Here is a 144,179-nt window from a genome sequence, read left to right as displayed (position 1 = left end):
TAAGTAATATTAGTACACAAACAATTAGAATTTCTTTAAATGCATAATATAATTTGCGATGTTTAAAAAATGTTTCATAAGATTTGCAGTCGTAAGTAATTTTTGAACAAATTTACATCGGAGTGACGTTTTATGAACCAGTTCAGGATTAAAATTAATTTTTTAATTTTTAGTACCTATTATATTGAAGTTATAAAAGAAAAAATAATAGAATAGGATTTATTAAAATAATATTTATAAATCATTATAATTTAAATTCCTAAATAAAATTGGAAAATACAAATGCTTTTAATAATTTTTGTAACTAAATGTGTTTGAAACCCGTCATATACATATACCATAGTATACTTAAATCAGAGGTTCCCACCAACCTATGGTCCGCAAACCATACCTACCTACAAAATTTAAACAAATATTTTAATTTTATAAATTATATTAATTTAATATCTTTATTAGTAAAGGAAATACACCCAAAAATCACATTAACGTATTTTTATAATTTTAATTTACTTTTGATAAAAATAATAATACAATATACATTTTTTTAATAATAGTAATTTGTGTTAAATTGTTGATAATGTAAAACTTTTACTTAAACTTGAACATAACAAACATTATTATTATTATGTATATATTATATTATATTATATATTATTATTATTATTATTATAATATATAAGCTATAAGGAATTTCACTATATTTTATTTATTCATAACCTAAATTCTAATATGTGTAAAAAATTGATTCTTGCTATGAGAATAAATAAAATCTAAAATGTATAGTGGTCTGTGACGTATCGAAAGTTCTCAAAGTAGTTCACAGTGTCAAAAAAAATTAAACCACTGATTTAAATATCTTTCAAAATAGTATAGACATAGTAATTTGTATTTTATACTCAGTTCATTCATTTTACTAATTTTAATCTCCAAATATTATTCAATAAGATATACCTATTTGTGTGACATTGTCACTGATGTCATGAATACCTGTACGGGATCCCTTGCCCAACAATTAAATTAACTCACGATAAGTACACACTGTTAAGCATTATACGTACTTTTTTTTGTATAATATGTAAATAAAAAACAACGGTCATCTTTTAAAATTATATAGATTACTTTTTCCTGTATTGTCTACATACTTCTTTTGGTATTATAAATATTAATCACATATCATACAATCATGTGTTTATTTTAATAAATACACATCAATGTTTCTTTTTATACAACCATTTATTTATGTACTGAAATACTATTGTACAGTAATGAAATAATGAAACTACAAAATATAAAATATCAATGCCCCAATGCACATTTAATTTATTATTACTTTTATTTTGAATAATTTAAAAATTATTGATGTCATTTTCATGAAATTAAATTAATTTTATAATAAAAATAAATTAAATAAGCATTATTTAGGGAGTTTTATTTAAATGTATGTCTCATCAAGATGATTAGATTAAAAATATATTTATTATCTTATGTAGATACCTAATTATTTTATTTTTATGATCTTAACTCTATTCATATGCTAAACAAAATACCATCATTCAAAATTTGTGGACCTTAAATGATTTATAATTTATTAACAATATCAACTTTGAAATTATATATAATATAGTTATTTATGTATTATATAGATGTCTACTATTATTCATAATATTTCTATGGGAGTGCTGCCCCCATAAACGAAGAAAGAAAAATAGTAAGCATGAAAAAGTAAATTATTTAACTTCAACTGATTAATTTCTATTTTTTTTTTAGATGACAATCAACAACAAAATGTTGAAAAAATAAATAAATAATAAAAAACCAAGTATGTATATTGTATACCTATTGAGTATGCTATGTGATTAATTTCACATACCTAATTTATTTAATTTTTTTTTTTTTTTTAAGAGTGTAAGACGTGTAAAAAACTACATTTCGGCAAATGCCGATTAGAACAGGCCAAACTAAAAAAAACAAAAATAAAAGTTAGTATACCTATATTGGATATTAAATTTTAATTGATTAAGCAATAATAAACATGTATTTTGTTGTTTAAATCAGAATGCAATACATGCAGTAACCGCCACAAAGGCTTGTGCTGGTGGAGACCAGAGAGCCAGGTAATTATTGAATCCAATAAAACAATTTCCTGACTAGGTGCAATTTAAATATGATTATTTTAATAATACATTTTTTTAAATTTTAGAAAACAAAAACCAAGGACCTGAGAGCGGTCCTTGACTCGAAAAAAAAAAAATAGTAAGTTTTTTTTTTTAATACTTAAATATCACTATGCACATATCGAATATTTAAATACAATAATATTTATACTAAGTTCCTGTTAATTATAATCAAACCATGTCTTCATTTAATTTATTTATCAGTGGAATATCCAAGAAAAAAGTTCAAACTTCAGAAATATTAAATTACTCTCTGTAACGTGCCACGTACAATCAGTTAATGATGTCGATTTGGAAAGGTTTTGTGAAATAATTGAACTCTCGAAATTTCTAAGTGTTTTTTATTTAAAATTATTCTAATCCAATTAATTAATTTAATAAAACTTGTGAAAAATATTCTAAGTCCAGGAGACATAAAATATTAAACTGGGTGACGTGAAGGTGCTTGCGCTAACTCTGGTGGATCACGTCTGAATTGTGCCTAATCTGGGCCCCCTTATATATCGTCCAGGGACTCCCGCGGTACCTTCAGGTCCCTGTTGGTCATCTGCACCTGCATCCGCTTCTTCCCACGCTTTGCGTTATCTGAACGATGTTGTGCGTCAATTATGTATCTATAATATTCTACCGGGTGGGTAATTACGCACCTAGTATATTCTACCGGGTGGGTAATTACGCATCCACTTATTTCACCAAATAGCAATCATATAGCCATTATTTCTAGCGGGTAGAAAGCATACGTGTGATGATACCTTTGATTAGTTATCTTTTACCTTTCATTTTAGGTCCCAAATTGTTGGTCTATACTCGATCATTACTTGCTTAACTACTCGCCCTTAGCATAATTATAGGGATGTTTGTTATGCCCCCTAGCGTTGTGGTTATTGTCGGCTACAGAATGTAATTTATATATTATATTTAATATAAGTATCAGAGCACGTTGCACTCTATAGTTAATTAAATAATAGGTATATGATAGTGCAATTATTGATATTGCAATTCAATTGAAATCATGGGCGCCCATTGGGGGGGGGGGGAAAGATAGAGCACTTGCCCCCCTGGACAAAAAATATTATGGACTTGTAGCTCAATAAATATTACCATAATATTATTATTATCTTTATTAACTTACATTTGAGAATTTTTTTTATTTTGACACCCCCCCCCCCTAAAATGTTACCTATGGACGCCCATGATTGAAATAACTAAAATGGCTCACTTTTGGTTTTCATAATCACACAATATCAAAATACATTCCACTACATTCAGACTCTCAAATATTTGCAACCAAACATTAAATGTGTATTTATTAAGGATTTTTTTTGTGATGTAACTAAACAACCACACTCTCTCCCCAAAAAAATTCTGAATATCACTGATGTTCATAAAAAAAAAAAAAAAAAGGATAACTATCAACTTCAAACACCACAATAGTGTACGACTAAAGAATATGTGTATACACTGAAGAATAAGTTTATTAAATATATGTTATAGTCAAACTAGGTATTTTACTAAATGACAAATAATCAAATAAGTTCATTTTTTATTCAATTTCACTACCAGTCTAGACATTTAGTTGATGATTTTAAGAAATTAAAAAATATAACGATATTTTCTATTAATTATTAGGTACTAATTAATTTATATATTGTATAAAAAAAAACCATTAGTGATGATAGTGAAATTATATAAAAATGTAATTTAATAAAATGCCTGATTTGACTATATGCCTATCACATATACACTATTCATAAAACTATAGTAAATACAAATATTATCTAATTCTGTTGTAGAACAAAACAGACAATGAAATGGAGGTGGAGGAGGAGGAAGACGGCGAACTCATTAATTTTGAATAAAAAAAGAAAAAAAAATCGTTTTAGTTTTTTTTTACATCCTACCTATCTACCTACATTCATCATGGATCATTAAAAAAAAAAAATTCTACCTATAAAAATTACAAAATGTTATAGTACCTGTTCTTATTATACGTTGACTAGTTGGTTGTGAATGAGTTGCTGGTTGAAGCAGGCAGATATGTTAGCCAGCATAACGTATGCAGACATGCACCAATAAATAAGACATGCACCAATAAATAAGTACCCTTTTTTGAATCTGCTTCCTCAGGGTTATAGGACCTAAAAATGTAGGTGTATTATGTTAATTAGTAAGTCAAAGACAAATGTGTCAAAAATTGTAACTCTTAATATATACCAATAAAGTTCTAACCTAAAAGAGTATAACATTGTTAATAATACTTACGTATACATTGTGCTATTTCAATTATTGCATTGAAATATCTAGTCCATAGTAAAGTTGCCCATAATCACATCGGTTGGAGTTGGAAATTTATAATTTATTGCCCAAAATATATTTTATTTCGACAAAACAATTTCAATGAAAAAAAAAAATAATAATAATAAAATAAAAAAATCACACGTGCAGGCTACAATTAATATTCCATTCACAACCAGATTACCAGAAACCACTATTAAACAAATTTAAATTTAAAAAGTAAACATACCTTGACGAAATGAGAGGTATTATAGGTTATTATATTAAATATAATATAATATTATAAGTCTATACCATTACAATTAACTAAATATTTTGATTTTTGATAATCACAATGTAGGTACACTATAAAAATAATTTGAGCATAGCGACTGTCAGTGAAATATTTAAATATCACGTACCTACCTATAATGTATAAACTATAAATGTATAATAATATAACATTATTTTCGAAAATTTTAAATTACATATTAGTACCACTGTATAGATTATAATGTTCAAACCATGAAGATTAGAGATAAGGAGACCAAAGTCCTATGAGCCGCCCGTTTATAAAGTGGCCCGACAAAAGTCGCACGGTTATTCTGCCACCAGGAGCGCGTCGTTCGATTAGAGTGCTACATTTTACAATTATAACATGTAGACATGTAGTATATATAAAAGGAATTATGTATGTTTTTCGAATTAAACATGATTTATTATTCCTTGCAAATAATTTATTATTTTATGATTTAGATCATATCTAAAACATATATACAGAATTAGGGGGATATTGGTTAAAATTGGTTCAATAATAAAAAACAAATATATTATTATAATTAGCTATTAAACACATGGACATAGATGATTTCCATATGATTATTTATTATTGAATTCATCAAAATATTAAATTTATAAATAGACAATGTATACAATGATAAGGTTTCAAATAATTTGTATTATTATTTTTTATTTTTTTTACCTAAACATTAAAAATGGTTAAGTGCTGTTTTGTACCAGGGTGTAATACAGGTTATGCTTTAGATGTCAAACAACAAGAATCAATTGGATTAAAAAATAAAAGTTTATTTAAAGCACCCAAAGTAAAAAAAAAAAAACAAAATATCTTAACCTTATTTTATGAATAATAATTTTCTTATTTAATTATTTGTTACACATGTTATTTAGAATACAGAGCTTTTAGCAAGATGGCATAGAGCCATCCCATTTTTCATTAAACTCGTAGTCATTATAGAATATTTTGAATTTTAAACTTTCATAAATATTTCGCAAATATTCATAATTTTGACGAATTTTCGTCAAAATTTGAACTTCAAATGCTAATAAAAAAAAATTGTGACTATGTATTCTTATAATTTTTTAATCACTATAAGAATAACATATGAGGATTTTTGTATAAAATTTTCAAGTATTTTGATAGGGCCAAAAAAATTTTATCGACACTTCAAAAAAAAATTTTCAGAAAAGTTGAAAATTTCAGTTGTCTATAAATAGCTCAAAAAACGCAAAATATTTTTAAAATTAAATCATGTAAAGAAAATGCCAATCTTAATAACTGGTAAAATTTTCAAGTATCTACGACTTATACTTTTTGAATAATAACAAATATCAAAAATCGTTTGAGGCTAAACCGTTATTTAACGCGGTTTTGTAAAAATTTAAATTTCAAACACTCATAAAATTTTTTTATCTGAATCCGGTAAAGTTTTTTTTTACAGATATTAGAAGAAAAATGTATGGAGAACCTTGTACCAAATTTTCAAAACTTAGTTATAAAAGAAAAAAATTTTATGATTTTTCAACTTCAAAATTACTTGCAATTTTCGCGTTTTCGACAGACTTCGTAAAAATTTGAACTAAAAACGCTGACTAACGATTTTTAATTTTTTTTAGCTACAATGAAAAAAACTCATAAGGAACTTTATATTAAATTTTTTATCGACACTTTAAAAAAAATTTCTCAAAAAAATCGAAAATTTCAGTGGTCTATAAATAACTCAAAAAAGTCAACATTTTTTGAAAATTTAACTATTTAGATACCTCTGACATTAACATTTTTTGAAAATTTCAAGTATTTTCAGTGATTAGTTTTTGAATTACAACCATAAAAAAAAATCGATTTGGTCGAAAACTGGTTTTACGTAAAAATTGCCGTTTTTCCGTCATTTTTTTTTTGTTTTTCTCGATTTTTTTGAAAACTGTTGGAAAATGTTAACTTTTTACCTCTATAAGGCACCAAGGATTTTCACTTTTAAATCGGAAACCACCCCCATAGTTTGAAATTGGAGCATTATTCGACTAGTTATGGTGTACACAGACACAAAAAAAAAAAAAAACACACATCATGTAAAATCAATACATTCATCACTTCGTTCAGAATCTAAAATTCAATTATAGCAGACGAAACTAGTGATGTTGGGTACCACGAACAACTGTCTCTAGTTGTTCGTTACTTTTATTCGAAACTAAATCAACCAGTAGAGCACTTTTTATGCTTGCAAAGACTTACATCAGTCGATACACAATCTATATTTGATTGTATAAATAATGTATTAATTAATAAATTAGGCTTAAGTTGGTCTTCTGTTATCGCTGTATGTTTTGACGGCGCGGCAACTATTTCAGGTTGTAACAAAGGAGTTCAAGCAAAATTCAAAGAAAAAAATAATACTTTTATGTATATTCATTACTATGCGCATTGCTTGAATTTAGTTTTGGTCGATTCTATTGGCAGAAAGAATCGTGCAGTGTTTGATTTCTTCAAAGTTATTTATGCTTTTATTGAATGTAGTTGCATTAGACATGCTATACTAAAAAAAGCTGCTAGACAAATAAATATAAAGCTTGTGACATTACAATCTATATCTACCACTAGGTGGGCTTATAGATCTGAAGTAATAACAGCTATAAAATCAAATTATTCGGTGTTAATCATTGCCATTCAAGAAATTTATGATTCAACTAAGCTTCCAGATATTAGAGCTAAAGCGCATGGCTTAATAATTCAAATGCAATCTTTTAATTTTACATTTGCCCTTAATATGTTAGAAACAATATTATTAATTATATTAAAAGTGAGTTCAAGTTTACAGAGTAAAGATCTTGATCTCTTAGCAGCTGTTGATTTAATAAAATCTTTGAATGACTCATTATAGATCTGTAGATGATGAATACAACAAAATATATGAAGAAACTTTGGAAATGTGTAATGAAAATAATATTGAAATTCTAAGGTTAGAAAAAGAAAAGTTTGTAGTAAAAATGATGATAATCAGAGCAGTCAATATTTTAAGCAAACAAAAAAACAAGAAATGGAACATTCATGTTATTATTTTGCTTTGAATGAAATGTTATCCGGTTTAAACAGTTGCTACAGTCAAGAAAGCCTTGAACTAATTGAAGCTGTTGGAAATTTAATCTATTCAAATTCTAGTAAAATAACTTGAAATATTTAAATAATGTATTTGACACAAATATTAATGAACTAAAAGCTGAAGTTAAACTACTAAATAACATGACTAACACAGAAAAATTTACGAAAGGACAATCAACTAAAATAATCTATTATTGGTTACATTGGTTAAATGAAAGTGATTGTTTTACAATTTTCAATCAATTTTCAAATTTTATAAATGTTTTTGACTGTGCCAGTCACTAGTTGTTCTTGTGAACGATCCTTTTCTAAAATGAGCATTGTGAAGATAAAGTTACGTTCAATAATGAATCAAGAACGACTGGACGCTTTATTATATTTGTTTATTGAACAAGAAGTTACAAACTCAGTAAATTATGATGAAGTTATTGAAGAATTTAAAATGTTAATAGCTGGACAACGTTGATTAGTTCTTTACAATTTTAAAAATTATATTTTAAATACATTTTGTTTACCAGTACATTAAATATTTAATTTCTTAATTGAATATGTTTTATTTATGAATGTTTTAGTATACATACAAGATTTTATTTATTTTTTTGGGTGGGGGGGTAAAGTTAAAAGGTTGATCAGAAGATGGGCGGTGAAAAAAATAGCCACATCTGCTAGATAAGTCTGCGCACGCATATGAAAAGCAACCATTTATAAACAAAAATGTCCATTGTAAATCTCAGCCCATTTCGAATAATGTATAATAATAGACAATAGGTTTAATAATGTAAAATGTAATAATATAATTTTATGAATTATCTTCTTTTATTCCCAAATTCGACTATTAATAATAAAAAAAATTGTGACTATGTATTCTTATAATTTTTTAATCACTATAAGAATAACATATGAGGATTTTTGTATAAAATTTTCAAGTATTTTGATAGGGCCAAAAAAATTTTATCGACACTTCAAAAAAAAATTTTCAGAAAAGTTGAAAATTTCAGTTGTCTATAAATAGCTCAAAAAACGCAAAATATTTTTAAAATTAAATCATGTAAAGAAAATGCCAATCTTAATAACTGGTAAAATTTTCAAGTATCTACGACTTATACTTTTTGAATAATAACAAATATCAAAAATCGTTTGAGGCTAAACCGTTATTTAACGCGGTTTTGTAAAAATTTAAATTTCAAACACTCATAAAATTTTTTTATCTGAATCCGGTAAAGTTTTTTTTTACAGATATTAGAAGAAAAATGTATGGAGAACCTTGTACCAAATTTTCAAAACTTAGTTATAAAAGAAAAAAATTTTATGATTTTTCAACTTCAAAATTACTTGCAAATTTTCGCGTTTTCGACAGACTTCGTAAAAATTTGAACTAAAAACGCTGACTAACGATTTTTAATTTTTTTTAGCTACAATGAAAAAAACTCATAAGGAACTTTATATTAAATTTTTTATCGACACTTTAAAAAAAATTTCTCAAAAAAATCGAAAATTTCAGTGGTCTATAAATAACTCAAAAAAGTCAACATTTTTTGAAAATTTAACTATTTAGATACCTCTGACATTAACATTTTTTGAAAATTTCAAGTATTTTCAGTGATTAGTTTTTGAATTACAACCATAAAAAAAAATCGATTTGGTCGAAAACTGGTTTTACGTAAAAATTGCCGTTTTTCCGTCATTTTTTTTTTGTTTTTCTCGATTTTTTTGAAAACTGTTGGAAAATGTTAACTTTTTACCTCTATAAGGCACCAAGGATTTTCACTTTTAAATCGGAAACCACCCCCATAGTTTGAAATTGGAGCATTATTTCGACTAGTTATGGTGTACACAGACACAAAAAAAAAAAAAACACACATCATTGTAAAATCAATACATTCATCACTTCGTTCAGAATCTAAAATTCAATTATAGCAGACGAAACTAGTGATGTTGGGTACCACGAACAACTGTCTCTAGTTGTTCGTTACTTTTATTCGAAACTAAATCAACCAGTAGAGCACTTTTTATGCTTGCAAAGACTTACATCAGTCGATACACAATCTATATTTGATTGTATAAATAATGTATTAATTAATAAATAGGCTTAAGTTGGTCTTCTGTTATCGCTGTATGTTTTGACGGCGCGGCAACTATTTCAGGTTGTAACAAAGGAGTTCAAGCAAAATTCAAAGAAAAAAATAATACTTTTATGTATATTCATTACTATGCGCATTGCTTGAATTTAGTTTTGGTCGATTCTATTGGCAGAAAGAATCGTGCAGTGTTTGATTTCTTCAAAGTTATTTATGCTTTTATTGAATGTAGTTGCATTAGACATGCTATACTAAAAAAAGCTGCTAGACAAATAAATATAAAGCTTGTGACATTACAATCTATATCTACCACTAGGTGGGCTTATAGATCTGAAGTAATAACAGCTATAAAATCAAATTATTCGGTGTTAATCATTGCCATTCAAGAAATTTATGATTCAACTAAGCTTCCAGATATTAGAGCTAAAGCGCATGGCTTAATAATTCAAATGCAATCTTTTAATTTTACATTTGCCCTTAATATGTTAGAAACAATATTATTAATTATATTAAAAGTGAGTTCAAGTTTACAGAGTAAAGATCTTGATCTCTTAGCAGCTGTTGATTTAATAAAATCTTTGAATGACTCATTATAGATCTGTAGATGATGAATACAACAAAATATATGAAGAAACTTTGGAAATGTGTAATGAAAATAATATTGAAATTTCTAAGGTTAGAAAAAGAAAAGTTTGTAGTAAAAATGATGATAATCAGAGCAGTCAATATTTTAAGCAAACAAAAAAACAAGAAATGGAACATTCATGTTATTATTTTGCTTTGAATGAAATGTTATCCGGTTTAAACAGTTGCTACAGTCAAGAAAGCCTTGAACTAATTGAAGCTGTTGGAAATTTAATCTATTCAAATTCTAGTAAAATAACTTGAAATATTTAAATAATGTATTTGACACAAATATTAATGAACTAAAAGCTGAAGTTAAACTACTAAATAACATGACTAACACAGAAAAATTTACGAAAGGACAATCAACTAAAATAATCTATTATTGGTTACATTGGTTAAATGAAAGTGATTGTTTTACAATTTTCAATCAATTTTCAAATTTTATAAATGTTTTTGACTGTGCCAGTCACTAGTTGTTCTTGTGAACGATCCTTTTCTAAAATGAGCATTGTGAAGATAAAGTTACGTTCAATAATGAATCAAGAACGACTGGACGCTTTATTATATTTGTTTATTGAACAAGAAGTTACAAACTCAGTAAATTATGATGAAGTTATTGAAGAATTTAAAATGTTAATAGCTGGACAACGTTGATTAGTTCTTTACAATTTTAAAAATTATATTTTAAATACATTTTGTTTACCAGTACATTAAATATTTAATTTCTTAATTGAATATGTTTTATTTATGAATGTTTTAGTATACATACAAGATTTTATTTATTTTTTTGGGTGGGGGGGTAAAGTTAAAAGGTTGATCAGAAGATGGGCGGTGAAAAAAATAGCCACATCTGCTAGATAAGTCTGCGCACGCATATGAAAAGCAACCATTTATAAACAAAAATGTCCATTGTAAATCTCAGCCCATTTCGAATAATGTATAATAATAGACAATAGGTTTAATAATGTAAAATGTAATAATATAATTTTATGAATTATCTTCTTTTATTCCCAAATTCGACTATTAATAATAAAAAAATTGCCTGAAAATGATGGATCGAAAAAAAAATATAATAATACTTCCAATAATATGCTATCTAGAAACTACCATTCATCTAGATTCTAGTTATAATTTTTGTGTAGACATAAAAAACCTATAAAATCGTATCTTCAGTGAAAAAAAGTATTTCGAACATCTCCCTTACGTATAAACACTTAAATATGAAAAAACGAGATTTATTTACCTGCACCAGAACCTATACTAACAAGATGGGGAACTTGGATAAGTGCTACCATAATATACTATTGCGAATATTTGGAGAACATTCAGACAGTTACAAAAACATTCGACAACAATGACGCCGCTTCAATTAAGACAGCCAAAAAGTATTTGGAAAAAAATAACCTACAGTGTAACTTGGCATTTATTAAATCGAATTTCGGATTTTCAACCAAATCTATAACATTTTTGGAAAAGAAAAGAATAAAATTATCCGATTCATTAAAAAGGGTCAAAGATGCGAAAAATAAAATTGTTGACTTAAAATGTACAAAAAGCAAAGCAGTCGTAAAGAAGTTAAAGCCGTTTTAAATAAAAATCCTGTTTACAAAGCTTTATTAAAAATTTCATAAATTTAAAGCGGCGAAGTTGAAGGTATGGAAGGATTGCCTGAAGACTTGACAAGTGATGATCTGATTTATTTTATGTATGCTCTAATGTCGTAATGACGTATTGTAATGATATGCTCACTTTCACATATCATAATTGTAAATTCGTTATTTTCATGCAAACCTATAACGGTAAAGTTGTCGCACGCATGTAATATACCCTAAACACCCCCAATAAATCAAGTCACTGATGATTGGAACGATTCCTATTATCTAGTCACGTACAGGACACTGTACGGGATTATAACGGTACGGCGCAACACATGCGATTTCTTTCATGTGCCGCCGGAGACAGGGGATGGTCCGGTCAGGGTCTCTGTCGCCAAGGAGAAAGACAATTTTCTTTGGAGATACCGAATCCTTTGATCGGGCCGCCGATAGCTCTGGCAGGCCTGACCTAAATCGTCTCCTCTCATCAGTGCACTAGCACCATTCGACTAGACAAGTGCAGGAGCACATCACAGACAGCCAACACACACTCAAAAGATCCTGCGAGCGACAACTGTGCCGTTTCATTTTTTTAAAACGAAATTTGATCAGTGTTCAATCATTTCTTTTTGAGTGTTTAAAATAATTCTTTATCTACTTATTACACCGACTGCGTTTTCAGACAGCTACGGATAAGGTAAGGTGCATGCGCATCGATATTTATATTGTCATAATTTTATACAGGTATCATATTTTATTTATTAATTTATTAGATTTTAACAAATTAATAATTCACTTAATATTTTATCAACGGTATACTTGATATTTCTCAAATCACGACCTCGAGAACCCTTCGACGATCAGGAGGAAGGTAATTACGCAAATGTAAAATAATAAGTTATAAGTTAAGATAACTAATAAATAACTAATAACTTATAAATATATTTGAGGCATTCATTCGAGGCTCGTGTCCCTTGTGATTGTCCCACAATTTATTTAGACCACTTAATCCCACACATACACACATAAATAATACATAAATTCTAATAATATATATATTTAATTTTACCACATATTTGTTATACCTATTTTTTGGGGGGCCATATCTTAATACATATACGGTTATTTTTAAGTGCATATTTTAGGTGATTTTTTGGGGCATATTTGAGTACTTTTTAAAGCTACAAGTCCCTAAGCCTATTACACACACACACAGAAGACATACATAATATGTAAATACAATTATTTTGTACTTTTGTATAAATAATAAATATACTGTTATAAAATATGTGTTATTTTTTTCTTTTTAAATTCCAATAAATTCCAATAAATTTATTTATAGGTTTTCTATGTGATTTTAATTTATTGTTAAATTTAATCTCTTTCCACATTATTACATTATCAAATATAATCATGGTAATACAATAAGGTAATGACTAATTATTACTACATTCAATTTGATAAAAAATTAAGAAAATAATTAAAACACACGTCTATCGTACGTGAAATGAAATGTTTTGCCTTTCAATGATGAGGGAAACGAGATTCGGGACGGCTCGGTTTTTACGAGAGCTTCGTAGCAGCAAGATTTTTGGCATCCTTATCACGAACATGAGCGCGCGTAGTGGAGTAATACGGAGTTACTTTCATGTCTATATGGCCGTGATTATAGCACAGATTATTCTTTGTCGAATTTAGGTAAGTACTAAGTCATAGAGTAATATAGAGACGCCGTTCCCTATCAAGACTATATAAAAGAGTTGAAGCCCAAATTACCTCCCCACAGTGTGGCCACTTTTAATGACATAACCTATTGTACAGAGGTAAATGTGCAGCAGGATGGCTATAATATACATTATATTGTATTATACATTTATACACCGTAGCATATAATGATTATTAATAGATATTAAATAATAAGTATTAAGTTATAACTAATAAATACTTTTATGACATATTATTAGACATAATATAGTACCTATAGTTTTTTAATTTTAATTTTTCAATGAACTAATATAGGATTATTGGGGATGCTTGGTTTACAAGTTTATTCAAAAAGATAATTGTTAAACTGTTGAAACACTTAGTTCTAAATAGTACCCAGTGCAAAGTATTTCAATTATTTTATTTTATTATCCTTTTACTTATATAACATGCCAAGTTGTTTCATTTGTGGAAGATCCAGAAATGGAAAAAGTAAAGCTGAAAACATAACATTCCACAAGTATATTGATTTGTATAGTATTTACTATTAATTACAAATATTAAGTACTTATTGACTCAATTTTTTTTTTTAGCCCAGTTGGTAATCAGATTTTTATGCTTACCGAAATGTTCTGTTAGTATTTAAATTTCATTAACAATTAATAAATTTTTATTTTTAAGTTAAAGAAGTATTTTATTCATCGATGCTATTTTTTTACGCTGTCGTCTAACAGTTTGATTCAAAAGTTTTAATCTTTTTGTTTTAATTAATAACTCTCTCAATAAGGCAGAAATCCCATGTTTTAAAAATGTACGATTTGGCGTATCAGTTTCATTAGGTTTACTGGCCTCTATGTAAGATGATTTTACATGTTTCTAAATAAATCATAATAATAATATAATTAATAATAGGTAATCTGGACACTTCACTTTAGCCTAAAACATAACATTTAATTTAATGTATCTCATTATTTAAAAACAAAGACAAATAACTTACATATGTTGCTCTTGATATTTTGATATACGGAATAGCTTCTTTTTTAAGCAACCTTGTCCTTTTATAGTTAATACAATTCTTTGTGTCAAAATGGGACGAACAAACAACACTAGTGATTTTATTGGTGAGTAAATTATTTTCACGAACAAAATCAAGCCACTTTTTTCTTATCCTTTCATTATTAGGAAATCTAAAGTAGACATATAACATAAAAACATAAATGAGTAAATTTTAAATACAGAAATTAACTCATTTATATTTTTATGTTACCTATATAGTTAATAGATATTAACTGCCTATAACTACGCAATACCTACTTAGCATTTATAGCTATGTGATTTTTAAATTATATTTACTCAAATTAACTCCCAGCGCATATGATAAAATTAGTGCTTTTTAATGCTTTTGCTGAAAAACAACAATTTTTAGATTATGATGATAATATTATTGATTTTAATTTCATAAAAGAGTTATTTTTATTGCAAGAAAAAGAATGTTGTCATCTTGCAAAAAAAATCAGAAAACAGTTTATATTCTTTTTCAAAAATAAAATGAAAGTTAAGCTTGTTACTCAGCTTCCAAGCCAATCAGTCGCTGATGCTTTGAAATTTTGTGAATATAACTTAAACTTAAATCAATTTTCAAAATCTGATGCTACTGTAAAATTTATTGAGCTATTTAATAATGCTTTTGATATTTGTAACTTGAGATCTTTAAAATGTAGTAGTATACATTTGTATGTTCTGCGCACTTTTGACTGCGGAGATTGCAAATTTTTAAGGGGGATTTTTCCCCTCAAACTTTTTTTTTCTCCGCTCTACCAGACTGCGGTGATTTTAAAATTTTTAGGTGGATTTTCCCCCTCAAACTTTTTTTTCTCCGCTGTACCAGTAAAAAAACACTGATTTAAAAAAATTTAAAACCAATTATTTTTTCCCCTGTTACACATAGAGTTTAAACAGTGTATATACTATTTATTTCCCGTGTAACACAGACGGAGTATTCCGCTACAACCAATAAATTTTTTTCTATGTTACACATAAAGTTTAAGCAGTGTATATACACACTTCATAATTATATTTTTTAGTCATGTTTTTTTAAAAAAATAAAAAATAATACGTTTTGGTTCAAAATAAAAAAAATATATTTATATGTATTGTCTCATTATTCTAAATTAATTTAAAATTGATTTAACTAGTTTTCTTACTTCCCTAGTAAAAGGTACATATTCTACAATGCGATCATGAATTAATAAACAATAAGCAGTTACACCTGAAAGAGATTCTGATGCTTCAATTTCTAATTGAACATCTACTGATGAAGCTGTAGCTGAATCATTCTGTTTTGACGTATCGATAACAATAATTGGAGCTTGCGTTAGAAATGTAGATGGGCTTAATATCGGGTTCCGAATACTTTTTTCATAGTACGATTCTTGAAACGATGTATACATATCATATAATAAGGTAAAATTATTTTTAGCAAAATCCAAATTTAAATTATCATAAGGATATGCTATTGAGTTAAAAATACTTTTACATTAGTTATATTACAATGATCGAATACACCACAATCTTTTTCTAACGAATTTTTACGTCCCTTTTGTAATCCGATTATAATGAATCGAGGTTTTTCTAATTTTGAAGCAGTTTTTAGGTTCCATACAACTTTTTTTGTGGTTCCGAGTTCAGGATATTCAAAAGTTTCAAAAGATCTGAACGGGATAAACAAACTTTTTTCTTTTTCAATAAGTTTTAATAATTTTAACCTTTCTTCATCATCAACAGTAATATGTGGAACCTTCCAAACTATTTTTTTCAAAACAACTTTTCCAGAATTTGTACTTCCACTAGTAATTACTTTTAGAGCGTTTAAATCGCTATGACTTCGAGTTAATATTAGTTCTAATCTAGAATTAACTAATATCTTTTTAAAGTCTTCAAATAGACCTAACCAATATTTTAACGGAATGCATGCACTAAATTCTCCATTACTATTTGCTGGGTTTGAACTATTTTTAAATATCCAACCAGCATTTTCATAACAATTATAATTATCAGGTGTACCTGATAGATAACCTTTTAACGAACTGGTAATACCAAGTACACGTGTTCTATCTACTTCTATTCCATTGATTTCAAGTCGTATTTGTTCAAAGAGATAGGAAAAACCGTTATTAGTAAGTTTTACTTTTCCAGCATCTGATACTTCACCTTCTAAATATATAAAGCTTTCATTCAGATACGGATAAACATCTGTTTGTTGGATTGATATACGTATTTCATCATTATTATTAAATGAAGTTGTATACGGTGTATATGAATGATATTCGATTTTCATAATTTTAGAATCGGTTTCAAACGGTGAACTTATATCTAAAATATCACTTTCTGGCATTCTGCTTTAATTTATAACCTAAAGCCTTTAAAATTGTTTTATTTTTCGTTGTTATTTTTTTTACTTTATTCGATGTTACCGGTAACGCTTTAGTTATATGACTAGCAAGATTTATCTTTTGTAATGGGCTTATATTAAATTTTAATCCCATCTTAAGATCCGTAACGTTTAATATGTAGATCGTTTACTAATTTTTCACCTAAATTGTTTATCGGATTATGATCTTGATCAACTAATTGTATAGTTATTAAATCGATATTTGTTTTATTTAATTTATAATATATTAGGTTAGTTGGAGATTGAATCAACTTCGTCCCTATGTTCTCAGTAGGAGAAAACTCATAAATTGAATGACTTGGCATGTGGTTGTTGAATGAACCTTGAGCTATATTGCACACTACTTTTATTGAATTAACACTGTTTAAATTTACCACTTTCTTTGAACGCTGACCATCAATGTATTGCAAGTGTGGTTCATAATTTTTTTTTTCAAATCCCAATATAGGTCCTATACCGTTTGCTACGTTAAAACGTATTGTTGCATTACTGAATATGGTTGTCCTAAAATATACTTGATCAATCCCGATATCAAAAAGTATTTTCTCTGTCAGTTTTATTCCAATGTATTCGTTAACATTATAAAAGTCATCTATTTGCGTTAAAATTTGATTTTTAATATCCTTAATACCGTAACACCCCTTTTTCAGTGTGATAAAACAGGTTGGAAATTTATTATTATTTAGTAAACGATCGGGATTTTCTAAATGTATTTCAAACTGGTTATTAGTTTCATTTATGTTTGGAAATGTATTATATGTTTGTAAATTTAACAAAGCAATTTCCGAGTCATCGTACACATCAATTGCTGGAAAATAATGTACAGATAATGTAGTTGTATTACCAGTTAAACTTAATGTAATTGATTCATACATTGTAAAAATTCAAAACATAAATGTCCACAATTAAATGAATTAAAATCTTGATAATTTGAATAGTTATATATAATCGTGTTTCTTTTGAAATAGTTTTGTAATTCAATTGGTGGAGGTAAATCACCGAAGCTATCAAAATATACAACCTTATCTTTAATTTTGTAAAACGCTACCCAATGACTTCCATCACCTGAAGATACGTCTAAGTTTAATATACCACATTCAATTGTTCGTGGTGTTTTAGGTAAGTCATCTCGTGAAAAGACTCCTCGGAAATGATTGATATTAAACTTTACAATGTATTTTATAATGTCTCTAGATGTGAGTGGTCTGTCAGGTAACGTTTTTATCAGTTTTTTTTTTCCTTGATCCATTATTGATTAAATTCAATCCGCTACCTTTCTTTTTTTTCGAATTTTGAATTGCATTATAAACACTAGCACTCCCAGACATTAAACTACCGAGAGCTGATAACCCTGCGAAAATAGGAATTAGAGGAATCGCACCTCCTGTCTGACCTGGTGTTAAAATCAATCTTTTACCATTAGGATTTTTCTTAACCTTTCCTTTTTTTTCAGCTAGTGTTCTCTTTTTTATTTTTTATTACTTTTATGTTTACCTTTATAACTCATACCTATTTTCTGTTTAACCTTCATCATACTTTATTTCAGTATTTATAAAGAAGTTTATAAAACCTTCACCAGTCTTATCTGATTTCTACTTACAGGTTGAGCACACTATCTTTCACTGGTTATAAATTTAAAAGTTCCAGAGTATTTATAAGAAAAAAAATGGATTTGATTAAAAAGAAAGATAAATTAGATATTTTGAACGTTGATACTCAAATAATAAAAAAAAACGTCAAGACATGGACCGTTATTACCTGATACTATACGTGCTATTATAGTCAGTCCTAGTGGTTCAGGTAAAACAAATATAATGTATAATCTAATCACTCATGAAAACGGAATAAGATTTGAAAATATTTATTTATACTCAAAAACTTCTAATCAAGAAAAATATGTTTTATTAAAAAAAATAATAGATGATATAAAAGGTGCTAACATTTTTATATTTTCAGACGCTGATAAAGTTATAAAACCGAATTTAACTAAAAAGAATTCAGTAATAATTTTCGATGATGTTTTATGTGGTCCACAGTCGATAATAAGAGAATATTTCGGAATGTGTAGACATTCAGGTGCTAGCTCTGTATTCTATTTAGCACAAACATATTCTCAAATTCCGAAGCAACTGGTAAGAGATAATTCAAATTTATTAATAATTCTAAAACAGGATGATACAAATTTAAACATATATTCAATGATCATTCATCAGCAGATATGGATTTCTCAGAATTTCGGAAAATTTCTCATTTCTGCTGGAATCATAGTGATTACGGATTTATGGTATTGATAAAACACGTGAATGAATGAAGGTAGATATAGATGTGGTTTTCATACTTTTTTTAAAAAAAATAAGTATATAAATATAGTTGTAATATAGACAAAATCTACATAGTATTATCTTTAGTTGAAGGAAACAGATATATTAAGTTCATTATTTTCAATGAATAAAGATAAAGTTTTGTTAAAAAATTTGATATTATCAAAAAAAAAATATCAAACGTAAAATAATGAACATGAAGCGTGGTGTTATAGATTCTAATAACTATTTTCGCGAAACATTTATACCTTTACTCAAACCATTGACTTCAATTCCAGAAAAAAACACTTCATTTATTTCTGACACTACTAAAAAAAAAAATACCTTGATCACTAGTGATGGAGATAGCGAAAACGAATCAAATTCATCGTTCGACAATTTTTTAATTTCTAATCCTAAATTACAACGGTATGATAGATCGTATGGCATGCATTATGATTCGGTTAATGATCAACTTAAAATATCAGATATTCCTGTCACTTTTGATCATGGTAACTTACGCTTGCTTGATAATTACTACCCTTGGACTAAAGGACTTTGGTCTTTATTATGTGAGAAAGTACCAAAAAATATGACGATAGAAGATATGGAATCATATTATAATATTCTAAAAACAAGTAAAGTTTATTTAAAGGCAGACGGGAAACCTAAAACCTCAAGATATTTCAAATGGATGAACGTTGTAAAACCTCTATATGATCGAATGAAAATTGATGAAAAACAATTAAATGAGGAAGTATTGAAAATAAATAACACAAAAGTTAAAACTCCTTCTCAATTAAAATTAAAAGAATTTGATAACTTTTTATCTAGCTCAGGCGCAAAACGAAGAAACATTATTAATGATACAGTCATATCAAATGAACCATTTGATTTTTCTTCTTCAGTGATTAATTCTAAATTTGAAGAACCTCCAACTGATCAGCTATTTAACTTTAGTTTATCACCGTCAGTTAAGAAAGGATCTGGTTTATATAAAGATGTAATACCTCATACACAATTAGTGTATTATGATGATCCAAATGAATTAGTTGTTAGATTAAATCTTTTAACATCGTCCCAAAATGCTGGTAATACTGGTGTAAATAATGAAATCATATCTATTATAGAAGAATTACGTGAGAGGAATATTATAGTTTAATGTCTACATTAGAGGGTTTAGCTAATGAGCTACATCGACCTGCAAGAAAAGTATTTCCAAGACGTAGTATAATAACACGATTTAAAGATGACCTTTGGCAAGCTGATTTAATGGATATGCAATCTCATTCTAAACAAAATCTTGGTTTTAAGTATATTTTAGTTGTTATAGATACATACACGAAATATGTATGGGTAGAATCATTGAAAAATAAAACAGGAAAAGAATGTACAAAAGGTATGTTTAATATATTAAAACAAGCTAATCCAAAATTATTACAAACAGATAATGGTACAGAATTTTATAATAATCAATTTCAACAGTTAATGAAAAAAATAAAATTAGACATTATAGTACGTATAGCGTTATCAAGTGTTCAATTGGAGAACGTGTTATACAAACTCTAAAAAATAATATATACAAACATTTTACTGCAACAGGTACATGGAATTGGTATAACAAAATATCAAAAATTATTTATAATTATAATCATACAAAACATAGATCAATTAAATGTACACCATATGAAGCTAGAATAAATACAAGTAAAATCAAATCAAACATACAAACAAATAAAACATTATATAAACCAAAATTTAAAATTAATGATGAAGTAAGAATATCAAAATATAAGCATATATTTAGTAAAGGATATACACCAAATTGGACAACAGAAATTTTCACAGTTTCAAAAGTTTTACATACAGAACCAATAACTTATCAGCTAAAGGATGGATCAAACAATATAATTCTAGGTGGTTTTTATGAGCAAGAAATTAAATTGACTGATTTTCCGAACACATTTCTAATTGAACGTATTATAAAAAAAGTTAAAGATAAAATGCTTGTTAAATGGATGGGTTTTGATTCTAGTCATAATTCATGGATATTATCGAAAGATATTATTAAATAAATTTTTTTTTTATATATATTTTACCTTTTTATAAAAATAAAAAAAAAAACAGTATTAAATTAAATTATTTAGTTATTCATATAATGTTTTCCTTTCACTTTGAACGATACCTACTGATGATAATAATTTAAATTTTAGAAATAATTATTATCACTAGATAGCGTGGAAAAAACACCTACTGATGATAATAATTTAATTTAGAAATAATTATTATCACTAGATAGCGTGGAAAAAACACCTACTGATGATAATAATTTAATTTAGAAATAATTATTATCACTAGATAGCGTGGAAAAAACACCTACTGATAATAATTTAAATTTTTTAGAAATACTTAATATCGATTTTCTTAAACATAGTGAATATTAGAATAATTATTTTTTTAATTTATAATGTTCGTATGCTAGTGAATTAATCCCATTTTTTGTTATAAAATGTTTATCATCGTTACCACTTAGTACAAGCTTATTCATTGTTTTAGAATGAACAACATGTTTATTCGATCGAATAAAATTCATGTTTCTACAAGTTTGTTTATTATCAAGAGAGATATGGTTTATGTACGCATTTAATACTTCTATATAATTTTTAAAATACATATGTTGATTAATTACATATTTTTTTACACCTTAGCTTTTTTAACCTCATCGTTGTTTTCAGTCTTGTAAGCATATAATTTCGGTCTTAATGAAACAAATTCTTTTAAAATTTTTCCTCCCATTTCATCTTTAAAATAACCAGGTTGATTTTTATGATTTTCACTAAAACAATAATGATCTTGTGGATAGTTTGATGTATCAAAATACGGAAATAAATCATATCTAATATCATCAAAAAAATTAAATGTTCGATTATGTATCAAAGAATCTGTATCCGAGTACAATAATCGTATTTTATTATTATATTTATTTTCAATACATTATAATGAAAATCATACATAAATGTTTTCGAGACATCTAAAATTGCAGACCCTACATAAATTGCTTTATCGAATTTGATAGTTTCCTTATGTTGGTGAATAGCCATAAGATTTTCAGAGTATATAGTTCTATCTTTAAAAGTATTTTTCATCATCAATTTATTTGCTTGTTTATCTGATGTAACCAGTTTTAAAGAAACTCTAGTTCGAACATTCTCCATACATTTACCAAAAACGCTATTAATTAATAATTTCCAAAAATCTTTTTCAAATCTATTTTTAGCTTCTCTCCTCATTCTCGTACATAGTTCGATATATGAGGCCATCCATTTACTCTGTGAAAATTTGATTGCTCGATGAATTTTTACTAATTTAAGACCATTAGCAATTGCATGTTTTAAATTTTTATAGTGTAATATATATTTTTTTTTGATGATAAAGTAGTAATAATTTTTTAACTTTTGAATTTGGAGGACATTCGTTTAAAGGTAAAAACGGGAAATCATTATGTTTTTCATGTAAATATTCAGGATAATCAATATCAACTTCTAATATATATCCGACTTTTGAATCATCAGGATTTTAGTAACATCTATGTTCAAGTCATCAACCCATTCGAAATCTTTGAAAGGTAGCTCAGTTAACATCGACTTCCATATAAATTTACACAATCAAGATATGTAATCCATGAAATTGATTTATTAGGATTATAGTTCGAACCTTTAATGTTTGGTATGTTTGCTTTAGTATATCTTTTAACTGATTGACAGATACCCCCTCTGATTGAGGATTCAAAATATAAAAGCATGTTATAATCAGTCAATTTTTCTAATTTAACCTTAGTATATTTAAGCATACAATCGAAAGCAAATCCTGGAGCAGTAATATAATGAGCAGGATCTAGACTAAGAGTAGATAAACATAAATCTCTAAAATTTTCGAACACATCCGTTAGTATGGTGACATCAGTTTTCAAATAAAGATCACTATACTCACCTAAAGTTTTAATACTAAATACTTTCCAAATTTTTTTAGCATGAGAATAATCATTATTATTAATTTCTTCATTTTTTAAAGGGTTATAAAATGCAGATTTTGAAGGTAATCGAGTTTCGTTTAATTTACTCCAACTATCAATATACTCATAAGGGAAAACCCCTTTTCGTATGACTAAATCAAATGTTTTATTAGAAAATAATTTTAAAGTTTCTTTAAACCTTGATTTATCTTCAAGTAAATTTTTTGCAAGCTCGCTTAATGAGGAGGCCATAAAACGGAATGTATCAACTCATTTTATACTAAATCTCGGAGCAACCTCTTTACTAAAAGATATATATTTTTCTACAGAATTAGGAATAACATGTATATTCTTATCATCAAAACCAAGTTCTCGAATTATAAAGTGACTATCGTATGATAAGTTATGAAAAAAAATTGGAACAAATGATGGGTTGGTTATTTCAAAATTACATTTAAAACAAATACATTGTGTATATTTACCAGTAATATGACAGTGATCTCTAACTTTATATAATTCATTTTCTTCAAAAGATAAAAACATATTTTACAAACCTTTGCTATTTGAAATTCTTTTTCCTCCTTTTCAGTCAACGTAATCATTGGTACATTATTTGATAAATATCATTTATTTTTTTTGAAATATCATCATATTTTCTATAAAATTTTTGCCGCATCAATACCTCTATAAATTATTATGTTTGTTGGAATTTTAAACTGTTGCATTAACTTTTCTGTGATAATATTATAGTCAACTTTTACATAAAATGCATAACTCATAATTTCATGTAATTGTGTGATATAAGTTTTACTAGTTTTAGTGAATTCATTTGTCTGTTTAGGTTTTAAAATACATTCAAAGTCAGCATAAATAACAAATGGTATTCTAGAAGTTTTTTTATAACTTTTAAAAAATATGAATTTATTTTCTTTTCCTTCTTCAAACATTATCGGTCTTCCTAATTTATTCTTACTACACATTTTTTTATGTTCAGTTAATCCTGTTTCACCCCAAAGTTTACTTTTACATGGTTTATTTCCAAAAGTTGTAAAACACCTCTTACAAATAATTAATTTAGAACAATTTTTAGTTTTCTGACTTCTAATAAATCTTGAAAAATCTTTAATATAACAATAATGTGATGTTTTATGATTATTGACAAAAAATAGATCAAAATGATTTTTTTCTTCTTTATTATTTATAAATAGAGGGAAAATAGTACCTTTATTATTTAAACTATGAACATTAACTGAAACATTATTTAAACGTTCAAATTTTTTAATTTGATTTATTGGTGTTGGGAAATCAATACATTTAAAATCTAACCACTCTTTTTTTCAAGAAAATCAAAATATTTTTGGTTAAATCGTGATTTATTAGAACGCTTATCATATTTGGTTAGTATAGAATATTTAAAACAGTTTTTATCTTTATTTTTAACGTTTATAATAGCCTTTTTTTCTCGTATAAATTTAGGTAAATCTAAATATGCACCTCCTTTTAATGGATTTACTAAATTGATTCTCAACTGTAACCCATCTATTGAAACAAGTGTCCATCCTGAACCTTTAGCAATAAATTCAGATTCTTCAGCTAATATTTTATCAAACTTTGTGTTTAACAAACTAGCGAAATCGGATGAATTACATGCTAAAACATTCGAAGTTTTAAAAGCCACATCTTGTTTATCATGTGTTATAGGACGTGTGTAAGTAGCGTCAACGTGTAAATTAAATTTGATCGACGTTTTAATACACGATTGTCTTAACTTTAAAATTAACCCATGTAAAATATAGTTAAAAAATAATTTGTAATCTATATAATTTTCACAGTTCTTAATTAAGAAAGTTTTTGAACCTTTTCTAAATCTTTCTATTTCAATAAGTCCACTTCCAATCGTGTTCATACGCTGTTTTTTTGTTATTATATTTCTGTTCATAATGAGACTGAAATAATAAAAAACACATTAAATTTATATATATATAAATGTATGTTTTTTTTGTTTTACATTTTTAAAAAAAATAATAATAATAAAATTCTTAAATAAACAATGAGTACTTAGTTTTTTTTAAAAAAAAATCATTTTAAATTCAAACAAAAAGATTCTGTTAATAAATTTAGATCATCCAATAATGTACAATAATCGCTATGCAGATGATAAGCTAACGTCTGTTTTCGAAATCTAACATAACCATACAAATCATAATATTTATTAACAAGTAATATTTCATTTCTCAAATTTATTATATTCTCTTTTAAGATTTTTATTTTTTTTATATCTTGTAAAAGTGTTTTAGCTAAGTATTTTTCATATCTTAATATTTTAATTTTTCTTTTGATTAAAATTATAGTTTTTCTTTGTTCATGTTTACTTTGTACTTCCTTCTCATCATTATCATCGATTTCTTCATCCAATCGATGAATTTCAATTAAGATATGGTTAAGTAAATCCATTTTCTAAAAAAAAACATTTTTTTTTTTTATGTTTTGGAAAAGCTATTATGAACAAAGTAATACTTCTATATAAGTAGGTGTATAAAAAAAAAGAAAAAATGGAAAATAGATTAAAGAAATAATATAAATTAGGTTAAAAAAAATAGATTTATTTAAACAAATTTATTTATTAAATCTTCTAGTTGATTATTCAAAATTGAGAAACGATAACGTATACGTCTATTACATTTTTCATCAATATAATAAGAAAAATTATAGTCATCTAAAACGTTTCTTTTTTCATTTCTTAACTTGTCTATTTCAACTAGATCTATTACTTTTTTTTTTATATAAATTATTAATTTTTTGATTTAAAGCTCTTATATCAATTTTTTTTCTTTCTTCATCTTGATCAACACTTTTTTGGTTTTCTAAAACTTTCAAATGTAATTTTTCAATCAAAGATCGGAGGTATACGATTTGAGGAGATTCCATTTTATAATTCTGAAATTATAGGTAAATATTTATTCGTTTATTTTTTTATTTTAAATATAAAAAAGGTAATGTAAAAACTATATCTCATTTACACCACATCTAAAAAAAATAATTTGTACCACTTTTCAAGTTTATAATTCACACCAAATAAAATTTAAAAAAGGGGCATTATCTAATCTGTACTTACTAAAATTATAATTTGTGACATTGTTCACATTATTAAAATTATAATTATAATAAAATGTATATATATATATATATAAGTAAATTTTTGTTTAGCAATAATTCATAAAATATATAAAATCAATCATACTTTAATTATAAATAAATGTAAAACAAACTCTCTCTATATATATTAAATAAGTAAATTCTTGTTAAGTATATTAAACTATTTTTTTAAAAAAAATAAAACATAATTTATAACTATTTATATCAACTAAACTTTGTAAGAAAAAGCTACAGTACGGTCTACGAAAACGTGCGGGTGACCGCTGCGCGCCTCGTGGCGATTTCTCTGAAAGCCAGTGTACCTTAACATATGATCCGTGCTAACTGCTGGTGTTGCAGCCGGCGCGGCTGCAATACCGGTGAGGCAACCAAATGTTTTATATGTAGGAACATCCCTTTATATTGAATGAACTGCAACCGGTGTCCGGCACCCCATGTGCTATTTAACAATAGCATAGCACATCCGTACATTTTGAAATTGGAATTTAGATATAATAGTGGGGACTAGTGGCTTGAAACCCTGAAGCATTTAACAGCTATAGCAAACGTATCTCTGTCTTGTATCGACTCCACGTGCGTTTGGTGCTCCCTAGTCATTAGTTTTGATATTTAATGAAAAGTGTATTGATTTTCGCAATTTTTAATCTCACGTTTTAAAAATGGCTTCTTGTACACACAATGATATTCATAGCCAAAGTAAACAAGTGATTTTTCGCGTGTATACTTTTTTCAAAAAACTGTCTGCTATGGAAAGTTTATCAGCAGAGTTTTTTAAAAAAACTCAGCTCATTACTTTAGGACAGTAAAAGTGCTTGGATTTTCTTCAATGTAACTTTTCTGATAGGAAAGTGAAACTAGTTGGTACTTTGGGGGGGGGGGGTCAAAAGTAAAAATTTCTCACTACCTACACTTCAATTTGAAAAATATAAATATGTTTAATAATATTATGTATGTATATTTATTTAAATAATTAATATTTTTTAATTATAATGTTGTAAAAAGCTATGGTATTGATTAACACTCTGTATTTTACAATTTAAATAATAATGAAATATAAATAAATAAACAAATAAAAATGAAATAATAAATGAAAATTATCATTGTAGGTGAATATCCAACTTCTGGAAAGATATGTGAAGCTTTGAAGACAAAAATTAATTTTGAAGGATCTAAAACATCTGTGAAAAGAATTCTGCAATCCTTACACTTTAAATATAAAAAGTGTAGCAACGGTCGGAAATTTTTAATGGAACGGAGCTATATTGTGGCGCTTCGAAACACATTTTTAAGGAAAATGTGTACTCTACGTTCGAGCGGTGACACTAGACCTGTTATTTATCTTGATGAAACTTGGGTGAATCAAAACCACTCGAGAAATAGTATTTGGCAAAATGAATTGGATCTTGAAGGATTTAGAGTGCCTATTGGTAAGAGTGGTCGCCTTATAGTATGCCATGCTGGAGCAGCTAAATTTGGTTTCATTTCTGGCTCTAAATTAATTTTTAGAAGTAAAAATGACGGCGACTACCATTCACAAATGAATAGTCAAATATTCCATGATTGGTTTATAAATATGTTACAATTGTTAGAAGAGCCATGTGTCATCGTTATGGATAATGCTCCATATCATAGCGTTTTAGTGGAGAATGTACCAAAATCAAGTACGAAAAAGGTCGATGTTCAAAAATGGCTGACAGAAAAAGGTATAGAGTTTTCCCTGTGTGAAACTTTGGCTGAGCTCAGAGAGAAGATCAAAATGGCAAGACCACGAGAGAAACGCTACCAGTTAGACGAGACGGCATTTCAAATGGGACATGAAGTAGTTCGACTTCCACCTTATCACTGTCAATACAACCCGATTGAGTTGATTTGGGCTCAAGTGAAAGGAGAGGTGGCTTCCAAAAACACCACATTCAAAATAGCCGATGTTGAAAGACTTATGCACGAAGCCATAGATGCTGTCACTCAAAGTAATTGGGAAAGATGTGTAAGACATGCAGAAAAACTTCAAGAGGAAGATTATGCAAAAGAAGGTTTCAGAGATCATATAATGGAACCTATAATTATGACAATTGACTCCGACGACAGCAGCTGTAGTAGCGACGAAGAAAACGACGATTAACAATTTTTTATAATATTTTTTTTATTTATTTGATTTTTTTATATTATTAATTATAAAATAGCAGTTATCAAATTTATGTACGGTAATTTTTTTTTTAATTGAGTACAATTATATACATTTTATAAAAAAAATATACGCATTGTACAATGTACATATATGTGTGTACACGATTAATTTCAAAATTTAGCGGGAAATAGTTTACCAACCACCGACGCAAAATTGCCACGAGGCGCGCAGCGGTCACCCGCACGTTTTCGTGGACCGTACTGTAGTAACTATTTTTTGTTTATATATATATATATATATATATATTACCACAGAATATATTCCGTGTATATACCGTACATTTACTATAACTAAGCTGATTATAACAAAAAATAATAATAACTATAATTAAGTGTATAAGACGTAACAACACAAAATATTGTTTACGATGTATCTGTGTATATGTGGTTTGGAAAAAAAAAAATGTGAAGATATAAAATTATACATATTATTATTATAATAAATGACATACTTTTAAATGTTGTACTACACACTAATCTTTTTGAACTATTCAAAATGTTTCGTACTATACTCAATTTTAGGGCTGGTACAAATTACATATTTCATTTCGTTTTTTAACGTGGTGTAAAAAAAAAAAAAAACTAAAATTAATTTATTTATGTAACGCAAATACATGTTATATTTTTGATACAAATTACATATGTATTTAAATGAACCTATTTGTGGTGCAAATTATGTAAAATACCATTATTAAATGGAATCATTTTTTATAGTGGAAAATTATAATAGTAAATATTTAATTTAAAGCTAGTTAATAGTAGTAAAGTAATAGTACTTACATTTCTGTTAGCGTGGAGATGCTTGAAAAAAAATATACTGGCTTCTAGTTGTAGTGAACCGGTCTTGGTGAAGATGGTTCAGCTCGATTTAACGACGAAGTCCACTTTGTCGTATGTGTAGGAAGTTTGAATTAAAAGTTATTTATTCACTGAATATAATAAAAGCAAGCCCGATGTATTGTTAGGTATAGAACAATGTCATCGGTCTATGCGTGAGTGAGGCATAACTTTTGTCTAATTCTTAATACTACCACAACCCATTTTATATTAAACTATTTGGGAGTAGTCCCCCAAAAATATACGTACGTGTCATGGTAAACAGGAAATTCGACTATACGTTTCTATTTCATATTTTACTATAACCAATTATTTAAATACATATTTTTTTAATCTTTAAAATATATGTATTATATATATATATATATATATATAAACGATTATTAAAACTATGTTCGTAATCCAATTATTTAATATATTAATATTCATTATTCTAAATCTAACAACTAATGTAATATGCCGGATTTCTACATAGGTTTCTACTGAACTAGCTGTATGTCTAATTCTTAATACTACCACAACCACTTTATATTAAACTATTTGGGCGGCGTAGTCTCCAAAATATACTAACGTTTCTATTTCATGTTTACTATAACCAATTATTAATTTTAATCTTACCTTGCTAAATTACGTACCTTGCTAAATTGTATATAACCTTTCAAATCTGACATTGAAATGTAGAAGTCAATTACATTCTTTTAGATACAAATTGCACTTGTTATTACATTCTATTTTTTCGAATTGAAAAGACGTACCTTTCAAATTTTATTCTAGTTAGTGTTTTAGCTGAACTGATTATTTTAGACTTAAGAGGAGGAGTAGAAGTGGTTATATATATATAAGAGACTCATCGATACAGTATATTCAGTTTACTTCAACAGATTTACAATCTAGACTTTTTTTTTAATAAAATTAATTTAATTTTGAAAAAATGTCCTGCTACTCATTTAAAAGCGATGACGAGGAGTCGGTTGTATTTTCCGAAGTAAGTAAAAAAAAAACATTTATTTTTTATTTTTTTTTTATTATAATATAATATATAATTATTTTAATTAAAAGACATTAAATATTTTATGAAAAATTTATTTTGTAAACCGTCATCAGCTTATCGTCTATTTTAATTATAGGATAATATTGCAACAACATCTCAAAAAAAAGGTACATCGAAAAGGTTAGCTGTAAAACCGGAAGAAACCAGTATCGAAAAAGACGAAAAAGGTGAGTTATATAAATTTATGACATATTACGAAAAAGTAAAAAAATATAATTTAATTATTATTTTATAGAGCACTGCTATTTGTTATACAGACAAAATATTAGATTTAATAACAGATGCAACTATACCAACCGATGCAGAGAACACCTTGAATATAAAAAAGGATGATTGTTCATTAACGGTTAAGACACCTGTAGACAATACGGCTGTAGATTACTGGACTATAGCACATTATAAATGTGCTAAAATTGCTAATTTTGCTCTGCAAGATAGGTAATAATAATAATAATAATATATATATATATATATATATATATTTAACTAAAGTGAAATATTTATAATAAAATTTAATTTAACCTAACCTAACTTTTTTAGATGGAAGCATGCTGAATGCTCACTCAAAATATCTTTAACAGGACAGCATCCGTATGATTTAACTACAGCCAAAGAAATGGTGACGCTCATTCAATCTGTTTTCGACAAATAGATGCGACATCCCGCCAAGAAACTTCTCAGACACAGACCAAAAAAAATAAACTTATAAAATGTATGTAATAGGATATGGTGTTGGATTAATTTTATTTAATAAAAAAAAATTTTTTATATTTATATTTATTTTTTATTATTTAGATAAAAAAAAAAAAATAATAATTCATTTATAGGTTAAAATAAAAATAAAAATAAAAATAAAAATAAAAAAAAATAAAAATAAAAATATTGAAAGTTAGTATACAAGTGGTATTAATTTCACATTTTTTTTTTTTTTACAAGAACGATAAATTAAAATAAATTAAGAAACTTTTTTTATATTACATCACTAAATCTTGTAATATCATGTTCGACAATGAATTAAAATGAAATTGTAATAACTCGTACATAAATGAACAATCTTCACTTTGTATATTGCTGTAGCTGAAATCATAATTTTGAATATATTGATTTGTAAATTCGTTTCGTTGACAAGATGATGGTAACCCATTTACGTCAGACTTAATTAACGTATAAGCTGTATCAAACGTTTTTTGGTATGATTCCAATTTTTTCTGTTTTTCAAAAATATACAAGTCAATACAATGTTGTAATTGTTTCAAACGATGAAGATCAATATGAGATAATGTTATATAATTATCATTAGAATATAAAACTATAGTTGATTGGTTTACATTAACAGAGTAGAAAAAATTATCAGCTATCTCAACACGTTTACAACGAGTATGCAAATTTTCGATAATTGTATTAAAATTGTTTTCGCACATTAACTTACACCACTGATCAAGATCTAACGTTACAACTTTTTTAGTTAATTTACATTCTAATAATATAATAATTGAAATTTGCTTATTAACTAGAAGTCCAACGGTTACACTTTTCTTACTAAAAGGACGAATATCGAACACAGATTTTGATACAACGATTGATGGATTCATATTGATAAAATAAAAAAAAACAGTAACAGTATTTTTTTCTAGAAATATGAATATGATCATTAGACAGCTTAGCTCAAACTAACAAGTTTTGTTTATCCATACATGTTATATACTAAACAAATGTAAGGTTAAAAAAGAAAAAAAAATGTGAACGTATAGTGTCTAGTTGGATAAACAGTAAAGAATTATTATACTTACCTACCTAATTCGATAGAACCTGAAACATTTTTTAAAAATCATTAACATATTAAATTTAAATTAGACGATTTATCCCACTAGGCTATACGTTCACGAGGTATTAAATAAGTTATTAACACATTTAAGTTTATTAAATTCAGATTTTTTTTTATTGAAATATAAAAAGTTAAAAAAAAAAATAATAAATATTTATTTAATGAACTAAACAACAGTATCATATGACCTTGATCCACAATCACAATCACAAATATCGATAATCTTACCATATTTTTTTACTACATTTTCAACAAACTGATTTCCTTTTGATAATAATACAAAAACACATTTCGGATTCCATCTTGAATGTTCAATCCATGGATTATCTTCTTTTTCCCAACGATGCAATATAATACCGCAGCAAAAACATTCAACAATATCTTTTTTCCCTGAATATATAAAACCGCTTTCAGCTAATGAGTATTTATCTTGAGATGAAGTCAACGGAAATAAATTGAATGTTTTCAATCTTGATATAAATGTAGTGAATTCTGGATATGTAGGATATGCATTGTTTCGTACTAACGAAACAAGTGAACAAAAACTGTTGTTAATTTGTTGAAAATTCATTTTTTATAAAAAATAAAATAAAAAAAACTTAAATGAATTAAACTTGATTAAAACTAACAGAACCTGATTGAACGATGGTTGAATATTAACTGAACTGTCTGAACTGGGATGAATTCAATAAAACGACTTTTATCTATAATTTATTTAAAAAAAATGAAATTACAGTGTAACCTGAATGTTTAACTTACAAGGGAAATAAATAGTGTTGAAGTGTGTTGTATACACTGTTTAAACTTTATGTGTAACAGGGGAAAAAATAATTGGTTAAAGGCGGAAACTATACCTTAAATTTTAAAAATCTCCGCAGTCAAAAGTGCGCAGAACATACATTATGGTTTTTGGGAATCAGTGTTTTTTACTGGTACAGCGGAGAAAAAAAAAGTTTGAGGGGAAAAATCCTCCTTAAAATTTTACAATCTCCGCAGTCAAAAGTGCGCAGAACATACAAATGTATACTACTAAATGTGTTGGTAATAAAAGAGCTTTATGTAATGATAATTGTAAAGAAATTTCTGATTTTACTTCTAGATTCACAAAGTATGTCCAAGGTTTAAAAATAAAAGAAAATATGAAATTTATTCCAGTGTTGGTATCTAAACGAAAGACAGGTTTCATTGGATTTGTTTCATGTTTGAATTCATTGCTAAAATTATACTCTAGATTAGTTGAACCTGGTTATTTAAATCATATTCCCATATATAGGTTGAGTCAGGACCACTTATAGCTATTTTTTGGAAGTGTAAGAGCCATGGGAGGACATAATAACAACCCAACTGCTAGACAGTTTCGGTCAGCTTATAAAAAATTGGTCATTAGACAAAATAATATTGAAAATTTTAATACTGGTAATTGTATTCCACTTAATCATATAGACATTTTGCATTATTCAAGTTCTGATCCAGTTAAAGTTATTTACAATAGTTCAAATAATAATTATCATAATATAGTAGATTCCGAAGAAAATTCAATTATTCATAATAATTTTGTACCAGACCACGATTATATTACTTGCCAAAATAATTATATTCATAGTCATTTCTCAAAAGAAGTAATAATTCATATTGCTGGATATGTTGTGCACAAATTAACTTCTGTTCTTAGATGTGAACCATGTTTAACAGCTTTATGTGCTGTAAATGAAGAAGATTTCATGAATTCGTTGATTACATTAAAACAAAAAGATGATAATAAAGGTGGATTGAGCTACCCTAGTGATGATGCCATTTTAATATGTTTCCATACTGAAAAAATCTTAAAATCTTATGATTATAAAAATAAAGCTATTAATAAACTATTTATCCAGTCAAAGGTTTGTAACGTGCCACGTACAAGCAATTGAATGATGTAGTGTAGAATTGATTAATTGTAAAAAATGAAGACTGTGAAATATTTTCTAAGTGTTTTTATTGAAAAATATTCTAAGTCAAAATGACAAAATTATTGATCTTGGTGAAGTGAAGGTGCTCGCTCTAACTCTGGTGGATCACGTCTGAAATGTGCTTAATCTGAGCCCCCTTATATATCATCCAGGAACTCCCGTGGTACCTTCAGGTCCCTGATGGTCAGCATCACCTGCATCCGCTTCTTCCCACGCCTCTGCGTTATCCGCGCAACGTCGTGCGACAGACAATATTCATATCATTTTATAGGGTGATAATTAAGTGCCTAATATTTTATACCGGGTGACAAGCATACGTGCGATGATCTGTCTTTGACAGTGTTGAGCATTATCTGTATGAATTATCTTAGATGAATAATTGTGTTATCTAACTCAATTCATCTAGATAAATATATTATGGGTACATATTTTTTTTTTTTTTTGAACCACAAAAACTAAGGTTTGGTATATTTTTATTTTGAAAAATAAACCATTGATTTTAAAATAATAATAATTTTTCGTAATTGCTTATTTACGTAATTTCTAATAATTCTATACGGCCCGATACGGTTAATTATACATTTATACGGACATACCAATATACCATCGTAATAAGTTGTGACTTGTGCAGACAATACAGTAATACACATACCCACATTTAGACACAACTTCACAACAATGATATTATTTTTATTGGCTCACATAAACTATTAATAATATTATCCGTTCAGTTCTTAATATTAAACATAAATAGATGATTATGGCTTTATTGATTTCCCGAAATTGTTTATTGTATAATATTAATATATAAATAGGTCCCAATGTCCCATATTATATTATATACTACTGTATAGACATAATATAGCAAGCTATATACCGTATACATATACACGGTGTTAACCGTTGTATGTATTGACGTAAAACTGTATATTATAGTTTATAAATAAATATAGTAATTTTGATTTGTTGATAATTATTTATAAATAAATAATAATACCCATACCACTAAAGCAGTAATACATTGATATCAATTGTCGTATATTGTAGACAGTCGTCCAAACTATTACTTAATATGTATAAAGAAAAATATTTTTAAATAAAACACGGGAGAGGCCGGTGAAGCAAAAGGTGCTGAGGCGACAAGAAAAATTTCGTATATAAGACCGCCGTACGCACGGGCAGGGGGAGTCCCGCTGTCGCTGAGTGAGTCGGCGAGAGTGTAGGTACGACGATCGCACGTGTGAAGCGGCGGTCATAGTACGGACTAAATTAATAGAATTTTTGATTGTTTATTTTATGTTTTTGAAGTTTAATAAAAAAGTGTTTCCAACCAGACAACCCGAGTTGGATATCATTTAAGTCTTAATTGCGTTCCTACCTTTATATAGGAAACAGCGCCGAGATATACGTACCACGGGTATAGGTAATCTTCGAGTCGTTTCCACTATAAAGGAGCGAAGAATCGACAAGCGCACATCATCGTACCTCGTTAGTTAACAGTGCCATTCTAATTTATTTTAGAGAGTGTCATTAACTAGTGAATACGAGGGTAAAACTTACCTAGTTGGTTATACCGCGTATACTGAAATACCGGTATACCACAAAGTGACGCCCAACGGGGTTTTTATCCACGGTCGGAGACAATTTTTTTTTGTGCATTTGCCCTGGTACCTCAACCTTGGCACGTATATTTTTTCGAAGTGTATATGTACGAGAAGTACAACAATTTTACGTGTGGTCTGGACTCACACCCAATTTTTTTTTGTACAAGTGAAGTACGACAATTGTGTACGTTTCGGTAGAAACCCAGAACGCGATTTTGTGTGTTTGTACGTATACCGTGTGGATAACAAATACACGCTCGATTTTTGTCTTGCCGACAAGACAACGCTTGTGCCACGTGAGTACAATTTTGCGAACCGTCTACAGTCAATACGTCAAGGTGAGCAACTATTTGTAATATACATAGATATTAATATTAGGATTGTAGACTAGGATTTTTTTTTTCATAATAGATGACCGCAAAAATTTAAATTTAAATTTAGATAAAATTAAATAGTTAGTTTTAAATATAAGTTAAGTAAATTAATTTTATTATAATATGAATGACGAACATCTTATAGCTTTTGGGGAAAAAATTACAAAATTAACAGATATCTATTTACAAAAGAAACCAAATCTCATTGAAGCATGCAAATCTAAACAATTAAAAAGTGTAGGAACCGTAGATAACCTAAGGGCTAGATTATCTAAATATTATAAGGGGATAATAGAATTAGACGACATAGAAGAACCTTAAGCGAGCTACAAAAACACCAAGTTCAAAAAAATTCAATAACAGATAGAATTGATATTAATGAATTACTTATACAAAGCAATTTAAGTGATTCAAGTCCGGAAACAAGTAATAGCGCTAATAATAAACCTAAAACAACTGCTAACGACCTTTTAAAAATATCTAACATATTAGGAAATAACGCAAATAAATTAATAACTCAGGCAGATAATGTGTTTAAACACTAGTAATAATTTATATCAAAATAATTTAGAACAAGACCCTGATACAAATATAATAACTTAATAAACTTAGATCATACCGAAACACAAAAAAAGAGAACATATATACGGAGATATTGAAAGTGCAAATAAAACAGAATCAAATTTAAATACTATCTTTTTTAGTAACTCAAAATCTGTAATAGAAAAAACACACCCGAAAAACTACATATAGTAAATAAAAATTCAAAACACAAAATGGAAAAAATGATAATTAAACCAGACAGCTTTTCCGGACAGGGGACATTAAAACATTTATTTACAATATGAAAAAAAGCAGCACAAATAAACAATTGGGACGACAATGAAAAAATAAATTTTTATCAATATTTTTAAAAGACACAGCTAATAAATTTCTACCAAACTTGGAAAACAAAGGACGGAACTGGTCATGAGAAAATTTTAAAAAGTGAATTATTAACGAATTTCAACCTATAGGATACTCCATAATTTTAAAGGAAAGTTAGAAAATAGGAAACAAAACGATTTAGAGTCAATTTCTAGTTTTGTTACAGAAATAGAATACTTATGTAGTCAAGTAGACAAAGATATGAAAGAGGAAGATATTTGTGTTTATATACTTAAAGGCATAAGAGAACCTATATTACACGCAATTTCGCTTCACGACAACAGTAATTTAAAAAAGTTGAAAGAAAATTTGAAAAAATACGAACTAATGCAATTTAGAATTAATTCAAAAACCTCAGGACTAACGAATATACGGCAATATTAAACAAACAAGTTATGCAATTGAATACCGAAACTAGAGACAGTACCAAGAAGTTAAACGTTTAAATACAAAATTAGAAGAAATAGACAGTTATTATAAGAATAAAATTGATAAATTATGCACCGAAATGAGTAATTGAAAAAATATGACTAGACAGTAAATTTTGAAGATAGATCAAGCAAACGAGATAAAAGTCCATATTCAGGCAAATCAAATTATAAAGGTTGGAACAATATAGAGAAAAATAGTCCTTACCCTGATAGGTATACAATAATAATACAGAGATAATAGTAAAGATACATACGATAATAAAGGATACAGAGAGAACAGTAGAGAGAGGGATAGGTCTTATTCAAGAGAGAGGAAAAACTCTTACGACAGGTCTAAAAATAGAAGCAAAGATCGTGGAAATAATTCAAATACCAAACAATACAGTAGGGAAAACAGTAGAGAAAGATACTCGAGATAACAACGCCGGAGAAATATAATATAACATGTTACAAATGCAACAAAAAAGGACACTATGCAAATGATTGTCATTTTTCAAAAAAAAAAGAATAGTACCCGAGTTAAATGAAAAATCGGAATATCTAACTCGGGGAAACAAATAATATTAATACTAATACCGACACCTCAAATTTTAATAAAGATAAGCAAACTGAAAAAAATAATTATATACAATCTGTAGAAAATTGGTACAATACAAATCATTAAATTCAAATAAATTAATAAATAAAGAAGTATACAACGAAGACGAAAAAATTATAGAAAACATCGTAAGAATAAGTAGTTTGAACCCACTAAATGAATTTCAAAAATTCCTACTCAGCAATAATAATAGAACCAACTTCCTATGCGATTATAGTGAACAAATAGTAGATATTTTTTTCATTACCTAATGATATCGCAATCGGTCATTGCATAAGCCAATGCCTAACCATGTCAAAAGGAATCGCATTACAATTTAGAAATAAATTCAATAACGTGCAAAATTTAATAGCCCAATAGAAAAAGACTACCGAAATTGCTTACTTGAAAAACGGAAGACAATGGATTCTACCTCATAACAAAAAATAAGTATTACGATAAATCAGCGTATTCTAACATTTTTAACACACTAATTAATACTAGAGAATTTTGCATAGAAAATAATATTACTACTTAGCACTACCAAAAATTTGCACTAGACAAGATAAAAAGATTGGAAGGTTATTTCTACCATGATAAAATTTATTTTCAAGACTCACAAATAAAATTTTAATATGCCTATTACCAGGGAATTACGATGCTAAAGCTGTTAAGAAAAATGTACAATTCGTTAAAAAACAAAAAAACTTGCCATTCTTGCATTCTAATAAAATATCAAAACATAAAGTAAGTATTTGTTTTAAATAATTTATACTTAATTGTTTGAATGTTTGAGTATTTTACATAAGTACTGTAGTTACCTACAAAATTGTATTAATATCTGTGGATATTAATACATTCTTGAATACAGTAATTTGAAATAGAAACTATTCAAATATAATTTATGTTTAAAAATGTAATTACCTATTTAATTAATGTTATTATGTTAATAATTCAGCAAATTAATGACCAAAATCTGATAACATTTTTAAATATTTCAAAAAATAATTTTTATTTATTTAAATGAAAAGAAAAGTATAGGTACATTTAAATATTTAATTAACAGTTTTCATATTTATTTAATACATGCATTTTGCAGTGTTCGAAATTGAAAGATTATTGAGATTATTTTCCAAGTTGGTAGTACATTTACTTATTATAAGAAATATAGAAAAATATAAAACACTATTAGATCAATATTTTACTTTCCAATGAAATATTTTTATGATTATCAATCGTTAAACACTCAAACATAAATTAGTTAAAATGATTATAGATAAGTAATCATGAATTAATAATTATGACTTAAGAGGAGATAGAATTATAATAAGTTAATAACTAAAGTTTTTATAAAATTTTTTTTTTAATCGACAGAAATATACCTATTATAGAACAATTTAATTTTTATATTGTCAACATTTTTTTTAACATGCATTTTATTATTTGTAAATGTTAGTACCTTTATGTAAGTAATTATTAGTATGTGCATTTAATTTATTAGATTATTCATTTAACTTTTGCATACATTGTGGAAGAAATGAGGCCCTTAGTGACATATGAAAAACCGGCATTCAAACGTCTTGTAAAAGGTTTATGTGGCCTTGATGGTGTAACTTCTTTACCCGATCGCAGAGTTATGTCAAAGGAATTAAATAATAAGTACATATCATACATAACTATTCTAACTGATTTGATAGCCAAACAAAATTTTATATGTACTACGGCTGATATTTGGTCTTGCAATAACAAAAGCTACTTAGGTATGACTTGTCACTTTATTGATGAGCATACCTATGTTAGATATTCATATGTTCTTGGTTGCAGAAGAGTTAAAGGTAGTCATACATATTTTAATATAACAGAAACTATGAATGAAATAACTCATACCTATAATATTCAAAACTCTAAAATATCACATACAGTAACTGATAATGCTAGCAATTTTGGCAAAGCATTCAGAACATATTCTTTAAAATCTATTGGTCAGGAGTCTTTAAATATTAATAGTGATAACTGGTTTGGCGATGAAACTATATGTGATGATGATCATAATACTGGAAAAGAAATTGATTACTGTAGTGCAGATTTTGATACTATAGATTGGTCCACAATGGTTCAGAATCCCGAAGATATTGAAAGTGATGATATGTGTTAACCAGACCATATTACATGTTCTGCACATACACTTAGCTTGATTGCAACTGTTGATGTAGACAAAATCTCTGATAAGTGTTATACAATTAATTCTAAAAGTGCTTTTAGCAAATTATGTAGTTTTTGGAATCTTTTAAGTCGAAGTACAGTTGCCTCAGACAAGGTATATGATATCTGTGGTTGCAAATTTCCTGTACCTGTTGTTACACGGTGGAATTCATTATTTGACGCTGTAAAAAAAATAATTGCTCATAAAGAGACTGTAATATCCTCATTTAATGATTTGAAACTTCAACAACTAAAAAAAAAAGATTGGTCATTTTTAGAATAGTACTGTTTAGTTATGGAGCCGCTTGCTATTTCACTTGATAAGATACAAGCAGAAAAATCTTGTTTTCTGGGATATGTTGCACCTACAATTATATAATTAAGACTTTTATTAATTCAGCAAACCAATTTAACATATTGCAGATGTTTAGCGTTATCGATTATTAATAGTCTAGAAAAAAGATTTAATTTTATATTTGATTTAGAAAATATTAAAAGCAAGCCATATATTATTGCTTCAATATTACATCCTAAGTTTAAGCTTTCATGGGTTCCTGCTAAATATTTAACTGTATGTAAAAATATTTTTTTATCTGAATGTAATTCTATGAATTCAGTTATGAATTCAGATTCTAATGAAAATTATTCTGTTGATAGTGATGAAGATTTTTATGGTATTTTAACACAGAGTCAATATTCACTAGATCATTCTGCTGCTGAAAGTGTTCACTTAAATAATGATACTAGTAATGGTACTACTGTACAAGCACTATCGTATTTTGATTCGAAAAACAAAGACCTTAGTATGTTAAACACATTTCCATCTGTCAAAAGAGTTTTTTTTAAATATAATACCACTCTACCGTCTTCAACGCCCGTGGAAAGACTTTTTAGTAGTGGATCCCAAATCTTAACACCGAGAAGAAATAGGCTTCAGGATAAGACTTTCGAAATGCTACTTTGTTGTAGGTACTTAATGAAAGAAAATTGTTAATATATAAAATATATTATAACTTTTTTTTTTTATCTATTTGAAGTTTTTTTTATTTTTTATTAATATTTTAATATGATTTGTAATTTGTAAATGTATATCCAGCGACACGGTAGTGTCGCGAGCTAAGTAAAAAAAAAGGAAGGCGAAGCACTCGACCGTGTATATATACAGAAACCTAAACATTCCCATTTAATACGTGTTAATATTTTGGTATTCTTTATTAAAGGCTGTAGGTCTAATAAATGGACCAAATAGTTAGAATGAGGTATCAATCGATCGAGAAAGTCATAGTCTACGTGCTTTTATAATTTTCAATAGAATCGGTCGAATAATATTTTAGTTATGATCAAAAAACTGTGAATATTTAAGTGATCATTTTATATTACTTTCGCCGCCGGCTGCCGTATTAAGCACATCATGTGGTCGGGAACGGGTGAGGGGATTCTTGTGACGGCGGCGTGTGTCTCCCACTACTATTGCTTTCCCCCACCGCTAGACACATACAACACACTAACACGCGAACATAGTTCACTATCGCTTATCGGTATCGGTGCATTCTGTTTTCGTAATTTCGTTCTTTCGTCTCTCGTCCTGCGTACGAGCTTGTTGTCGGCGTTATTGTCTCTTGTCCACAATATTATTATTCGATGCACTTGGTATCACCTAACTTAACCGTATTGATTATCTATCATTGTCCATTGAGCATTTTATTATTAAATAATAAAAAGTCATTATAATAATATTAATTATTATAACAGTCATTATTATAATACTAGACTGTGACTGTCTTCATCTTTGTGTCGAATTGTGTCTACATTAAAAATGGTAACTAAACTCCAAAAGGCGCGAGCTATGCGGAAAAAAAAATATCAGGAGTCTACTCAATCTAAAAACGTGGTTGAAAGTTATAATAGTACTACTATTGAACAGTGCTGTATTAACTCGGTACAGAAAGTACCACTAAAAAGAAAAAAGCCAAAATCGAAACAGTTATTTCCATTTTATTTAAATATTGAAAAATTTACCAATAGATTAGGTAATTGGTAAATTAAAAATGCCTCTGGTTAAAGGTAGGTGTACTGCAGATAGAGTATTAAAATGGGTGCTGAAGTATAGGAAACAAAATGTACTTTTGTACAGAACGACATTTAAACATCTTAAAAAAATTATAAATAAGAAAATTAATCATTCTGTGGTACTACCAAACGATGATCAATTAGATTACCCATTGCTAAGATTTATAGGTGAATCTCGCCACTCTAAATTCACGGAACCTTTCTATTGTAATACCATATTACCTTTCACGTTTAATAAAACATTAGAAGTTAATGACGAAGGTAAAATTATGAATTTATTTCAGCCTGTTAATATTAATACGCCAGATGTAGCATGGTACTGTAATGATATTTTATGTAACATTAATTATAAATATTCTATTCCAAGAGTATTGAAAATAATAAAATACTTATTAAGTTCAGAATTAAATAACTTTCCAGGAAAAATTAAAAACATCGATTTGTGTAACAGCGAATCTAGAAATATCTTTAAGTTAGGCCATACTTCGGCTTGTTACGTTGAGAACTACTGTTCTTCCATTTTATTATTTTTAACAAATCTTGCTCATCATTTTCCAAGTATTCAGGAATTAGTTTTATGTTTATACAAAATTCGGAGAGTTCAAATGAAAATTAATCAAATTGATTGGGCTATTCATAATATTAATATAAATATGTTACTTGAAATGGAACAATTATCAAAGAAGTCAGGGAAAAGTTTTGATCTAGGTTCATTTAATTTTGCCAATGAGGATGATATCATTGCAACTTATTCACATTCATTCAATCGATTTAATAAAAGAGTTATGGATATACCAATAAATATATGTTTATCATGTCATAAATTGTGTTACAAAAATAATGTTACAAATATTAATAACATTAGAAATCCTATTAGTAATGAACACTGGGAAAAAATCTGTGAATTCGTTGAAACTAACAATTTACCCAGTGATTTTATTTGTTTGTATTGTATTAAAATATTTCGCTCAAATGCATTACCTCCTTCTTGCATACTTAATAATTTATATTCTCCAGTTACACCTCAGGTACTTTTATGCTTAAACGATTTTGAAAGAATACTTATACAGCGAGCCAAAACGTTTCAAGTTGTTGTTAAAATGAGTTCTGTGGCCGGTCGTAAACAACCTAAAAATGTTATGAATCAAAAAGTGATAGGAAGAGCATTCCATTTACCTCTGCCATTAGAGGAAACGTTAAAAAAATTACCAATTCCTAACCAAGCTATAATTAAACATGAATTATATATTCTTGTTCGTAGCATTCCAACGAAAAACAAAAAAATATGGCAAAGTTTAGTTAACATTCAACAAGTGTATAATGCGTTGTTATGGTTAAAGGGTAATAATATTTTGTACAAAGATATATCTATTCCATACTATAACAATTTTGAAAATGATATATTGACTATGAAAACTGAATATTTATTACCAGATTTAACTACTGATGAAGATGAAATATTAAATACCACTGATAATGACAACAATATTAATATTAACGCTGAGGGTCAACATAAATATGCTCGGACACGAGAAAATGAAAATCCTGTGCTAATTGAAAATACTGGCAAACAAAGGGACATTAGTGAGATACAAGCTATGTTAACTCAAGCAGAACCGAGTGATGAGTACTACGAACAATACACTATACATACACTTAATGAACCTCGTAAGAATGCTAAACCTACTGATCTTTATCAAATGCTAAAAGTAGATGCACAGTCAATTGACCAACGAGATTTACAATTAGATTTAAAGTGTTTTCCTGTATTGTTTCCTTTTGGAATTATGGTCAATATTCTGACCGATTGGTTTCACTTATGCCTTCTTAATTTTTCAAATCCCGATTGTTATCAATGAATCCTATTTTTAGAACTAACGTACAATACTTATTTTTCTTGTTACATGACTCTAATATTAAAGCGTTAAAGGCTGGTATTTATCACAAACTAAATACCAAGAAATCTTCAGAAAAATTAACTTCTTTAGATTGTTTAAAGTTACTTAAAAATGATGAGTTGGAAGGCAATTTAACCACTATATTCGCTAGATTGAGAAACATAAGCCAATACTGGTTAGGTCCACGGTCAGATATAGAAACTATGATAACTTGGTATGGACCAGTGACATTTTTTTTAACATTAAGTCCTGCCGAGTACAATTGGGATAGGCTAGAATCGTTCTTAAGGCAAGTAAATAGTACAACTGCAGACGGCAAATCACTATCAGCACTCATAGCACTTGATCCCATTTCCACATCACGTTTCATTAATAATGAATTTAAAGGTATACTAGATTTTCTTACATCTGATGATGCACCATTGGGCATAATCACACATTACGTATGGCGGCGAGAATATCAAACTAGAGGACTACAACATTTCCATACACTTATTTGGATAGAAGGAGCTCCAGTGTTGGGAGTTTCAACAAATGACGAAGTAGCTGATTTTATTGCAAAAAAAATAACGTGTGCAAAACTGATAAAAATGTATTTCCAACACTTTCAAAACGTGTAGATTCATATCAAACGCACAAGCATAACAGTTATTGCATGCGCAAGAAAAATACATCGAAAGGTAAAGTTCAATGTTGTAGATTTGGATTTCCTAGGTCTATTACAAATCAGTTTACAATCCGTGATGTTGCTACATCTATTGCTGAACGAAGAAATCTAAAATCGAAAAGTAAACTTTATGATATACCACGATCAGAAGAAGAAGCAAATATAAATGATTATAATCCTGCTATTCTATTAGCGTGGGAAGAAAATATGGACATTCAATTCATTGGTGAAAAGTCATGTGCCCTTAGTTCTTACATAACAAAATATCAGACTAAACCTGAAAAATCTAATGTTTCACAAACGTTTGATATTATAAACAGTACTAAGTCTTTAAATACTAAATTATGGAATGTAGCCTTACGCTCACTCAGTAAAAGAGAATGTGGAGTTCTAGAAGCAAGTGACACGTTGCTAGGTATACCTTTGTATGGAACTGATAAAAATACAACGATCAAATGGCTGGATGTAAAAATAATAAGAAACAGAAGACTAAAATCAAAAACAGAAATAGAAAATTTGGATAAGCAGTCAACTGATTTATACTATCCTTCGATGATTGATATTCATTACCCTAATAGACCCACTGAAATGGAAAATACTAACCTATTTGATTTTGCTAGTAAATACGACATTGTAAAAAAAAAACCACATTTGACAGAACTTGAATGTTATGAGTATCCCGGTTATGGGTTTATCAAAAAACGACCACGGTCACATTTAATTAAACATCCTATTTATAACTGGAAATTAGAACCAGAAAAGTACTTTCATTCTCTATTGATGTTATTTAAACCATGGAGAGAAGAAAGCGAATTACTTGGTGTAAGCAACACATATTTTGAGGCATTTATGTTATGTAAAAATACAATAGAATCAGCAATAGATTATCATAAGCACCTGCAATATCTTATCACATCTAAAGATGATATTAATAGGATTATTGAAGAATTGCAAAATAACCAAACTTCACATACTACAAACTAAACAAACGATGAGTTTCAAATTAATGAATTAGAAGAAGCTATGGAAGAGCTACAAAATAATGCAAATAATGAAGGAAATGTAGATACTTTAGTAGAAAACTTAAACGTTGATCAAAAACGAGTATTTGATTTTATTAAGGGTGAAATAGCAATTGAAAATAAACCAATACGACACTTTGTTTCCGGCGTAGGGGGTACAGGGAAATCATATTTGATTAAAACTATTAAGGCTTATGTAACAAACCAATTAAATCGAAATGTAGCTATAACAGCTCCAACAGGAATAGCTGCATATAATATACAAGGTATGACTATTCACCGTTTATTGCAGTTTCCGGTAGAACATGGGCACACTCCACCATACAGACCCTTATCAAATGATTCTCTTAAATTAATTCGTGAGAAAATGAAAAATGTAATTTTAGTTATAATTGACGAGATAAGTATGGTATCTAATGTGACATTGATTTATATACATTTAAGACTATGTGAAATTTATGATACTGGTAGCAGTGATTACCAGTGATATGGTTGGTTTGGGAAAATCAATATCTTAGTTTTCGGAGATCTTCTTCAATTACCACCAGTAAATGAACAATCACCATTTCTACCATTAAATGCAAAAAATAGTGATAAGTATCTACATGCATTAGGTACTATAAATTTATGGGAAAAATTGTTTACTTACGATGAATTAACCGAAAACATGAGACAAAAAAGTGATCCTGAATATGCAAATATACTGAAAAGAATTAGAATTAACACAGTTACACGATCTGACATTCAAGCTAAAAATAAACAAAAAATTAGTTTTAAAATCAAAGAAAAACCTTCAGACATAATAAGACAATTGTACGAAACTATAATGAAGCTATCAGATTCTACATTAGTTCTACTTCCTACAAGAGAACATTGCTCATTTTTAAATAATGGAATATTATCTTTATTACCTTCAGATAACATTAGTTTGGAATCAATTGATTCTGTTGATTGTAAACAATCAACTAAAATAAAAGCTATAAAAAAACTGTCGAAACTTAATGATGATAGTTCGCGGACAGCTGGTCTTCAAAAATATTTAAATGTGAAATTAAACTGTAAAATTATGTTACAAAGAAATATTGATGTATCAAATGGTTTGGTTAACGGTGCTATAGGAACAGTTAAAAATATAATGAATGGAATTGATGGCAAGCCTCAACAAATTCAAGTGATCTTTAACGAAAAAATGCATAATCTTGAACGTGTTACAGGCAAGTTTGAGCTTTTTCATGGAGCATTCGTATTCAGAAAACAATTTCCCATAACTGTCGCTTATGGAATTACTATACACAAAAGTCAAGGTATGTCGTTGGAAAATTGTATTGTAGATGTTGGTAACTCAATATTTTCTTGTGGTCAAACATGTGGCTTTATCTAGAGTAAAAAGTCTAAAAGGGTTGCATTTAATTAATTTTGACCCAAGTAACATAAAAGCGCAGATAGCAGCTATTAAGGAATATAACAGATTAAGGGCCAAATGTAGATCTGACTTGAATAAGATACCACTCAAACATAACAAAAATATACATGTAAAAGATATAATATGGAAAGAAGCATCAAATGTTCAGGTTCATAACATTCAAGCATTCCAACACCAGCCTATTAGCGATTTAAGTATCCCAGGGTTTTCAAATTTGGATGCGGTTTCTTGTTATGCAAATGCATCTTTGCCAGTAATTTTCAATTGTACTCGCATACTAAATATCTTAATTAATTCTTTAGAAGACACGGTACTAAAAAAACTTGCATACTCATACACATCACAAGTATGTCAACTAAGTGCATTTAGTATAAGAAATCAGATTGGTCATCCTTACGTTAACATAGAACAGCAAGATGCTGCTGAATTTATTAGTGCACTCATATCTTTATATGAACCCTTACACAATTCTTTGCTTCATCAACTTCAGGCGATATTGAAATGCTCTAGGTGTAAAAAGAGTAGAGTACATATTTCAAATAATTATATAATTCAACTTAATGTACCAAATGATACAAAAACTGTCACAATGCATTCTATGTTGAATGACATGTCTAAAGAAGTTACAAAAGAAAATATAACTTGTAGTGCCTGTAATACTACCTCAAACCCTACACAGACTACAAACATACTCAATACTCATGAATATTTGTACTTTCAAATTCAACTTTGGAGTGATGCGAACACAAAAATTACAAACTTGCAAATAAATTCATTACCAACCACAACACTTACAGTTGATAATAAATGTTACACTTTATACTCGGTCATTTGTCATCATGGTCAATCTATGACTGAAGCCCATTATACAGCAATAATAAAACATCAGAATAAATGGGTAAGATGTTACGATACATCTGTACAGTTTGAACGGTGGCCTCGTGGTGCAAAAGATGTTTACATCATAATAATGGAAAAAAAATAAAAAATATCTCGACCCTAATAAAAACTAATGATATCCCAACAAAAACACTACGTCAACTCCGTGTAAAAAACGCTAAGTAAAATAAAAAATATATATAAATGCTATAAAATGTGTGATATAAGGTGGAATCTAAGAAAATGGTCTAATGATTAAAATGTATGTACCTATAAGTAATTAATTCAAATTTAATAAAAATTGGTTATTTGTATAAATTTATAATATGAATTAATTTAACTCAAATTGATCCAATTTTAATTTACTTGGCCGGAAACAATTTATTTATTGTAATGGTGCTTTCATTATTTATTACATAAATTTAGTACTTGGCTATACATTTTTTAGACTGAATCTTTCGGCCAAGTAAATGAAAATTGGATCAATTTGAGTTAAATTAATTCATATTATAAATTTATACAAATAACCAATTTTTATTAAATTTGAATTAATTACTTATAGGTACATACATTTTAATCATTAGACCATTTTCTTAGATTCCACCTTATATCACACATTTTATAGAATTTATATATATTTTTTATTTTACTTAGCGTTTTTTTACACGGAGTTGACGTAGTGTTTTTGTTGGGATACAATATACATAATGTTTTATTTGAAGTAATACTATATTGTTATCGCAGGCAACTACCTACATGGTTATTAATTATTATAATATTTTTTTAAATATGATCTTTATTTTATGAGTTTTTTTTTTAATTACCTAATAAATGTTTTAATATTATTTTAAATTATATATAATGTTTCATTTGAAATAGTAGGTACTATTTTATGGTTATGGACAGTTATGTTACAGGTACAGATACAGATACCTACATGGTTGTTATTATATTTATGAAGTTTTGACTTGTTTTTGTTATTATTTTAATATGATACATATTTAGGTACTATACGATATACATTATATTTATTAAATATGAACTATTGACTAACGTTTAATTAATTACATTTTTATGAAAAAATTATGTTTATTTTTGATTGCTAAGTTATTCATTAATTACCACAATATGTGGACCTACAATATTAATTGTATTTTGTAAATTATAATGCATTATTTTATAAAGAAAAATATATAAATATATATTTATATTTATAAGCAATACATTATGAGGAACTTTTCTACTTTACCGGACACCCTTTTTTTTGCGAATTTTTTTGGGGGGCTTTGTCATATTTTTGACGAAAAAAATTATGGTGAAATCAGAATTTGGCGCTCGGACTTAGTTTCCAAGTTATAGGCCCGCGAAGTTAAACCCTTTTTCACAATTCTCTTAAATAGCTGGTTTAGTCACAATTCATCATAGCGGATTGAGGTGCAATGGTTACTAATCACATTTCAAAGCAGCCTGTCCGGAGTTCAAGACCGACATGGCCGCCAAACATATTTTTTACACTTTTTTTAAAATTTTTTCGAGTTTTTCTGGAGATTGCTATGCAACGCCACCTTAAGTACGCAACACGGTAAATAAAATGCATTTTTGTTGCACCGAGTCACCGGGCAGGGTCACTTGCACATTGCGCTCGCACGGGTAATATAATGCAAAAACAGAATTTATCTAATTAAGTAGTTTACAAGGGCACACTCAATTTGTAATCTAGAAACCAACAAATAAAGAATATAAATAAATATTTTAGGACACATCTAATAGGGTTTCCTTTAAATTATTGAACATTTCCGATAAATTTTAGATTTCTATACCACTATAATACTCACTGTGTTTTTCTGTGCGTACGCGAAAACATCTACGACACTACTTTCCTATACGATATTACGATGGAGAATCATATTAATTTATTCGATTTATTTATGATGTCAAACCTAAACGACGGTTTAGGTTTAATTAATAAATTACAACAGTTAGGGGCATTGCCCACGGAAGAAAAGTGTATCCGTGGACATCAAATGAAGTTGGTGAAAGACTAATCATCATTCGACAAGTATAAATGGATTTGTCGTGAAAAAATTAATTCTAAAAAGGGGAAAAAACTCTGCAATTATAGGTAAGTACTACTAAAATTTAATAACTAAAAAAAAACGGATTATATAAAAAAAAGAATAATTAAATACTTAAAAATCAACTATACAATACTATTATTAATTTATTAGCATGTCACTCCGACACAAGACTTTTTTTTATAAGTCACATCTATCGCTGTTAGACATTTGTGACTTTGTCAACTTATGGACGTCAAACTGTACATTCCCGGTCATAAAAACCCAATTGCGGCTATCTCATCAGGTCATTACTGATTGGTCATAATTTTGCCGAGAAGTCACATATGACGCAATGGTGATCAAAAAAGTAAAATTGGGAGGATATGGCCACACGGTTGAGATCGACGAATCGAAATTTGGGCGTCGAAAACACCATAGAGGCCACAGGGTTGAGGAATAGTGGGTATTCGGGGGCTATGAAAGGGAAACTGGCAATGTTTTCATTGTCCCGGTTGAAAAGTGTGACGCCACAACCCTACTACACGTCATAAAAGAGTGGATTAAGCCCAGAACAACCATAATCTCCGATTGTTGGAAGGTATGCTTGAATATTGCATATAGTATTATTAATATAAATTGAATAAATAATTTTATTTTAGGCTTACAACACTTTAAACAATGAAGGCTATGTCCACATGACGGTCAACCATAGCCTCCATTTCAAGGACCCGGAAACTGGAGTGCACTCAAATTCCATTGAGACTTCCTGGAGACACGCCAAGGCATCAATGTCCAATTATTGCCGGAAAAAAAAATTTTCCCGGGATACTTGGCCAAACACATGTTTACCAAACACTGTCGGATCTACAATTTAGATCCGACAGCTGAGTTTTTCAAAAACGCCGGTACACTGTACCATAATAATAATGAAAATGTTATTTTTAATGACGGCGGTGACGACGACGACAGCGACGGCAACGAGTGAAGTCCAAAAATGTTTATTCTTATATATAATATATAATCATTTATTTTGAAGTTTTCAGTTTATACTATAATTCTTAAATACCCATTTTGGATAAAAAAAATTTCGTATTGTACCGTTGCGCAGTGATAGCTTATAAGTAAAAGTTATCAAGGGCTATATGATTTTTAAAAAAATTTAAAAATGTAAAATGCATAAAATTTGACTGCGCGTTAGGTTAGGTTAACTTAACATAATATCTACTAACTTTGTAGTGCCATAACTTCGTAACTATGTCCGAGCGCCAAATTCTGAATTCACCATCGTTTTCAGCGTACTTAACTACATAGATCTCAAATATAAAAATCGCAAAAAAAAAGGTGTCCGGTAAAGTAGAAATATACCCATTATGATTTACATTGTTTTGTTATGGGCTACGAGATATCTATAAGATATCTACGAGATTACAAGGCTAATTTAGTATGACCATGCCTCGTGTCAAGGGTAATGCGGATGCTACTATGACCATGACACGTGTCGGGATAGTAAGCGCACCAATAATTACAGTGCACTAATGATGCATTTGAGATGTTATTGCACATTCTCAAATTCGTGTCCGAATTTGCAACAACAACAACAAGGACACCTGGTTTCGCCCAGAAGGCGACCACATGACGTAAACAAGAGACGCACCACAATATATAAGGGAGCCCGAAGACCAGCAACGGGAGATGTACCAAAGCTATCAACAACTGAGCACTTTCACGTCACTCAGCCACTTATTTATTTGTTACATGTATTTTGTTTATATGCAATAAAACATATTACGTTATTAAGTTTAACTTTCATTCAAATTAACCATTTGGATTCAAATCTGACACTAGCACGCAACAGTTTATAGATTTATAACTTATCGAAAAAGAAGATCAGTATAATCCATATTATATGAGTATATAATCTATAATCAGTAAACTAAACTTCAAAAATAATAATCAGAGTATATTATAATTTTTAGACAAAAATAAAAATAAATTATGAATTAATCTAAAACAATAAAATGTAATGAGACATTAGGTATATTCTAAATATTAATTAATAATAAATTGTAGTTAATAAAAAATAAAATTGAAATTTTTATCTTTTTTTTTAACTAGATAAATTATAACCAATTATCTTTTATCTTTATCTGGATAAATATTTTGTTATCTTTGCTCAACATTGGTCTTTGACCCTGAACGATGCCACCACATAGTATAACTTATCATAATGTACTATTGTCGGTGCGTTCAGCATTCTTACGCCGCCCCGCCGCCGTTGGTGATTTGTAAAACCTATACTTAATCACCTGTTCGCTTTCAGATCCGATTATAGTAATATTTCTTACACTTCTATCATAAAAAGTGTCTGTTGCACCCCCAATTCCTAGATTATTGTTGGCTGTGGACTGTGGAATGTAGTAATTTATATATAATATTTAATATAAACATCAGAGCACGTTGCAGGTTCTTAGTCATTTTATAAACAACTCCAGAATATTTGAATCACTTAAATATCACAGTAGTGAAATTAATAGTCCATTATCTGATCATGTTGTACTATTAATTCAATTTATTACTTTAACATATATGAATATCAAAATTAAATTTAGTTTAAAAAGCCATAATGAAACCCCGTCTCTTCGGATGTGGTACAACAAACTAACACTTTTGTAAGGGTCAATGATTTATTTATTTACATAACATACATACTTTAAATAATAAATTAAAATACTACATTTAATTCTTTATTATAATTGATTTGCAATAAATTGTACCTATTCATTTTTATATTTTGTAGAAATTAAAAGCAATACAATAATATTAATAAAACCATTATTTGATTCATCCTGAGCTTAAAAAGAAACAGATTAAATTATTTAAAAATGAAAGATAAGTCAAACATATTATTTTAATTTGATAATGGTACCTAATTATTATGTGTACAACTGTACCCAGTGGCGGTTATCCTATGGTGCATGTGTTGCTTGAGCAACACATACAAAATTTGGTGGGTAGGTGAGTACCTGGGTGGGTGGTTAGATGAATGTTGCCATGTTTGGCACTTGCCACTTGGATAATTATTTATCATACTACGAATCCAGTTACAATAAGTATAATATGACAATGGGTATATTGTCTATGACAATTAAAACAAAACAATACTAAATAATATTATTGATAACAAAACATAAATAATAAGTAATAACGTTGTGTATAATTCCTTCATCATCATCACAGAATTCTGTGATAATATAATGTTGAAGTTATCATCGTCATTTTCACGTTCCGTGGAAAAATATTATTATCTGGCCAAAAATAGCCTAAAATAAAATTGAAATAATATTATCTCAGTCCATAGACATATCGTTCTTCGAAATCACACAGGATACAGCCAATTTCTGTACACTGCCGTCTATTGTGTTTAAGTTTTAACCACTTTTATTTAATAATATTAACCACAAATCAATCTCATAAAGTAATTTATTTATACCAAGAATATGAGTTCTGAAAGTTCTGTTTGTAAATGTAATTGCGGGAAATTAAATTCGTCAATGAACGATACAAATTGGAGTAGACACATTAACTCGTGTAAAGTACGAACATTTAAAAGGAACTCGCATAGTATAACATCGTTTTTTTCTGAAAACAAGAGCAAAAAAGCAAATTGATTCACCAAATTACTGATGCAAAAGATGGTAAGTATCTACTTAATTTAATGCTTTATTTTGTTTGAAAATAAAAATACATACAAATAATTTTATATTAATATAATTATATTTATATTAATAAGTATAATAATAATGAGTGAAATAATAAATTACTAGTTATTAGTTAAGTACTTAAGTATACTTATTGTCTATTAGCTATCTCATACTATTATTATTCATTATTGTACTTTAAAATACCCATTGTCTTATTAGATATCACATTACTTTATCCCACTACTGTTAATTTGGAATATAGAATCAGAGATGGGTATGATATCATTATTGAATATACAGTTAGTTTTAAATGAATACATGTTTTTAGCTCTTGTTGATGTGAACAATGATTTAATTGAAGATCAAATTATACCAGTTGTTAAGGAATCTATGGGTGATTGTGAATTTCAAAAAGATACTGAAATCAGATCATGTGTGCAAAGTAAAGGTATGTACCTGTCCATATTGCATAAAAATATTCTAAAATTTAAAGCTCTAAAGCAGTATTGATTTAATACTTAAATTTTCTTTTTTCTTTAACATTCAAAAAAATTATCTAAATTTGCTAGTAATAAGTACCTACTTACAATAATTAAATGTTGTTTAATAGTTTATAAGATTTTAGTATTTTGTATTTAAATACTTTACCATGTTGTGTTAATTTTATGTGGGTAGACTAACTAATTTTGTATTTAGTAATAACTATTTACCTATCTATTATATAGATTTGCAATTATATTTTATTTGAATTGATAAATACCTTTATTTATACCTATCTACTTGAATAATTATAGAATTGTTATACACTACATAGTACATAAATTATGGATTTTTTTTTTTTTTTAATTTCTTTTTGTTAATAGTACAAATTGTAAATGTGTTGCAAAGTAATGAAATTGTTGGAACAGATGAACTAATTACAAATTCAGCAACAATATTAGGTAATAATATAAAATAATAATTATTTATTTGATTAATGCATGTTTTATATTAATAATTTGCATTATTCTTTTTTCCTTAATTTTGGAAAAATAGTTGTAATATATATTAATTTTTTTATTGTAATTACTAATTAGGTTCAAGTGAAATAACATTGATTACTGAGAATACAGACCTTAGTAACAATAATGATATTACTGATAATTTGGATGTACTCTCAAATGATCCTAGTACTTTTTGTAAGCTGCCAAGTCTTCCACAAGAAATTATTGAGTTTCTAATTAAGAAAGGTCCAATGCAACCTACTCAATCTGACTGGCCACATAATTAGTCATTTCCCAAGGATAAATATGGTAGAAGTTTTCAATCAGCCTGGTACTGGAAAAGTCTTCTAGGGAACATTCAAGTACGAAGAGATTGGTTATGCTATTCTATTAAAGATGATAGTGCATTTTGCTTACATTGCATAATATTTGGTAAAAATTCAAATCAATCTTGGAAAAAAATTGGATTTAAAACATGGACTAGAGCAATATCTAATATCCAACATCATGAGTGTTCAGATCATCATATAGAAGCTTCACTTAAATTTAAGCTAAGGAAAAGTTCATTGCCAGTTATTCCCCTTTTATGGGGAAAACTCAATAAAAAAAAAGCTACTAATAGGGAAATTATAAGATGTTTAATCGATATAGCACTTTTTTTGTCAGAAAATAACCTCGCATTTCGTGGTCATCGAGAAAGTTTTAAAAAGATAACCACTAACTAAGGCAATTTTATAAATTTAGCTCGAGTAATGTCAAAATATTCACCATATTTATCTACTTATATTGAAAAATTACAGACTTCAACCAAAAAACCAGAAATCAATTATTTATCAAAATTGAGACAAAACAATTAATCTCATCAATTGCACTAAACATAAAATTTGTTATTCAAAAATACTTGAGAATATCAAAATTTTTTAGTATTTCTGTGGATTCGACCTTTGACCTTTCTCGAAGAGAACAAATTTCTTTCATCATCAGGTACATTGACAACAATGGTGATATTTTTGAACGACTTTTAGCTTTAAAATATTCAGCTATCACTATAGGAGCTCAATTATTAAAAACATTTGAAGAAGTATGTTCTTAAATTAAGAAAAATTTCTAAATTAAGTGTGGACTAAATTTTTGGTGGGGCAATCATATGATGGAGCTCACAATATGAGAGGTGAAACAAACGGCTTACAAAATTTAGTTAAAAATAAATGTCCAACAGCTACATTTATTTGGTGTTCTGCACATCGCCTTAACTTGGTCGTGGGTAAAGCAGTGAGTTGTAATAATGATGCCATTGATTTATTTGGAAATCTTGAACTAGTTTACAATTTTATTACTGGCAGCAATAAAAGAATTGCGGTTTACGAAGATTTTCAAAGTAAATATTCAAAACTAACTATTAAATTGTATTAAATTAGAAAAATATATTAAAATTATTTTTATAAATATATATTAAATTCAAATTCAATAAACAAATAATTATAGTACAATTAATTGTATGTGATTTTTCTTAGAACCCTAGGCAAACGAAAAAACATTTCTAAGTTCATACTAATTTTGATAAATTTTTTTTGACTTTGTCTTGTTTTTTGGTTTGTTGGTTTTTAGCGTAACTGAACTGTCTCATCCTCATAGTAATATAAAGAACAAATATGTTGGTGACTATTTCACTTTTATAATCTCTACAAGGAGAAGTTAATTTAAATTTCTACTAAAAAATACTTCACAAGTTTCCTCAAAAAATATTTGGTGATTCACATGTTTTTCAAAACATACTTCAATCGTTTGTATAATCAAGTTTAGATTTTTATTTGTATGAGTTAAGGAACTCCTTGTTTTCAAATTTACTAATTCTGCCTCTGGTATTATGAGTTTTCCATATTCAGGTTTTAAACTATCTAAACATTGTTTACACTTAATAATTGAGTTTAATTTTTGGTTTGTATAACTGTAAATACAATATTTATACTTAAAATTAATAATAAACTAACCAGATACATAATTATATAATTATTTAATAATTAGGTAAGCATTGATCACCCAGATAAAAAGTACACCTCACAATCAAAAACAGTAGCATTCCTGTTAAAATAGTTGTGCTCTTGGAATTTTATTTTTTAGTTTTATTACTTTTTCTTGTCTTATTGATCTTTTGTTTTCTTGCCTAATTATTTGTATTATATAATTTATTGTGATGACAGGTATGTTTTCTATAAATACACATGAAACAATTTTAAAATATTTAAATGTAAATAAATTAATATTTTTGATTAGATACCTTCTAAGATGGTACAATTTCCAGTTTTTGGAGGTTTTATCAATGAATTAACGAAAAATATCCTACATAATTGTAAGTATGTTGGAGTTGATGGGTGATCATTTGGCCCTGCAACTTGTCTGATAACCCCAAAAAATTTCTTGAAAGAAAATATTTTTTTTTTATAATACAACACCTCACACAGCGCATAAATTTATGCCGTACGAATTAGTTTTCGGTGTACAGCCTGTTATTCCGTCCAGTTTCTTAAAACCACCAAAAAGTTCTCATATCATCCGAATGACATACCACGCTATCTAATGGTAATTTTTAGTAACTACTAACTATTAAATTGTGTTAAATTAGAAAAATATATTAAAATTATTTATATAAATATATATTAAATTCAAATTCAATAAACGAATTATAGTAGTTAGTAGATTATTAAAACTTTTGATGTTACTAAATCAGTCATGGTCATTATGATCAATGGTCTACATTGTTTTTAGAAACAACCTATAGGCTATTTTTTTGTTGCCACTACTTGTACTGGATATGATCTGCAAAATATAATCTTCCAAACTATTCAAAAGTTGTCCAATATTTCTTTTAATGTAGTAGTCATGATTTCTGATTTAGGCTCAAATTTCAAGCGCTTTGCAGATCAACAAGGCATTACCCCCCAGACCCCTTACTTAAATGTTGGAGACAAAGAAATTGTTTACATGTTTGACCCACCTCATTTATTAAAAGCAACTAGAAATAACTTTTTCAATTACCGTTTTAAATCTCAAAACAAAATAGCAGAACAAATTCATCTTATAAGTTTTAATGATTCTGATAAAAGTAAACAACATCGATTGGCACCTAAATTAACAGATGTTTATTTAAAACCTTATAGTTTTCAAAAAATGAGAGTCAAATTTGCATGTCATGTTTTTAGTCATACAGTGTTTGCAGGGATGACTACCCTAGTTTCTTGTAATGAATTGCCACATAGTGCCTTCGATACAATTGATTTCATAGAGTCCATGGATAAACTGTTTTATATATTTAATTCCCGTTCCAATTCTACTGAAGTTTCTAATCATGACGGATACAAACGTTATTCATTGCCACTTCCAAACTCTTCTTATCAGAAAGATTTTTTAAATTTAATGTTTAATTATTTTGAAAATTTAGAAATTCAAAAATTCGATGCTGTTAAAAATGAACTAGACACTAAGTGCTAACTGTATTCAAGATTTAGATGATGTCTTACTTACTCTTGAAAAAACTCCTATAAGTGAAATTAAAATACTTTTCGCCGAAAAAAATCCTATTCAAATTCCATTACCTATTGCAAACATTAATAATTACAATTAAATTAATGTACCTGAACAAAATTCTTTGACATACTGTTCGGGCCAGCCCTTTATTTACTCAGCATTTGGCCGAACAGACCCTTGAATAAAACAAAATAGTGTTCAGCGTTGGACGGAATAAGTAACCGATATAAAATACAGTAATAATAAGATATAAATAATTGACAATAATATATTATGAACACGACCAATAAATATGTGTATAAGTTGGCCGGGAAAACGTCTCCTCCCGAGCGCAACTCAAAACAATAATAGATAACAACCGATAGAGACAATAACAACAATGATAATATCCGTTACCAGACGGCACATGCGCCGCGGCGCGGAGGTGTATCAGCGGCTGCGGCGACCGGAACAGCTGTTGTAGCAACGATGCGACGACACACAGGTGACTGGTAGGCGGCGGCTCTGCACGATGACGAACGGCCGGATTACGTAATTCGCACGTTACATAATCGCGGTACTAATGACAGTGTCGCACGAGGGATTCTCAAACACCAACTAATAGCGACGGAGAACAATATATACGGCATGCGTCATGCGAGGTACCGGTCGCGGCACGAATTATGACCCGTCGGGATCAGACGACACCTGATGAACACAAACAAAACAACGATCAGAGACGTATTTATGTGTTTGGCGCCCTGGGGCACTGTTCCTTAAAGGCGCCCTCTTTTAATAATAACAGTTAACTCTGATATGGGGTGATTATTAAAAACAAAAACATTTTCAATACATATATATATATTACGGTAAATTAATTAATAAACATTTAGAAAAAAATATTATAGTTTTCTTCGTGAATTTTGTTTTGCAAATGTACTTATAATGTCATTAAAGCTCATATCCATGGTAAGTGTAGATTCAATCGACAAGATTGCTAACCTATTAAGACGATCATCAGTCCATCTCGACCTCAAATAAGATTTAACCCTCTTTAATGCTGAAAATGATCTCTCAGCTGAACAATTGGATGTTGGACAGCATCAATACATCCTTAATGCTATATCTACGTAAGGAAACAGTTCTTGAAGTTTTTCAGTTCTGATCATTTTACAAATATCCATTACAGTTTTAGGTCTTATGTTTTGGTTTAAGCTCATTAAATAGCTTCTAAATTGTACACACTCGTTAACAAATGAAGACGAAAGATCATATTTTGTATATATATGTTGAAGTATTTCTGCTTTTTTATAAACTTCTGATGGTGATAATTTTATTAATTGAAATAAAAAATTAAATTTTTTTTATTGGCTTCATCATAGTAGAATTTTCTGCTTTCTAGTTCAGAATGTAGATTGTCAATAATAGCGTAATAAGTATTAATCCTTAAAGAGTCTCGATTTTCAAAATTTATTTCTCCTTCTCTTTTTTCATCTGCAGTTAATTTTCTTTTTCTTTTGCGTATTTCTTGATATGTTTTGTGTCCCGATTTATTAATTGCTCTCTCTTCATAGATATCAAACATACTCCTTAAATCTAATACATACCGAATTAACGATTCGTATAAGCATATCACTGTTTCTAAATCAATCTCAACTGACTGCAATTGTTTACTAGTTTTGTTGAATCTTTCTAGTATATCACCCCATAATGTGGCCATAATAGCTGTTTCAAGACAGTCTAGTCTAATTTTAAATATAGTCCATTAGCTTCTGATCTTGTGATTGATTTTTCTGATTTATCATTTTTTATAAAAGACAGCAGAGCATTAATTATTTCATTCCAATTTTTGTTTAAACTAATACTTGCATCAGATCTTGCTGACCACCTGGTATCTGATAGTTTTTTAAGTGATACATTTTCTGTTTTAGTTAAATTGTTCTGAAGTATTTTATGTGTAGAAGAACTGAAAAATTTATAGATATTTTGAAGCAGATTAAACAAATTAGAAGCATTTCTACAACAGTCTACAGCGCATTCACCAACAAGATTTAAACTGTGTGCCGAGCATGGTACAAATGTAGCTAAAGGATTAACTTTTTTAATGCGAGCTTGAAGTCCTGTATACATACCAGACATGTTAGATGCATTGTCGTAACTTTGACCACGGCAGTTGTTTATATCTAATCCATGCTATTCTAAAACTAAAAATACAGCATCTGCTAATTCTTCAGATTTATGACCAGAATTGGGTAAAAACCCTAAAAACCTTTCTACCGGACTGCCATTATTTTGAACATACCAAAAAATAAATGATAGTTGATCTACATGGCTAATGTCAGGAGTAGAATCAATACTGATATAAAAATATTTAGCTTCTTTTATTTCTTTAACCATTTGTTGTAAAACATTATCTGCCATTATACTTATGAACTGCTCATATATATTAAAATATAGGTATGATGTTGAACCTTTTTCTTTATTGCCAAACTTTTCAATATGCTGTGCTAAAAAAGAATCGAATTGAGCAATAAGCTCTAAGCTCATCATGAAGTTCCCATTATGAACAGATCCAAAATGGTCATCATCACCTCTAAAGGACAGTCCACGAGAAGAAAGTGATTTAACAACAGCTACAACTCTAGTCAATACATTTTTCCAATAACTTATTTCCGTTTCTACTTGATACTTTAGCTTTTGATCAATTAGATTTAATACTTCTCCTCTCTCTTTCATTTTAATTACACACAATTTGTGGTTTTTTGAATTTTCATGACGCTTAATTTTTTCTTCACCTTTTTTCCAATCTGAAAAGCCAACTGTGGCAAACGATGTAGTACCACCAAATAAGTAGCAGGGTGCACAAAATATTGATCCTTTACTTTCTGAGTAAACCAAAAAGGTTCGGTTATTTTTTTCACCATTAACAAGAGTAGATACAAAAAAACTTTTTGACAAATATCGAAAACGAGTATGTCTAACACCACCAATTATTCGATTATAAGTTCTTTTTGATTTATGGAAATTATTGTTCTCCAAATTTTGATTGAATCCATTTATTGATATATAATCTATCGTTTCTTGATTTTTCATCCAATTGGCAGGGTCATTTCTAAAGATAAAATATATTCATTTAATATACTATACATATATAACTATATTATAACAATTTTTAAATAAATATTCAGGCATTAGGCAATAGAGATTAATTCATAATATAACTAGAGGAATAGTGGTATTGGTTGGTATCATTTTAAATGAACAGAATGTAGTAGTGTACAGTGTACTAAATTTATTTATATTTTAATTTCTAACATAATTTGACATAAGAAACTACTAAAAAAAAAAATAGTCTTTCTATATGCATATTTATAGTTATAACTTATTATGAAAAAAAAAAATCTTTCTCGGGAATGATACATTTTTTAAGAAGACTGTTATCTTCGTGCATGGACAAACATGGTTTTGGTGTATTATTTATTTCTTTAGATTCTGTAGACAATTGAGTTTTACTAGTTTCGGTACTGCTGTTATTTGATAAAATTAGATCGCCTGGATTAGATAGATTATCTTCCTTAACAGTACAGCTATGATCATTTTTGCTTGTATTATTTACTTCATTTTCAACTGAAAGCATTTAAGCATAAATAACGATGATTAAATACATCTACATTTTAGTTTAAATTATGTACATTAAATAATAAATAACATAACAATATGTATATAATATATATAGATTATAGGTACATGATATTTGCAAAATTAATATCAGGTATAGTTTTGTAGGTAAATAAACATACTTTGGTCTATCTGGGCACCTAAAATATGTTTGTAATTTAGCAGTTTTTGAAATAATTTTGGCTTGAGCTTCACTTTTTGCATGTGAGCGTTTTCGGTTTTCTGCTCCACTAAGCTTTTTACTATAAACCATTGCTGCGTTTACAAGCGATTAACAAGCTTAAAAAAATAGGATGGGCAATAAGTATAATAAAAGCTCCATAAGCTCAGTACGCAAAATACAAATTACATTTGATAATAAATAATAATAACGTTAATATTAGAACTAAAAATAATAATCAAAATACAAATATTTACCTTATTCAAGACTGGATACTGCAATACAGAGCATTAGGCATACGTATAACAACTATAACATACCTACTAAAGAGTAAAAATATTAAAATGCATAGGCCAAAAGCCAACAGGCAACAATAACAAAAATGATAGTAGGTAACAATAACATGATTGGTACCAACTACCAAAGTCTAAAAGTCAGTAAGTCACTACTACCAACTTGAGTATTACACATAGCAGGCTATCAGTAATCAATTTTGTGTAGTTGGTACATAGTATGTATGATGAAAGGTTTATGATTTTGACATGATGATAATATAAACATTTTCATGACAATGATATAAAATAACTATTTTACGATTTTTTAAGATTCTACCATTCTGACGCCTGGTGGCTGGCGCCCGGGGCCCAAGCCCCCCCCCTTGCCCCCCCCCCCTAAATACGTCTCTGATTGTGTATTATAAACATTGGAAGATAATAAAAAAAAATATTAACATAGTCATGAAATGTTCTATACTTTGTTATACATATAAAAACTAAATTACACTAGTATCCATTACCTAGTCTATTTCCTTAATAGAAAAAATACCTAATTAACATATATTCCAAGGAATATGATTAGATTTTGATGCTTCACTTTAAGTCTAGCATCCTTCAAATTATCAATATTAAAAAATTATTATTTTATCATTTTTTAAAATATAGCTTGTGGTGAGTGCATGTGCATCTCTATGACTCTATAGGTGTGTGTAATATATTATTTTACTAAGATATATTTTAGTCCGTGCTGTGGAGATATGTGATATCATAATTTTTTTTGTTTGAATATCACCTAACAAAAGTTCACCTTTCTAGGTTTTTATTTGATTGGTGGAGTGATAGAAAGGACAAAACATTTGATACTTACAGATTATAATCTGTGATACTTCTTCCCATAGATAATATATTATCTATGCTTCTTCCAGCCAATACCATGTCACTATGCAAATCACAGACATATGTATACAATAAACTAGATAGCCGACTACTTTTATTAATTGAAGTCTGGTTCGTGGCTTATCGCAATTATTAGCAATTATCTTTTATCTAAACACCGCTATCTAAATTTACTTTACCTTACCCGATCTTCGAGCATGTGCGTAGTATAGAAGCATTTTCTTGGCCGTGTATTTCTATTATAATATGTATTTTTAATTAACTATTACATATTCTAACTATTTTACCCTCGTGTTACCTACTACTTGCGGTTTTTTAGTATTTTATTCTAAGTAAATAATTATGATTATACAGTTATACCTATAGGCTATGAGATAACATAGGTACACGATAAAATAGAAAGGAAATTATTTTATACATATTTCCTTTGTTTTCGAAAATTGTCAGATTAAATATTAATTCATAAGCATTTAGTAATAAGTGGTAATTATTATTAACTAATATTTTATATTGCATACCGAATTATAATTATTGAGTTCGTAAGTATTTAGTATGAACTATAATGGACTATTATCCTTATTCCTTAGTATTTAAATTATAACATTTTAAGTCCATTTATAAATAAACATTACCCAAGCATTATATTTATATTTAGGTATTCCCGGGTATTTATTATTATTATTGTACTTGTATTATTGACTGCGAATCCTATTAATATGCCCAAAATGTACTAGTGTTGTTTATATTATTTTTTACTTATTGTTACATGAATTAGGTATTATAGATGTGGATTGGCCAAATTAATGTTACCGGAAAATGTATGGAAAGAGCCCAATAAAAATAAATGAAATACATTTTTATCATTATAATATACATGATATACCATATGTAAACTCAACATTTTTATATTTATAAATGTAATCACTAATCAATTTTGAATATAATAGTAAAAATTTAAATTCTTTATTTATAAATATACCTACATATTAGGTATTAATGTATTAGAATCTACCAATATTCGATAAAACCCCGATTAGATAAGTTCGACCACTATGTACCTATGCTCGATTGTAGATGCTAGACAGTAGACAATAGACATGGACTTTCTATTATTACTATTTTTAGTATTTAACTTAATTTTCATTATCTATAAAATTATTATTTATTAGGTATAATAAGTTACAAATTATAGCTCAGCTCTGTGTGACTGTATATATTTATAAGTATTGAGTAGCGACTATATCGAACTATGTAACAATTATAATATTGTGTATATAAAAAAAAAGTTTACAGAGAAGACCTATACCGGGATTTCCTCTATCCGCCCTTAAATTTAAGGCGTGTAGTACCTCATCTTCTTTTTTTTTTAAATATTCTAGAGTACCCCATTTAATTGTATATTATTTATATTACCTATAATCAATAATTTATTTACATTTTTATGTACGCATTATTTTGATTACTTTTGTGTTCTTTATTATATATTTATTTTTAAATTCAATTTTCAAGCACAAAAAACATTAAAAATTTGCAAATTTAACGTTAAAAATACTGGATAGGGCATACGCTTTAATACACCTACTCAATCATTTTCAACATTTTTACATATGCGTGAGACGTCATCTTAAGGATTCCTATGGTTCTCCTATGACCCTATGGTTCTATGCTATTTTAGATTTAGACTATAGATTGTAGTTGGTAAAAATTATAATCATTAATTGTATGACGAAATAAACAAAATAAATTATTCATTTCGTCATATAATAATTGATATTTTATATTTTATAGTGGTAATCACCACAAATATACTGACAACCGTGTCAATACATAATAAACTAATATCTATATCTTTTCTGTGATATTTATTCATATTTTTAATACCTAGTTATTTATCTATGGACTATGACTAATGATTACACCTTATACATACATTGTAGTATAGTTAGGTAATACAAGATTAGATAAGTATCTATTGTAATAAAACAAAGTTAAGCTTTTAGGAGAAGCAGATGTATTTTCTCACATTTTGTTATAATAGGTAGGAACCTACTTTTGTAGTATGATGTATTGATGTTAATAACTACTTAAACTAAGTTTTAATAATAGGTAGTAGGTAAATACAAAATAATATATCGTTTTTTAAATGTATAATATATATTGTTGCATTTTTAGTACCCATGCCCTATATCATAATGTGATATATGATTCTATTATAATAGATTATAATTAATAAATAACAGACATTTGTTTGAAATTATAACTAATAATGTAAGGAAAAATACTAATTTTAAATGTGTTTTTATTTTATTTTTCACATGGGTAGATATTAATATATTATTATATTTTAAGAAATTTAATATAATCAATAATCATGACTTTTTAAACCATATTATTAAACTCCCTATTGTGCTTTTTATCATTTAAAAGAGGTATAACACATACAAATAAATAGCTAGGTATTAACATTTAACAGTAGTTAATATACCTACTTACTCAATAGCCAATATTAAAAAATTTACAATTCATACTTTTTCATTGTGATAAAAAAAATAAATAAACAAAAACTGATAGGTAGTTGTTAACCAGCATTTAATATTTTGTCAAGTAAAATCATACCTATACAGCTATACATACTTTACATTCAAACTGTCAAAGTAGGCTGCTATAGTGCTACTATAAAAGTTCTATAACTATATCTTTTAATTAAGAATAAGGACCTTTTCCGTTAGTTCACTACCACTACTTTTTTTGATTTTTCTGTTCATTCACTAACATTAATCCATAAACATATTATTTAGATTCTGGGATTATGAAGTGTGCTTTATGTGTATATAGTTACTACCAATAACTATATGCGTGTTTCGGCACTCGTCGCTACGCTCCTCAGCGCCGTCGCTACGCTCCGCACAAATCGAAAATATCCCTCGACTTGCTATGCAACGCCACCTCAAGTAGGTCACAGGGTAAGTTATGTCGTAGTATATGGGCAGTGATTATCCTGTGACTTACTTGAGGTGGCGTTGCATAGCAAGTCGAGGGATATTTTCGATTTGTGCGGAGCGTAGCGACGAGTGCCGAAACACGCATGTGTAGTCATTGGTAGTGAATAAACGGAAAAGGTCCAAGAATAATAATATAATTTCAAAAAATAATACAATAAATTAAAACAGTGTTACATAAACTAAAATTATATTAATCAAGTTCAATAAAAAATATATGTATGCATAATTATATAACACATAATTATGCCTGTAGATAAGTTTTTATAAAAATAATTATAATTCCTAAACAATTATGAATAGTACCTATATAATTATTATGCATACATTATGACTGGTAGATAGTTATAATCTTGCCTTAATATTATAAAAATTATAATTATTAAAATGCTAGCAGTGCATATTAACAAAAAATTCACATATTACATTATTATTCCTATTTTTGTAATTATAAATTGAAAGTAGATAATATATTATAATATAAATGTATGTATCAAACTCGTTTGGCCATTTATAATCATAAAAATAAAAAACAAAATAAAAATTTATATATAAAATTATTGAATTAGTGTACCTATGTAATATTGGTATTACAATGGACTGATTATCATCTAATGTTTTAAGAAAAATAAGTTTGCATGCAATTTGTGTAATTGGCAATTATATCAAATTATTACAATAGCTATTAGTTACTGAAACTATTCCCAGTTTTGAACTTGAAATAGGTTTATTGAAAAATAATGACATATTATCAGAAAAAGTATATCCTATTAAAATACATTCATTTTTGGTCTCTATATTTTTAATTATATTTACTACTTTGAAAACTCTTTTTTTAACTGTCTGTACATAACAATCTTTTTCATTACATCTTATTTCCATGTTTTTTAATTTTACTATTTTATATTGGTTGACATTTTTAGACATTAATGATAATGGTAATGGGTCATCCTGGTGAAATTGTTTAAATGAAAATGAATCATTATTAAAAACATTTGAAATGTGTTTATTTAAATACTTAGTTTCTTCATTATAACGTTTAACAGTTTGTTGTAGTGGTTGATGACATTTCCTTAAATATTTTTTTAATACTGACATGTGATTCTCAAAGGGAAATGCACTGCAGTTTTCTAATGACCCAAAATCAATGTAATCATCACAGATATATTCTAATGCATGAATATTATGTGAAATAAATTGTTCACCATATATTTCACTAAACATTTTGATAAAATAATTTAGTAGCTCTTTACAAAATGTTAAATGCCGGGCACTTATATTTGGAGTTAAAAGTAATCTCATGCTAACATGTAAACATAAGAAATTGAAGTAACATCTATTATTTATAACATCTTTTAACACAACAGGACCAAGGTATAATAAAAACATTCTTACCTCAGTGGCTTTCCATCGGTTAAACTTATCCAAAGGCGTATTTCTGGGGGGGGGGGGGCGATGGGGCGATCGCCCCCCCCCCAGAGCCTCTGTTTTTATTTCTATTTAATGGTACCTATTTTAATATTTTCGTAATTATATGTAATTATGATACAAAAAGTGTACACCGAATAAAGTAAAATAATTAAACATTTTAGAATAGCGCTCCTAGTTGTTTAAATAGGTTAACATATACATTATAATACGGCCTAAAATTTACTGCGTTTTTGTATTTTTGTAATAATACATTCATGACATAAAAACATGAATAAAAATATTAGATTATTTAATTATTATATATTATACAGGTATATTTAACTTATTTAATAATACACGGTGGGTTATATAATAAATTATTGTGCTTAAATGTGGTTATTCAGTATTCTGCGTAGCGATTTTTAGTGGGTATTAATAATTATTTTTTCCCGAATGACGCCGACGGCGACGACGATGTGTTGATGGTCCAATTTATAATAATATAATATTGTGTTATCTAACATCACGATTAGTCTCACACTAACAAATCGGCCGACAAAACTAAATAATTGTGGTCGTAATTAGTGATTATTAACTTTTTATACGGTTTATATTTTTCGTTCATCATCTGGTTGACGGTTGTGTATTATAGTATTACAATATTACACTGTAGTTATTGGTTAATATTATATAGACTAATAAGTTTTTTGTGAATATCAATAATATACGCGTTTTAAAAATGAATAAACGAAAACAGTCAACGCTTTTTGAATTTTGTAATAAGAAAAAGAACAATTCTACAATTGTAACTGCGGATGCCGTTGTATTACCAACATCAAAAACAACTTGCAATCAAGAAACTACTAGTAATATTGAGGTAAAAAAAAATACTTCCGTATTAGTAATTAGTAACGATATCGGACATTATATTAATTCATCACATGTTATTGACGATACCGTTAAAATAAAACTTTTGGAAAATAAGTGGAAACCACACCCAAGCTTTAAATATCCGTATTCAGTTCATAAAAAACAGGGAAAGGAAGAAAAACGGTTTTTGAGGTTTAACCATTTTGATCAATTTCCATGGCTTGTTTATTCAGAGTCATTATCTGGTTGTTTTTGTTTATACTGTACATTATTCTTAGTTCAAAATACTGGTGGAAAAAATAATACGGAACAGTTAAAAAAATTAGTTACAGTTCCTTTAAATAAATATGCTAAATTACTTGGTAAAAATGGTGATTTAGAAACGCATAGTAACAATGATTATCACAAAAATGCTATCCTACGTTCTGAAGATTTTGTGCGAACACATACCTGTCCCGACAAACGAGTAGATAATTTATTAAGTACCGAACGTTATAGACAAATAACTGAAAACCGAAATCGGTTAAAGCCAATTGTTGAATCTATAATATTTTTGGGCCGCCAAAATATTGCGTTTAGAGGACACCGTGATCAAGGAACTTTAATTGATAAACATAATTTAAATGAAATTAAATCTTCTATAGTTAACGAAGGCAACTTTCGTGAACTTTTGAGATTCCGTATTGGATCTGGAGATGATAATTTAAAAAATCACTTGCTTACAGCCCATTCAAAAGCAACATATATATCGCATACCACACAAGATCAATTGATTGAATGTTGCAAAGATGAAATACTAACGATAATTTTAAAAGATGTAAAAAAAATTCGATATTACAGCATTATATTTGATGAGACCACGGACATAGCTCATATTTCTCAAATGAGCTTAATTTTAAGATATGTCGATGAAAAAAATCAAGTTTTTGAACGATTTGTAGGATTTTTGAATTGCCATGATGAAACTTATGACAATACAAATATTAACGAAGAACTTCAAGTAAACGAACCCAAATTAACTGGAGAAAAATTGGGAAATATTGTAGTATCTATTTTAAAAAGCATGTCACTTGATCTTGAAAACTGTGTTGGTATTGGAACAGATGGATGCTCGGTTATGACCTCTCAACTTCGTGGTGCTGTTCAACAAGTCCAAAAATATTGTGTAAATGCTGTACACAGTCCCTGTTCTAACCATGCATTAAATTTATCGATTTCAAAGTCATCAGACGTACAGCTTGTAAGAAATACAATGGGTATTATTAAAGAAATAATATCATTCTTTAAATTATCATCAAAGCGAAATTTTATTTTAAAGAACAATCTTAAAGGATGCAAACGTTCCATAACTAGTTTATGTGAAACCAGGTGGGTTGAACGTCATACTAGCATTTTTGAATTTCAATTTTTTTATACATTTGTATGTTCTGCGCACTTTTGACTGCGGAGATTGCAAATTTTTAAGGGGGATTTTTCCCCTCAAACTTTTTTTTTCTCCGCTCTACCAGACTGCGGTGATTTTAAAATTTTTAGGTGGATTTTCCCCCTCAAACTTTTTTTTCTCCGCTGTACCAGTAAAAAAACACTGATTTTCAAAAACCATAATGTATGTTCTGCGCACTTTTGACTGCGGAGATTGTAAAATTTTAAGGGGGATTTTCCCCCTCAAACTTTTTTTTTCTCCGCTGTACTAGTAAAAAACACTGATTTAAAACCAATTATTTTTTCCCCTGTTACACATAAAGTTTAAACAGTGTATACACTATTTATTTCCCGTGTATCACAGACGGAGTATTCCGCTACAACCAATAAATTTTTTTCTATGTTACACATAAAGTTTAAGCAGTGTATATACACACTTCATAATTATATTTTTTAGTCATGTTTTTTTTTAAAAAATAAAAAATAATACGTTTTGGTTCAAAATAAAAAATATATATTTATATGTATTGTCTCATTATTCTAAATTAATTTTAAATTGATTAAACTAGTTTTCTTACTTCTCTAGTAAAAGGTACATATTCTACAATGCGATCATGAATTAATAAACAATAAGCAGTTACACCTGAAAGAGATTCTGATGCTTCAATTTCTAATTGAACATCTACTGATGAAGCTGTAGCTGAATCATTCTGTTTTGACGTATCGATAACAATAATGGAGCTTGCGTTAGAAATGTAGATGGGCTTAATATCGGGTTCCGAATACTTTTTTCATAGTACGATTCTTGAAACGATGTATACATATCATATAATAAGGTAAAATTATTTTTAGCAAAATCCAAATTTAAATTATCATAAGGATATGCTATTGAGTTTAAAAATACTTTTACATTAGTTATATTACAATGATCGAATACACCACAATCTTTTTCTAACGAATTTTTACGTCCCTTTTGTAATCCGATTATAATGAATCGAGGTTTTTCTAATTTTGAAGCAGTTTTTAGGTTCCATACAACTTTTTTTGTGGTTCCGAGTTCAGGATATTCAAAAGTTTCAAAAGATCTGAACGGGATAAACAAACTTTTTTCTTTTTCAATAAGTTTTAATAATTTTAACCTTTCTTCATCATCAACAGTAATATGTGGAACCTTCCAAACTATTTTTTTCAAAACAACTTTTCCAGAATTTGTACTTCCACTAGTAATTACTTTTAGAGCGTTTAAATCGCTATGACTTCGAGTTAATATTAGTTCTAATCTAGAATTAACTAATATCTTTTTAAAGTCTTCAAATAGACCTAACCAATATTTTAACGGAATGCATGCACTAAATTCTCCATTACTATTTGCTGGGTTTGAACTATTTTTAAATATCCAACCAGCATTTTCATAACAATTATAATTATCAGGTGTACCTGATAGATAACCTTTTAACGAACTGGTAATACCAAGTACACGTGTACTATCTACTTCTATTCCATTGATTTCAAGTCGTATTTGTTCAAAGAGATAGGAAAAACCGTTATTAGTAAGTTTTACTTTTCCAGCATCTGATACTTGACCTTCTAAATATATAAAGCTTTCATTCAGATACGGATAAACATCTGTTTGTTGGATTGATATACGTATTTCATCATTATTATTAAATGAAGTTGTATACGGTGTATATGAATGATATTCGATTTTCGTAATTTTAGAATCGGTTTCAAACGGTGAACTTATAGGTATCTAAAATATCACTTTCTGGCATTCTGCTTTAATTTATAACCTAAAGCCTTTAAAATTGTTTTATTTTTCGTTGTTATTTTTTTTACTTTATTCGATGTTATCGGTAACGCTTTAGTTATATGACTAGCAAGATTTATCTTTTGTAATGGGCTTATATTAAATTTTAATCCCATCTTAAGATCCGTAACGTTTAATATGTAGATTGATTACTAATTTTTCACCTAAATTGTTTATCGGATTATGATCTTGATCAACTAATTGTATAGTTATTAAATCGATATTTGTTTTATTTAATTTATAATATATTAGGTTAGTTGGAGATTGAATCAGCTTCGCCCCTATGTTCTCAGTAGGAGAAAACTCATAAATTGAATGACTTGGCATGTGGTTGTTGAATGAACCTTGAGCTATACTGCACATTACTTTTATTGAATTAACATTGTTTAAATTACCACTTTCTTTGAACGATGACCATCAATGTTTTGCAAGTGTGGTTCATAATTTGTTTTTTCAAATCCTAATAAAGGTCCTATACTGTTTGCTACGTTAAAACGTATTGTTGCATTACTGAATATGGTTGTCTTAAAATCTACTTGATCAATCCCGATATCAAAAGTTATTTTCTCTGTTAGTTGTATTCCAATGTATTCGTTAACATTATGAAAGTCATCTATTTGCTTTAAAATTTGATTTTTAATATCCTTAATACCGTAACACCCTTTTTTCAGTGTGATAAAACAGGTTGGAAATTTATTATTATTTAGTAAACGATCGGGGTTTTCTAAATGTATTTCAAACTGGTTATTAGTTTCATTTATGTTTGGAAATGTATTATATGTTTGTAAATTTAACAAAGCAATTTCCGAGTCATCGTACACATCAATTGCTGGAAAATAATGTACAGATAATGTAGTTGTATTACCAGTTAAACTTAATGTAATTGATTCATACATTGTAAAAATTCAAGACATAAATGTCCACAATTAAATGAATTAAAATCTTGATAATTTGAATAGTTATATATAATCGTGTTTCCTTTGAAATAGTTTTGTAATTCAATTGGTGGAGGTAAATCACCGAAGCTATCAAAATATACAACCTTATCTTTAATTTTGTAAAACGCTACCCAATGACTTCCATCACCTGAAGATACGTCTAAGTTTAATATACCACATTCAATTGTTCGTGGTTTTTTAGGTAAGTCATCTCGTGAAAAGACTCCTCGGAAATGATTGATATTAAACTTTGCAATGTATTTTATAATGTCTCTAGATGTGAGTGGTCTGTCAGGTAACGTTTTTATCAGTTTTTTTTCCTTGATCCATTATTGATTAAATTCAATCCGCTACCTTTCTTTTTTTTCGAATTTTGAATTGCATTATAAACACTAGCACTCCCAGACATTAAACTACCGAGAGCTGATAACCCTGCGAAAATAGGAATTAGAGGAATCGCACCTCCTGTCTGACCTGGTGTTAAAATCAATCTTTTACCATTAGGATTTTTCTTAACCTTTCCTTTTTTTTCAGCTAGTGTTCTCTTTTTTATTTTTTTATTACTTTTATGTTTACCTTTATAACTCATACCTATTTTCTGTTTAACCTTCATCATACTTTATTTCAGTATTTATAAAGAAGTTTATAAAACCTTCACCAGTCTTATCTGATTTCTACTTACAGGTTGAGCACACTATCTTTCACTGGTTATAAATTTAAAAGATCCAGAGTATTTATAAGAAAAAAAAATGGATTTGATTGAACAGAAAGATAAATTAGATATTTCGAACGTTGATACTCAAATAATAAAAAAAACGTCAAGACATGGACCGTTATTACCTGATACTATACGTGCTATTATAGTCGGTCCTAGTGGTTCAGGTAAAACAAATATAATGTATAATCTAATCACTCATGAAAACGGAATAAGATTTGAAAATATTTATTTATACTCAAAAACTTCTAATCAAGAAAAATATGTTTTATTAAAAAAAATAATAGATGATATAAAAGGTGCTAACATTTTTATATTTTCAGACGCTGATAAAGTTATAAAACCGAATTTAACTAAAAAGAATTCTGTAATAATTTTCGATGATGTTTTATGTGGTCCGCAGTCGATAATAAGAGAATATTTCGGAATGTGTAGACATTCAGGTGCTAGCTCTGTATTCTATTTAGCACAAACATATTCTCAAATTCCGAAGCAACTGGTAAGAGATAATTCAAATTTATTAATAATTCTAAAACAGGATGATACAAATTTAAAACATATATTCAATGATCATTCATCAGCAGATATGGATTTCTCAGAATTTCGGAAAATTTCTCATTTCTGCTGGAATCATAGTGATTACGGATTTATGGTTATTGATAAAACACGTGAAATGAATGAAGGTAGATATAGATGTGGTTTTCATACTTTTATAAAAAAAAATAAGTATATAAATATAGTTGTAATATAGACAAAATCTACATAGCATTATCTTTAGTTGAAGGAAACAGATATATTAAGTTCATTATTTTCAATGAATAAAGATAAAGTTTTGTTAAAAAATTTGATATTATCAAAAAAAAATATCAAACGTAAAATAATGAACATGAAGCGTGGTGTTATAGATTCTAATAACTATTTTCGCGAAACATTTATACCTTTACTCAAACCATTGACTTCAATTCCAGAAAAAAACACTTCATTTATTTCTGACACTACTAAAAAAAAAATACCTTGATCACTAGTGATGGAGATAGCGAAAACGAATCAAATTCATCGTTCGATAATTTTTTAATTTCTAATCCTAAATTACAGCGATATGATAAATCGTATGGCATGCATTATGATTCGGTTAATGATCAACTTAAAATATCAGATATTCCTGTCACTTTTGATCATGGTAACTTACGCTTGCTTGATAATTACTACCCTTGGACTAAAGGACTTTGGTCTTTATTATGTGAGAAAGTACCAAAAAATATGACGATAGAAGATATGGAATCATATTATAATATTCTAAAAACAAGTAAAGTTATTTAAAGGCAGACGGGAAACCTAAAACCTCAAGATATTTCAAATGGATGAACGTTGTAAAACCTCTATATGATCGAATGAAAATTGATGAAAAACAATTAAATGAGGAAGTATTGAAAATAAATAACACAAAAGTTAAAACTCCTTCTCAATTAAAATTAAAAGAATTTGATAACTTTTTATCTAGCTCAGGCGCAAAACGAAGAAACATTATTAATGATACAGCCATATCAAATGAACCATTTGATTTTTCTCTTCAGTGATTAATTCTAAATTTGAAGAACCTCCAACTGATCAGCTATTTAACTTTAGTTTATCACCGTCAGTTAAGAAAGGATCTGGTTTATATAAAGATGTAATACCTCGTACACAATTAGTGTATTATGATGATCCAAATGAATTAGTTGTTAGATTAAATCTTTTAACATCGTCCCAAAATGCTGGTAATACTGGTGTAAATAATGAAATCATATCTATTATAGAAGAATTACGTGAGAGGAATATTATAGTTTAATGTCTACATTAGAGGGTTTAGCTAATGAGCTACATCGACCTGCAAGAAAAGTATTTCCAAGACGTATTAATAACACGATTTAAAGATGACCTTTGGCAAGCTGATTTAATGGATATGCAATCTCATTCTAAACAAAAATCTTGGTTTTAAGTATATTTTAGTTGTTATAGATACATACACGAAATATGTATGGTGTTACGGACCTATACTGTCCGTATCGATTATTTTATATGCATAAGATCATACAATGTCAAATTTCCTAACTTGTAAAATTAATACCACAGGCACACGAGTACAGGACACGAGAGAGTAGAATATTATATTATATAATAATTTGACAATTAAAGTAAATTCCACGTCTCTTTGCAAAAGTCGAAACTCGGTGTCTTAACGATTCGATAAGAATCATGGGTAAGAATACACAAGCAGTCGTTCCGGGACCCCTCGTATGACGAAGTCACCGCCCACTCTTGTAAGAATCATATATAAGAGGGATCGAGACAAGAGCTCGACAGACGGTTACTGTATAACCAACGAATAGGGATATCTATGACACTCAGAGGCAGGTCGTAACACCACTCAAGTCATTTTGATATCAGTTTCTGAGGCTGGTCGTAACACCACTCACCATCTTATTTTATATATTCTACATTAAGCTTATAATATTTGTATTCGTGCAAGACTTATTTTAATAAACAATTAACTTATACTTGAACAACACGACGTATTCATTTTGTACGTTGATGCATGAATCGACCTAGTCGGGACGCAACAGAAAAATTGGCGCTGTGGACAGGTTGATTTCCGAGAACGACAGATCAGAAATTGCTAATATTTTCCTGTCAACTTCTTCAACCAGAGGCAATTTCACCAAGTGGATCACCGTTGGATTGAGACGTCTTTCCAACAACTCTGTGGAAATCGATCTACAATCATTGTTGCAGTTCAGGCACGGCGAGAAGATCAAGCAAGCAGAATGAAACAGCAGTTTTGTAAGCATAATTTATATATGTAATCGTCTCCTTTGGTCTATTGGTCCATCGTAGTAAGGAAAATTTTTATTATTTTATTTGGGAATATATGCCAGTAAGGTTATTTGAGAATTTTATTATTTTGAGATTTTTATGAGATTATTTGAGAAATTGTATTGAGATTTATGAGAATTAATTATTGAGAAATTATGAGATTATTTGTGAATTTTATTTGAGATTATATATGAGAATTATTTTGATTTATTGAGAAAAATCTTAATGAGTACGGGTTCTGCAGAAAAGGACGCCGAAATTATTGACGAGTTTGAAGAAATAGCTCGAGAAACATTAGATAAGATAATAGGTATAATAGAAAACGATAGTAGTATTGTAGATTTAAATGATAGTAGTAGTGAATTAATTACTGAAACAGAAATAAGTAGATTAATTAAGGAAGATATAGAAATAAGTAACCAGCAGATTTAAATAAAAGTATTAGATTAATTAATTTAGAGGAGTTTTGAAAAAAGTCCTATTACAAATAATACGCGTACAATAGGATTAAGAAGCAATAAAAATTGTTCATTTCAGAATATATACCATAAAAAGGGCAGTAAAAATAAAAAAAATGGCAACTCCAAAAATAACTACACTTAAGGTAACCGAAGCTTTAAAAATAATTCCCAATACTCAGGTCTAGCAGAGACCACTTATCCGTTTATTTCCGCATGCGAAACCATAATTGATGCAGTAGAATCCGATCAATTACCACTTTATTAAAAATGATTGCAGCAACTAAATTAACTGGTAAGGCTTACAACGCGACTAGGTATAAAGAAATTAATGCCTGGGAGGACCTTAAACAAATAATTTTAGACGCGTTCGAGTCACCATACGGTGCCGCGAATTTACAAATAGAATTAAATATTGTAAAATTAAAACCTACGAGTCCATACATTCTTATAATAATAGAGTAGAGGAAATATTTCAAAACTTTGCAATGCGGTAGCCGTAGGAAAAACACGTCTCAGACAATGACATTACGCGAAAACATTGAGAACAGGCTCTGATTAGCTACATTAATGGGTTAACAGGAGAAATAAAATTTGAAGTAAAAGCAAAAAATCCGACTACTCTTGAACATGCTATGCAAATAGCTCTAATGGCCGATAAAAATTCGAACTTATAACGATGTACAAGACATTTTTAAAAATAATGAACCGCCTAATAGACCTTTTATAAGAATTTTTCTTATAATGAAACACAAAATATGTTTAGAAAATAGTGACCAGTATAATAATAGACCGTATAATCAAAACTTTAACCACGAACGGAATAATAATCCGCCGAATTATAATAGATACAATAATATTAATAACGTTAACAATGGGAATACTAATGGCAACCAAATACTAGGTAGTACAACAATTTAATTGTTAGGCGCTGTTTTAACGTGTAACCCGCGAAGGTCATTTCGCATCGCAATGCCGCATGAATGTAAGACCACCCAATCGATTTAATCAAACGAACGACGGAAATGGCTTCATAACATATGCAAACGAAACGTGTTCATATTGTAATAAACGGGGACATATGCCGATGTATGTTTTAGAAACAGCGCGACGAACGTGGAAATATTATTAACTCGGGAAACGGACGGGTGTCACACGTGACTCGCGGAGCGCGTGCGATAAATTACGTATCCGTGAATCCGACAGAGATTGCTTCCCAATCATACTCACAACAATAAATAATAACAACCATGTTAAATGCATTTCACCTGCTTGTATAAACGAGTTGGAATTTCTTGTAGACACAGGTAGTGAAGTGAACGTTATAAAAACTGATGTTTTACGTAGCGGATTAACAATAGACAACACACGAAAAATTTATTTAAAGGGATAAGTGATAATACAATACAAACGTTAGGCAAAATAACATACCTTTAATAATACAAGGACAGGAAATAAGTACAGAATTTAATTTAGTAGATAAGCATTTTCCCATAAGGAAGCATGGTATAATAGGTAATAGTTTCTTAACAGAAAAATATTCTATAATAGATTTAGCAAATAAAACATTAGCGATTAATATAAATGTAGACAATAGGAATATAATTTAAAACCTAGGACAGAAACTATAGTATCTATACCTATAGCTGCAAAAGATGTGGAAAATAAGGACATTTTTATTCATAGGCAAGAAATTAAGGAGGGTGTATTTTGTGGAAATATTGTAAATACCGTACAAAACGGTGAAGTAGTAATAAGTAATGTTAAATATAACAGAGGAACCTCAAATATATGGGGGTACGATCTAAACAAAATTCAATATGACCGCGAGTTCGATTATAACATCCAACCGGTAATAACTAATAACAATAATAATAAGCGTGTAGATAAAATTAAACAATTAATTAGAAGTGGGCATATGGATGACGAACAAAGACAATCCATAATAGAATTTGTGAACAATTTCAAGATATATTCCATTTAAAGGGGATATATTAACGCACACAAATACTATGACGCATAAAATAAATTTACAAAAAAATCAACCGCCTATATATAGGAGGCCATACCGCCTACCCCATTCGCAAATGGAGGAGATAGATACACAAATAAAACAAATGGAAAAGACGATATTATAGAGTCATCCTTTTCACCATGGAATGCTCCATTGTTATTAGTGAAAAAGAAACTTGACGCGAGTCTAGAGGAAAAATTTAGAATAGTAGTAGATTTCCGAGCTTTAAATAACGTAACAATTAATGAATACCACCCGTTACCTAACATAACAAATATTAGATCAACTAGGACAATGCAAACTATTTAGCATACTAGATCTTGCATCAGGATTTTATCAAATTAATTAGATAATGACAGTAAGGAACTTACCGCCTTTTCAACCAACAAGGGCATTGGCATTTTAAAAAAATGGCCATGGGGTTAAAAACCTCTCCTTCTACATTCCAGCGTCTAATGAATAATGTAAATGACCGGAATAGTTGGCATAAAATGTTTAGTCTATTTAGACGATATAATAATATACGGAAAAAACCTAAGTGATCATAATAATAAGTTACGTGAGGTGTTTGAACGATTACAAAAACATAACTTAAATAACACCGGATAAATGTGAATTTTTAAAACAAGAATGTTTATACCTAGGACACATAATAGTGAACACGGTATTAAACCCGACCCAAATAAAATTAAATCAGTATTAGAATTTCCAATACCCGCCACCGTAAAACAAATTAAATCATTCCTTGGACTCTCTGTTACTATAGAAAATTTATAAAGTCATATAGCTTAATTGCAAAGCCAATAACAAACTTATTGAAAAAAGGGGTTACCTTTAACTGGGATGACAACTGTCAAAAGGCATTTGATTGTCTAAAAAGTTCGCTTTGCTCTGAACCTATATTACAATATCCAGACTTTACAAAACCATTTATAGTTACCACCGACGCAAGTGGAAAAGCGCTAGGCGCAATACTATCACAAGGGGAAATACCACAAGATTTACCTATTGCATACGCATCAAGGACATTAAATAAAAGTGAAAATAATTACAGTACAACCGAACTCGAATGTTTAGCCATAATATTCGCAGTAAAAATCTTTAGGCCGTATTTATATGGTAGGAAATTTATTATTTTGAGCGATCATCGCGCACTTTCCTGGTTATTTAATCTAAAAGACCCGCTATCAAAACTCGCCCGTTGGCGAATATTTCTAGAAGAATACGATTATGAAATTAAATACAAAATTCAAATGTAGATGCATTAAGTAGAATGTATACGATAACTGAAATCAAAAATGAGAGCTACCCAACATTTTTAAATAAATTTGAAACACAACTTATTACTAATAAAAACATAAAGGAAGTGCACGGTACTTTATTAGAAGCACCTGAGGAATATCATATAGTATCGGAAATAGCAAAACATTACAACTTCATGTCTGGAATAAATTATGAATTGAAACAAAAATTTTGTAATAATCAAATATTAGCACCGTGTAAAGCTGTAGGTGAAATTAACTATATAAAAAATAAAGACAGGTATATAATGTTTATGGTAACGAAAATAAAAAAACCAAAAAACAACGTACGAAAATATTTATTTGGCATTATTAAATCTAAGAATGTTCTGTGAGGATCAATCGTTACATAAATTAGCGATGAATAAATTAGGATTTAACGATAAACTAGAATGGGCGCAGGTACGTGCCATGATTCGTCATGTATTCCGAAGTACCGATATAGAATTATAATTTGTTCTAAGTTCGAATTTAGCGACGATGAAAAGTTAATGATATTCAAACAATGTCACGACTCTAAAATCGGTGGGCACGTAGGTATACACAGAACGATAAAGAAAATAAAAAACCAATTTAACTGGAAAGGATTAAAAGAAGACGTTGTAGAATACATAAAAAATTGTGAATCATGTCAAAAGGGGGAACAACTCTGTCTACTACATATATAAACCAATATTTGCACACTGATAACAGAACACCAGTCATAGTTTTTTGGAATGGGACAACAGACAAGGAAATATTACAAAAATTGGGACTAAACAGAAGAATGCTAAACATTACATCATATAGCGATAATAATGACAATTATTTCAACTTAAAACTTCTAGATATAAGTGGACTTACTAGTAAATTATTGTACTCAAGCGAAATAGGTTACCAAGAAAAGAATGGGAGAATGTTAAATTTAATGGAGACCCATGATCTAATTTGTAAAACCAACCATAATATAACCCATAGTCATGACCCCATAGCAGACGTAATAATCACAAAATGTCTGTTTAACTATATTATAAAAGATATGGGACCGATACAACTGTATAAGTTGTGTAAAAAAAAAAAAAAAAAAAAAAAAGTTAGAAATATTTGACCAATAGATTAGGGAGCGTCACATATATAAATTATGTATAAAAAAAAAAAAAAAAAAAATGTTTATGTATTTAATTATAAGACAAAATTGTATTTTAGTTGTAAGACAAATATATGTCATATAATATATTGTTTAAATTAGATATTAATAATTTTAATTTTCAGCAAATAATGTCTATGAACGTACTATATAGTATATTTAATTAGAACTTAAGAAACTAACAAAAAAAAAAAAATAATAATAATAATATTTTGTAAAATACTAACACTAAGTATTAAGAAATCTTACATGTAAATTTTATTTTAGATTTCTGTTTAAGGATTTAAACATAAATCTTTTTTTTGGTAGGGAGGTGTTACGGACCTATACTGTCCGTATCGATTATTTTATATGCATAAGATCATACAATGTCAAATTTCCTAACTTGTAAAATTAATACCACAGGCACACGAGTACAGGACACGAGAGAGTAGAATATTATATTAATATAATAATTTGACAATTAAAGTAAATTCACACCGTCTCTTTGCAAAGTCGAAACTCGGTGTCTTAACGATTCGATAAGAATCATGGGTAGAATACACAAGCAGTCGTTCCGGGACCCCTCGTATGACGAAGTCACCGCCCACTCTTGTAAGAAATCATATATAAGAGGGATCGAGACAAGAGCTCGACAGACGGTTACTGTATACCAACGAATAGGGATATCTATGACACTCAGAGGCAGGTCGTAACACCACTCAAGTCATTTTGATATCAGTTTCTGAGGCTGGTCGTAACACCACTCACCATCTTATTTTATATATTCTACATTAAGCTTATAATATTTGTATTCGTGCAAGACTTATTTTAATAAACAATTAACTTATACTTGAACAACACGACGTATTCATTTTGTACGTTGATGCATGAATCGACCTAGTCGGGACGCAACAATGGGTAGAATCATTGAAAAATAAAACAGGAAAAGAATGTACAAAAGGTATGTTTAATATATTAAAACAAGCTAATCCAAAATTATTACAAACAGATAATGGTACAGAATTTATAATAATCAATTTCACAGTTAATGAAAAAAAATAAAATTAGACATTATAGTACGTATAGCGTTATCAAGTGTTCAATTGGAGAACGTGTTTATACAAACTCTAAAAATAATATATCAAACATTTTACTGCAACAGGTACATGGATTGGTATAAACAAAATATCAAAAATTATTTATAATTATAATCATACAAAACATAGATCAATTAAATGTACACCATATGAAGCTAGAATAAATACAAGTAAAATCAAATCAAATATACAAACAAATAAAACATTATATAAACCAAAATTAAAATTAATGATAAAGTAAGAATATCAAAATATAAGCATATATTTAGTAAAGGATATACACCAAATTGGACAACAAAATTTACAGTTTCAAAAGTTTTACATACAGAACCAATAACTTATCAGCTAAAGGATGGATCAACAATATAATTCTAGGTGGTTTTTTATGAGCAAGAAATTAATTGACTGATTTTCCGAACACATTTCTAATTGACGTATTATAAAAAAGTTAAAGATAAAATGCTTGTTAAATGGATGGGTTTTGATTCCAGTCATAATTCATGGATATTATCGAAAGATATTATTAAATAATTTTTTTTTATATATATTTTACCTTTTTATAAAAAATAAAAAAAAAACAGTATTAAATTAAATTATTTTAGTTATTCATATAATGTTTTCCTTTCACTTTGAGATACCTACTGATGATAATAATTTAAATTTTAGAAATAATTATTATCACTAGATAGCGTGGAAAAAACACCTACTGATGATAATAATTTAATTTAGAAATAATTATTATCACTAGATAGCGTAAAAAAAACACCTACTGATGATAATAATTTAATTTAGAAATAATTATTATCACTAGATAGCGTGGAAAAAACACCTACTGATGATAATAATTTAATTTTTTTAGAAATACTTAATATCGATTTTCTTAAACATAGTGAATATTAGAATAATTATTTTTTTAACTTATAATGTTCGTATGCTAGTGAGTTAATCCCATCGTTTGTTATAAACGTTTATCATCGTTACCACTTAGTACAAGCTTATTCATTGTTTTAGAATGAACAACATGTTTATTCGATTGAATAAAATTCATGTTTCTACAAGTTTGTTTATTATCAAGAGAGATATGGTTTATGTACGCATTTAATACTTCTATATAATTTTTAAAATACATATGTTGATTAATTACATATTTTTTTACACCTTTAGCTTTTTTAACCTCATCGTTGTTTTCAGTCTTGTAAGCATATAATTTCGGTCTTAATGAAACAAATTCTTTTAAAATTTTTCCCCCCCATTTCATCTTTAAAATAACCAGGTTGATTTTTATGATTTTCGCTAAAACAATAATGATCTTTTGGATAGTTTGATGTATCAAAATACGGAAATAAATCATATCTAATATCATCAAAAAAATTAAATGTTCGAATATTATATACCAAAGATCTGTATCCGAGTACAATAATCGTATTTTATTATTATATTTATTTTTCATTACATTATAATGAAAATCATACATAAATGTTTTCGAGACATCTAAAATTGCAGACCCTACATAAATTGCTTTATCGAATTTGATAGTTTCCTTATGTTGGTGAATAGCCATAAGATTTTCAGAGTATATAGTTCTATCTTTAAAAGTATTTTTCATCATCAATTTATTTGCTTGTTTATCTGATGTAACCAGTTTTAAAGAAACTCTAGTTCGAACATTCTCCATACATTTACCAAAAACGCTATTAATTAATAATTTCCAAAAATCTTTTTCAAATCTATTTTTAGCTTCTCTCCTCATTCTCGTACATAGTTCGATATATGAGGCCATCCATTTACTCTGTGAAAATTTGATTGCTCGATGAATTTTTACTAATTTAAGACCATTAGCAATTGCTTGTTTTAAATTTTTATAGTGTAATATATATTTTTTGTTTGATGATAAAGTAGTTAATAATTTTTTAACTTTTGAATTGGAGGACATTCGTTTAAAGGTAAAACGGGAAATCATTATGTTTTTCATGTAAATATTCAGGATAATCAATATCAACTTCTAATATATATCCGACTTTTGAATCATCAGGAATTTTAGTAACATCTATGTTCAAGTCATCAACCCATTCGAAATCTTTGAAAGGTAGCTCAGTTAACATCGATTTTCCATATAAATTTACACAATCAAGATATGTAATCCATGAAATTGATTTATTAGGATTATAGTTCAAACCTTTAATGTTTGGTATGTTTGCTTTAGCATATCTTTTAACTGATTGACAGATACCCCCTCTGATTGAGGATTCAAAATATAAAAGCATGTTATAATCAGCCAATTTTTCTAATTTAACCTTAGTATATTTAAGCATACAATCGAAAGCAAAGCCTGGAGCAGTCATATAATGAGCAGGATCTAGACTAAGAGTAGATAAACATAAATCTCTAAAATTTTCGAACACATCCGTTAGTATGGTGACATCAGTTTTCAAATAAAGATCACTATACTCACCCAAATTTTAATATTAAATACTTTCCAAATTTTTTTAGCATGAGAATAATCATTATTTTATTTCTTTCATTTTTTAAAGAGTTATAAAATGCAGATTTTGAAGGTAATCGAGTTTCGTTTAATTTACTCCAACTATCAATATACTCATAAGGGAAAACCCCTTTTCGTGTGACTAAATCAAATGTTTTATTAGAAAATAATTTTAAAGTTTCTTTAAACCTTGATTTATCTTCAAGTAAATTTTTTGCAAGCTCGCTTAATGAGGAGGCCATAAAACGGAATGTATCAACGAATTTTATACTAAATCTCGGAGCAACCTCTTTACTAAAAGATATATATTTTTCTACAGAATTTGGAATAACATGTATATTCTTATCATCAAAACCAAGTTCTCGAATTATAAAGTGACTATCGTAAGATAAGTTATGAAAAAAATTGGAACAAATGATGGGTTGGTTATTTCAAAATTACATTTAAAACAAATACATTGTCTATATTTACCAGTAATATGACAGTGATCTCTAACTTTAAATAATTCATTTTCTTCAAAAGATAATAAACATATTTTACAAACCTTTGCTATTTGAAATTCTTTTTCCTCCTTTTCAGTCAACGTAATCATTGGTACATTAATTTGATAAATATCATTTATTTTTTTTGAAATATCAATCATATTTTCCATAAATTTTTTGCCGCATCAATACCTCTATAAATTATTATGTTTGTTGGAATTTTAAACTGTTGCATTAACTTTTCTGTGATAATATTATAGTCAACTTTTACATAAAATGCATAACTCATAATTTCATGTATGTGTGATATAAGTTTTACTAGTATTAGTGAATTCATTTGTCTGTTTAGGTTTTAAAATACATTCAAAGTCAGCATAAATAACAAATGGTATTCTAGATTTTTTTTAACTTTTAAAAAATATGAATTTATTTTCTTTTCCTTCTTCAAACATTATCGGTCTTCCTAATTTATTCTTACTACACATTTTTTTATGTTCAGTTAATCCTGTTTCACCCCAAAGTTTACTTTTACATGGTTTATTTCCAAAAGTTGTAAAACACCTCTTACAAATAATTAATTTAAACAATTTTTAGTTTTCTGACTTCTAATAAATCTTGAAAAATCTTTAATATAACAATAATGTGATTTTTTATGATTGTGACAAAAATAAATCAAAATGATTTTTTTCTTCTTTATTATTTATAAATAGAGGGAAAATAGTACCTTTATTATTTAAACTATAAACATTAACTGAAACATTATTTAAACGTTCAAATTTTTTAATTTGATTTATTGGTGTTGGGAAATCAATACATTTAAAATCTAACCCACTCTTTTTTTCAAGAAAATCAAAATTTTTTGGTTAAATCGTGATTTATTAGAACGCTTATCATATTTGGTTAGTATAGAATATTTAAAACAGTATTTATCTTTTTTTTAACGTTTATAATAGCCTTTTTTTCTCGTATAAATTTAGGTAAATCTAAATATGTACCTCCTTTTAATGGATTTACTAAATTGATTCTCAACTGTAACCCATCTATTGAAACAAGTGTCCATCCTGAACCTTTAGCAATAAATTCAGATTCTTCAGCTAATATTTTATCAAACTTTATGTTTAACAAACTAGCGAAATCGGATGAATTACATGCTAAAACATTCGAAGTTTTAAAAGCTACATCTTGTTTATCATGTGTTATAGGACGTGTGTAAGTAGCGTCAACGTGTAAATTAAATTTGATCGACGTTTTAATACACGATTGTCTTAACTTTAAAATTAACTCATGTAAAATATAGTTAAAAAATAATTTGTAATCTATATAATTTTCACAGTTCTTAATTACGAAAGTTTTTGAACCTTTTCTAAATCTTTCTATTTCAATAAGTCCACTTCCAATCGTGTTCATACGCTGTTTTTTTGTTATTATATTTCTGTTCATAATGAGACTGAAATAATAAAAAAAAAAACACATTAAATTTATATATATATATAAATGTATGTTTTTTTTTTGTTTTACATTTTTAAAAAAAAAAAAATAATAATATAAAATTCTTAAATAAACAATGAGTACTTAGTTTTTTTTTTTAAAAAAAAAAAATCATTTTAGATTCAAACAAAAAGATTCTGTTAATAAATTTAGATCATCCAATAATGTACAATAATCGCTATGCAGATGATAAGCTAACGTCTGTTTTCGAAATCTAACATAACCATACAAATCATAATATTTATTAACAAGTAATATTTCATTTCTCAAATTTATTATATTCTCTTTTAAGATTTTTATTTTTTTATATCTTGTAAAAGTGTTTTAGCTAAGTATTTTTCATATCTTAATATTTTAATTTTTCTTTTGATTAAATTATAGTTTTTCTTTGTTCATGTTTACTTTGTACTTCCTTCTCATCATTATCATCGATTTCTTCATCCAATCGATGAATTTCAATTAAGATATGGTTAAGTAAATCCATTTTCTAAAAAAAACATTTTTTTTTTTATGTTTTGGAAAAGCTATTATGAACAAAGTAATACTTCTATATAAGTAGGTGTATAAAAAAAAGAAATAATATAAATCAGGTTAAAAAAAAATAGATTTATTTAAACAAATTTATTTATTTATTAAATCTTCTAGTTGATTATTTAAAATTGTGGAGCGATAACGTATACGTCTATTACATTTTTCACCAATATAATAAGAAAAATGAAACTCATCTAAAACGTCCCTTTTTTCCTTTCTTAACCTATCTATTTCAACTAGATCTATTATTTTTTTTTTATATAAATTATTAATTTTTTTATTTAAAGCTCTTATATCTATTTTTTTCTTTCTTCATCTTGATCAACACTTTTTTGGTTTTCTAAAACATTCAAATGTAATTCTTCAATCAAAGATCGGAGGTAAACGATTTGAGGAGATTCCATTTTATAATTCTGAAATTATAGGTAAATATTTATTCGTTATTTTTTTTATTTTAAATATAAAAAAGGTAATGTAAAAACTATATCTCATTTACACCACATCTAAAAAAAATAATTTGTACCACTTTTCAAGTTTATAATTCACACCAAATAAAATTTAAAAAGGGGTATTATCTAATCTGTACTTACTAAAATTATAATTTGTAACATTGTTCACATTATTAAAATTATATTATAATAAAATGTATATATATAAGTAATTTTTTGTTTAGCAATAATTCATAAAATGTATAAAATCAATCATACTTTAATTATAAATAAATGTAAAACAAACTCTATATATATATATATATTAAATAAGTAAATTTTTGTTTAGCAATAATTCATAAAATATATAAAATCAATCATACTTTAATTATAAATAAGTAAAACAAACTCTATATATATATATTAAATAAGTAAATTCTTGTTAAGTATATTATACTATTTTTTTTTTTTTTAAAAAAAATAAAACATATTTATAATTATTTATATCAACTAAACTCTGAAAGAAAAAGCTAGTAACTATTTTTTGTTTATATATATATATATATATATACCACAGAATATATTCCGTGTACATACCGTACATTTACTATAACTAGGTAATTATAACAAAAAAATAATAATAACTAAAATTAAGTGTATAAGACGTAACAACACAAAATATTATTTACGATGTATCTGTGTATATGTGGTTTTGGAAAAAAAAAAAAAATGTGAAGATATAAAATTAAACATATTATTATTATTATAATAAATGACATACTTTTAAATGTTGTACTACACACTAATCTTTTTGAACTATTCAAAATGTTTCGTACTATACTCAATTTTAGGGCTGGTACAAATTACATAGGTATTTCATTTCGTTTTTTTTTAACGTGGTGTAAAAAAAAAAAAAAAAAAATAAAATTTATTTATTTATGTAACGCAAATACATGTTATATTTTTGATACAAATGAACCTATTTGTGGTGTAAATTATGTAAAATACCATTATTAAATGGAATCATTTTTTATAGTAGAAAATTATAATAGTAAATATTTAATTTAAAGCTAGTTAATAGTAGTAAAGTAATAGTACTTACATTTCTGTTAGCGTGGAGATGCTTGAAAAAAAAAAATATACTGGCTTCTAGTTGTAGTGAACGGTCTTGGTGAAGATGGTTCAGCACGATTCAACGACGAAGTCCACTTTGTCGTATGTGTAAGAAATTTAAAATTAAAGTTATTTATTCACTGAATATAATAAAAGCAAGCTCGATGTATTGTTAAGTATAGAACAATGTCATCGGTCTATGCGTAAGTGAAGCTTAACTTTGTCTAATTCTTAACTACCACAACCCATTTTATATTAAACTATTTGGGAGTAGTCCCCAAAAATATACGTGCGTGTCATGGTAAACAGGAAATTCGACTATACGTTTCTATTTCATATTTTACTATAACCAATTATTTAAATACATATTTTTTTTAATATATATAATATATATATATATATATATAAACGATTATTAAACTATGTTCGAATCCAATTATTTAATATATTATATTTATTATTCTAAATCTAACCAACTAATATCAGCTCAGGGCAACAGGAATGAAGTAATGTAATATGTCGGATTTCTACATAGTGTTTTTACTGAACTAGCTGTATGTCTAATTCTTAATACTACCACAACCCATTTAATATTAAACTATTTGGGTGTAGCCCTCAAAATATACGTACGTGTCATGATAAACAGGAAATCGACTATACGTTTCTATTTCATATTTACTATAACCAATTATTTAAATACATATTTTTTATCTTTAAAATATATGTGTGTATATATATATATATATAAACGATTATTTAAACTATGTTCGTAATCCAATTATTTAATATATTATAATATGCAGGATTTCTACATATGAACTAGCTGTATGTCTAATTCTTAATACTACCACAACCGCTTTTATATTAAACTTTTGGGCGGCGTAGTCTCCAAATATACGTACGTTTCTATTTCATGTTTACTATCACCAATTATTTAATTTTAATCTTACCTTGCTAAATTTACGTACCTTGCTAAATTGTATATAACCTTTCAAATCTGACATTGAAATGTAGAAGTCAATTACATTCTTTTAGATACAAATTGTACTTGTTATTACATTCTATTTTTTCGAATTGAAAAGACGTACCTTTCAAATTTTATTCTAGTTAGTGTTTTAGCTGAACTGATTATTTTAAACTTAAGAGGAGAGTAGAAGTGGTTATATATAATATATATATAAGAGACTCATCGATACAGTATATTCAGTTTACTTCAACAGATTTACAATCTAGACTTTTTTTTTTTTTAAAAAATTAATTTAATTTTGAAAAAATGTCCTGCTACTCATTTAAAAGCGATGACGAGGAGTCGGTTGTATTTTCCGAAGTAAGTAAAAAAAAAACATTAATTTTTATTTATTTTTTCATTTTTTTTTTTTATTATAATAATATATATATAATTATTTTAATTAAAAGACATTAAATATTTTATGAAAAATTTATTTTGTAAACCGTCATCAGCTTATCGTCTATTTTAATTATAGGATAATATTGCAACAACATCTCAAAAAAAAGGTACATCGAAAAGGTTAGCTGTAAAACCGGAGAAGAAACCAGTATCGAAAAAGACGAAAAGGTGAGTTATATAAATTTATAACATATTACGAAAAAGTAAAAATATAATTTAATTATTATTTTATAGAGCACTGCTATTTGTTATACAGACAAAATATTAGATTTAATAACAGATCCAACTATACCAACCGATGCAGAGAACACCTTGAATATAAAAAAGGATGATTGTTCATTAACGGTTAAGACACCTGTAGACAATACGGCTGTAGATTACTGGACTATAGCACATTATAAATGTGCTAAAATTGATAAAGTTGCTCTGCAAGATAGGTAATAATAATAATAATAATAATAATATATATATATTTAACTAAAGTGAAATATTTATAATAAAAATGTAATTTAACCTAACCTAACTTTTTTAGATGGAAGCATGCTGAATGCTCACTCAAAATATCTTTAACAGGACAGCATCCGGATGATTTAACTACAGCCAAAGAAATGGTGACGCTCATTCAATCTGTTTTCGACAAAATGATGCGACATCCCGCCAAGAAGCTAATCAGACACAAACCAAAAAATAAACTTATAAAATGTATGTAATAGGATATGGTGTTGGATTAATTTTATTTAATAAAAAAAAATTTTTTTATATTATATTTATTTTTTATTATTTAGATAAAAAAAAAAATAATAATTCATTTATAGTTAAAATAAAAATAAAATAAAAACAAAAAAAAATAAATAAAATATTGAAAGTTAGTATACAAGTGGTATTAATTTCACATTTTTTTTTTTTTTTTTTTTTTTTTTTTTTTTTTTTTTTTTACAAGAACGATAAATTAAAATAAGTTAAGAAACTTTTTTTATATTACATCACTAAATCTTGTAATATCATGTTCGACAATGAATTAAAATGAAATGTAATAACTCGTACATAAATGAACAATCTTCACTTTGTATATTGCTGTAGCTGAAATCATAATTTTGAATATATTGATTTGTAAATTCGTTTCGTTGACAAGATGATGGTAACCCATTTACGTCAGACTTAATTAACGTATAAGCTGTATCAAACGTTTTTTGGTATGATTCCAATTTTTTCTGTTTTTCAACAATATACAAGTCAATACAATGTTGTAATTGTTTCAAACGATGAAGATCAATATGAGATAATGTTATATAATTATCATTAGAATATAAACTATAGTTGATTGGTTTACATTAACAGAGTAGAAAAAATTATCAGCTATCTTAACACGTTTACAACGAGTATGCAAATTTTCGATAATTGTATTAAAATGTTTTCGCACATTAACTTACACCACTGATCAAGATCTAACGTTACAACTTTTTAGTTAATTTACATTCTAATAATATAATAATTGAAATTTGCTTATTAACTAGAAGTCCAACGGTTACACTTTTCTTACTAAAAGGACGAATATCGAACACAGATTTTGATACAACGATTGATGGATTCATATTGATAAATAAAAAAAAAAAGTAAACAGTATTTTTTTTTCTAGAAATATGAATATGATCACTAGACAGCTTAGCTCAAACTAACAAGTTTTGTTTATCCATACATGTTATATACTAAACAATGTAAGGTTACAAAAGAAAAAAAAAAAAAAAAATGTGAACGTATAGTGTCTAGTTGGATAAACAGTAAAGAGTTATTATACTTACCTACCTAATTCGATAGAACCTGAAACATTTTTTAAAAAATCATTAACATATTAAATTTAAATTAGACGCGTTATCCCACTAGGCTATACGTTCACGAGTATTAAATAAGTTATTAACACATTTAAGTTTATTAAATTCAGATTTTTTTTATTGAAATATAGAAAGTTAAATGAACTAAACAACAGTATCATATGACCTTGATCCACAATCACAATCACAAATATCGATAATCTTACCATATTTTTTTACTACATTTTCAACAAACTGATTTCCTTTTGATAATAATACAAAAACACATTTCGGATTCCATCTTGAATGTTCAATCCATGGATTATCTTCTTTTTCCCAACGATGCAATATAATACCGCAGCAAAAACATTCAACAATATCTTTTTTCCCTGAATATATAAAACCGCTTTCAGCTAATGAGTATTTATCTTGAGATGAAGTCAACGGAAATAAATTGAATGTTTTCAATCTTGATATAAATGTAGTGAATTCTGGATATGTAGGATATGCATTGTTTCGTACTAACGAAACAAGTGAACAAAAACTGTTGTTAATTTGTTGAAAATTCATTTTTTATAAAAAAAAAATAAAAAAACTTAAATGAATTAAACTTGATTAAAACTAACAGAACCTGATTGAACGATGGTTGAATATTAACTGAACTGTCTGAACTGAAATGAATTCAATAAAACGACTTTTATCTATAATTTATTAAAAAAAAAAAAAAAAAAAAATGAAATTATTGTGTAACCTGAATGTTTAACTTACAAGGGAAATAAATAGTGTTGAAGTGTGTATACACTGTTTAAACTTTATGTGTAACAGGGGAAAAAATAATTGGTTAAAACTATATCTTAAATTTTAAAAATATCCGCAGTCAAAAGTGCGCAGAACATACATTATGGTTTTTGAAATCAGTGTTTTTTACTGGTACAGCGGAGAAAAAATTTTGAGGGGAAAATCCACCTAAAAATTTTAAAATCACCGCAGTCTGGTAGAGCGGAGAAAAAAAAAGTTTGAGGGGAAAAATCCCCCTAAAAATTTGCAATCTCCGCAGTCAAAAGTGCGCAGAACATACAAATGTATACTACTTATAATATATAAAACAAGTACCTAATACAATAATGATTGTTATGTTATCACAATACATCAATGGGTTATTGTTTTTTATGGTTTTCAATTTTACAAATTAGGTACCATAATAATTTGCAAAATGAATTTGCATTTGCCTAAGTTGTTCATTAACAATAATTACTGAACTAGAATATTATATTATGTTATTCGATCAAATATTAAACTATAGAAGATTGTAATTTGTGGTTTCTGAATTTGGGAAATTAAATAATATTAAATGGAATGCTAGATCTTCTCGACCGTGTGGTGAAAAAATTAATTGTCTTAAGTATAATATTATGATCTTAAATAATCATAGAATAGCTATATTACATTTGTAAAATGTGGTTAATACTTACAATATTCATAAAATATGTAACTGGGACATTAGGTATATAATTATATTGTATAATTCACATAAGTCAGCATTTGAATTTTTATAATAATCTTATTAATTTGGTTGAGTTTAAATTATTAAGAAAATATAATATAAATGTAATATATTTTAGTAGTATTTTTATCTGTCCACTACTGTCTACTATCCTGTCATTATGCCTGGCATGTATTGAATAAGTAACCTGAATTAAATAAACCTAAGCTAGTTATTATAATAATTAATTATATTTTAGATTTGGTGAATATTAAATTAAATGATTTAATAAAATAGAAAATATTATATATCAACGGTTAGGTAAATGCATTAGATATTCTAATATTGGCATTAATTCAGTAAAATCTATTTTTCTGTAACACTAAAGGGCCATGGCCCATGGCTCTACGGACACGGATTCATATATAAGCAACGTCCACAACGATTAGCTTAAATATATTAATGTATAATTACTGATTTCGAACCTAACACAATATATAATCTAATTCTAAAATATAAGAAATTGTGATTCAAGAGATGTTTAGATTTGACCACATACAATGTATAAATTATAGTCCAGTAATTTAGTAATAATTATAAATGTAGGATAACCATATTAATATGATTATTACATTTTAAAGTTCAAATAGGTTATTCTTTATCATTATTTTAGGATAATAATTTTGTACAATGAACAAAGTCAATAATGTCTAAATATCAGGTATTTAATTGATTTTTTTAAACTTAACCATCAACAAAATAATAATAATATAACTCTTAATTACCTAATTTGTTTTTAATGGTATAACTATATACCTAAGTAATTTTATCTTATATTATACTTAAATATATTATTTTCTATTACCTACAACTCTAATAATATAAAAAAAATTAATCAAGCTTAGCTTATATTTATTTAAAAAGGCATTTGCATTAATAACTGCAAATTTAAACAATTAGGTACAATGTATAATAAAATTTGATTAGTAGGTTAGTCTGAACTTTTAATTTAATAATTTTAAGCTATGAATTCAAATTAATAACTGATTGCTATTTTAATTAAGCCTTACACTTTTAGTATTTAAAAATTATAAAAATCATCTTTAAGTTAAGATAGCTGGTACCTATTTGCTTTTGAATAGAAAAGATATTTTTTTTTTTTTTTTATATAATATTTATTGATTATTATTTATTAGTTTATACATCTATGGGATTATTTGAAATCATTTCAAAAATAGTTTTATTTGATTCAATAATACCTTGATAACTTTATAAGTACCTAAAATAAATTTTAATAATATTATAATTATTTCTGATAAAAAAAAGATAAAAAATCCAAAAATAAAAGTACCTACCTAGTTAAGGCATATTTTGTACCTACTTATAACATTTTTTGACAATACTTTTTTTTCATTGTGGTAGATAGGTAACTGATAAGTATATTTCGATTAGGTATTCATGTATGATAAATCTGATAAATACTTTAAACTATTTGTATTTTTTTGAATCAAAAATTACAATGGTGTAAAACTCAAGAATCATCAATACCATGCTGATTTTAAATGAGTTATAATTTGTTAATAGTTTAGAATGTTTTTATTATTGGTTTCTAGGAAAAAGTTTGTATGCCAGCATAGCTCCTTTCGTAAAGTTTCTAGAGAAGAAAATAAAAAAGGGAATTCAAAAAATGCTAACTGTTTAGCTTCTGTAACATGTGTGGTAAAATTAGATACTCATTCTACACGAAAAGTAGATCCTTATATTAAAGTTTGGTCATTTTTATATTTTTCTTATTACTTATTTAAATACATTATTAAGATACTTACATAGGTATTATTTAATTAAATACATTTGGTAAAATTATTTTTCAGGATGGGTTATATGGCGTTATAACAATTAAAAATAAACATAACCATAGTATTGACACTGCTGAAACTTTACGCTTTTTACCAGCAGATAAAATACTTAAAAATACCTTTTTTGAGTATTTTAACGATAATATGAGTATAACTGATGCAATTAATTGTCATGAGCGCATTTTAGAATTAAAAGAAAATTTTTCACTAGAAATGTTAGCTAATGGATCTATTAATCCAACTTATAGAACTGTTCAAAATTGGCACAATGAATGGAGGTTAGAAAATTTAGGTCCGCGGTCTGGAACAGGTTTGATTGAGGTAATTTTTTATAATTTTACATATATTTAATTAATATTTAACAGTTTAAAAAAGTAGTTGAAGATTTCAAAGACAATTTATTATTAGTTAAAGCCTTGTTGGTAATGATTTTGGATTTATCCAAGCTCTATCTTCAGAGTATATCTGAGTTTTGTGAATATATAAAATATTTTACTTTGATTCTGTATCAAAAAATATGGTTTTAAAGTATTTTATTGAAAAAAATAATTTTTTACTATAAGAAGGCTAGGTTAGCTTTATGGTTACTGAAAAAGGAGACATTTATCAACTAAATAATAATTAATTAATACATATCTATGGGGTTTTTTTTCTAATTGATCTATTTTTTAACATGGTTGATTAAAAATGAATCCCAAATGTTCAAACTGATATCATTATATTAAATTTCATTCGATTTTTGTTTTTGTCTTTCTTGAAAAATTAAAAAGCTGACTTCTTCTCATTCTGTAGTAAGAAATATTATTAACTAATACCTAATTTAATATACCTACCAATATTAAATAAAAAGTTAATTTATTTTATTTTTTGAAATTTATAAAGTTAATTTAAAATAATAAATTTATAAACATCTAATGATATAATTATTATTGTTGATGTTAGTATCTATTTTTTCTAGAAAATAATACAAAAGATTGATGTTTATAAAGAGAGAAATGTAATAGTTAAATTTAAGGAAGACCCATTTGCATTAGTTATTGTTACTCCACTTATGCAACGAGCACATTCATTAAAGTCATCTAGTAATGTTGTATTCGTAGACAGTACATCTGCCTGTGATGCAGACAATTATTCTATTACATTTATGCTTACTCCGTGTGCAGCAGGTGCAGTTCCATTAGCAATAATTATTACAAAAGGTATATAAAAAAATAATTTTATCTATCATTAAATTAATTTCATTTAACTTAGATCCTTATTTTAATATATTAATAGGTCAGACATATTCAGCATATAACACTGGATTTCAGTTACTAAAAGAATGTGGCATAAATTGCTTTGGTGGTGTTGGTTGGCCAAAAGTCTTTATAACTGATAATGCTGCCGCTGAAATAAACGCAATTGAAAACAACTGGCCAAATAGTATCCATTTACTTTGCATTTTTCATGTTTGTCAGGCTGTTTGGCGTTGGGTCTGGGACTCAAAGAATAGCATACCAAAAGATAAGCGACCAATGCTTATGAATAGTTTTCAATCTATTTTATATGCTAATACAATTGATTCTTCAGAGAAATTTTTTAATGAAAGTATTAAAAACTCTGAATTTCCAAAATGGACAAGATATCTAAATGAACACTGGCACACAAGACACAAATGGTGTTTAGCGTGGCGTGATGAATCAACTAAAGGTCATCACACCAATAACTATTCTGAAATTACTGTTCGAATTTTTAAAGACACTGTTCTTTCAAGAGTAAAAGCCTACAATGTCGTAGCTTTATTAGATTTTACGTGCACAGTATTAGAAGATCATTATTGTAGGCGCTTAATGGCTTTTGCTAATTGTAGACACACTAAAAATAGAAATGCTAGAATCTTTTTAGATTCATTAATAAAAAAAGCAAGTACAATACAAAAAGCTCATATAGAATCTAAATCAGAATATGAGTATTGTGTACAGAGTGAAAATGATTCATCATGTATTTATAATGTAAATATTATGGGAGGTTGTTGTTCATGCCTTTCTGGTAAATTTGGTAAATTTTGTAAACATCAGTGTGCTGTTTACATTCATTTTGATGTGATTTCAAAAAGTTTCCCTCCAGTTACCCCAAAAGATAGATATGAGATTGCTGTTTTAGCCCAAGGGAATGTATCTATCTCCCCAGATTTCTTCCAGTCATTTTTATCGGTTAATAATTTTCCTCAAATTGATGCACCAAATGAATATAATACTGATTTGCTAAATTATTCTAATACTAATGAGCCAGATTATTCACAGGAAAAAGATAATAATGTACCAAATAATTCTGAAATTAAAGAAAATAAAGAGACAAAGACCAAAACAATAGATTGCATTATAGATTTAATCAAATCTAAAGACTCAACGTTTGGCTCATCCACTGCAGGGTTGAATATTTTAGAGTCTCGTTTGAAGAAAGTAACAACAGAAGGACAGTGGCAATCATTTTTACATACTGCTGGAAATTCAACTGTGGCTTTGCGAAAAAGACCTGGTGCAAAAATTAGAGTCCAGCCAACATCTATTGCAAGGAGATTACCAAGAGTTACAAAAGGAAGTAGACGTTTACCATCAGGCCGTCCAGCAAATGGCGAAATCACCACCAAAAAAAGAAAAAGAAATCTTGGTGGTAATGTCCAATTGAATGTGCCAAATGCAAAATCACATGGTCACAACCATTAATTAATACAATATATTAATGAGTTAATTATTTTTTCAAACTATAATATTTATCTATGAAGTATATAATTAAATAATATAGGTATACATTACACATATCTATATAATCTTCTAATAAATATATTAGGTATATCTTTACATTATTCTTTATTAAAAATAAACCGTTTATGTAATTCACAAGAGTTACTATAAATTTTTACCTTCAAATACGTAAAACAAAATAAATTCATTATTAATTTGTAACTTAGTTTAACTTATGTTATCTTGAACAATAAATAATTGTTATAAAAAGTAAAAAAAAAAGGAATGATAACAAGTCAATTGTAATGTTTAAATGAAGTTGGAAGATATTTCTGAAAAATTAGAATATTAGAATGAAATATGATTAAATAAATACAAATAATACAACTGTATTAATTAGTGTGCCTAAAGATGTCCATAAACCATATCATGAGTTAAGTTATTTTTAAAGACATAGTTACTTTTCAATTTTCAATTAGGTACTACATTTTTTTAGGCATGTTAAATTACATTTTTCTTAATAAACCCCGAAATCATATATATTTATTCAAAATATTGGTTTAACCATTAAGTGTAGATAAGACATAGGTTGTATGTAAAATAATAGTTTGTTACAAATACAATAATATATAATGTACAGATAATCAATATTACTTAATAAATTCATATAAAAAAATATTTTAAGATCTAAGTTAGGTTTAAAATACCTAAATGATTTTTAACTAAATTAAGTAACTTTTTTTCTATTAAGCTTGCAACTTCTTCAAGTTAAAATTGTTGACATGAAACTTAACTTTTATTACCCAATATTAACATAACAAGGTAAAAAATTGACTAAGTAGCATAAATACTAAATAATATTTAATTACTAATAATAACTATTATATATTATATATATTACTATTATTATTATAATAATTACTAAGTAAGCATAAATACTAAATAATATTTAATTACTAATAATAACTATTATATATTATATATATTACTATTATTATTATAATAATTACTAAGTAAGCTTAAACAAGTCATGTATTCCAAAATGTAGGCATATAAAAGTAATAATAAGGTATAGTAATAAATTTTAACTCTGCCAAATTAAAAATATAATCTTATAATATAAAACCGCGGCAAATTTGAATCGGCCAATCAGAGAACAACGGTCGTGTAGCAATGTACAGTATGTTAATATGCTGCCGGGCGCTCACGCTAGATAGCGTGAACGCCATGCCGTACTTTGGCTCGCATCGGATTCGCGAGATCGACAGATTTAGATGAACATTTATCGATCATCTGATGGTACAGATACACTCAGCATCACCTTAGTTATGTACTATCATAACTACAGCGTGCTCTGCGAGGACTGTACCATCAGATGTCACAGAAAACCACAAGTGTCATAGCCGCAGTCTACAATCCAGAGGGTGTCAGCCTCGCCTGCAAATATACCCGAATAACACCAGAAAACAACACAGTTCCGTTCCGATTCACTCTACCGGCGACAAACGGTCTACCTGGAACCATCCACGAATGGTTCAAACAGGTGACTGGTCCCGGTAAAGTGAATTTTACGATTCGCCTCTCGACCGCCGTTTCGTTCTCTTGCTCACTCCTCTGTTTTAGGAACCAAAACTATTTTGGTTCAGACTAAAGCAGACGAGTTAGCCCACCGTATTCACCGGTACAGCCGCCGTCCGCTGCGAGACCTACAGCCGCCGTCCGCCGTCCGCCGCCCGTAGTATAATACGTCGCGGGACCGCCACCACCGCCGTCCACCGCCCGTATTACGATACGCCGTGAGACCTACCGCCGCCGTCCGCCGTCCGCCGCCCGTATTACGATACACCGCGAGACTGCCACTGCCGCTATCCGCCGCCGTCCGTGTGATACAACGCGGGAATGCCACAGCCGCCGTCAGACCGCCAAACACGTTAATAAGAGTTATAAAAACTAACGCAGAATTCGACAACTCAACTACATCATTGTGAGTCAACTTAATAAAGAATATTAAAGTATTAAAAACTTCATCCTTGTTATATGTTTTTTTATATGTCAAGTCATATTTTATGATATACGTTAATAAAAAGAAAATACTGTATTATTTAATAAATCTAATGGTAATAAAGAGAATAACAATTTTATGAACAATAATTAAAGAAAAACGGTGTTCATCATTTATTGTTACAAGTTATTAATTAGTTTAAGGGCTTCTTTACGTTGTTCGTTATTTAATTCTTGAGAAATTTTGATTACGTTTCCTTGTTTATCGGTGACTTCATTAATATTTTCGTTATCATAGTGTTTTTACTTAGTGGTATACATTGTTTTTATATTTTTTCTACTAATTCTTTTTAATTTTTGGCGTATTTGTTTTTACGATATTTGCTATTGTCATTCCTGTGGGAATATTACTGTAAAGATTTGAAAAATTGTAAAGAGTTATACCGTCTTTATTATTAACACTGAATGATTCTAAAGTTAGAAGCTTACTTTTTCTTAACCGTTCAAATGGTTCTGTAACATTGGTTACATCCTATATATATAAATTAGACACAAAACACACACACACTATAGAATTGCCCAAGGTCCAATACAAAATATACACACTCGACACTTTTCTACCCGTACACATTATTATTATAATTAAATTGACACACCGCCTTCAGTTCGGCAACATTCATCAACAGGAACGAACTCACTTATTAACAGCCATCTAAAATCTACCTGTTTAAGTAAGTATAATTATTTTAATATATGAATTTATAAAGAACTTTAAACCAAACGTGTCTTATTGTTATAAATAAAATAATACCTCATACACTGCTCTAACCCCCAGCTACGGAAAACTTATCCATAAGGAATAGAAAACCTTCCCTGGATAACTATTATCGTAATAAGGTTCCCCCGACCACGTTACATAATTGGTGGAGGCGCCGAAGCTTTGGACACGTATATGTACAAAGTTATCAATAACATTGGATTCGGTTTGGTTTAAAGATCTTGGTGTTAGTAACGTAGTTATTAAATAAATAATTTTTTATGTAAAAGAAAAATACGGTTTTGTGGCCAATGAAAGCCGTGCATTTTATTTTAAAATAAAAAATAAAAATTTTCTTTATATATAGTTTATTTAATAAAAAAAAAAAAAAAAAAAAAACTCGTTCATTAACATTTTATAATATATTAATTTATAATATATATATATACAAACAATTAAAGTTAGATTTAGAAGTGTAAAAGTATATTTTATAAGATAAAAATGAAATAATATTATATTTATGGAGAAAAAATTTTATATAAAGAGAAATATAAACAATCAAATTGCAAAGGTCACAAAGGATAATATTTTATTTCTGGATCCAGAATTTAAAGACGAATTTGATGAAATAAATTTAAGTTCCGTTTTAAGGGGAGCTGAGGAAAAATACTTAGGAGATTTCTTTCAACACTCCAGATTTTCGAAACTTCCAATTGCAGCCACTTTAGTTAAAAAATTTACTCTTGGTACTTTATATGAGGTTAAAGATATCACCGTTGAGGAGTTCTCAAGATTACCGCTAACCGAAAAATTCAAATTTATTATTTCCCAAAAATTATTGATTTGGCTAAATTACTTAAATAAACAAGAACTATTTGATTTTTTAAATTATTGTAACGTTAATTTTAATAGTACAGCTTCGTTTAATGAAAATAAAAAACTTGCGATAACATATATAAAACAATTACAAAGGTATAAAATTGACAAACTTTATGAGTCAGACGAAGATAATCACGATCAAACATTTGGTGAACTTGATATAAAGACAGCGTTAGAGCCTCAAAATAATAATACTTCGAAATCTAACGACGAAATTACGTGTTTAACCAATTTTAACAGATCTCAATACACAATTAATTAATAACAAAACTGAAGTAATTGATAACACACTTACAATAGAGCAAATTAATCAATTCAATAAAACAGAAAATAGTTTTCAACCGGATTTAAATATTAATAAAATAAATATCAAAAAGAATATGGCAGGTCATCATAATTTTTCACCCGGTATATTCAATGGCGCACAAGACGAATGTGTGCTCGAATTTTTCGAAAATTTTGAGTTGATGGCAAAGGCAAACGGATGGGGAGATGAGGAAAAATTAGTATATTTACCACTTTATTTAAAAGGTTCGGCATATAAACTATTTAAAATAATGGATTCCGAGACTAAATTATCTTTTGAAAAAATAATGCTTAAATTTAAAGACAATTTCGCCTCATACTCAAGATCAAAAATGCTAAAAAATAAATTAAGAAACAGAAAATTAAAATCGGGTGAGTCCGTGGGGGAGTTTTGGATAGATATGATTTTTTTAATAAATGAAACAAACAAAGCGATGCCTGAATCAGAAAAAATTGATTTGATTTTAGATGCATTATCACCAGATTACTATAATGTGATTGGTATGTTAAAAAATAATAGCCTGTTAGAGCTAGAAAATAATTTAAAAAATTAGAGTATACGAAATCAAGAGCCGCTGTGTTAGAAGAAAAAACAAAATTAGAAAATAATACTTATAATTCAAATAATAATAACAATTCTATGAAATATAATATCGATAACTATAATTATGACAACTACAATAACCATAGTTACAGACGAAACAACGGCAACGGAAACTATAGTGGACCTAGATTTAATAATTATAAACCACCATTTTTCGATCAAAAATATAATAATAATTATAGAGTTCCAAATTATAATGTTAGGAATAACAATAGTAATATGAATTATAATAATACTGCTTATGTTAATGGTTATAATAATAATAACAATAATTAAATAGGCGTAATAACGCTCATAACTTTGATAATAATGGTGGCTACGCTAGAATACATAATGGAGAACAAAGATACGACAATAATAATTTCAATAATTTCAATAATAATATGCATATGCAAAATTGTGATCAAAAAATAGAGTATAATACGCAAAATAAAAACTTAACTGAAAACCCTCCGAAGACGGATATAGTTTGCTATGGTTGCGGATTACCGGGGCACGTTCGTTCGTCATGTACCTTTTCAAAAAACTAAAAATGAAACACTTAACTAGGTGTGTTTCCAAAATTGAGAAAAAACCTAGTATACCAGCAGAGTTAGTTATAATCAATGATAACAATAAACCTGATTTACCAAAAACAAACATTACAAACTGTACAAGTACCAAAAATCTTAATATGTATAAAATTGAAATACCAGGAAAAATAAATAATTATGAAATTAATTTTTTAATTGACACTGGAGCAAGTATAACTGTTATCAATAATAATAGTATTTATTTAAATGAAATCGTACCATTAGAAACAGATATTAGTCTTGAGGCTGCGAATAATACTAGCTTGAATATAGTCGGAAAGTCATTGGTAGAGATAAAAATTGGAACAATAGAAATAAAACATGAATGTATAATCGTAGAAGGTATTTGCTCACCAATATTAGGGATGGATGTATTGACAAAATTAAAAGTTATAGTTAACCTCGATAATAATAACATCGTTTTTAAATTAAAAAAACAAAGCGAAACGTTTAAATGGGACGTCAATAATAGTTTTAAAGTAACTCAATTATCCTCTGAGCAAAAATTCCAAAAAATGAAAACAATCAAAAAATAGATAGTTTAGATTTAATTCAATTGGACAGTTCTTCTAACTATAAAAATGAAAATAATAATGAACAATATATAAAAGAATTTGTAAAACGATTTACAAAAGGGCCACAGGTACCAGGAGACGGTGATTGTGGTGCACACGCATTAAGAATATGTTTAAAAAACTTAGGATTTTCTTTATCCAGTCTTAATATTTTGAAATTAATAGGTATTGAACAATGTCAATCAGGATATTATTTAACAGACGAAGACCTTGCTTTTATTTGTGACACATTAAACAAGAATTTAATAATAATCAATGAAAATTACACAACTAAAAATGAAATAATAAATTCAGCATTGGTATATTGGACACCACACAGACAAACAGTTTGCGTGTTTCATGAAAAAAATCACTGGCGTCCAGGAATTTTAACCACTAATAGTAACTTGAGTGTTCACAATATCTGTATATGTTATGAATTTCCGAAAATTCCAAGCGTAAAAATAATACTACAAATAGAATGCCTCATGAATTACGTAAATATTTTTGTGCCGATTGTAATGAATTATTGATTAATTTGGAAGGTTTGAAATTACACAACTTACAAAATCATAAATACGATTTAAATTTTCCAGTAATTAATTGTAACGATTGCAATATTGTCATGTTAGGATATAATGCCAATATGGATTTACACTGTAAAGGGGAAATTCACATAAAAAATATTAAAGCAAAAGATATAGATATCAATAAAAGTAATAAATCTAACATAACGGATAATATAACAGTTCAAATTAATAGCGAAATAGCACAATCTCCAATAACATGGTACTCTCATTTTTGCGACGAATGTGAACACCTTTCACTTACCGAGTCAGCACTAAAAAATCATGAACTACAGCACCATCCATTTTGGAGTAAAGGTGGTGATGTCATGTTTTGTCAAATTTGTGGGTCATACATTAGGGAATATAAAAATACATTACAATTAAAAAATACGAGTAATGTTAAACATATTGGTAGTTTAAAAGAGCGACATTTAATATCAAAGTTTCACATGACAAATTTAAATATGAGAAAAAATAAAAGTAATATTTCACAACTAATGCACATTCATATTCGTGTGAACGACACGGTAAATATTCAGGAAGCAGGTCAATTCAATATAAAAAATGATGATATAGAAAAAGAAACAACAAATAATGTTAATAAAAAATTAAAATTAAAAACAGATACTAAGCAAAATGACGATCCATTGACTAGTATTTCTTGCTTGTTTGAGAATATAGTAAATAACAACATGAATGAACCAGTGTTAGTTAATAGTGATGATATTGCAAATTTTAACTCATCAAGCGTAAATAGTGTAGATTCACATAAGTCAAATAAAATAATTAGTAGACATATTTATCATAATACACCTGCTACGAAAAGAAATATACTGAATTTTGATATAAATAGCGAATTACCAGAAAACCACCAACACCAATTGAGAAACTTATTAGAGAGCTATGGGGATTGTTTCGCACAAAGTCCTATGGACCTTGGTTCTATCGATATCGGAGATGTTCCGATTCCGACAATGTCTGATGATCCCGTTAGCCTACCGCCTTATAGGTTATCACTAAACGAACAAAGTGAACTGCAGAGACAGGTGGACGAGTTATTACAAGCCGGGTTAATCATACCATCTAATTCTTCGTATGCTAGCCCAGCCTTTTTAGTGAATAAAGCAGATGGTTCAAAAAGATTAGTATTATAGGCAGTTAAATAAAATAATACCTCATCAAAATTTCCCTATTACGCATATGCAAACAGTATTCGATTGTTTAGAAGGGGCAAAATTTTTTAATATCATGGATATGCAACAGGGCTTTTTAAACATTTTATTAGGGAAAACAGATAGGCACAAACTAGCATTTATAACACCGTGCGGATTATACGAATGGACACGTTTTCCTTTTGGGTATAAAAATTCACCTCGTCAATTTTCTAAAGCTGTTGCAAAAGCACTTTCAGGACTTCTATTTTGGGTACTATAAACTACGTTGATGACATAATTAATTACGCGACAAATTTTGATGATCTATTAAAAGTATTAGAAAAATTATTAATAAGAATTAGGGAAACTGGATTCAAATTAAAAGCTCCAAAATGTAAATTTGGTTATTTTGAGCTTAAAATATTGGGACAAATAGTTAACAGAGACGGTATTAAACCAAATCCATCAGGACTAGACGCAATTAGAAAATTTCCAATACCTAAAACTATAAAACAGGTTAGAAGCTTTCTGGGGCTAAGTAATTTTTTTAGAAAGTTTATTCCACGCTTTGCAGAATTAAGTACACCATTAACAAATCTCACACGAGGTTCTTATCCAAAAAAAAGTTCACCGGTAAAATGGTTAGAGGAACATCAAAAGGCATTTGAAGAAATAAAAAATAAACTCACTAATCCTCCATTATTAAAACATTTTAATCCTAGTTTAAAAATAGTTGTTTGGACTGATGCTAGTAAGATAGGAATTGCCGGAACTCTTTTACAAAAAAGTTCAGAGGACGAATATTTACATCCTGTTTCATACATTTCACGACGTCTCAACCAGTGCGAGGAAAAATATAGTGCCATAGAACTTGAGCTTTTAGCAATAGTTTATGTTATGGAACAATTTCGTACTTATACGTATGGAGAATCAGTTGAAATTTGGACCGACCATGCGCCTCTTAAATATTTAGATAATATAAAAACTTTCTCAGTTAGAATACAGAGGCTAAAGAGTAAATTAGTTGACTTTGATTATACAATAAAATATCGGAAAGGCTTATTAAACCAAGTTTGTGACGCGATGTCACGAAACCCGGTATTCGACCCCCCCACTCTAGAACAGGAGGTACAAAAAGATAATGATTTAACAATTTCCCACGTAAAAACAATTAATATGCAAGTTGAACAAAACAATGATCCAATGTTAAATAAAATTATACAAGCACTAGAAAATCCAGAAATCTCAGACCATATTTGGATTAGGAAATCAAAAAATATTTTTTAAACCAAGATAAAATATTAATGTATAAACACGAAACCAATGAACAAATTATAAACCTAATAGCGATCCCTGAAAAACGTATCAATGAAATATTATATAATTTCCATGACCACCCCTTTGCAGGACATTTAGGTATAGAAAAACTTATAAAAAAATAATGGAAAGATATTTTTGGCCTACAATTTATAAAGACGTTCGAAAATATGTTTTATCATGTTTAAGTTGTCAAAAAAGAAAAGCAGATAAAACACCCACTTATGGACATATGCAAACGTCGCCTAAAATTTCCGGACGACCGTTTGAACGATTTACTATTGACTTCGTAGGACCAATTAACCCTAGTAGTAATGGTTGTTCATATATTCTGGTAGGGACATGTGCGACAACTAAGTACGCAATTGCAAAACCTTATAAGAAAGCTGATGGCAAAACGACGGTTAATTTTTTAATAGACATAATTTCACAATATGGAGCAATCTCGGAAATTCATTCGGACAGAGGCTTACATTTTACAAATAATTTAGTCAAAGACTTGCTAACCACACTAAATATAAAAAATACATTTTCAATAGCATATAGACCTCAAAGTCAAGGACAAACAGAAAAATTTAACGGAACATTAATAGATATGATCAGTCATTTTGTTCAAGAAAAACCTCAAAAATGGTCCCAAATTATTAAGTATGTTCTATTTGGTTATAACTCCTCGAAAAATGAAACAACAGGTTACTCACCATTTTTCTTACTTCATGCATATCATCCAAAATCTATTTTTGATTTCAATATTGTAGAAACTAACGTACAACCTGATATTTTGATAGAAATTGATAAAATAAATGATGTAAGAAATAAATTACCAACCATTTTAGAAAAGCAGTTTTTAAAAATAAACAATATTATGACAAAAATAAAAATGAAGTACAATTCCTAACAAATGAAAAAGTATTAGTCAAAACATTTAAAAATAATAATAAATTTTCTTTTCGATATGATGGACCTTACAAAATTATAAAAAAGATCTCTGATAATACATATTTAGTAGAAGTTATAAGAAACGGACAATTAGAAAATGTTTATAAACATGTGAGCCAAATTAAGAAGTTTCGAGAACGTATTACTTAATAAATAACGCGTTAGTATATTTGTTATTAGGAACGGTATTTATTTATTCTTTATTCATATATAGTAATTAATATGCAAATGTACAGTATATAATGTAAACGGATCTGAGTAAATAGATATAAATAATAAGCATTATAAATATTTTAATAACAATTACAAAAAACTAACGGATTAAAATTATGTTTAAAATTACGACTTCCTTTAGCTAGATAATATATAATGTAAAAAAAAAAAAAAAAAAAAAAATATGCACAATCTACAAATTATTTCGTAATAACAATATATATGCGACTAATTGCACATATTATAAATATATTTTGTTTTCCCCTCACCTTTCAAAATGGTCAGTTGTCATATTAGATTTCAATATTGACTGGTTAATTTTAATAAATATTACGTTAACATTTTTTTTTTTTCCAATAATAAAAGAATGTTCGAAAACCATCACGACAGTCAGTAGACAAACACGTGTCACTAAAATACTAAACGAATAATTTATTGTAGGACAACTAAAATAAGACAACAGTGCTATAAATTATAATATCAGTATGGACTGCAATTCTATAATATTAACAATAACAATGTTTTTCTTACGATGGATTATGATATGCAACTGCCAAGGAGTCATGATCAATGCGACTACAGAGGAAGCTGGATTTATAGACAATCACCAAGGAACAGGAGCAGGTATTTATTATGAGGCATTGAATAGTATGAAGGTTTACTCGACAAATTTTAACATAATAACCCATGTGAATATATCTTCTTATCGTGAAAAATTTGAACAATTAACCACTATGTTTGAAAATAATAAAAATATATGTACTGCTAATAAAAATAATATTTCGATAATATGCAATAATTTTAATATGACATTACAACTCGCAAAATTAGAACTAAATAAACGTTATTCGACATTGATCTCGTTACAAAACGGACGAGTTAAAAGGGGATTAATTAACGCAGTGGGAGAATTTGAAAACTGGGCTTTTGGATTGGTTGACGATAATGCTTATCAACAAATACAAAAATCTATAAAGACAAATTCAGAAAAAATGATAAGACTCTAAACATAATGAAAAAACAAGTAAAATTAGTACAATCGACAATCAATCAAATTTCTAATACATCTTCGACAATTTCAAAAAACTTTCTTCGAATTCAAAATGAATACAACGAAATAATTTGGAAAATAAATTTAAAATATAATAATATGATTGAAATTGAAATAAGTCAACAATTAATTAATTACTTGATAAACTTTAACATGCTTCTAACAGAATTCATATTCGAAACTGAGGAAATGATAATATTCTTCATCCTATTATTTTAAAAAATTCGGAATTATTTGATATATTGAAAAGTATACAACAAACACTGCCAATTACACAGGTGTTACCAGTAGATTTATCTATGGAATCGGCCATTGACGATTTATTGAAACTTATAAAAATAAAAACGAGATTCATGGATTATCAGGTACTATTTATAATAACTTTTCCATTATATGACCCAACGGAGTACACACTATTTCGACTTTGGCCTATGCCAGTAGAAATTACAAATTTTCAATTTATCTTTATCAAACCACAAAACCCATACTTAGCAGTATCAAAAGATAATCAGCATTTTATCACGCTAACGGAATTGGAAGTAAAAGATTGCGCCGGAATCGCAAATGAAAAATCTTGTTTTTTACAAATGCCAATATTTACAAAAGATTATCAAATTTGTGAAATTCAAATTTTCAATTCAGTAAATTTAACAGAACTACCAAAACAATGTATAGTTGAACATCAAATTTTCAATGACAGTTACTTCAAAAATTAAACAATTGCAATGACTTTATATATTGGGTATCAAAAATAACAACCACCACATTAGTATGCCCTCACGTTACCACACATCACTTCCTAAAAGGGGCGGGAACTCTAACGATTCCAGATACTTGCATACTGTATACACCAACGATAATACTAATACCAACAAAAATAACTGAAAAACAAGTGTCTACCTCGTTCCATCCATCTTTTCCATTAATTAATATAACAGATATAAAAAAAAGATTGATCAAATAAAACATTCCAAACCATTAACAATAACAAATACTAACTATAAGTTGCCACAATTACATGATATGTATCAATCATCAAATAATTTGGATTCTTTAATAAATGAAATTGATAAAGAAATAGAAGACGGGGAAAAAACTTACAGTTTATATTTTCATCAATACGTATTATACATACTTGCAGGTGTAGTGGGTTATATTATAATCCATATAATTTTAAAAAATCTAAAAAATTATTGTACAAAAGATAAACCTCAACAGATAACAGTATATAGATCAAGAAAAACGTTACCGCGAAATCATATAATTTAAAAAATGTATTTATGAGTTACCTTACATGGGGTAATATAATAACATTATTAATATCAAACTAATCATATTTTATTTTTCAGAACCTTTACAGCAATCATTAATTTATTATCATATTTATGTATTCATATTGTATTATCATATTTAAATCATGTACCTAGTTAAAAATATTGTAGTTATATTATTTGATAAAAATTGTATAATACTAGATTAATTGTATTTTGGGGATATATTTTATATTAATTTAAGGGAGAAATAACTATTAATAAGTAATATTTTATTTGGAAAGGGGAGAGCCACTATGATTTAAAAAAAAAAAAAATGGAAATAATAAAGGAACTATATTTGAACTTACTTATTTATGTAAAACTACAATAGACGTAGATGCGAATATTTTACTTATAGTTTATACTTATAATAAATTACGTTTCTCTATAGTATAAAAAAGGATGTGCCTCTGGCGTGGTTTAATCACTCGCAAGTACATACCTAATTACGTATCAGAGAGATAAAAAATAACATACTAATACTCTACTACATATTACTATCGTTCATATTACAACGTTTTAAGAAGTAATGATTTGACATTAAGTATGTAAGTTGAAATTAAGTTACGACTTTATAGATTATACTATTATAGTAGCGTATTGGGTTGTAGTACTATTGATAAGAAATATTACTTTAAAAAAAAAAAAAAAAACAAAAAAATATTATATAAAATTTAGTAAAACTGTTATGTGTCTAAATTGTAATTATGTTATATTTATATGAATTGATCAAACATTGTATTATCTGTAAAACCATGTAATATCATATATGTATACTGATGTTCTTATTCTTATTCATGTATTTAAAAAAAAATTTATATTATAAATTATATTTTCAAGATGGTTGTTAATTAAAAAAAAAAAAAAAAAAAAAATATATATTAAATAGAAGGGGGGTAATGTAACATTGGTTACATCCTATATATATAAATTAGACACAAAACACACACACACACTATAGAATTGCCCAAGGTCCAATACAAAATATACACACTCGACACTTTTCTACCCGTACACATTATTATTATAATTAAATTGACACACCGCCTTCAGTTCGGCAACATTCATCAACAGGAACGAACTCACTTATTAACAGCCATCTAAAATCTACCTGTTTAAGTAAAGTATAATTATTTTAATATATGAATTTATAAAGAACTTTAAACCAAACGTGTCTTATTGTTATAAATAAAATAATACCTCATACACTGCTCTAACCCCCAGCTACGGAAAACTTATCCATAAGGAATAGAAAACCTTCCCTGGATAACTATTATCGTAATAAGGTTCCCCCGACCACGTTACAGTTCTATTACGTAATTTGTGTCTATTATATTTGTGTTTATGTCGAAGTTTTTAATATTTATTTTATTTTTCGGTGGAATATTTATAATGTAATTTGATACATTTTTTCCTATATATTTTTGTTTGTCATAGTTTATGTTTGTTGTATTATATTTTGTTCCTATATTATTGTTATTGCTTTGTGTGTTATAATTGTACCATAGTTTATCCATAGGTATTAAGATATTGTTATTTAATTCTAAATTTTTATCTTTAAAATTAATGATTAAGTTATTTTTTATGTTGAAATCGTTTCCCAATAGTATTTTGCAGTTCAATCCTTTGATTACGTACGCATTAATAGAGTATATGTTTCCATTTATTTTGACCACTAATTTTATTTTGCCTAATTGTTCTAATTTGGTATTATCTGCTCCTGTTATAATAATATCTTCCTCATTTTTAACGAGTTCTATATCATTAATTAAAGACATATCTATGCAAGAAATATTAGATCCGGTGTCAATTATTGCGTATTTTCCAATAACTTCATGTTCTACTATTATTGATAATACTCTTGTATTTTAATGTTTGTCTACATAGGTGCAGACATGTTTATTAATATTTTTTGGTCCATTGTTAATAGAGTTATTAGAGTTACTTATATATTACCTATATGTCTTTCATTTTATTTGTTTCAATTGCTGAGCTGTTATTTTTCTTGTCATTGATAGGATATATGTTTTCATAGTTTTGTAAAAGGTTGTCATCTTTACCTTCGGGTAGTGATAGGATTTTAATTTTTATAAAGGTATTTTGAAATATAAATTTGATCATATTAGAAATGATATCCCATTTTTTATTGTCTATGCCTGAGCATATTTTAGGCAACGCTAATTTTTTTATTTTATTATCTATGCAAAATTGTTTTGTATTTTCTAGAGTTTTGAAAATATTAGAATACTTAGGTTTGTCATTATAATTATTTTTTGTAATCAGATATAATAACCATTGATCGTCTGTTTTTAGGTAAGCTATTTCGTTAGTATTTTTATTTTGATTAATTAACTGTTTTATATTATTAAATTTGTTTTTAAATTTTAACGACATTCCCTGGGACATTGTGAGACATTTGCTGACGCAGTGGCCTATTGCCCAAGATTTGTCTACTGAAAAAATATCTCCGGTTACTTCTAAATAGTCACACGCTTGAGTAGCATTCGCATTATTGCTGAGTAAGAAATTTTGAAATTCTGACTCTGCTTCTGGGTTATTTTTTAAATACATGTTTTCAATTTCTGTCTCGTTTATATTTAGGTTTTGATTAACAATAGTTTTATTTAATTTGTGGTCGTACCATTTTTTAATAAAATGTATATAATTATTTTTCTCTATTCCTTTTATTTCATTATATGTTATATTATTTAGTTCATAAGTGTTTATCCGAGTTAGCTGATCCGATTTTTTTCCTAACTCGGACCCTAATCGTTTTTTGGCATTTTACAATTATCCGCATAGTGTCCTCGCTCGCTACACCTATAGCAAGTAACTCTCTCAGATTCTTTCGCATAGCGGTCTTCTCTATATTTTCCTGGTACTCTTTCTCGACTATTCTCTCTGCTGTATTGTCGGTATTTTGAGTACCGTTTTTCTTCGTTGTTGTTCTTACTACGCTGTTTATAATTTCCTCTTATTTCCCTGTCTTTATCATTTCTGTGTTTATACGTTATAAAATCTCTGGCATAACTTCTATCTCTACTACTTTCCCTAGAACTATCATAATTGTTCTTTCTTTCTCTTGAATATGATTTGTCTCTATTGTAATTGTTGTCTTTGCTATTATCTCTAGAGTATCTATTATACAACCTAGAGGAGTAAGGACTATTATCTCTTTTATTAAAATTTCTCTCTTCGCTATCATTTCTCCTATACGGGTATGGACTGTTATTTCGGTGCTCACGTTTATCATTGTAGAAGTCTCTTTTCCTATTGTAATTTCGTCCTCTGTTTTCATTGTAATCACGATTATTATTTTTTTGTTCATTTTTGTCATCAAAATATACCGATCTTTTTCCTAATAAATTTATTTTTTGTATTTCGTTACTTAATTTGTTTATATTTATTTTATTCTCTCGATCTCTAGAAAAACTGTCCTTTATTTGCCTTCTCAATTCATTATTCTCTATTTCTATATCTTTTGTTTTTAGGTTTAATTGTAATACTTGTTCATTTAGAATTTCTGTATATTCACTCATATCATCTTTTTTATTTTTTATCCTAAACTGCATCAGTTCATATTTTTTTAAATTTTCTTTTAATTTTTTTAAGCTATTATTGTCTTGCATTGAAATAGATTGTAAAATGTTATCCTTTAAACCTTTTAAAATATATCCACAAATATATTTTTCACTCATGTGGTTATTTACCTGCCTACATAAACTTTCTATTTCAGCTAAGAAACTTGTGGTAGATTCCTTTTCCCCTTGTCTTGTTTTTCTAGTTTCATTTGCAATATAGTGTCATGTCCTATGGGTTGAAATTCATTTAAAAAAATTTCCTCTAATTCTTTCCATGACCAATTATCTTTTTGGTCTTCAAGATTTTCTAAAAAGGTATTGGCTGTGCCTTTCACAAAAATTGAAAAATATTTTAGTTTATCATTTTCATTCCATTCATTAATGTCACTAATCTTATTATATTGCTTAAAAAATTTCCTAACGTCCTCGGTCCCAGTGAAATTATCAGGTTCAATCATTAGAGTTTTTTCATTCATTCTTCTTTTGCTCGGTGCAATTGGTGGGGAAGAATAGAGTTAGTGTTTAAATTAGGATTAGCTTGATTATTAGTTGAGTTATTTTTGTTGAGCCCTATTTCCTTATATATGTGTTTTAAGTTTTCGGGAGAATTAATAGAATCATCAAGATGTATTAAGGTATTTTGGTATAATTGGGTGCTTTGATCTTAAGAGTTATTACCAGATGTGTTTGAATTTTCTAAGATTTAACTCTATTTGAAAAAGAATTTAAACTATTGTTTAAGTTGTCGTATAGAGCTAATGATGTTGAGTAAGTAGCTGGTGAGATTTTATTGTTGTCTATTTGATCGGGAATTGAATCGGATAGCTCAGCGTCTTTAAGTACATTTTTTAAATCAATTTTATTAGTGATCGAATTGTTACCAATATCATAAATGATTATTTCCTTAAAAACTACAAGCTACCCTGTACCTTCATTTATAAAAGATGTCGAGTCGCTAAAGATGTTTATCGCAGCAAACATTATTTAGAACTTAAAGGAAGATGCAAAGATTGTTTGTCGGAGATGGTTGGATGTGCTGATAAAGAACCATTAGAAGGTTTTCCTCTCTCTTTAACAGTTGTAACTAAAGATACTCGTGATAAATGGGCTGAACATACTTCAAGAAGGCAATTGAATGGGTCAAAGAGATTTGATGTGGGCAAAAATTTATCTACAAGCTGTGCAAGTAATTGGCAAAGAAACGAAGTCTCATCCATGGATTTTGGAGACAAATTGCCTCCAAATATCTATAGTAAACCAGTATTAAGAAAATGTAAGCAAGAATATAATGATTATATATTAGGAATAAATGAAAAAAGCCCAATTAAATCGCTCATTGAATTAAAGCATGGTAAATTTAGTAGTTCAATTCATACAATTAGTGCTGATAAGTTTTTTATCCATTACTGGACTCCTTATCAATTAGTAGTTTACAAACATATCCAAAAGTCATATTGTAAACTAGCTATTGACGCTACAGGGAGTTTGGTAAAAAAAATAACAAGGACAAATCAAAACCTCAAATCAAGCCAAATATTTTTGTATGAAGCAGTTGTTTCAACTACTTCATATCAAGTCCCTATAACACAAATGTTGAGTGAAAAGCAGGATACATTAACTATTTTCTATTGGTTAGGACAGTGGTTAAGAGATGGAGTTTCAATCCCCCAAGAAGTCGTGTGCGATTACTCCAAAGCTTTGTTGGGTGGCATTACCAGGGCTTTTTGCAATGGACTTACGTTGCATGATTACGTAAATAACTGTTTGGCTGCATTAAATGGGAATATTTCAGAAAGACCAGTTTACTTACGAATAGATGTTGCTCATTTAATCAAGTTGATATGTAGATGGACATGTTGGAAAGGCAAGCGGACAATCAGGTTAAAAGAATTTTATGTGAGATGTACTAGACTACTAATAAAGGCTGAGTCTTTATTTGAATTCAAAAGTATTCTCACAGATATATTGACGGTTTGTTATAGCGAAACTGAAGGTGAATGTCAAATATTTAACACAAATCATCCTTCTGAAGTTACACGTGAAAAACTAATAAACAAAATTAAACATATTTCTCTTTTTGAAATTAAAGAAACCATTGAAGAATATAATAATGAAGATAATGAAGATAATTTTAATCAAATTGGCAAAGAAAGTGATGATGAGCTTTTTCAGAAGAAGAAAGTTATTCAAAATCGACTTCTTCTAAAATAACAATTTTCCTAGATGAAATTAAACGTGAAAGCAAATCTAGAGCGCATTTAAAAGGGGACAAAATCAGTGCATATTTCATTCCAGAATTTGGTAAACAGATTTTGAGAATTTGTAAAGAATTCCCTTTATGGACAAATGTGATGCGGTTCCTTTTTAATTCTCCTTATGATACTGTAACGTCTGCATCTGTTGAGGGAAATTTCTCAGAATTAAAAAATAGAATATTACAAACATCCACACAAATGTCTGTAGACCGTTTCGTTTCAACACACTTGATAAGTATTGAACAAATGATGAAAATAGCTAGAAGTCATCAAATAGATATAAAAAATACAGGTGATTATTTTTATTTATAATAGTTTAATTATTAAGTAATATACAAGGTGATTCTTTTATCACAAAACACTCATTAATTCAAAAAGTATTCATGTTTTTGAAAACATTTTTTTTTTACTTAGTTTCAAAAAAATAACGTTTTTATTAAAAATTATATTTTTAAATATTTGTTATACTTATTTTTTTTTAAGTTTTTATTTTTTTGAATGACAACATAGTTTGAATTTCACATTCCGAGGCAGAATAATTTTTTGAGTATTTTTTATACATAAAAATCGAATTTAAGGCGAGTAGTATATTATGATTTATGAGTTATACGTATTTAAAGTTTAGTCAAGCGGAGTAGTGGGCAAACATTGTACGGGGTAACCCCGTATCACTCCACTCCACTCCAAGAAACTAAACTTTAAATACTTATAATTCATAAACTACTCGCTCTAAATTCGATTTTTATGTGTCAAAATACTCAGAAAATTATTTTGCTTTGGAATATGAAATTAAAACTTTGTGTTGTCAATTATTTGTCATTCAAAAAAGTAAAAAACTTAAAAATATATTTATAAATAAGATGAAAAATATTTTAAATATAATTTTTTAATAAAAACGTTATTTATTTTAACTACTTGAAACTATGTAAAAAAATGTTTTCAAAAACATGAATACATTTTGAATTAATGAGTGTTTCATGAAAAAAAAAAAACACCCTATATACGTCCTAAGAACGTAATAATACTAATTATTATGTTTTTATGTTTAATACGTGTAATATTTATATACAAGTAACTAAATAATTTAATTGTAAATTGTAATATTATTTCATGTGTTTTCATTGAATCCTATAGAAAAAATTGTTCATGCAAAACCAAAAGCGGCAAATGACTCCTTGAAAAGCTCTCTATTTGCTAAATCTGAACAATCATCACATAATTATATTGATACAGTTATAAAAGATGCATCGGAGGAGGGACATGGAAGCAATAGTAGTTCACCGGATATAAATTACGATTGTTAGTCACTATACTTTATTTTTAATTTTAGTATTTTCAAAAAAACCTTATTATTTCATATATTTTTTACAGACGTACTGTAATAATCCTTATTATTAAAATATAAATAATATGTATAAGTATGTATGTACTGACATTCGTTGACTTTGTTAAAAGTCCATATTATAGGAAAGCGTGTGCGCAGGTCAAAGGTGATGACTAGAAATAGAGTACACCTTGAGATCGTACGGACGTCATCATAATAAGGTGACTCCGAATAGCATAAATAGGAAAGTGTTAGACAAACTCGGGGAGTCGAATACGAGAGACGACGAGAGTACTATGTACTTCTAAATCCAGAACAGACGTTTGTTATGTTTTAATAAATAAATACTTTGAATAATACAAACAATTGTATATTTTTATTATACATCTAATTCTATTTCGAGTGCTGAAGCGAACACGTTACAACAGTACCCAGTAAAATAATAGGCGATAATAATTGGAGTAGTTCCGTTTTAAAATCATCAAGATCATTATCACCTGTTATTTTAGACATTAAAAAAAGAAGAAAAGATAATTTGGAAGATACAAGCACATTAATCCTCGATAATACCAGTTAGTTAAAAATTTATATTAAAATATTAAATTATTTTCGATTTAATTGGTTTAAATACTTTCAGATAATCTTTTTGATATGCAGTTTAATGATGACATCACTACTTTATCAAAAATGTCTTCAGCCGATAGTAATGATGGTAGTTCAGAAAAATGTTAATTTTATATTATTTTCTAATATGATTTAAATTTTATATTTTATGCTAACTAGTCAATATTATACAAATACAATATATTGTATTATTATCATCTTCTACAGTTTAAATAAAATTTTTAAAGTTTTCAAATTTTTTAGGTTAAGTATAATTTTCATAAATGCATAATAATTATTTTGTCTTGTGTATATAGCGAAAAATAATTAGTTGAATTAATTGCGTTTTTAAAAAACACTGTTTTGGTCAGTAAGGATGTTTCACTTGTTCCGTGACATATTTCAAAAATCCAAAATGTTTGCCTGGTGCTACTTAATTAAAAAAAAAATTATTATATTATTATTTATACCGAGTGTTTCTCGATGAACTGACAATTGCTACAACTTTTGTTCTATTGAACATTTTCAACTTTTTTTTTTTTGAATTGTCAATTATCATCTGCGCTATATTCAAAATATTTTTCGATTTTTTTTTTAACATTTTCTATGTAAAATTGAAAAATTAAAAATTTTTCCATTTGATGTTTAAAAAAATCAAAATAGCCATTTTATTGATATGATTTTTAAAATATGTTTGCAAAAAAAAAAAAAATTAAAATGTTCTACCATTTTTTCTAAGATTTTTTGAAGTTTGCATAATTTCATATTATTTCTAATATATTAGAATAGGTATATTAGTATATATTTTTAAAGCAAATTTTTAGTGTCAAATCTTTCAATTGTTTCATGAAGTACCTTATATTTTAAGGCTAAATTACGTTCAATGGTACCTACTTGATTTAATTTTTTTTATAAAATGTTCTACAGTTTCACGCCTAGGTTATTTTTCCTCTAAAAAAACTATTTGGCTGTAAAATTCAAATTATTTACATCGTATCTTAAAATACTTATCACATTTACAGTAACCAATATAAAATATTTTAGTGGTATAATACTGGTATATATACAATATACATATTATATATACGCACAAATTGAAATAATATAATACTTTACAGAAGATACTATGTTTATACTTTAGGTGAGAATTCGAATGTGAATGAAATTTTATCAGATTCTTCATCCTCTATCGGTAAAGCAACTGTGGATGAAGAGGAAGAATGGAGAGGATTCAAGTCAGAAAAACAAATCGTAATCGAAAAAGACACAAATAAAAAACGTCCTACTAAATACATGGAACCGTGTCCAGAAATAGACCGTATTCTTAATGCATCCAGGATGAGATCACACTTAAATACATTAATACTAAACGGCAACATTTCTTCCACTTGTCATTATAAAAAGACTGCCTATATAATATCAAATACTTGTTCGTTTGATGCAGTGATAGTTGGAATAGTTCTCGCCTATAACGATTATCCTACATATAAAGCAATTTTAGAACAGATCAATAATGATTTTTTAATGATGGCGAATATGATAGCTTTATATGGAAGAAGCAAGGAAATTTATGTGGCAAGACTTAAATTATTATTAAATTGTTTTAAAGTAGAGGGTGATATTCCTGCTGTCAAATATATTGATGCTGTATGTAACGTCACTAAAATAATTTACAATTTTTTAAATACTGCTCCTAGCTCTGTAATATTGAAAACGCTGAGTAAGTTATAATTCTATAAAAATAGTATTTATATATTATATACTTATTTATTATTGAATTTCAAGATTTTAGACTTTTAATTAAATTGAAGTATATAATTCTGAGTTAAAATAAATAATAATAAAACAAATAAACAAATAAATATGAAATCTGTCGTAAATAATTATTACAATAAATGTATTTTTCATGTATTTATTGTATTTATATCATCATTATAATGATTTAATCTGTTTTTGTGCATTGGTTACTAGATATTTAATTTATATGTTTTTTGGTCGAATGACGATTACATTATTTGTAGTATATTGTACACAGCATAATTTAACATATCTAACTTTAACAGGTACATCCTAATATCAATCATTCACTATGCTGCTGGACATTACGTAACATATATAAGAAGATATAATTGCAGCTGGGAACTTCACAACGATTTACAACTAAAAATACAAAAAATAAGAAACAAAGCTTCTATAAAAAATATAAACCCTTACCTTATAATGTATATAAAAATGTCTTAAAATTGAAAAATGTTTATTTATAAAACTTATAATAAAAGGATAATTTTTTTCTATGATTATATTACTTTTTACAGCATTAGTTTAGTTTGATATGCCTTAGACAAAATGTCTATTCATCCCATGCCATACAAATATTTATGATAAAAAAAAACAGATTTTCATAAAATATCAGGTAGATTCTGGGTATTTATGTTATACGGAAAATTATACTACTACTTGTATTGGTCATTACAGCTTTATAATTTAAAAAAAAAAAAGCGGGCAAGTGGGTTAAATTTGAATCCAATGATAATTATCATTGTATACGAAAAACGATTCTGAACGAAAATGATTTGTCAGCCTAGGATATAATTTTCAGTGGTTGGTAAAAAAGGTGGTTCATGTTTTAATGACCTGAATACATCAAAATTTAAGTTTTTTTATAATTATTATTAGCTAAACTTATGAAAAATCTTGTATTAAATTTTCAACTCTTAGCTACTTATAAAAATATTTGTATGAAGTATACCTACAAAATAATTTGCAAATATTCATGTCTTTGACGAAATTTCGTCAATATTTGAACTTCAAATGCTAATAAAAAAAAATTGTGCCTATGTATTCTTATAATTTTTTAATCACTATAAGAATAACTTATGAGGAACTTTGTATTAAATTTTCAAGTATTTTGATTGGACCAAAAAAATTTATCGACACTTCAAAAAAAAAATTTTCAGAAAATTTGAAAATTTCAGTTGTCTATAAATAGCTCAAAAAAGTCAAAATATTTTGAAAATTTAATCACGTAAAAAAAAACGCTCATTTGAGGATAAATTGTTATCGTTACGCTATTTTGTAAAAATTTAAAATTCAAACGCACTTAAAATTTTTCCTATAATGATGCTTTGAGTTTTCTCTATAGATACTTGAAGGAAAACTTATGGAAAACTTAGTGTTGTAATTTTAATCCTTAGTTATAAACACAAAACATTTTACGATTTTTCAACTTTAAAATTACTTGCAAATTTTCGAGTTTTCGACAGATTTCGTAAAAATTTTAACTATAAACGCTTATAAAAAAAAAATTGTGACTAACGGTTTTTAATTTTTTTTAGCTACAATAAAAACAACTCATAAGGAACATTGTATATTGTAATTTCATTCCCAAAATATTAGCAAGTGTATTTTAAACATCCCAAAATTGTAAATATATTTCAACTAGTATATTAAATTATTTTAAAAATAAACTATTCTGAGTATAGGATAGCTGTTTATAAATAATAATTAAGAATTCAATTAAAATTACTAACGTTGGGTAACTTTGAAAATTCGTAAGGGGTGAGGTTTTTGACTTGCAAATTCCGGGAGTGGACTTGCAAATTCTTGCTAATTATAACGAGTGTTTTGATACCATTTTTGAAAGTTTTGGACAACAAGTAAGGGCTGGGGTAAAAACTTTGAAAATTCGTAGGGGTGAGGTTTTTGACTTGCAAATTCCGGGAGTGGACTTGCAAATTCTTGCTAATTATAACGAGTGTTTTGATACCGTTTTCGAAAGTTTCGGACAACAAGTAAGGGCTGCGTGAAGTTAGCCCTTCTTTGGTTTCACCCCTAATAACTTCTCTGTAATAGACTTGCAAATTATGGGACTGGACTTGCAAATTCTTGCTAATTACTTGCAAAATGTTGGCACTATGCAAAACTTGTTTTAAATAAGTGTAAGGGCCCACTTCACGAACGTCAATTAGTCATAATTACATTGAAAAAACTGCACTACAATATCTAAATTATTTTTCGAATCACAACTACTGACTTTCTAGTTAATTTAGATACTGTATTGGTAACTGGTTGTTTAAAAATAATTTTTTATTATTTTCTCCAAATAACATTTTATTGACTTAAGTCATTTCTCAAAAAGGTGATTCATGTACAAACTCGCTATATATTAAAATATTATCGTAAAAACTCGACATATGTGATTTTGGATAAAATGCCCAAACACGTGTTTTTGCCTACCAAACTATTAAATTGAATAACTGTAAATAATAGTTATTTGCCTTATAACTTATATACAATTCACATTTGTTACATAAAAGATAACGAAGTGAATTAAAATGCTGTATACCTATATTGAAATTAGTTTCAGACACAGATGCACAGTTAACAAAAAAAAAAGGTCATTTGGGCATAGTTGGTAGGTATGTCGTTATGTGGATACAAAACGACTCGTATTATAAGGAAACAATAGAACATATCGGTTTATTACATGATATTACGTTTTTGTGTTCAATATCCTTGAAAAAAAAATTGTATACGTGTCTCTTGTATATCACAGAAAAACACTTGAATATAAAATAAATGTTATACGAAGGTGTATAAATTAGTTACAGTTACAAAATACTTTTTTATAGAAACAAGTTAGTATCAGTATCTTGTTAAACAGTTTTATAAATATTTCTTTAAGTAAATCTTTGTAATAGATGTTATAGTATAAAGTGTTAAGTTTTTTAATTGGTAAAGAAGTAGAAGTATTTGGTTTACTTTTTATTTAATCTTGTTAATGAAATTAATATAGTTTAAGACGTTTAAGTATTAGTAATTTGTTTTTTCATGTTATTTTTCGTATTTTTGATTATAAAATTTAATATATTTTAAATAAGGCTTATTATCAACCCTTGATTCAACTAATAACTTAAACCGCTTGAACTTCATTTTTTAATCGACTGTCTTTCAAAATTTAATTAAATTTCTTATATTATGTCACGTTTTTAAATTTGAATATTTGTTACTTTACGGCTTCTATGAAATAGTCGATATTCATTTTCTTAAACAATTGATTCAAGTTAAAAAATATATACTTACCCTTCCTTAAATATTTCGTTTAATCGGAGACGAAAATTCTACTCCGGCCATTTTTTCTTCGGTAAATAAATTAAAATTAAAAAAAATAATAATAAAAAATCAAATGCAATATAGGTACTAAGCGTTTGCTAGTGACGATGTGCTGCGTATAAACAGGATATTGCAATAGATTGGAATTTGAATCGTTCGGTATAACGACTAGTCAAACATTTATCGACGGTTAGGAGCGCTAGCAACTATATTAATCAAACAGGTTCCCTGGGACAAAGTGGGGGATGCGCGCCGCCGAACGGAAACTCCGAAACTGGTCGCCGCCCGGTGTCTTCTCTTTTGAAACGGAATAAAGCGTTTAACGATTTATACGACTTACGTATTTACGGCTTTATCATGAAATCACCGTTGAGTATAGAGACCAAAATCATTAAGTATTTGTGTCAGATGATTTATATAACTTTTTAAAAACAGGTAACTATGAAGTTCAATATTATTTTATGTATGAGGTATGTCAATATGCCATTCATTATGCATAACATAATCAAAATAATTGTTTGTTTTAAAATTAAGTTTATTTTTGTAATATTGGGATTAAAAGACCCTAGATACCTAGATCTATCTTAATATTTAATTATTCAACCAATATCTACCATACAAATGAATAGTTTTTTATTTTTCTATATTAGATGAAGAACAGTTAGATAAATATCTGTTGCATACCTTACAAAACAAAATGTCCAAAAAAATAAATACTTCTAAACTCCAAGAAACCCAGACTTGTCCTCAGTTTTCTTACGAAAAAACATTAAGTTTTGAAGATGGACACTGTGGTAATTATTATAATGGTATGTGACCAATGTTCATGTGTCATGTGTGTGTATAATAACATCATAAATTATAATATATTCTGTAGATTTTATGTGGCATCGATTGATTTTAGTAATTACAAATTTATAAACTTGCTATTAGATCAATTTTTTAATATTAAAAATACATGAGATTACATTGTTATAGTTATGACACAATTTTGTATATGAATGGAGTTGGTACCATAATTATTTCTATTTCTACAAGTATTAGCAAGGCTTAATATGAGCATAATTTGTAGGGAGGACTCAAATACCAAAAAAATGTTGAGCGTTCCGTGCAATTTTTTTTTATAGAATATGTACAGTACACATAGATAATACGTAATGGATAGGTCATATTGGTTATCAGACGTTATTCGATCTTCCGTCTCACTCAACAAAAGAGTTTACACTCCATGATGTTTCAAAAACATCCTTCCATGAAAATTAATTGAAATTTGAATTGTTTATAACAGAAGTGAATTTGTCATAGGCATATAGTCAAAACAGGCATTTTATTAAATGCCTTGGCATAATATAGTCAAAAAATTTAATTTTTAAGCAATTTCACAAAAAAAAAAAATATACAGATGTACCAAAGCTATCAACAACTGAGCACTTTCACGACACTCAACCACTTATTTTGTTTGTTACATGTATTTCATTTATACGCAATAAAGACATATTTAGTTATTAAGTTGAACTTTCGTTCAAAATAACCATCTGGATTTAAATCTGATACTGGCACGCAACAGTACGTATGTGTACGCTCGTGGAGAATAGTATTGAAGGGTTATTGCAAATTTTTTCAACTCTGGGCAAAACTTTCTTTTCTTGTCATTTAAAATATATTTAACAATATTTTTTAATACATCTGACCCCAACGCCTAAAATATATAATAGAATATAAATATTTTAACAGTTATTACCAATATTTATTTAAATATTATCTAATTTGTTAGTAATTCAGATAATATTTAAATAAAATTTAATAATAAATGTTGTAATATTAATAAACAATTATAGTAATAACTAATAGGTATAGGAATTAACTATTAATGAAATAAAAAGATTTTTTTGTCGACATATATTTTGTTTATTTTAATTATAAAAGTAAAAAATGTTTTAAAGCTCACCTGTGCGGTCACACTTACATCAGACAAGTGTAGACATGAACAATGGCAGACTGTTAAAGCCATAGATAATACATATGTATTAATATATAATAAACATATAATATATATTCAGTACCGGATTTATAGGAAGGCGATTCGGGGCCCAATTTCAAATTTTAAACTCGTCATTTTTAACTTTTAGGGTCACTATTATTATTTTGTGCCCCGGGTTACATAATTTGTAGATCCGGTACTGTATATATTTACATGAATATTAAATAATATATATAATGCAACATCAAGTTATAATTAAATGAGTAAGGACATTTTAAAAGGTAAACAGATTTTTAGTTACCTTTATAGTATTCACTGATGACTCATTTAAAAGAGATTTATTCTCCAATTGACAAATAACATCATTAAGAGATTCAACTTTTTTTATTAAACGTTTATTTTTTTGATTTAATAATTTATTTGAATAACTCAATCTTTTGACTGTGTTTTTAACTACAGCGAAATTGCGTTTAGCTTTTTGTGGTGTAGAAAAATGTTCGTGAGTCATATCACCGATTCTTGAAGAAAACCAACATTTTCTTATTTTTGGAGTAGCCATTTCATCTTCTGAGATTGTTCACTAAAATATTAAGCAAATAAGTCAATAATTCAATTCAAATAATATATTTACTATGCATACCGTTTGTGCTTATCAAAATCTGCTACATCAAGAGTTGATTCATTTTGTAGAGAAGTTGTACAAACGGTGAAATTGTCAATATCATCATCAGTTTGACTAGGTACTAAATTATTAAACGTTCAAGATAGTACAATATTTAAAATAATAAGTTAATTGAAAATACACACCAATCAAGTACGTCAACACCCAAATCTGTAATACTCACCGTTTCAACAGACGAAGGATAACTATTAGGTGATGCAGACTGTGTATTCATATTACAATATTCACTGCAATAATTATCAAGTATTATTATAAACAATCAAGACAAATTTTGTCACACCCAAAAAATCATTACATTTCAACATCATTTGTAGTTGACGCAGCTAATATTGGTAGAGCATTTGACATTAAAACTTTACGACTAGTACTCATAAGATAGTCAGAGGTTTTAAAATGCAATGAACATAGTTTACTATAGTTTTTCAATAGTTTAACCTGCAATCCAAGAGAATTTGACCATAAAAATCTCTTTTCTTCAGTTTTCGGAAAACTGTGAAAAACAAATTGAAATAGTTTGAGCAACAAAAAAAAAAATAAATAAATAAACGAGAATATCATATAAATACAGCTAAAACAGTTTAAATACTTACAAATGAAATGAAATGATTGGAGCATCCACATTTTTAAGTCCACAGACCACACATTTCACTGAGTACACCATTATAATATATTTAGTAGAGCTAAAATACTATTAAATTGATGGACTGGTATTAACGAAAGTTAAACTTCAATAATTAACAATAAAAGTAACAAAAGAAAACGTATAACAATTAAGACTTAAGTCAACGTTAAACGCACGATTCAAATCGCAAAATGCAAGTGATATAGAATATCGGTTATCACTTATCAGTATTCTATGCTATATCACGCATAGAAAAACACACAAACCATGGAAGAAAAGATATTTTTTTTCTGAGTAGGATAGAAGATACGATTTTTATATTGCTGTCTCTCTTTTTTTATTCGGGAACGCTGCCCGCTATGTAACTAGTATACACAGGGCCTATCCATTATGTATTATCTATGACAGTACATCATACATGTCTTATTTGTATAACAAGAGTTTATATTTGTACTGGATACTTTTTAAGTTGTACAGAAAATCTACATTTTTAAATTATGGTTTTATGAATATTCATTAGCTGCGTTTAGGTAGAGATGATTTTGCAGAGTTTTGACACACTACATCCTAACATATGTATAAAAAAAAATAGATAGGATAGTCCATTTTCGATAAACCTTCTTGAAATTAACATATTAATAATAGAAACTTATTTATTAACAATGTAAAAGAAATAAAACAAAATAACTTAGGTTTAAAAATTATCTCAATTTAAGATCATTATTCATCATATACAATGCTTTATCATTGAATTAAAATTTAACACTACTACAACTAGAGTTACTTAAGTTCTTGGTATTTTTTTACTTTTTACTTTTTATCGTATCAATCATTTGATAAATGAATTAAAATATAAAAACCAAACCCTATTCACTTGTCATTATAGTTGTTTTAACTATAAACCGTTCTAGTAAGCTGTATTACTGGTACATTTTTTGGTTTTTAAAAATAGTCAAATCAAAAATTATGTTCAAAAAACATCGAATTGCGTTTGATTCCAAATAAATAAATCTAATTTTTGAATCTATCTATAACACCTATTATATTATTCAGGCCCATCTTTGATATCTTACAAAAATTAAGTTGAATTTGATTCATTTGTTCAACTTCGGGCCAATTAATAATTTTAGGGGATAATCTATGTAAAACAGTACTGACACGAACAAAACTATCATGTACAGAACTTTTTTCCGATATCAAATCTGTCAGAAACTGATTTAAAATGAAAAACAAATTTTATTTTATTAATCATGTAAAAATATGATTTTACTACTAAACTTTTTATAGAGGATATTGTCATTTTATCAAAAATAAATTGATAATTATGTAGGAGTATATAGGACATAATAAAACTGTCTAATTTTATTGTTAAATTCTTTAAACAAACTGAAAACTATCTGGTGTAACCAGTAACCAAATAACTGACAATAGTTGAAGCCTCTCGTCTGTACCTTTACGTCTTTCTACCAGGTGCGGATCCAGTAATATATTTTTGGGTGGGCCCGTAAATTTAACCACAAAAGATAATACAGTAAAATTATGATTGAATGTAGAATATAATATTGTTTTGTTACTACCTAACCTAACCCTATACACGACTACTAAATATATAATATTTATAATAAATTCTAAAATTTATAATAAAAAATCTAAAATAATAAATGCCAATATTCAAAATTAAAATTACTGGTTTTGAAAATTTCGGGTGGGCCCTCGCCTACCCGGCCCACCTTCTGATTCCGCTACTGCCTTCTACACAAGTATTCTTTAGAAGTGGAGCACAAATTTGTAAACATCTTTCAAACGAGGTAGGTGACAATCTAAAGTGCTGTTGAAATTGTCTTTGTGTAAAATTTGGAACTGCCTGAGAGCTAAAATCTTGCACTCTAATAGGTTTTATTCTATGACCTCGTAAACGTTTAATAAATTCATGATCAAATTCATCATCTGAACTATCAATGTCAATGTATAAACAAATTGTATAAAAAACTATTAATTAATATAATTGTTTTACAAATGTAGGTATTTTATTAGAAATGTTTATCTTACAAGAACGATTTTTCTTTGAAAAGAAATTAATTCACAGTTCAATACTTTCGTGGCTCATCTTAAAATACCTAATTGAATGTTATTTATAACAGGTTGACAAACCAATGAGATTGTAATTAATTAGTTTAGTTTAAAAATATTTGTAAAATAAACTGATTTTCTAATTTTCGAAATTATTGTGGCTTATCATTTATCAGTACAAAAAGATTGATAACAATATATCGTTTGGTTATTTGGAGTAAATATTGTTTAGATTACAACTGATAATGTAGAGTAAACTCTACTCTACCATACTCAACTCTAACTAATCATATTCGAACGCAACCAATAGTTTCAACAATTTAAAATTGGATATCAGTGCACACATTTTTAAATATGAAATTCTACATAAAAAGAATTAATTTAATTATAAATAAATTCACTATTTAGCATTAAATGGCATGTAACGAAAATTTAAGACAATATATTCAATTGTAGGTCTTGAAATGAAATGAAATATTCATTCGTCAAATAATAATATATAATTTTTGTTAGTAAGTATTTGCGATTAAGTATTTAACTATTGTTGTATTGAGTAATTTTAATCTATCATATAAATGTGAAAATGAAGGGCGTATATCGATTCCGCCGGCTACCGTTTATAATATCTACTTATTGATTGCGCCGGCTTCTGTTTATCCCTCCCTTGTAATTTGTTAATGTATTTTTAAAATAACAGTCCTACATAATATAGTTAATAATATCTACAATATCTATACTACTATATAAAATAGAACCCCCTTTTTTGTATGTACGCGCATAACTCAACAATGCCTAGACCGATTTCGCTCATTCTTTTTTTGTTTGGGTCGTAATTGCCAGGAGAAGGTTCTTACGGACGAAAAATTTGAGAAAACTATCAGGTTAGAGAAATATGACGCGGTGGTGATGAAATTACAGAAGCGCCATCTATCCAGCAAATAGTCAACTAAATTATTTTTGGTAGTCAATGGTTGCCATTTAAATAAAATAAATCATTTATTTAAAATGTTTTTAAAAATGCATACAAACTTAAATTGTTGTCATAGTAAAAAAAGAAATTAAAAATCTTTATATATAAAAATGGAGACAAAAATATATAAAAACTAGCTGTCCCACCCGGCTTTGACGCGCAAAAGTCACCTCAGGTGAATACCGAGATTTTTTTATATTATATTAATAATAATAATAGCTGACCCGGCAGACTTCGTATTGCTTACTTCGTTTAACACTTCGTTGTCCGTTAAAAATACCAATTCTATATGACTCAGACTTTCTTCAATACGTTATTTAATATTCGATGGATGATGTTCTAGATTTATCTTAAGTTTTCTGTTGCCCCGAATAAAAACTCTGATTCGCAGCAGTATATTATTAGGTAGGCAATCTGTTTGTACGTAAGTGTATGATTTAACTCTAATAAAGTATCAAAGTTATACTAAGTTTGACATAATACGGTAGATTAATATAATCAATTAATACATAATCCTAACCTAGGCTTTGATTCTCCTACTATAACTTTTATTTTATCAGTTTTTATATTTATTACAGTCTGGTTTTAGATGTTATGTTTATCCTTGGATGCCCATGTATTGTAATATTTTAATTTGTCGGCAAAAAATTACTTTACATTATGGTTTTAAAAAAAATATTTATATTGAAATATTTTATTCACCTCAATAACTCTTTATAAACAGTATTTTTAGCACTGCCTTTTGGGGCTAAAATAACCAAACTACTGGCAGAGCTAACTTTAGAACATGTGATATAGAACTGTCCAAGTGAAAAACATTTTTCTCTCAAGTCAATCCTTGTCATGCTCAATGATTGTCCTTGAGACTTATTAATTTATTAGCAAACTTTGACTGGGAATTGTATTCTTTTTAATTCAAAGGGATAATCAGTTGGAATCAACGTTCGAACAAATATTAATTAGTTTTTATTAATTTGTAAGAATTTAAACAATTTTAAATAAGAATTAGAAATAACCGTACATAAACTGGGGTGCGTAAACGGAGATGCATTAATCTCTATGTACAAAGGAAAGTGTATTTTACCAATAATAAACGCAGAGGCGAACATAGGCGTAGGGTATTTTACGACTTCATGTTATCATGTTTTTATACATAATAATTAGCTGAAATAATAAAGTGATAAATGTGTTAATACATAAATCAGGTTGTTATAGCAACCATTTATAAACAATAATTATAAACAAAATTTCCATCGTAAATTTCAAAATTCACGTTTGAGCAACCCTTTAAAATGCGGATCTCGAAAAATCCTTTCTTATTGCACGGTGAAAATATGAGAAGAACCCCTATTCCAAATTTCAAGTCTGTACGTTGAGTAGTTTTTGAGATACAGTGATCAGTGAGTGAGTGGTATTTGGATTTTATAATTATAGATTCATCAATTGAGAACAGCTGAACCGATTTCGCCAATTATTTTTTAGTTGTATTTGTTATTGTTTGGAGAAAGTTTTTACGAAAGAAAATTTTTAAAAAGTCAACCGAATAAGTAGAAAAAGTGCAAAATCTATTCATTGATGTTTGGGATTTGAACTCGATACCATGGTCTTTATTTACTCTATGGTAGACGTAGACATTTAAACCATGAACTACTACACAGGACTGGACACTACGGAGAAGATAGCGGACACAAAGTTGTATGGGGTTCGTACACTTGCGATGTAACTGCACTCTACCTGTTAGTAGTACGAACTACGTTCTTTTATAGGATATTAGGATAACATCACAGAATAGTGATATTAGTGATAGTAAAATATAATAATTAATAAATAATAATTATTACTTATTAGTTAGGTAATGCTCAATAGTCAATACTGTAGTGCTAAACAGTAAGTTTAATAATGATTTACATTTTAATTAGCTTCAATAACTCAGTTTTTGACGTTTTTATAAGTATATAAAAAAAATATGTACATTTGTTACGTTTATTTTATGTTTTTACCAACTTTGACAATTTCTTCTTTTTGGAGCTTACTTTGATTTGTTTTTGATTTGTCATTTGTGAATATTGTCTCATTCTCATGGTTAAGTAATAAGTTATAATATATGTCAAAATTTCACTTTTGTGGGACTCGCAAGGAAAAGTCAATAGATTTGTTTTGTGTTCTAGGAAATAATCTACTGTTTCTTCAAACACATTGAAACTTTTACAGAACATTTCAAATACTTCTTCCTTTTGATTTAATACTTGTCGATGCTGCTTCTGGAATTGAATCATCTCCTTTTGAAACATATTAAATAATTATTTTTATAAAACTATATTATATATTTTACTTTTAATACCTAACTTTTAAATTTACCTTCTCTCATTGTTTTGAAACATATTCTACAACTAGTTCTTTTCTTAATTTGGTAACACAAATAACCACATATATAGTAGGTGATAGAATCTCTAGTTGAAGCAATACAGTAATTACGATCAGTAAAAATATCTTCTACCTCCCAGTTATCTTCTTTTATCAAATTGTCTAATCGATTTTTTAAAGTTTCAATTTTGTTGTTCCTAACAGATTCTTTAGATTGAAATATATCTTTAATATCTGTCATTGTAATTTTTGGTTTGTCTGTTGTCTCCAAAATTGTACAATTCCCAGTTTTGGGAGGTTTTAAAATTGAATAACAAGATAACATATTGTAGACTTGTAAAAAAGTAGGCGTTGTAGGGTGGTCATTTGGACCAGTTGCCTGGCGAACCTTTCCAAAAAATAACTAAAACAATTTTTTATAATTAATTATAATGTAAAACCCAATACAAATCTGAATAATAGTTTTCAATATTAATTATCTCAAGTTTATCTTGGTTCATTTTATTAGTTAGCACATATGAAAAATTACAAGATATTTCGTTAACTCTATTGTTGAATGTAGAGTCACTCTCAAACCTTCCGATGTACTCACTATTAAATATTCTTCCTTTGAAATTTTATTATCTGTCATATTCTTTTCCCAATCATCTAACCATTTTATTGTGGCTTCGAGTATCTAATCATTATTAGTTCATTTATGTAGGTGTCAAATATTTACATATAATTGAATAATTAGATACAAAACTTGTAACTTACATTAAAATCATTACTGTTTTTTTTAATGCCTTCTGCAGGGAATTTCCTATTCAGGGCATCAAAACATTGATTTAAAACAACTGTAAAATTTTCTGTTTCCTGACTATTTTTAAGATTTGGTAATTTTTGCACTTCCCTATAGTATTGAATTCCATTTGCCATTGATTCACTGAACACCTTTTAATGAAATATTGATTTATTAAAATTAAATTAACTGTATCAAGTATTTACATCTTAGAAATACCTGTGTAGCTAACTTGACTGATATTTTAGATAATGTATCTAAAAGTAAGTGACGTTCAGTTATTCTTGGTCATACACGTTTATTTGCCAATTGTTGTTTGTTGTTTAACTTCAATATAGTCATTCCATTTCACAGCGTGTCTTTCCGAACTAACCTAATATAGCAAATTAGTAAAATCATTTTATAGTTGTATTAGTTTGAAAATTAAATCTAGTTTAAAGTTTAAACTGTGTGATTACTGATGAGTATTCAGTATAATTTAACTTTTAACTAATTGAAGGTTCTTTATAACTAATGACTGTACCTTAAGAATTTTTTTATCGTGAAGCCGATTTCGAACATTTTTTATTAAATGTGGAGCATCAGACAAAACAAAAATTTTCCTTTTTTCATTTGTTGGGTGTAAAAAGAAGTTTTTAAAATTACTTTTTGAACCACTAACTCCAAATTCTGCCCAAAGCCTTCTATTTGTAGCTGCACCATCGCAGACAATTGCATCAACTTTTGCACCAATATTTTCCAACATTACTATTGATTTTACAACAAGTTGAGCTAATATGATACCTATAATAGAAATAGAGAGATAAAATGTGTTTTATGATACATAATACCTAATATGTGATATTTTTGTTTAAATCAACTAAAAACTACTCTCATCAAACTATTCATTATTCTCAAAAAAGTATTTCACACAAGTGCCAATTAAATTTAAATTGTAACCTTTAACATTCCCTTTAGACGAAAACACGGCTATTGGCTGTGAAAAGTTGCTGTGTAAACTTTGAAACATGAAAACTAATCCGTGATTAGCTTTTTCCCCATAATGTTGTATGTCTGCATCTTCTCCAAAATCTTCTAATCCGGTATAGGTTAAACAATTGGTGTTGACTTCTATGCTTTCTCTTAAAGAAATTTCATCAAAAATTAAGATTCCATGTTTTTCTTCGTCATTAATGGTTAATAATTTCTTTTTTAAAAGTAAAAAAAAATTTGAATCAAATCCACAACCAGTTTTTGTTAACGATAGATAGCGACGAATGGTTCTAGCACATGGCAATGGTAATATCTGTTGGTCTCGTAAATGGTAATAGGTAATGTTACTATTATTATATACTTTTTTGTATTAAAAGTATTTAGTATTGATTACCTTATGTGTAAAAGTATACATAAAAGTAACCAATTTTCTGAATAGCGACGTCCTTCGGGATTTTTAATTTTACTTGAAGATATTATTTCATTTATCACAGCAGTTTCAGATTCATTAACATTAAAACTATTTTTAATTAATTGGTTAATTGTAGATTCAGTGGTTTTAAATTTCATTTTTTCTTTAATTCCACTGAATTGACTTCTTAATTTTTCTATAGATGTGTAACGTAGGATGCACATTAAACATTTTTAATAAATAAAAGCACCCCCAGCGTGACACGCCGCGCGCCTACCGTTATTTCGTTTCACGCCGTTATCATAACCGAAGCCCTACGCGTGACGATAACCGCTGCTGGCAACTGCCGATAAATGATGAACAAAGAAAGCCACTCCCGTTCCTTAGCGCTGACTAGATGGTCAGCAAGTATTTTACTCCATTTTTTGCCGTAGGTGTCTGCACCATCATTATGGAGTAGAACATCCATGGTCGTTTCCCCGGCGGATATGCCGAGTGGGCAACACGATGAATGGCATGGTGTTTTTTTTTCTAATATTATATGTATTTTTAAATCCGGCCGGTATGTGAGTACAACATTTTTCTTTATCCTATAAAATTGTATATAATAAATTATGGTTGTAATGTGTACCCTCGACGTCTACGAGCGTCGGGGCCCCCTCATGAGGTTTTTTAGTAATTATAAAAAGGAAACTATATTCATGCTATTATTATATTAATAGTGTCTGTCACTAATATTATTCACACATTGTTTTTTTTTAAGTCCGAGTTTTATGCCGGTTGGCTTTCTCGGCACCAAATTAAATTTATATATCTCCACAAAATGATTTGAATTATTTCCTCCTATCCTTTCTCATATTCATTATTCATATATATAGAAATCCACGATACTCCGGCTCAATAGGGCCTCGGTTCGTGGTTGGCGACCTTTCTTAAAATGTAAGTTGTCACCATTGAGGCTACACGGGTAGTGAAGCGTCTCAGATGATTGTAATCTATACCATTAAATTTAATATTGTTAAATAAAATATTAAAAAACTATAAATGCATATTGCATATTATAATATGTACCTTAGATTTGATTTTTTTAAATAATTTTTTTTTTCTGAATGCCTAATAACATGTTCTTCCTGTTTGGTGTAAGCGTGGATCCTAAACGTTTAATAGTTTTCTTCTTTTTACATTTATCAAGATAATGTTTTTTGCTCTAAATATGCTACATAATCGCTCATACCACTCACATCTTGATTTTTGTGTATTCATTAAAACCATACAATTTTTATGATACCAAATGTCATTTAAATAAATTATTCCATACTTAATTTCAATACCTAAGAATTTTTATAAAATAAAATTCAGTTAAAAATTAAAGATTTATCATTGATTTTTACAGGTAAGCACTGAATACAAATTAACGATTACAAACCTGGAAAATAAGTTGAGGAAGGGCCCCCTCTGCATATTTTCTTTTGATCGAAATTTTAAATAACTTCTTCTATGTCATATTTTGTCATTTTTGAAAAAAATATTGTGTTACCATGTTGATCAGTATTTAATAATTTGTCATTGATGTAAAATAAAATGTCAAGATTCTTATTAAAAACTATCTGTTTTTCAATGATCATTTTATTTTTTTCAATCATTGGTTTTAGACAACAAAATGAAATGAAATTCTCTTCTTTATAAGAAGTCCAAGTTATAGGGATCTTAATACTTTCAAATACATTGATTAAATCATGAAATGTTGATATCTGTAATAAATAATACACTTTTAATAATTTATTATTGATATATTTTGAAATGTATTATAATATGGTAATTCATATTTCATACAATGGTTATTATCTCTTGAACAATTATTGATGTTGATGAATAATGTTCCTCATTTTTAGTATTATGGTTGTCTTCATTTATTATTGGACTGCTAGTATTATAAAATAAAAGAATGTATTATAGTTAAGTATAAAACAAGGTTTAAGTTTATTTGTGTTTCATCAATGCCTAATAAAAATTATCTGGTTCAATATTCTTTTACTATGAGTATAATTACTTTAAGTTCCTCTCTTATACCTCTACCACATTCTGATTTTATCCCATTTTTAAAACGCTATCAATTTAACCTATGGTCTTCCTTTTGGCATAACTTACCTGCTGAGTTCGCTTCGAGAACATATAACGCCTAATATAAAAAATAAAACTTGGTTTAATAACTTAAACTTACAAAGGTCCCATATAGTTCAGTATAACCGTTTACGGATAGGACATTCATTATTACCTAGTCACTCTTTCAAACTTGGACTAAACGACTCGCCACTTTGTACACTTTGCTCACTTCATTCAAACGAGTATTGTTAGCGCCACGACACCGCTTGCAATCTCATCTTCCTTTTTCCCCGCACTCCACTCCGTCTTTTATGTTAATTGTTTAATTATTATAATAGTATTGTTATCTGTATATTTATTCTCTTTGTCTCTTATTATATTATTTAATTATTGGTCGGCCTTTTTCCGCAGATGTTTAATATCATATTTCTTTTATTTTGTTATCTTGTCTCATATTACTGATGTCACTTATTATTATTATTATTATTATTGTTATTATTCTGCGGCCAACGCCCTTTTTACTATGTCTTCTTGTTGTATTCGTTACGTGCCGTACGTACGTTTGTTGTTCTTTTTCCGCTATTGCAGCGTTGTACGTAATTGCTCTAAAAATTGTTTGTTGCCTTTTTTAATACTTTTGTAAGTCGCATTGAGCGCAAGAACTTGTGTATTATTATTATTATTATTATTATTATTCTTTGGTGATCTACAATCACCTATATGTAAATTGTGAGGACACAAAATAAAGCCCTCATACCACGACACATTTTGTAAGTTTATTTGCCACATTATTGCCTCATTCAGTTCATACATCATAGCATCTTCCGACTACGGTGTGTCGCTGGTCCATCATCGTATCATCATCGGTATTGTCGTCGCGTAAGTCCACCAGCAACTACTCTGTTGTGTGAGAGGCCGCCCAGGTCGTCGAGTGCGTTCAGCCCGGGTCTTCAGCGGACCATCACATACCGACGTCAAGTAGTTTTAAGTTTAGTGTTAAGTTGTGTCCCGAAATTGTACTCTCTGTGATCATTGCACCAGACCGGATCGATCACAGAGACCCCCCCCCTATAACTAAACTGCATCATCCTAATTCCCATAGTTGTTAATTACTCCATTCCCGTTCCTTGGTGTCGTCGCGCACATAGAGTTGCCTATCCGTGCGATTCGAGGCGTTAGGTCAAGGTTAGGTGTTATAATATTATTATTGCGGTCAGTACATTTATTATTGGGCGCGTACAAGTATATATGCGACCTTCTTCATATTTTATTTAATTGCCCGGCTCTCCGATCTAAAAGACTAATTCTCTTCAACTCTCTTATGTCTTTTAATCAGGGGCGTATTTAAAGGGGGGCTGGGGGGGGCTAAGCCCCCCCAAGTTGCTAGAATAGCCCTCCCAACCAATTTTAGTTATACCAAAAAATGTATTTATATTCTGCAAATTTTAACTAGTGTAATAACTCCAGTTATAACCAATACAATAATATTTCAATTAAAAAGAATAAAATAGAATAAATATTATCAGTTACTTGAAACCATAGCTAAGTATATAGGTATGTTCTTATTAAGACGCATTTGCGTTCCGAGCTGCGCACGTACTACTATTCCACAATTTGGCATGTAAAGAAATCTTGGCTGTCCGCACTCCGCACTGAGATCAGTGGCTGACCGTGATTTTTATCACCGGCTTCCACTACTTCCGAAAAATTCTATATCTCTTATCTATCATATAATATTTGGCTAAGCGCGAAAACACGCTATTGATCATGGTGATTAATCTAAGACCGTGGTGATAATACTGATAAAATGATAAGAACTATTAATTCAATAGTTGTGATATTATGTTTTAACGTATTGTGTACGAATGAATATTTTTTATGTGTATTAATAAAAACGTTTTTGAATAACTTCATTTTCGCATATTAACAATGTAAGTACTAGTATTTTATATTTAATATATTTATGTTTATAATATGCAATTTTAATAATTTTATAATAAAAATATAAGATAATCTTAATAATCTTATGTTTACTGTATTAATTGTATTATTTAAAAAGTAATAATATTGTAATTAGTACCTATATATTTGTTTGATTAGGTTAAAAAATTGGCTTAAACGTTCAGAACAACCAAATGTACTTATTCCTAATCCTAATAATAATGAAGATGAACCAGATGAACCAAATGATCCAAATAATGATGGTAACAAATGTTAAATTTTAATAATTTCTGCTATAATTAGGGTGCTCCGTCATTTCGACGCGGCAATCTTGACAAAAATATAATTTTTTACTTATTATAATATTAATACGACGTTTGTTCTTTACCTTCTCTATCTTTTTTATAAACAAATCCACCATGAACAAGGAGATCTTTTCCCCGTTGGCTTTTTATAAACTCCAATGGCATGTTATAATTTTTTTTTTTAATTTACAAGTTAAAATAATATATGAAGCACACTAACAGATGTAGGTATAGGTAGTTGATAAGTTTTAAAAGCGTACGACTCACTGCACGATATCAAGCACACTACCGCACCCATGTATTAATGTACAGGTATAATTGAACGGCAAACCGTAATATTAAGATAATGATAAAATGTGTACCATTTATGTGACCATATAGATTAACAAACTACAGTATAAAGATTTAATATATGACCGTAATTGGTAAAAGAGTATTTTCGTCCAGGATTCAGATTACAGATATACAGATACCAAGTTTTTACGTTGAAATTGGCTAATACTTATGTATGTTATAAATATTTTATTTTTATAAACTATTTTTTTTAACCTATACTTATGTGGCTCAATATTATGAAGCAAATTCAAACTTATATTTATTGTTAATTAATAAGAACTCCAAAAATAATTGAAAGACTATCGAGCAGTAAACAAATGTCGTATTATTTTACTTAATATTATAATAAGTAAAAAATTATATTTTTGTTTTGCGTCAAAATTGACTTGCGCCTAAAAGTGGTGGCGTCAAAATTGCATTCGTCGAAATGACGTATGCGTCCAATTGTCGTTCGTCCGAATGGCCGCGTCCATTTGACGCGCGTCAAGATTGCCGCGTCGAAATGACGCATATTCTATAATTAGATATTCTCTAATTAAGACTGATACCATCACTTATCACATGAGTTAATTATTTTATAACTATTTTAATTAGTTACAAGCAACAATGGTGACATTGAGTTGGAACTTGCTGATAAAGACAGTCAACCACATCAACCTTTACTTGTGTCATTTCCAAAAAAAACTATTTGGTAAGCAAAACCGTTCATTTTCATCTAAATACTACAAAGAGTATACATGGATAGAATACAGCCAAAACAAAGATTTAGTCTTTTGTTTTTATTGCCGTAACTTTGGTGCTGGCTCAAATTCTGAAGAAGTTTTCACTAAAAGTGGTTTTAAAGATTGGAAAAAAATTTCAGAAAAAATTAAATAAGCATAGCAAGAGTTTATATCATCTTTTTAGTTTGGCAAAATATAAAGATTATCAGAATACTAAAAAAACTGGTAATGTACATGTACAAATGTCTAGTGCTTACAAAGAAGAAGTCGAAAAGAATCGAAAATACATGCTCATGATAATTGATGCAGTTTTTTTTTTAGCACATCAGGGCTTAAGCTTCAGAGGTCATATTGAAAACAAAGAATCACTTAATCAAGGTAATTTCAAAGAAATATGCTGTATGTTAGCAACTTATAATCCATCATTTGCTAGTAAAATGGAAACATCATATTTTAATTACACATGTCCTTTAACCCTTTCAGTCCCCTTGTACATTACAATGTACATACTTTTCAATCATTTTTAATTTTTAAATGATAAGAGTTAAACACATGGTATTGACTTCGATGAATTTGTTATGATACGGAGAGTTCGAATATAGGTATATATTTATTATAGCACTGTTACCAACTGTCTACAATTAAGTTTATAAGCAGAAAAAATTGGAATAGTTTGTCGTACATTTTACCATAACATTTTTTTTTGATAAATATTATTCTGATAACACCAACATCTTGGAAATTTTTTTTTGTGTTCTTGACACACTGCTTTATTTGTTTTTCAAATTTCGTTTCAATACAATCAATAGTTTAAAAATAGAATACTATACTATGTATGTACATTGCAATGTACATCGGGACTCGCCGTCTCACGATGATAACGATGATGCGATTATATTATTGGCAGTTCGTACAGAACGTATTTGTCGTTAGTCGTTACGCAACATACTTAATATACATTTTTGTTTACATGTACGTACTTTACACAAATAGTTACAAATTCATTTTTTTATAACAATAAGTAAATAAAACATTTCTATAATGAGTAAAAACCTAACGGACCGTGAATTAGTCGAGTTAATCGATGCAGACATGTCGGATTTCAGTGGTTTAGAAGACAGTGATGTTGACGAAAATGTGGAAGAAATTGATAAATCACTAGCCGAGTTTGACGAAGAAGAGGATTTCGTTTTATCCGATTCGGAAGACATTGAGGAAAATGGTAACGTTGACTCTATTAGTAATTCGAAATATTTCACTTTACAAAAAAACCAAATTAAATGGCAGCAAAAACCATTTACCCCACCTACAATTAATTTAAATGATTTAAATGAAGCCGAACCACCAACCTATTTGTATGATCCTATATATTATTTTTCAAAATACTTTGATGATAAAGAATTTGATAAAATGGCCTATTTTACTAATTTATACGCTACTCAACAAAATTCCACACGATTCAAACCTACTACTTCGTCTGAAATTAGAGACTTTATTGCAATACATATGGTTATGGGTGCTTTGAAGATGCCTAGAGTACGCATGTATTGGGAAAAAGATACCTATATAAATTTAGTTGCCGAAACTATGCCCAGAAACCGATTTTTTAGTCTTCGTACACATTTTCACGTTGTAGACAATATGGAGATTCCGAAAAACAACAATGATAAATTTTTTAAAATTCGTCCTCTTTTTGAAATAATTAAAAAAAGATGTTCAGAAATACCAGTAGAGAGAAACTTATCGGTTGATGAACAAATGATTCCATTCAAGGGACATTTATCGATAAAGCAGTATATTCGAGGTAAACCAAATCCTTGGGGAATAAAAACATACCTATTATGCGGCCAAAGTGGCTTAGTATATAATTTAATTTTATACCAAGGAAATATGATCGAAGTCGACGATGATTTAAAAAAAACTTTTGGTGTAGGTGGTGCAGTTGTTATAAGTTTAACGGAAAATCTGAAGCCAAATTGTCATTATTTGACTATGGACAATTTTTTTACATCGTTCAATTTATTTTACACTTTGCAAAAAAAACAAATTTACGCAACTGGTACAATACGTACGAATCGTTTCAACAATCCACCATTTTTGTCGGATAAAGAAATGAAAAAAATGGGTAGGGGGACAACATTTGAAATAAGTTCAGACATTCCTGACGTAAATTTAGGACTAGTAAAATGGTATGACAATAAACCCATAAATTTATGTTCAAATGTTGTGGCCTCAGGAAAAGTTGATACAATAAAAAGGTGGGACAGAATAAACAAAAAATATGTCTACATCGACCAACCGGAAATAGTAGGTCATTATAATAATACGATGGGTGGTGTAGATAAACATGATCAGCTCGTAAGCTTATATCGATGTTTCATAAAATCAAAAAAATGGACACTCAGAATGGTTAGCCACGCGTTTGAAATGGCAGTAAGTAACTCGTGGTTAGAGTACGTCAATGACGCAAAACAATTAAAAATCAAAAAGAAAGATACATTAGATTTACTTGGATTTAGGATGAGATTGGCTAAAGAATTGATACTTTTGGGAAAAACTGTAATTACGCCTTCGAGAAAAGTAGGACGCCCGTCGTCACGCATATCCCCGAATCTTCAAGAAAAATTATTTTCACCGCTTGAAAAAAAAAAAAAATAGACTCGCGTCCTTTAACAAGTATTCAGCATGACAATATCGGTCACTTACCACAGCTTGATGGAAGAAAAGAAGCCACGCGATGTAAATATGAAGGTTGCAAAGGAAGAACACACGTAAATTGTGTAAAATGTAACGTTCATTTATGTTTTACGTCAAAAAATAACTGTTTTTTTGATTTTCACAATTAACTTTGTATTTGATATTTTATTTTACTTTATATTTTTAATAGCTATGAGGTATAAGCTATTATTTTAATTTCTAATGACTGTTATAAGGTATTATTTTAATTTTTAATGACTGTTATAAGGTATTGTTTTAATTTTTAAATTTATAAATATACATTTGTAATAATAATTTTTTTTTTATTTTTTATGACGGCTAGTCCCATTGTACATTATAATGTACATCACAAATTTTTTGGGAAGGGGTAGTGCGAAAAATTTAAAATTTTAATAGTAACTTATTTATAGAATATATAAAATAAAAATATGAAGAAAAAATTTTTTTACCTAAAAAAAAAAATTCGGGACTGAAAGGGTTAATTCAAAATGATTTAATAAGTATAACAGCTGGCTTGGTGAGGTCACAAATAGTACAAGAAGTAACAGAATGTGGAATGTATGCTTTAATGTGCGATGAAGCCAGGTCATTTAAAGAAGAACAACTTACTATCTGTGTAAGATACACAAAAGGAATGGTGGTTCAAGAACGGTTTTTGTCTTTTGTTTTATGCTCTACATCAAGATCTGCTGCTGGTATTTCAAATACCATACTTGAAAGTTTAAAAACTCTAAATATTGATCAAGTGCCTATGATAGGTCAATCGTACGATGGCGCTAGTGTAATGGCAGGCCATATAAATGGAGTTCAAAAAAAAATTAGAGAATTTCATCCAGAAGCAATTTTTTTCCATTGTGTTGCACATAAACTAAATTTAGTTATAGTAGGAATGTGTAAACATGTTAAAAGCTCAGTTTTATTTTTTAATACACTAGAGTCCTTGTATATTCATTTTTCTAGACCATCTTCTCATAACAAACTAATAAATATACAAAAACAATTAGGCATTAAACCAAGAGAAATTATGCAGATAAGTGATACAAGGTGGGCATGTCGTTTTGAAAATTGTGATATGGTAAAACAATATTATGGTTCTATTCTAGAAGTTTTAGATACTGAAGTTGAAGAAAATAATGATTTTAATTGTGTTGAAGCTAGTGGAATCTTAAATAACCTAAAAAAGGGCCATTTTGTTGTTAACCTTTTCATTTTTCATGAAGTACTTAAGTATATAAACATTTTGAGCAATAATCTCCAAAGTAAGTCTATGACTTTGGGTAAAGCTTTTGAAATAATAAAAAGTGTTACTAAAACATTAGAGGATAAACGAAACGAACAATCATTTCAATGTTTGTGGGA

The 144,179-nt window shown here is 28.0% G+C and overlaps 7 protein-coding genes across 19 annotated transcripts in view; 4 read left to right on the top strand and 3 right to left on the bottom strand.

Annotated features, from left to right (window-relative positions):
* The first annotated feature begins 5,443 nt into the window (after nt 1–5,443).
* Nucleotides 5,444–7,624, top strand: LOC126554200 (zinc finger MYM-type protein 6-like). The gene is made up of 2 exons (XM_050209288.1): nt 5,444–5,531; nt 7,038–7,624. The coding sequence occupies exons 1-2, from the start codon at nt 5,444–5,446 to the stop codon at nt 7,622–7,624; spliced, it is 675 nt and encodes a 224-aa protein (XP_050065245.1).
* Nucleotides 7,625–31,735: 24,111 nt separating this feature from the next.
* LOC126554208 (death-associated inhibitor of apoptosis 1-like) lies at nt 31,736–93,554 on the bottom strand. 13 transcript variants are annotated; one of them, XM_050209297.1, is made up of 4 exons: nt 93,444–93,554; nt 92,903–93,346; nt 32,631–32,649; nt 31,736–31,917 (listed from the first exon to the last, which is right to left on the bottom strand). In XM_050209297.1, the coding sequence occupies exons 2-4, from the start codon at nt 93,243–93,245 to the stop codon at nt 31,815–31,817; spliced, it is 465 nt and encodes a 154-aa protein (XP_050065254.1). In that variant the 5' UTR covers nt 93,246–93,346; nt 93,444–93,554; the 3' UTR covers nt 31,736–31,814. The 13 variants fall into 13 exon arrangements, with proteins under 13 accessions (XP_050065254.1, XP_050065252.1, XP_050065255.1 ...); XM_050209295.1 differs by lacking the exons at nt 32,631–32,649; nt 93,444–93,554 and adding an exon at nt 92,667–92,685 and having other exon boundaries at nt 92,903–93,416; XM_050209298.1 differs by lacking the exons at nt 32,631–32,649; nt 93,444–93,554 and adding an exon at nt 92,671–92,685 and having other exon boundaries at nt 92,903–93,416.
* LOC126554207 (zinc finger MYM-type protein 1-like) lies at nt 60,892–63,181 on the bottom strand. The gene is made up of 2 exons (XM_050209293.1): nt 63,029–63,181; nt 60,892–62,560 (listed from the first exon to the last, which is right to left on the bottom strand). The coding sequence occupies exon 2, from the start codon at nt 62,024–62,026 to the stop codon at nt 61,127–61,129; it is 900 nt and encodes a 299-aa protein (XP_050065250.1). The 5' UTR covers nt 62,027–62,560; nt 63,029–63,181; the 3' UTR covers nt 60,892–61,126.
* A 2,123-nt stretch (nt 93,555–95,677) lies between the features above and the next one.
* On the top strand, nt 95,678–98,719 carry LOC126554199 (uncharacterized). Its single transcript, XM_050209287.1, has 5 exons — nt 95,678–95,682; nt 95,772–95,925; nt 96,030–96,335; nt 96,973–97,213; nt 97,290–98,719. The coding sequence occupies exons 1-5, from the start codon at nt 95,678–95,680 to the stop codon at nt 98,717–98,719; spliced, it is 2,136 nt and encodes a 711-aa protein (XP_050065244.1).
* Nucleotides 98,720–113,731: 15,012 nt separating this feature from the next.
* LOC126554198 (serine/threonine-protein kinase fray2-like) lies at nt 113,732–114,505 on the bottom strand. The gene is made up of 2 exons (XM_050209286.1): nt 114,414–114,505; nt 113,732–114,254 (listed from the first exon to the last, which is right to left on the bottom strand). Exons 1-2 carry the CDS (start codon nt 114,503–114,505, stop codon nt 113,732–113,734), a joined length of 615 nt encoding a protein of 204 aa, XP_050065243.1.
* Nucleotides 114,506–141,143: 26,638 nt separating this feature from the next.
* Nucleotides 141,144–142,760, top strand: LOC126554197 (piggyBac transposable element-derived protein 3-like). Its single transcript, XM_050209285.1, has one exon. It carries the CDS (start codon nt 141,144–141,146, stop codon nt 142,758–142,760), a length of 1,617 nt encoding a protein of 538 aa, XP_050065242.1.
* Nucleotides 142,761–143,376: 616 nt separating this feature from the next.
* Nucleotides 143,377–144,179, top strand: part of LOC126554196 (zinc finger MYM-type protein 1-like) — a 1,476-nt gene continuing 673 nt past the window's right edge. Inside the window, exon 1 of the mRNA XM_050209284.1 lies at nt 143,377–144,179. This exon is cut by the window's right edge and continues 673 nt beyond it. Within this exon, the coding sequence (XP_050065241.1) occupies nt 143,377–144,179 (803 nt within the window).

The sequence above is a fragment of the Aphis gossypii genome, unplaced genomic scaffold (assembly GCF_020184175.1).
Source record: "Aphis gossypii isolate Hap1 unplaced genomic scaffold, ASM2018417v2 Contig00447, whole genome shotgun sequence".
NCBI lineage: Eukaryota > Metazoa > Arthropoda > Insecta > Hemiptera > Aphididae > Aphis > Aphis gossypii.
Note: the sequence above shows the minus strand (reverse complement) of the source record. Positions and strands in the feature narration are given on the sequence as shown.

Bases quoted from the DNA above. Each gene is read 5' to 3' on its own strand.
- LOC126554200 (XM_050209288.1), top strand. From the start codon at position 5,444: ATGGTTAAGTGCTGTTTTGTACCAGGGTGTAATACAGGTTATGCTTTA. The intron at 5,532-7,037 runs GTTTATTTAAAG...TTAATAAATTAG, and splicing joins AATTGGATTAAAAAATAAAA to GCTTAAGTTGGTCTTCTGTT.
- LOC126554207 (XM_050209293.1), bottom strand. From the start codon at position 62,026: ATGAAAAATCAAGAAACGATAGATTATATATCAATAAATGGATTCAAT.
- LOC126554208 (XM_050209297.1), bottom strand. From the start codon at position 93,245: ATGAATTTTCAACAAATTAACAACAGTTTTTGTTCACTTGTTTCGTTA.
- LOC126554199 (XM_050209287.1), top strand. The intron at 96,336-96,972 runs GTAATTTTTTAT...TATTTTTTCTAG, and splicing joins CTGGAACAGGTTTGATTGAG to AAAATAATACAAAAGATTGA. The intron at 97,214-97,289 runs GTATATAAAAAA...ATATATTAATAG, and splicing joins AGCAATAATTATTACAAAAG to GTCAGACATATTCAGCATAT.
- LOC126554198 (XM_050209286.1), bottom strand. From the start codon at position 114,505: ATGAGTGAATATACAGAAATTCTAAATGAACAAGTATTACAATTAAAC. The intron at 114,255-114,413 runs GCAAATAAAGGA...CAATGAAAACAG, and splicing joins GAGAATAATGAATTGAGAAG to AGGACGAAATTACAATAGGA.
- LOC126554197 (XM_050209285.1), top strand. From the start codon at position 141,144: ATGAGTAAAAACCTAACGGACCGTGAATTAGTCGAGTTAATCGATGCA.